This window comes from Chinchilla lanigera, unplaced genomic scaffold, assembly GCF_000276665.1.
Source record: "Chinchilla lanigera isolate Chin_1 unplaced genomic scaffold, ChiLan1.0 scaffold00095, whole genome shotgun sequence".
In the NCBI taxonomy this organism is placed as follows: Eukaryota; Metazoa; Chordata; class Mammalia; order Rodentia; family Chinchillidae; genus Chinchilla; species Chinchilla lanigera.
This window is the reverse complement of record NW_004955496.1, coordinates 3,267,956-3,389,976: the sequence shown is the minus strand read 5'-3', so window position 1 is coordinate 3,389,976 and position 122,021 is coordinate 3,267,956. Positions and strand designations below refer to the sequence as shown.

The window sequence follows — 122,021 nt, the reverse complement described above, 5'->3', positions numbered from 1 at the left end:
GGGCTCCCGGAGCGCTCGCCCCGCTCGGACTTGTTGCTGGGTGCGAGTGAGCGCGCGTTTGTGAGGTGCGTGCGTGAGTGAGCGTGTGCGCGCGTGTACCCGTGAGTGGGAGTCGGTGACACGCTGCCCTGCTCCAGGCCCACCCTGACAGGTCCTGCCGCCCCTCGCGGAGTCCTGCCCTGGCCCCGGCCCGACTCCCCGTCCCCGTCCGCACGCGGCCCGGCCCCCCAATGGTCGTCCCGCCCCGGGACCCGGGGCTCCTGTGTCGGAAAGCGCCGGGCTGGGAGACCCCGCGAGGAGCGGGAGGTTGGGCTTAGAGTGGAGACGGCAGGTGAGGCGGAGGAAATGGGAAGAGTTCAAGGGAAGCGCGAGCAGCCAGAGGCCAGGCCTCTGAACGGAACCGAATTAGGTTTCTAGAAGCAGTTCCTCGTCCAGCTTGGCCATGTCCTGCGTTTCTTGCACACACATTTACAAGATAGGCTCTGACTGTAATGTAACTTGAGAAAGGTGATTACAGCCAATTAAAGTGGAGCTCTTCTTAGTGGAAAAAGGCATTTATTTAGGTGTGAGTCTACAGTTAGCAGCTGACCGAATCTGTATCCTTAACTTGCTACTCTCCTTGGGCATCTTTTACATTAAAGAGGAAAACAAAATCTTTTAATGTGAATTGTTGGTGCAGGCGCGCTTCAGCCCAATGAAGAGGTCTGCTGCGCTTTAAGCTGTTCGGGTTTATTTAGATTTCTTTGTCTAGTACTTACTTTCTTTCTTTCCTTTTCCTTTTCCTTTCCGTTCTTTTTTTTGCAGTGTTTTCTCTGGCTCTGTCTCTTTTGGTTCTCAGGAACCTCCTCTCTTTGTATTCCTTTCTGTCTGGCCTTTCTATGATGCAAGAATTTCTTCTGCTTTGACATGTCTTTTATTATTTAATACTTTTCAGTTTATGATGGATCAGTCAAAACTGGTTTTTCCCCACCCCAGTAACAGGTGTGAGTCTTTGAGGAATCTGTTTCATCTCAAGCCTCAGAAACCGCCCTGTGAATGGCAGGCTTAAGGATTTTTAGTTTTAGCTGGTGCTATTTCTAGTTAGGAAAGGCTCTTGTTCTTTTTCCCTACCTTTGTGCACTGGGCGTGTGTGTGTGTGCGCGTGTGTGTGTGTGCACATGCACACTTGCACGCTGAGTGTCTGAGATTTGAGATTAGATCATAGCAGAAGTATTTCTGTGAGTGTCTTTAGCCTTAAATTTCTACAAGCATGAAAGAGTTGTAGGAGATGGTTGGGTATGGTTTGATTTCTTCTGAAGTTGTTTTCCCTCGGCAGTGCCTTTATTTATGTTGTTGTTTGTGTGTGTGGTAGGTGGCCCAGGCAGCTCGTGTCCTCGATTGGCCTCTGTCACTATGGTGGGAGGATTGACTGCTGCTGGGGCTGGGCTCGCCGCTCCTGGGGACAGTGTCAACGTGAGTATCAGCCCTTGGACCCCGGTTCCTGGGAGGGGGTTTCCACCTGGGCCACGGGGTCACACATCAGACGCCAACCTCATCCTCACCGGGCAGGGCTTGGTGTGCAGATCTGTTTCGGGCGGGTGCTCAGAGTGCCGGGGCTCACCTGAGCCACCCTCTGTCCTTCACAGAGAGCCTCAGGACTCCGGCTCCCGGGCTCCCACTGTTCTCACCTCTTCCTTTGCTCCAGGCCCTGAGATGGAGTAAGATAACGAGTCTAGACGCTATTTACCCTAAATAAACTTGGAACCTTAGAAACTTGGAACTCCTAAAATCACCACAGCTGTCGTGTAAAGTGGGCCATTTATAAGTTGTTTTTTGAAGAGAGGGTGTATTGACAGTGTTCTTAACGGGCCGCCCAGTATAGGCAGAGAAGACCTTTGGAAAACATCATCTGTAAGCTTTAGAAGCAGTCAAACTCATTTAGTAAGTACCAAACCAGAACAATAGTTCTGGGTTTTTCACATTCAAAATAGACATTATAGAGGTAAAATATCAGAGCTATATGACAAATGTTTGGGAAATTTAGGAAACTTGTTTCCAAATTTTGCCTGGCTCTCAAAATTTTGGACAGCAAATGATCGAATAAATATCCAGGGCATCTTTAGTGAGTTGGGGGCACAGGTGGAGAGATGAAGGGATCCACGCTGGGTTGCGCCCTGGTCTCTTTATCCCTGGGAAAGAAGCAGCTCAGAGGAGCAGGGGAAGGAGTTAAGGCTGAGCTGGCAGAGGAGGAGCCTGCCACAGAGACGGCCGGCGGGTAAACTGAGCCCAGGAAAGTTAAGCTGTCTTCAGCTACCTTGCTCTTTGAGAGTGCTGGTGAGGTTCATCCTCACCTTTGTGAAGGGTGGGTGGTGACAGGCATAGGATGGCTCTGGTTGCGCACACAGGCTGGTGTCTCTGGCAGGTTGGGATGGGACAGTGATGTCTATCTACTCTGTGTAAGCCATGAGCTTGGCCTTCTAACCTACCCGGCCTCTGCTTCTTTGTTAGACATGGGGTCCCTCTAGTTTCTAGTAAGAGAATGAGGCAAAGATGCTGTGTTTCCGCTGCCTGGTCTGTTCCGTAGTGTTTTAAAGGAAAATGGCCAGAAAGGCGAGCCATACCTGGAAGAAATTGGTCTGCTGCCAATTAGATCAGAGGGTCAGGAGTATTTGCATGGCCGGAGGCCAACAGGTATGGAATTTGAGGAACCACCTGCGTAATAACCAAGAGTATCCTTGCCTTGGCCTACTCCGTAAACACCCTCCCACATGAAAAGCAGGGAGTCTCTTTGCAGGAATGGAGATAGCGTCCTCCTCCTTTGCTGCCGTAACCAAATGTTGAAGTGCTGTAGGGTCCTGCAGGCACCAGGCCACACCCAGGACCGGGCTGCATTGGCAGAAAGCCCCGGGCAGCAGCGGGGGCACCTTCCTTTCGAAAGGCAGAGGTTGGGGTGCACAGGCTTCCTGCCAGGTGCCCTGAAAGGAGTCCAAGGGAAACACTCTCTGGGAGGGAGGTTCCTTGACTGTGAAATTCCCCAGGTAGCACCTCTAGGAGCTGCTGTGGTGTTCCGTATCACATAATGAACTCTTCCCTAAGAGGCACTTGCTCGGCAATTCTGAATTGAAATTTATGCAGAGACCTTTTAAAGTTCCAAAGATATTACAGAGTTTTATCATTCAAGAGATTTCCTAGTGTTTGACTTTCCACATAGCTTTCCTATCAGTCACAGGACACTTTTAGTGTGCTTGTACTTTCATTTTGTTTCTAAAAGAAGGCAAAATGGTCAAATATAGGATCTGCTGGTGTTTGTCTCTTACCCCTTGTTATGCCACAGTGATCCGAGAAAACTCTGGCATGGCATGAGGTAATTATTGAAATGGTCGTGTTATAAAAGTGTGTAAAATGATTTTGCACAAATCACAGTTCTTGGCACTGAATCTGTACTGTGTGTGGACTTGGTAAAGTGAAAGGAATGGAAGAGAACATTGCTACTGAGACAGCATTGGAGGAAGGATATGTCTGTGTTATCAGACTGTTCTTGAGCCATGATACTTTTTACACTGATACTGCCAAAATTAAAAGTGGTTCCAAAGTTCTTTGTGTTTCAAGCAGGGGCCAAATGATTTTTGCCATGAACACTGAAGATGGAAAGGTTGTAGATCTGACTTCAGAGACGTGTGTTCCTGGGTGTATCTTTTCCAGAATCTTAGATGGTCCAAATGTCCCCGGTCAGTTCAGAGTTCTGCCTGTCTTTGTTTTGATATAAACAGGTCAAGGAATGTGGGGTCAGAGGTCAGCCCAAAGGGGTAGAACAGTGCTAAAAGAGCTTGTGGGATGAACGGAATATCACCAAACATTCCTGATTGTTTTTCAGAGAGAGTTTATGTAATGAACAAGCCTATCAGGACATATATTCAAGGAAAGTGTCCTGCTATTCTGTAGCAATTAAATGTAGTAATGGATTACCTATAAAAATTCCCAACAGCAGCTAGTAAATTCCATGTGAAAAATAATTCTGGCTTTCTGGCCCCTCCACAATCAGAGCGTTCTTTCTGTGAGAAGCAGGCTCCCTGTTCTATCAAAGAAAGCCTAGTGCTCTTTTCTGCTGAGTGACTCACTTTGGAATTTTCCTTCAAAATAGCACAGCAAAGCACAAACACTGCCCCTCCACGCACAAGCACTGCCTCCCCATGTACAGCACCCCAGTTGCTCATCTAGAAGGGGTGCACACGGGGCACCTTCGTTGTTACTTGTTAGGTCTTACGCCCTTGTCCAGCGACCCTTGGGTGATTTGATGAGGTGGAGCACCTGTGAGAGGTTTGGCTCCATGTTTGGATGTGGAGAACGGAGTGCTGCATCTGCTCTGACTGCTGCCTTCCTTGTGGACATGCATGGAGAGCCCAGCGCTGTGGGACAGGAGAGCTGCCTCGTGCCCCTCTGCTTACTGTGTCTTAACCACAAAGCCACATTCAGCTGGGGGAGCTCCCTCCCTCCCCTGGGAATAAGGAAGAACAGATTCCAGATGCCCAGATGGGCACAGCGTCCAGCCCCACTTCCTGCCTGTATGGCCTGGTGCTCTGTGCCGGTCTTCCTGTCCCGCTCAGAAAGCATGCCCTGTTCTAGAACAGGTGCGTTGAGTTGGCCCGGGTCCTTTGCAGGCCCAGCCTTGACTTCTGTCTCTCCGTTCATTCTTCGTTCTGTGACCTTGACTCATAAATTGATCTCTTGGATAAAGAAAATCCAAAACTCAGTTTTCTATTTGTCTTGGGCTTTACTTTTGTTGACTATCAATGTGACTCTTTGTTTTTTAATTTTAATTTTTCTTAGCACATGTTTGCAGTACCTAATGACTGTATTCCCTGTGGGGAGCGGTTGTTGCACAGAACTCGTATTAATCCTTTTCACTTCCCTGCCTCTTCTCTCCCCTCCTCCTTCCTCCATCTCTTGGTCCCCTTCCGACCTGCAAAACATCTACCTTCCTGCTTCCTATTACCTGTCTTTCACTTTGCTCTTTAACTTACTTATACTGTAGGTTTCTCATTTAAGAGAAACTGTGTTATACTTAAGCTTGTGTGTCCGATTTATTTCATGTAGCATTATGGTCTTCGGGTTCATCCATTTTCTAAAAATGACTCAAGTTTATCCTTCTTTGCGGCAGACTAGTACTCCATCTTATATAAATACCACATTTTTGATCTGTTCATCTGCTGATGGACATACAGGCTGCCTCCAAGATTTAGCTCTTGTGAGTGAGTTGCTATCAACATAGATACACATGGATCACTGTGATATGAAATAGTGTCTTTCACTGTTTGGGGAGGGGAATAGCTCGGGTGAATGAGTTTCTATTTTTAGTTTTTGGAGGCATCTCCATGCTGATTTCCACAGTGGTTGTTCCAGTTTGCATCTTGCAGCTCTTTATTGTCCGGTGAAATTTCCTAATTATGTTCACACACTGATGGTTACATAGGTACAGCACACAGCAGCTTACTGTCTCAGAGATTGTCACAATATATTTTTGGTTTTTGCTTCTATAACTTTCTGCTCCTTAACTTTTCCAGTATCATAGTGGCACATTTCATTTCATTGTATTAATTACTTTTCTCCTCCGACCAAGAGGAGATTTCTGTAATAGGGATTTTTCAGATTTGTATATTCTACTCTGAAAGCTGTGTATGCTATGGAAATAATTCTTACTAACTGCACTAGATAATTCACACCACTTGAGGCCGAGTCCTGGTTTTTGTGTCTGATTACACTAACATTTCTTAACTTACTTCACAAGCAGGTTTTCAACATGCATTACAGCCCCAAACTCCATCCGGGAATGTCCTTAATGGAGCGAAGCATCTGTAGAATCAGGATCCTAGCTTCCTGTCACTTCCTGTATGGTTGTCTTTCTGTGTACTTGGAGATTTGGATGAGTGCATGGCTGAGGATAATAGTGTCTTGTTGAAAACACTTTCTAAGGATGTGAAGAAAAACTCAGAATGCAAGTAGTTCCGGGTTTCAGCAAGACTTTTCAACTTCTGAGTTTCTGGCTGTCAGTGAACAGTTTGTGGTCTCTGTAAATGCTGTGAAGTAGGGTGGTTTGAATCCTTTATCCTTCAGACCAGGAAGAATGTGCCTTGTTATGTTTTGGCCAGATATCTGAGAAGGCAGAAAATGTATACCTACAGATTGACTGCTTTTGTGGTTCTGACTCCCAGTTCCTCTCTGTCTTCCTTACCACTAATAAAGGTTGCAGCCTTACAAATGCCATGGAAGGTGAAAATATCATTTTTTATTAGCTTTAGAAAAGCTTACAGATTAGTGAAACATAGGGAATTGTGAAATAGTATTTATTCAGAAGCAATTTTGCAGTGGTCAAATAATTGTAGTTGGATAGTGTATATTACGGGTTAATTGTGAATTGGAAAGATTAATAAGCAAATTATGGAATTATTTCTGTATCTCAAATGGCAAGAATCTTAGTTTCAGCAGAGTGTTTTGTGTGAGATATTTAAATTTCATGTTTAATTTCTTGTATGTGGGTTCTGAAACTGTCTTATAAAAGGAACATGATCATTAATTTTTGCTAGCATTGACTTCCCATCCCTAGTTACAAAATTATGCAGATTATGTCTGTCTTTGATTTGTTGAGTGTACAGTAATTGGATAAGTTAGACGGGGGTGTGGGAGGGTCCCAGGCTGTACACGCTGCAGGCAAGTGCTCTTCCACTGCACTCCAACCCCCAACTAAGTGAGAGATTTTAAACTCAGCTTTTAGGGCCACAGGCACTGCCTCCCCACAGAGTGATGATCCAAGAGAGAATGCCTTGTTTCTTGTAGTCAGCAGCTATGGCAGTTTCTGTTGAGCATGAATTTGTATTTCAGACGTGGAGTGACTTCTTGTATGTGTACAGCTGTGTGTCCCCGAGCGGCTGGGATTTGCATGCTGCAGGTGCTGTGGGAGCCAGCACAGCTTGCTGGCCAGACCCCTCCTGTCTTGGTTACTTTTCTCTCATTGCTGAGACAAAATACCTGACACTCAGAATTAAGGAAGGAAAGGTTTGTTTAGCTTACAGTTTGTGGAGGTTTTAGTCCATACTGAGCTGGCTCCAAGGCAGAGTGGCTCATGGCAGAGGGCAACAGTTTCATGGCAGGGGAAGATAACAAAGTAACAAGAGCAAAAGGTGGGGAGGGCAGCAAGCAGCCTCTTTCCCTCCCCTATATTGTATACAAATTACCTGCCCAGGGCAGGTATAGCCCTCACATCCATAATTCCAACATTGGACCATGAATCAATCATAAACTCTGCAAGCCCACCCCATGACTGCATGTGGCTTTAGGGGGACACCCACACACACTATAACACCGCCAGCTAGTGGAGTTGCATATCCTCCCCTGTCCCAAGTTCCAGAGCTCCCTCCCCTGTTTGGGAGGAAAATACAGAGTTTGCTTTTTAGTTGTTGGGTTGTTTTTGTTTTGTTGAGTTAGGAATAAGAGCAAGGCAGGGGATAATCTTATAATTACTTGTGGCTCTGCACCTGAGTCTCCAAATCCATAGGCAGGGCAGTTTCTGGTGGAGATTACTCAGCTGCACTTGCCCTGGAAGGTTGTTTAAGAACACCATGTACATTGAGTAACTTCAAGTGGTCTTGGAATGCGGATACCAGGCTAGAAGTAGTGTTGAAGAGGCTTGACCTTTTCAAACAGGTAATTTTTGAGTATGTGTAGCCTTCAAAGTTAGGTTTCACAGGAATTACTTTGTTCCATCAATCTTTCTCCTGATTAAAACTGACCTTTATCGCAATGCTATTACAATCCACCAATTTCCTGAGGTCTCCTCCTTCAAGCCAACCTGCTCGGGTCTTAACCCTGCTGGATTAGAAGCCAAGCTCTTCTCCAGCTGGGAGCCCTCCCAGCTCGTCAAGTCCAGCTGCTGGATCTGGTCACACACCTGCTGCCGGCCGGGTGGGGAACAGCCAGGTGCGCGCTGGGTCTGAGCAGGCACCTGTGGCCCAGAGACTGCCTCTGCTGCTTGGAAACTTGCTGATCGGCTCCCAAAGTGCAACTGTGCTTCTCCACCCACCCCTGTCCACTGAAAGTCTGGTGTTTGTGCTGTCTGTCTGTGGAATTTGTGCTCTCTGCCTGTTGAGTCAGTGGAATGAACCATGTCCTGCAGTGTGACAGTGAGTGACATGGGGACACCATCCAGTGTCCTGGAGTGACTGAAGGAAGACAGTCCACACAGAGCCTGGACTGTCCTTGTGGGGCAGATGAAGGGCCGGAAGGAGGGCTCCATGGACTTACCCTCTCTCCTGCCTCTCAACCGGCTACAGGCACTTTTGTTCTTTGGCACTAATTTTGTGCAGGTTTTAACATTTTTCCCATTATGTTTTCTAAAATATTAATTTGCTTTGTAAGAAAAAATATATTTATTCACTGTCTCTAGTATTCCTCCTTGGAGAAATATCAGGATTTTTTTTTGTCTGTGTATCTTTAAAAAAATACTTTGCATATGTAGTGTTAAATTCCTATATAACTGCCCTGCTACCTACCCATTTTACACAAAGGAACGATACTGTATATACTGTTCTGTACCTTATTTCTTTTTCTTAACAGTTCATCTTGATTCTTTATCATCTGTGCTTGAAAAACATCCTGACTTTTTATTAGGTTTATAGTATTCCATTGCATAGGTATACCATAATTTAACCAGTCTTCTACTGATGGACCTTTGTGTTGGTTGTAATCTCTTGCAAACAGGAGCAGTTCTAAACTAACCTTGGACATTATGTTGAATATGTCATTTTGCATGTGTTTGGGTGTTTCTGCAGGATGCATTTCTATATGTGGTCCAGTGATGTACGTATCCCTTTGCTGTTTTGATCAGTGGCCAACAGTTTCTTTACTTGGGAGTAAGTAGATTAATGGGAGTGACAGGCAGTGTTGACCCAGGGCTCCAGCAACCCCATATCCAGAGTCTCATCTGTTGCTGCATTCGGGTGCTCTGATCCCTACTCTTGCCTCTGCATGTCTGTTCTCATTTTTAATGTTTCCCCTTGGACCAGAGGACGAGGGGCAACTGGCCAAGGCTGGGAGGTTGGAACAAAATGTGTGTATTTGTCAGATCTCCCCTACTTTTCTCCCTGTCTGTCATCTACTTTATATGAATGTGGATTTCTTTTTTACTCATAAGATTCACATGCTCTCTTAGGAATTCATTCATAGATCCTTCATTTTCTATGCTTCAACTATAATTTATAGCCTACTGTGTGTGGTGTGTGCTGTTTGCCTGGTCTCATGGTCTGTTAGGGAGGAATAGATAGGATTCTGGGATCCTGATACCATTTCAGGGGACACCTGTTAAAACAGAAAGGATTTTCAGGAAGAAGTACAATTTTGTGAAAACCTGTTTTAAAAAGTGACTTAAGAGGTATAGGAGTATGTACTCAGCTATTCTAATTGTTATCACAGTTATATATTTAGCTCAAATTTTAAAAAAAAAACAAGAAATGCATCATTAAGTAAAAAAGGTGGGGGAGAGAGAAAGAGGGCAGCAAAGGTAAATACTTCTGACCTCCCTGTTGTCCAGACACCAGCTCCAACCCTGGCAGGCCAGTACTGTTTCCTGTTAACCTTTGTGGAGACCTCTAAATATTTCCAACATTTTCCTTTTCCATAAAATAATAGCACAAAGTAAAAACCATTCTTTATCTTGCTTTTTTTCAGATAAAGACCAGTCCTTGTCATTTCACAGAAGCCTGACTGATTCTTTTAAATAGCCATACTGTATGCTTTTTTTTTTTTTTTTGGGTATTTCTGAGACAAGATCTCACTATGCAGTTCAGGCTGACCTTGAACTCACTATGTAGCCCAGGCTGCCCCTGAACTTGCAGTGATCCTCCTGCCTCAGCCTCTCAGGTGCTGGGATTATAAGCATGTGCCACCATGCCTGGCCAGTATGCTCTGTTTATGGATGTACCACAATAATCCCCTACTTAGGTACATTAAGTGGTTTTCAATATTATGCTTTTGCAAAATACTATATGCTACAATGCCTATCAGTGCATCTATCATTATCATTATTATATACAATTATATATGGGAGATTACAGGTATGTATCACATTTCTATATTAGTATAATAATTGAAAAGCTTTCATTTTTTCATTACACGTTTTCTTATATTTGTAACATTTTATTGTCACAAATATGTAAATCAAAGGAGACTAAATCATAGCCAGTATTACAGACTGGAATCCTTCTATTTAGTCGCTTAATACTTTGATTCCTTAGAAGATATTTTAGTTTTTTGGTACCAGGAATCAAACTTAGGACCTTGTGCTTGTCAGGCAGGTGCTTCTGCCTGCTGAGTTATATCCCTGGCCCAGAAGATATTTTAAAAGATAAATACAGTTGACTTCTCTATGTCTGTGTGCTAATGCTTTTTCTTGTTTGGGAAAGGATGTGAAGTAACTTCTAGGAATCCATGAAACAAGATAGGAAAATATAATTAACAAGGATGAGAGGGAGAAATAAAAGATGCTCGGAGCAGGGCTATAAAAATGCAGATGTGTAAGCCATAGGAAACTACATGTGTCTTACGGCATGGTGCTTAGCTTCCAGTAAGCCAAGGAAAAAGAGATGTGTAATTGCTGCTGTTTTTTGTTGGGGAAAAGGCAAACCAGTTATTTAGTGGGGGAAAGTATGGCTTTGCCACATGTGGTGCTGAGCACAACCTTTCATGTGGTCTTTAGAGCCGGTGAATAATGGTGTTCGTGGGCCACAGAGTGGTTTTCGAAAACCTTTTATGGAGGACCATCCCACGTAGGACTCTAAAAGTGCAGGTCCTGGGAAGCAGGTCCACATTATGCTCCTCTGTTGATGACTGAGGTAACCCCTCATTTCAGAAGCATTACCCATGTCCTTAGCTTTCTGATGGCTTGGTATGGTCCCACACGCGTATCTTGCTGTGACACTAAGCTGTGTGGGGCTCCAGTGGATAGCTCCAGGTGAGACAGACAGTGTCTTGCTGGGGTCACTAACAACCATCTTAAATTTTGCAGCACTGTTTAATAAAGGTCAGTCTTCATTTATTTATTTTGTCTTCAGTCTGTGTATTTACAAGATCAGGTAGCATTTGATAGAGTTCTCGCTGGAGGCATGGGGAATGGAGTGCAGATCTGTGTCCCCTGAGCTGGGCTTCAATATAAGTGGCTTCTGCAAAGAAATCAGTGGGAGATTTTTTTTTAATATCAATTTTGTACTCATTGGGTATCAGTAGATAAGCTCGTTGCCATTTTGCTCTGCACCTGTTCATTTTCATGCAGACTATGGCTTGGGGCATGGGGGATGTGAACATCTCATGGAGGACTGCTTCGCTTCAGCTGTTGAGGCCTCAGCGGACTCAAAGCAGAGCCTGGGGGTACTCTGCTCGTCTTCAGGGGACATGAGGAAAGGCTAATTCTCCCACAGTTCTGACAGATGGCCCAGGAACCTGAGGTCTTGGCTCACACATACCCCAAGGGAAAGCAAAGAAACCCCACACAACCCCCAAATGATGATAAAATAACAAAAAGATAGCTCAGCACATGTTCTGCAAAGGCATCAATCCAGTCAGGGCCCTGTTTCCTCAGACACTTGCATGGACTGGGTGGGAATCTCCCCTGTCCGAATCACACCCTGGAGCAACCTGCAGGGGAGCTGAGGTGTTAGCATTGCCACAGCCAATTGTCCACATGTTCATTGGACCAAATGACCGGCCAGTCTTCAAAGATAATGGAGCACAGCCAAAATAACTGAGCTCAAAAAAAATCTCAGTGGTACCCGTCGTGGACTACACACCATAGCACGTAGCACCAACATGAGTGGCAGTGTGTCTCAGGAGTTCATCAGGGTACATTAGGTACCAAACACCCCTATTTACTAAAAATGAGTGTGTTATAAGGTACAGCGTTCAGTGAAGTAATGTCATATATAAGGAAATTCTCTATCTTAATGAACTGAAACTTTAAAAAATTTTTATGTTTCATCACCTGTTACTTCTAGTGTATAATTAAAGAGTCTTAGTTTAGTCACAGTAGAATTCCTAATAAAATTCCTAATAAAGCCAGCATAAAAGAGAATGGTACAGCCCATGTATGTGATAAAGTGTCATGATGTATGCTAAATATTGATAGACAGCTGTTTGTTCTTTCCATGCTGTTTTATTGATTCTGTGAGGAATTTTAGTTTTAATTCAACCTGATGAAACTGTTTTTCTTTTTTTGGGGGGGGTTTTTCTCTGGTACCGGGAACCGAACTCACAACCTTGCGCTTGCCAGGCAGGCGCTTTTTGCCGCTGAGCTAAATCCCCAGCCCCAACCTGATGAAACTGTTAAATCAACTTGTTATTCTTCATTTTGGTGGAAAGAAAGATATATGAATAATAAGAATGATTTTGCAGCCTTAGAATACGATATTTGATTTGGAAAACAACTTTTCCCCCAACTCTATTTAACTAGGAGCCCTCATTTTTTGAGCCTTCATTAACTAAAGTCTGGAGACAGCTTTGGTAAGAACTGATTTCTGGGGACATAGGGATTTAGGACTCAAGATTTGCTGTAGTTTATTTGCCCATCAGTAATTAAAAGGTAACTAAAATTCAAAATGAAATGCTTCATTTGGTCAATATTTCTTTAACCATCTTTTTGATTAGTGAGATAAATTCCCACGAATTGACATGGATTTCCTATTATGGATAGCAACAGCGGATCACACAGGTAATGTTGCTTTCATAGATGAAATTCTAGGAAATATGTCATCACCATTTAATTTTGTGCTAAGGAAGAAACAGCACTTCCTAGATTTATACATACTGTGCCAAAAATAATAATATTTTTAAAAAACTCTACCCTTATTTTCAGAGTTCTCAAATTCAGTTTCAGTGGAAGCTCTCTAAATGGTCAAAGGTGTGTCTGCTAAACTTACAGAAACTACCTTTATGGGTAGACTTTCCAAATATAAGCTTCTCAATACCCAAAATATTTTTCCAAAGCCCTTGGCACCTCCTGTTTTATTTCAGTGCTAAGATTTTATAGGAACTCAGTAACCACCTGCCAGATGTTTGTATGCCAACAAGTTGCACGGCCACTGATCATTCATGGAAAAGCACAAATTTCACCTCCTGTGTAATTCCATTTGTTTATTGTACATGGTATTGAAAGTTGATTTCATACTGTATATGCTTATTATGTCCACAGTTTCTACTGGATAAATTGTTCCAAGTTCATATGATTATATTTTCAGGGTATTTCCCAAAGATAATAATGTTTTTGAGGTCCTTCTTTCCTTAGATTGAGGTTTTGTTTGGGATAAGCTCTTACCAAGTTGCCTGGGCTGGCCTTGAACTTGCAATCCTCCTGTTTCAGCCTCCCAAGTAGCTGAGATTATAGGCATGTGCTATGTTACCCAGCTTGGACTGAGTTTTAAATTCATTGATAAATTAAATAGTATTTATTGTGTCTTGCTGTTGGTGACTGGCCAAGATTATGACATTCTGATAGTTCTTGACTAGGGAAGAAATAGTTTTTGAAACAATTATTTTTGGTGAAGAAAAACAGAGTCCTGAAGAAATAATGTATAGAATTGCTGAATGTTTTTTAATCTTGCATTGAGGTCTGATGGATTCTTCTGTATCTTTACTATTTATAAAGTAGTGCACTGCCTGCCGAGATCGTCCAGGCTCTGCCTTAATTAACATGACGTTCCTGGGGCCTGTCATCCTGAATGCTGGTGTCGCAAGGGCACCGAGTGGGGCAGTTGTGTGTGAATAGTGTCAGAGAAACACCATCCGTGAAAACCATCAAATGGAAGGACAGGGAAGGAGAACTCTTTAAAGTCACTACTTTTCTCTTCCAGTGACCACAGAAGGGGGTAGAAGTGCATGTGGTAGGGTGGCCTGTCCCTTGCCTGCATGTCCCTGGCGTTGTCACATGTAGGGAGGTGCTAGCATCCCTGGCACTGCTGACCTTAGAGGCTCTATGCCCCCAGCTGAGTCTGTGGTCCTTGCAGCAGCCATTTCCATCCACAGCATTTTATTTCCTTTCCAGAGATCTGACTTCCCCTAACCTGTGGGCACTTCATACCCCATCACAGTAAACTGAACAGTACACCTGCACGTGGGTGTCCCTTTGGATAAGCACAAGGTTTGCTAGAGACTTTCTTTTTGCTGTTCTCTTTAACACTCTCCAAAGTTTAGGATTGTCTCCAAATCTGCACAACTGTGTTTCTCAGGCAAGAAAAGATCATCTCTTTTCTTAAAAAAAAAAAAAGATGATCTCTGATCAGTTTAATTTCTCTGGTTTGTATGGGTCACAACTTCATGCAGTCATCAAAGTGCTTAGTTACTTTGCCCACGTAGAGTGCATGCTACTGCTGTGACACCCCCCGCCCCAGAGCAGCGGCAGCAGCACCCTCGTGTGAGCTGCGAGGAAGAGAGCTGCAGAGCTGTGAGCTTGACCGAGGCGTGTGGAAAGTGTGCTTGTGTTTACTGCAGGGCCACTTTGTAAAGACCAGAGAAACATCTTCAGGAGAAGTGGGACCAATACTCTGCATTGTGTGCTACTGATGAGTCCTGTTTAGGGTTTCCCACAGTGAACTAACCACCCCCCACACACATGCATTGCATAAAAGGCCTTTTTTGGGGCAACTTCACAAAAAGTAGTGGTGGTTGCCTATGAAAATTTCCTCATCTGTCAATAACGATAAACCTCAGAAACTTCCTGGGAGTCATCTGTGCCAGGGTTAACATTTCTTTAATTTAAAATGCAGTTTTGTATAGTTTTAAAATGTAAATTTTAAAATATAGGACCTTAGCTAAAATTTTATGCTAGAAGTCTAAACAGGTACAGTACATATGTTTACATCATCAAATTCACTAACCCTGTATATCTCCAGGTTAATTTTTGTTAAGTAGGACAAAGTGACTCAATTTTAAGATACTGGAAGAGAGAAATAAACTATGCAGAATTGTTTGGTTGGTACTAATACAGCTAGAAAAATAATGATGTTTGCTATTCTTTACTGACTTGTTTTATGTTGTTTAAAATATTTTTCTGATAAATTACATTGTTCAAAATTGGCAATTAAAAAATACTGAAGAAACGGTATCCTTTTATATTTTTTCTTTCTCATGCATAAGTAAGTCATAGTTTTCTTTAAGTTGTGATCCAGAATTTAATTTATGCTTTGACTATTTTCAGCTGTTTGCTTAGATTATACTTGATGTTTCATTATTCTAAGAAATGATGGATTCTTTAAAACAACAGTAAAACCGAATACTAATTTGTTATATACCTCCTCTGTAATGGTAATAACAAAAACCCTAGCACGCAAATGTATTGTGTTTGTTTAAAAATACAAAGCAATAATTCTGGATCAGAGGTTAAATTGTTGCTTTAATTAGTTAAATTTGATTTAAAATTTTTTCTGCTGTTACCCAAAAGAAGGCTTCATTCACTAATTTTAAATAAGACAAATACATTGAAAAAGCATGTTAAAATGGATGTCTTATGCTTTAAAGAGGGAAGGCATTAATCCAAAAGAAGTAATACAGATCATCTCTTCCCTTACCTCTAGGATGCTAGGCGGGGGAAGCCTGCCTGTTAGTAGTATTGTCTCCCCTTATCTTTCTGTCTAAGAGGGTTGTTCATGCACTTGCAAGTGAAATGGTTGAGCTTTCACAGTTCATCCGTATTGCCATTGACAACCAAAGCAGCCATGCAAGAAGAACATGCTGTGAAAGGGAAGAAAGTATGTTAATATTTCCTCCCCAAAGTTGGTGAAACGGGTAAGTAAAGATGTATCAATTTAAAAACTACCAGCCTTTGTTACTAATTGATCAAAAGTTTTAATTTTTTTTCAGATGTTTGATACAATACTCATTTAAATAAAAGGATACTGTCTCTGAGAACCAAATATTAATATTCTGAAAATGAAAAATTGGATTGGAAGATAACAGTGTCACACAAGGTCTGAAATATTTTCATTAGAATTTGGACTGTAGAAGAATAGCATAACTTCAATTATTGGTTAATATTTTTGTTACAAAATGTTTTTTTTAATAGCAAAATGGTGACTATAATATTACTATTTTAAACATGTCCTAGATTTTTTTTTTGTTTCAGAGAAACACTGAAAGGTGAATGTGTGTAAGTCTCCGGGAATGTAACAAGTTGATAAATGCCCAAGTCCAGCCTCCTTACAGAGAAAAGATCTGGAATTTCTTTTTTTGGACATTTGTTTTGCAGCTTTCTACGTCTTAAGGCAGAGAATAGCCAGGATAAGGTGCCAGCTTCAAGGTTAGATGATCATATTTCTTGAAATAATTTTGGCTAATCTATGTCCTGAAAGGCGTAACTTCTAAATAATAACTTTATAAAGCTATGAACAAAACAGTAGTTATGTTTTTGAGTTCTTTCTGAGGAAACTATTCCTTAACAATAGCTCCTTCTGTTTATAATTATACTAAATTAATTTTAATTTAGTCATTACATTTAGCTTTTCCCTTTCACTTTATAATTCATTTCTCTTGTTTTATGAATCTCATGAATTGACCTCCGTTCTAACCTAAAGCACAGTTTGTATTTTTAATACTTAAAGAACCAAATAAATTCACCCAATGAAATCACTAACACCAGCTTATCATTAACCTGAGGGAATTGTGTTTCATGTTCATTAATTCTCCATGGAATTTCAGGTAAGAAATATTTTGTTGTATAAAATATACAAGCTGTTTTAATTAATAGCCCTTGTGGGTCTTTATGCTGTTGTTTTGGCACACAAAGTGTTCATTGTTCAACATGTGTTGACAGTGAATAAATCAACCTATAACATTTTAGTGGAAAATTTTGGTAAAATTCTCATGTTCATTGGAATTGGTTCCATGTAGGCAGTGTACCTTCAACTGAGTGATGAAATACACTGCATATACCATCGGAAATGTTTTTAAGGTAAAATTTTTAACAAAAAACATTTGAGAACAAAATTGATATTTCCAGAAATAAAAGTTAAGTGCTTCTTTGTTCAGGGAGAATTAAAAAACCAAAGCACATATATATTATGGTAAGTAGCAGTTACAGGATTGAACGGCTGAGGTTAGGGAGGCGACATCAAAGAGTAGAGTCCGATTTGTCACTGACAAACACGGATTTGGACCTATTCCTCTGAATGATCAGCTACGAGAAAATAAATACTTTGTTTAATTTTTTAGAGGGATGCTTTTCTAATCTTTAAACCTACTTTGCAAGATTATTGCTAGCCACCAGTAGAATGGTTATTGATCAATGCTGCAATCATTGGTATGCGGTCAATATGTAGAACAAGTGAAGAACTCCAAGCCATGTTTACTGGGCTCCATCATAGGACGTGTGGTGTAACACCTTTGTCAGTGTGTTCTGTTCGTCGTGGCTATGTATTGGAACTAACTCAGTTGGGAGTAGAAAGTCTCTCTAGTTATTAATGTCTACAATAAAAGCCTTCATTGGAGAGCTGTGTTTCCGCACTGTTTCTTTCCCATTTCTCTAATAATATCCATCCACAAATCTCAGAGTGGGAGCAGTTTTGATTCTTTCGCAGTGTTTGCACTTGACAAAGAATGAGAAGGAACTCGAATGGACTTGTGGAACCTTAGCGTGTATAGAGTTCTGGGACTTATCTGAGAAATACTTGAGGGCTCACTCGAGCTAGGAGCTGAGTTAGGTGCTGGGAAGATACAAATGGAGAGGAAACATGCACTGTCGAGGAAGTCAGTTTCCTAAGAGGATCAGCTTTTCTTCCTCCTGTGATTCTAAGCTAGGAGATGGGGTAGAGAGAGGAGGGCACTCAGGAGAGGAGTCTCTCTTCCTGCTGGGGAGGACTGCACATAGCTGTGTGCTCAGTGGATCCATGCCTTCGGGCCATGGGCACTGGCTGCTGTTGGGGGCTGGTCCCACGCTCACCACTGCAGACAGCATCCTGGAAAAGCAGGGTCTGGCATTCGTGTTGCTCACTGTCCTCCCTGAAGGCCTGAGGGTCACAGGGGCCCTGGAAGGAAAGTATGTGTGCTTTGCCACCGTGCGAGCACATCCCAGCCCAGGAGTGAGGAGTTGTGAGGGTAAGGAGGTCAGGGGAGGGTCACCCTGGGAAGAACGAAAAAAGCATGGGACTCTTAGGCTCTGCAATGAGGACACTATAGGAAACATAAGCCCCTCAAAGCAGCCCAGGTGTGAACATTTGAAAAGAGAGATGCAGCAGCAGAAGTAGGAATTGGCTCAAGTGTGGATGCCTTTGGCATCGGAATGAGATCAGCCTCTGCAGTTGCTAAGGGACACTGTAAAGATTGTAGCAGGGAAATTCCATTGTGTTTCAGAAGATAGAAGCTGTGTACCTGGGCTGGGTCTAGCATGCAGGGAAATCTAGTGTTGCTCAGACTATTTTAATGTTATTTGGAAATAGTCACCAGCATTACATGGGAAATGTGAGTATCAGACTGTTCAGCAGGCCATGGCTCTGCATCCTTACAGATAACCTAGGGCAGAGGCTTCTCGACAGCTGCTGTCCTCATCCGAGGAAGAAGCGAGTGGTCATTTCCCATTGGACTTACTTCCTTAAAGCAGCCGCCTGGAACCTGCAGCATTTGAAGTCTGGAGCCAGTCCCAGAGCTTCCGCTCTGGCAGGCTGGAGCGCAGCTCTTTGAGGCTCAGGACTAAAGGCTGCTACAGTCGACCTGGTGAAAACTCAGGCTTGATTTTAAGTGGTGGTGGGAACGGAAAGGAGAGGGATTGATATTAAAAGGAAAGGGCAGAGCACCACACAGCATTAGGGTGCTGGTGGGTGGCACAGGCCTAACTGCCATGAGAAATTGTGTTTGGGAAACTTCACTTTTTTGAGTCACAGCTTCTTTTTTGGTGAGAGAGGGTGTTATCTCAGAGGACTTTAGTGAGGCTCAAATGAGAGAACACAGAGGCTCAGCTTGGGACCGGATCCTGAGTCACTTTCCACAAGATGGCTCTTGTGGCAAGGAAGCTTGTGGAGAGTAGAGAAGAGGGGACCAAGGAGGACGCCCCAGCTTCCAGCTCGTTCTGTGGGGAGATAAAGAACGCGGGATAGTCAGACGAACTGTGTCAGGTTTGATGTGCTTGTGAGACTTCGAAAGGTTGGTGTGTGGGGATGGGCTGAGGATGGGGGTGTCACCCAGCATCTTTCTTCCTGTCCCCCTCAAGCCCGCCTGCCTGCCTTTCGTCCTCCTGCCCTCTCTCCCTTCTTTCCTGCCTCCCTTCCTTCTCATCACCAGCATTCAGCCTTGACCATCGCCCCAGTGACCTCTACAAAGGATCGACTTCAAACAGAAGGAGGACGCAGGACAGGTGAAATACCATGTCCCGCTGTGGCTGAAACAGAACCTAAGTCTTAATTCCTTCCAAAGAATTCCTTCTAGTGTGCTGTGCTGGCCACAGTGGAGAGAGGCTAATCCATCTTTCCCCCTTTGGGTTGACCTTTTCTATTTTCGGTCACTCTCACTCTAAACCCAGGCAAATATTTGACTGAAAGTGAACCATTGTTAGCAATAGATGACAGTGTTCATGTTTTAAGTTTGTGTTCCCTCCTGATTCAGTCACGTCCTGACTCAAATGCCATTTCCTCTGCTGGGCCATCCCGACTTTCACAGAAGAACCTGTCCCCTTCCTGCGTTCTGTTGTAATGCGTGCGTAGGTCCACGTCACAGCGCCCTGCACGTGGCCCTTTGTGGGCCCATGTCATTTGTTCTGCTGGACTGTTCTGTCCAAGATGGTGAAGAGCGTGTGTTCCACAGCATGTGACTCGGCAGTGGTGTCTGCAGCATCCTGTCCACTTCAGCTCCAGAACTCTATAAGGGATACATATTTTTATGTAAAAGGAATAAAAGCTCATGAACGAGATGGGATCTTAACATATGGACTACAGTTTTTAGGAAAGATGGTTGGAGACATGAATATATTCTGCTGGTTTTTCTTCTGACCTTATTGCATATCACAGATCTTAACTCTTAGTTAAAAGACAAAAAAGCCAATTTACGTGCTTGAAAACACGTTAATGTAATCCGATGGTGATGGTGTCATCGATGGCTTACAATCCTCGATTGTACTCAGTTATGGGTGGAAATCTGAGTCTGTGCAGATAGGCTTTTCGGGCTGACAAGTGCCTTATGTGTGAGCAACTACTTTGTGCTCTGAGGCCTCGATCTCCATGGACGCCCTGGTCTTTTACACCTTGCGTTGCTTTCTGCCTTGCTTGGCGCTCTTAGTAAAAGTTCCTGCACCTGTCGCCATGGTGAGTCCCTCCTGTCGTCAAACCCCAGCTCACGTTCCCTCCTGAAAGCTTTCCAGATGCTGTCCCTACCCGGCTCCCGGGGAAGAGCTCTTTCCCCTGCATTCTCTAGCTCCTTGCGGCCCTCAGAGCCATCAGCATCAGCAGGCAGAACAATGCTTCGGAGGGGCTGCGAACACAGAAAGCGCCAAGTCTGGTGGGGGAGCTCGATTCTTAAAAAGCCACCTAACAACATGGGGTGAGATACGTATATATCAAGATATCTGACTTACTATAAGAGTGGGCGAGAGGCGTGTGAAATCCCTGGGGAGGGCTAGGTGCGCGGTACTTGCTGAGATGCTGATGGGAACACGGAGCCATGGTGAGGCCTATGGAGAGCTGAGTGTAGGGAACAAGGGACGGACTGGTACTGGAGTGACTGGAGGGATGCGAGTTCCTTCCTGAGAACCTCAGTCAGTCCTGTGAGTTGAGGTGGGACTGGCGGAATAGGCAGGGGTTGAATCAGGAAAGCTAGCACCTAATGCCCTGCTGAGCATGGGGTCGCACATGAGGAGCTGAGGAGATGCGGCGGGGAGCCAGGGATGGGAGTGTGGGAGCAAAAGACCACGCGGCCAGCAGCGTAGGCCTGGCCTTTAGTCACAGTGGTGAGGGAGGAGGGCTGTAGTGCTGTCATTCACTTTAGAAATCTTACTGATGGAGCTTCAGGTCGTTTTCAAATTTCTGCTTAAAGTTCTTTATTGGATGAGTTTGGAACACTTGGAGCTTCTGTAGAAAAAAAGGGCCAAACTGAAGAATGCATCATGTCAGTCTGTTCATAGCCACCAGCTGATTTAATTCTTGAATAATTTATGAGTAGCTTAATGGAACATACGTCAGTGACCTCTTGAAATGTAGGGATCTGGGTTGCAGAAAAAGGTGATAATGGTGACAAAACTTTTTAACCTTTTGTGGTGATTCCTTAGTAAACCAGCTCAAAGTGAGAGGGTCATATCGTTAAAAAAAAACAGACATGATCATTTTAAACTAAAAGACAGACAGTAGTGTGTTTTGTTATATCCCTTTGAAGTCTTTTTCTTTTTTTTGAATTCTTATCTAAAACATCAGAGACCTTCCTTTACATAGCCTTTTCTGACATTACCAAACCTGTGTGACTCATCGCTGCCCCCTCTGGTGTGGTGTTCCCTTTTATGTCCAGCCCTTCTGCAGTGTTGTAGACACTGCGCTTTCCCTCCTGGTTGTCCCTCTCACACTTGCCATAACCTCACCATTATCTCAGTACGAGCACTCATGTTGAGATGGGCATTGTTTTAATCGCTTCCTTTGGGTTTTCTCACTCAGTCTTCTCAATAAACCTGTGAGTAATTCTAGATGAATCAGGTGGGTTAGTATTTGTTAAGTAGAAAGGTGGCAACTCCGGCAAGTTCCCATGGTTCACTCACTGACGTCCCTTGAGAACAGAGCAAAGCTGGGGAATCAGTGGGGGTCACACGTTTCCTGAGGGGCAGGGCTGGGACCCAGCAGCCCCACCCCAGCACCATGTTTCACCTCTTCTCTAAAGTGCATTGAAAAATGACCACTTAGTATGATGTTGGCTGTTGGTTTGTCATTGATGGCTTTTATGAGATTAAGATAAAGACCATCTATTCCAATTTTCTGTAGGGTTTTTTATCCTGAATGGGTGCTGGACTTTGTCAAATGTTTTTTCTGTGTCTACTGAAATGATCATGTGGTTTTTGTCCTTGAATCTGTTAATATTGCGTATTATATGCATTGATTTGCATATGTTGAACCATCTCTGCATCCTTGGTGATGATTCCTACTTGGTGATGGTGTATAATCTTCTTGATGATTTGCTGTGTTCTGTTTGCCAGTATCCAATTGAGGATGTTTACATCTGTGTTCATTAGGGAAGTTGCTCCGAAGTTCTCTTTTTTGATTGAATCCTTCTCTGGTTTTAGTATCAGAGTAATACTTGCTTCCAGGAATGATTTTGGGAGTACTGCTTTCCGTTCAATTTCGTTAAAGAGTTTGAGGAATAATGGCATTAGATCTTCTTGAAATTTCTTGTAAAATTCAGTAGTGAATCCATCAGGACCTGGGCTTTTCTTTGTTGGTAATTTTTAAATTATATCTCCAATTTTATTGACTGATACTGAGTTATTTTGAATCTTTACAGCTGGGCATGGTGGCACACACTTGTAATTCTAGCACTTGGAAGGCTGAGGCAGGAGAATCGCTGGGAGTTTGAGGCCAGCCTGGGCTACATAGTGAGTTCAAAGCCAGCCTGAACTACATAGTGAGACCAGTCTCAAAAAACCAAAAAAAAAAAAAAGAATAAATAAAAAGAATTTTTACATCTTCTTGATTCAGCTTCGTAATTCATGTGTATTTAGGAATCTGTCCATTTAGGTTTGTAGGTTGTTCATGTTACTATATTCCTGTTTTTACATTTTTCTCATTTTTTTATTTGAAAAATTCAAAACCTATAGTTAAAAAAAATAGGAACTGTGAATGCATCCCTGGGGATGCATCTCTGATTGTTGACACTCCTCCTCCTCCATTCTTCTCTCCTCCCATTTGAAAGCAACCCATAGACACAATGGCACTTCTTGCCTAAATAGGTCAGCATTCTTCACAAACCACAAATCATTATTGTACTTAAGAAATTAATACAGATACAGTAATATTGTATAGCAAACAGTCCACAGTTAGATGCCCCCATTGTCTCAATAATGTGTTTTGTGAATTTTTTTTTGAGATTCCTCTTTAATATCCTTTAATCTAGAGTAGTTCTATCAATTTTTTTTTCTCCTTGACATAACATTTTTGAGCCATCCAATTCATTTGCTTGGTAGAATGCTTCACAACCTAAAGTTGTCAACCACACCTTCTGAATCATTCAGTAAGGGTTGTTTTCATAGTAGTGTCACATATGTGATGATGTGTTATGATTTTGCCATTGCATGTGGTAGCAGGATGATACTGGGGAAGCAAAATTTGATCATGAGGTTAAAGTGATGTCATCACCTTTTCCTTTAGTAGTTAGTAAGTAATCTGATATTAAGACCGAATATCTTGTTTCCCAATAAAGCTTTACCCGGTGAAAGGTTAACATCGGTGGATGATCTTTCCTCAGATTACTTTCAGTGGTGGTTGTAAAATCGTATTTCCCAAACTAGCATTTCGTTTACATGTTAGCTGGCATTCTTCTGGAAAGAGGAGCTCAGTCCTCTCATTTTTTTAGAATAACTTTCTGTTATTCTAATATTCTAATATTTCATTATTCTAATAATGATTCTGTTTTCCAGCTATCATCCATGACTGTCGTCTTTCTTCTTGATCCCAGATCTGGCCAGTGGGAACTCTCCCAGCTGAGCCGTATCTCCCCCATTCTTTAAATATTTCCTTGCTTTGTGCCATAGTAAATTACCCCTGCCTTCCTGCCCAGCCCTCTTTCCTCTTTTTGAGGAATGATATTTAGGAACAAAGATCTGGGGACCAGGGGTGCCTGTTGCTCCTGGTACCCTACTTACAAAAGCCAAAATCCTTAGTTGCTTCCCAAGTGAATACTAGTAATACTTTTGTATGTATTCTTAAAATCTAATTTGGCATTATTCTATCACAGTGAAAACAGGAAAAAACCTTAAAATTTCAAGTAAGCTGAAAACAATCACAGTGTCCAGAGGAAGGCCTTTACCTGGAGAGGGCAAGGGCTTTGATAATGATTTCAAAAGTTGTCTTGAGAAGCCAAGAGGCCACTGCAGCCACTCTTACTTCTGGGGGTACAGTAGGAATTAAACATTAGCGAGACATGGAATATATGTTTGAGAGATTAGTCTAGATTGGATGTTCCCAAAGATAAAAATAAATTATTGGGAAACAACATTGCATGGAGCAGAAACCCTTATTTTAACTTCATGCTGTAAATTGCCGTGGACATTTGACTACAGTTTGTGATTAGTTAAATTCTTAGTTATCGTAATGTTAAATTTTGCCCACAGAAGAGAAACAAACCCTAGGTGTAGCAATGGTTCAAAAGCGATAATAGGTCTATATTTTATTAATAGGTCAGAATCCAGCATCTATACACAGTAAGTAATAAAGAGAGCATTTTATTCTAAAATGTGGCAGGATTACTTTTGTTTTGTTTTGAACTATAGATTATATTCTTAATTACAGAAAGTTAACTTTCCAGAAGAGAAAAGTTACTTAAATACCTTATGCCACCCCTTATCCCTTTCACTATAGCCTCCCTCCCTTCCAAATCCTCTCAAGCTGCTGACCTTTCTGTTATTTTTCTGATACCAGTGGAATTCGTGGGATGAGCACGGACCTGGGTTAGAAAGTTCTTACAGAAATTGGTCAACTCACTTAACCTTCTGTGTTTTCCCACGTGTGCCGGGAAAGTGAAGGTGACACCTGCTTCTCTCCTGCCTTATGTGGCTCAAGAGGCATCTCATGAGGATAAATCCAGCCAGTCTCATAAAATGGCTTTGAGCTCTGTATTCACAAGAGCATTCTGTAGATAACCATTTTCAGTTATGACAGTCAGAGGCACTTCTGCTTAGATCTCCTGTAAAAGGAACTTAGACTTGAGTGTCAGAGTACTGACACTCCGGTGCAGGGGTTGGGAACACTGAGCACTGTTTTCCTCCGGAGACCTTGTGTTCCATGGTTTTCTCCTCTGGGTTTGCTTTGGAACTGACTTGTGATGTCACAGGGCCTTCCAGGGAATCCTGTGAAATTCCCACATTCCTTCCAGGTTCTATTCATGTAGCAGCAGGTTATTTCATGCTGGTTTTAGTAACCTTCCCTCATCCAAGGCCAGTTGCTCTTGAAAAAGCCAGGCTTCATTCTTGTCTTCAGGGTAGACCTCATGCAGATCTGAATTTGGGGGAGCTCTTTCACATAATGAGCACACTGACTGCCCCAGTTGTATGGCTGCTCCTCCTTCCGCCCTCCCTGGGCTATTTCTTTGTCACCTCTCTGATTGCGATAACCTGCAGGGCAGGGTTCTTCCTTCTGATCTTAGTGGTGCTATTTCTGAATAGCGATGTGCTGTAGATTGCAAACTTTACAGATGGCTCATAGCAGTCTTGGGGCGTTGTGACCCCCATGACCAACAGCGTTCTCAGATTGCTGATACCACCAGAGGTTGGGCTCGCTTTCCCTTGTGGATTTCTGGGACATCTCAGCAGGCCCTTATCTTCAGATTGTGGCACTGTGCTTGACTCACAGTGTGTTAGCTTACATTTGGAACATTAGAGAACTGCTGCAGGAGTTTAACTCCCCCTGACTTAGCGTGATATCACTACTTATGTCAGAGTTAGGAAATTGGGTCCAGCCCTCAGAACCGTTGTGTCAGTTATGATGCCTGTGTGTATGTTTTTTTCCTTGGTGCATGTTTGCAGCTCATAATGTTTACATTCCTAGTGTGGAGCGGGTACCTGGATACCACACGTCTTCATTGCTTTCTTATCCCCTTCCCGCCTCCCCGCAGCCCCTACCCTTTCATTTCTCAGTCATCTTCCCATTTGAGAAAGATCTTTCCCTACTTCCTACGTCTATCTTTTATTTTACTCTTTGTTTATAGTTTGGGTTTCTCTTATACAAGAAACCATACAATATTTAACCCTGTGTGTCTGATTCATCTCACTTATGTCTTAAGGTGCGTTCATTTTCCTACAAATAACTCGTTTATATTTATGGCAGTGTAGTTCTCTATTGGGTGTGTAAATACCACATTTTCTTCATCCATTCATCTGTGGATGGACGTACAGGCTGCTTCCAAGATTTAGCTATCCTGAATTGTGCTACTGCAAATGTAGGTGTGCATGGATCACTGTGATATGATGCCTTTGACTTTTGCAGGGAGATACCTAGAAAGAGCATAGCTAGGTCAAATGGAATTTCTAGTTTTAATTTTTTGAGAGGTCTCCATTCTGATTTCCACAGTGGTTGTACTAGTTTATATTGTCTTCCATGATCAAAAAGGATTCTTTTGTGCCCGGCAGCCTTGCCAGCAGTAAGATGTGTTTTTAAGAGGAAAATTTCATGTTGCTGTCAAACAGAAGGGCTGGACACGTGACATCACAAAGCTATGTTTGCTTTGCCAGTTGAGACTTGTTTCTTTTTCTAGTGAAAACAATGACTTAGAGGTTATTTTAGGGGCATGTTTGGAGATTAGGCTACAGGAATGTTACTGAGTAAATTTTGAGTGTGATTTGTCTCTTTGGGCTTAATTCTGGTGGCTGCTTTAGGGGGAAAAGGTTCATATATGTGGTCCTTACCTGTCCCTTATTAATGGAGCTGGTTAACCCGATGGGGTGCCAGGGACAGCGCACCACAGAATATGGTCCAGACTGCCTGTTCCAATCCATAGGTGGCTCAGAGAAGCAACACTGCCCTGTCTGACCGGCCTGTCCCTCAACGGGCAGGGGATCCCCTGAGTCTGGTGTGTCACTTACTTCCCATGGGTTAGAAGATCATTGCTAAGTGAAAGTGAATCATTTATCCTTTTTTCTTTTAGGGGGTAGGTGGATGTGCTGCTCTTTGCAGACATATGTTGTAAAGGTTGGTTTTTGCTGGCCCCTAAGACCCACCTTATAATCAGAGTGACTGAAAGATGCGCTAGTTTGCCTAAAAGTTGTTGGGAGTCATTTTTCTCTAGTTTTAAAATAGCTATGCACTTTCCAAACTAATTACTTTGATATAGAAAGGAAGTTATTCTTCTTCCTTGAGTATAAGGTACTCCAATTACAAAATAAACTTGATGTGTTTTATTTCTCTACTAGGATCTACCCATAACACCTCTCTCCTAAGTGCATATCCTTTGCTGGCTTGATAATAAATGTGTTAAGTCCAGATTCCCCAGGCTGGTCAAGGACAGTCATTTCTTTGACCAGAAGTAACAGTTACACAAAGAATTTGGGGTTCGTATTATCACCTCTGTTTTCTTTCCATTCACAGGATCACCTCAGGGTCATTAAAGCCCACTGCAGTTCAACCAAGACTTCCATGTTCCAGGCAAAAACACAGAGGCAGACATAGTATCAGCTCCTCACCCCTATGTAGCAGGGGTGAGGGCCCTAGGGCCCCCCTCCTGTGACCTCTGCCTATACACCCATACCCCTGTTAAATAGCACCCCAAAGTGCCCCTCCTGTGACCTCTGCTTCCCCATCCATCCCCACCAGAGTTTAGTCATTGGCTGTGTCAGTTGCCAAGGAGGATAGGAAGTATAACTCATCGCCCACTCAAAACGATAAGAATAAAAATACAAGAACTCGTCTATGTTAAAACAGAAGGGAAAGGAAAGGTAGAAACTGGAAAGAATCCAAAGACTCCAGCTGGCTTGTGTCACCATTCTGAGCTTGTCTTTTATTGCATCTGCTTTGTTCAACACTTTACACCCCGACCCGTGAGGGTGTTTCACCTCGCTGGTTAACTCCACAGCAGGGCTTAGTTGCTGAAAGCTGTCGTCTGAGGTCTCAGCTGCCTCTTTCACACCTGAGCCTCTCCAGGACCTGCTGTTACAGTGTCACCCATGCCCCTGTGTTCTGCTACCACTCTGTCATAGCCCTGGTTGCAGCGGAAACAAGTCACATACTCCCTGGGACCCTCCTGTTGCCTCACGTGTATCTAGAATAATGCATCCTATACCACAGATGTCCCATACCTATTTATGGAACTCTAGCCCAGACCAAGGGCCAACAGGGTAATAGGAGAAAGTCCTTTTGTGAAAAATCTTCAGTGTTTCCTCCCTCTAGGTAGAAGGGCATGGACTGATTGGGCATGAGGACTCTCCTATCACTTTCCGCAGCTGCAGGCTAACCTGACAGCTGTGCGTGGTCCCTGAAGGAGTTACCTCTCAGGCAGAAGTGCAGTTACAGTTTGCTTAACATCCTGCCCCCCTAGATGTGGAAGAAACATTAACAGTCTTGACCTCCTGGAATGTGTGCATTTGATGCGCCCAAGACAGAACACACATATAAAAAGGGAGGAGGAGTACAAAAGCCCTTTGTTCCTAGAGAGCACCTGAGCCCTAAACACGGGTGGCTGAGCAGCTGGCCAGGGGTCAAAAGGCAACACGCCCCAGGGCCCCCATTTAACTGTTCCTCGAAATGTTCGCTCCTTAAATAAACTTCATGCTTTTCTTTTAAAGGAAAACACAGCGAATACTTATTTTTTTATTTTGAAACTCCCTATTCTCTCTATACAAGAAACTTTGCTGAAATCCTTCTTCATGGTCTTGAATGGCACTTTCTGAACTACTTTGTCATGTTCTTAGCGATATTTTCAAATTCCAGTTATTCCAGGGGGCTTTTACCTTGACTTATAATGATTTTGAGATGTTTAATATTTTTTAATATGACATTCTGGGTGTCTCTGTGATACTTGATTTTTCAGGTTGTATTCTTATGTAAGTATTAAGATTTATGGATTATCTTTTTTGTAAAGATTAAATTTCTGTTTTTCAAACTTGGATTTCTTGGTGGTGAATCCTGGAAATTATAGAATGGCTAGTTTCTGGGACTCATTTTTAACACTGTGTATGACGTACATGTTTACCATGTGTATAATTCACTGAGGCTATAATTAGAAGGTCCTTCTAGAACATTCCTTCTCACAAATCTCAACAAAATTGTCTCCCTTGGAATTTAATGCCACATCTAAAGTCAGACTGTAGGGATTTCATAGGTCCGTTGGTCTCTCACTTACTCTGCTCTCTCAGCAAGCTTTTGAAGTAAATGCATCCTGAGCAGCACTGTCAAGGGAGTGGCAGTGGGACAACGGCTAATAAACCTAAAATTAGCGAAGAAGCCATGTGGAAGCCAGACAGGGGCAGGGCTGGTGAGGGGAGGCAGGGAATGTGGGTGACAACCCAGAGGACAGGCGCACACATTTGCAGCTTTAAAGGAAGTGGTGTTTGAGGGTCGGCCAGGAAGCTGGGAGCAGACCCAGAAGGGCCGACAAGATGGGCTTCTGGGGAAGAACAGGTGTTGGGGGCTGCAGACCTCAGGATCACTGTGACTGCTCCCCTGGGTCACAGGATCACTGTGACTGCTCCTCTTCAAGGCCGGCCCATCTTTCATCAGCAGTTCCTGGGCACTGTGTATTCCGTCCACGGCACATGCTGTGCCTGCGCGGTCGTACTGGGGTGCCAAGTGCTTCCTCTGCCTCTGCACACCTCCCAGTGCATCCCACATGTGACACCCTGCCCATGCTCCTGGCACTTTCATTCGTGTCCACGGTCTCCTATTGGTGAACTTCTGGAAATGTCCCCTTCCCCATGTGTAAAGTGTATATTCTGCAGTGAGATTTAGGAAACTCCGTGTGACATCGCTCGTGTGTGACTGCTTCTCTTCTCTAGCGTCTACCATCTTGCTAGTGACAGAAGTCCTGAGTAACCTCTGACTCATCTTGGTCTGTTTGCTGTACGACCCCTTCATCCCCTTCTGTCCACATGCTTCAAGATCGAACACAATCCTTGTGAGGTCTTCTGTATGTCTGAATGTATTTGCTTGTGTGATGGTTTCCTCACATTTCCTATGTCTGTCACCTGCTTTGCTCAGTCATAAATCTTACCTTGAGTGACAAACACATGAGTGTTTTTCCTAGACACTAGGTCCCCTGAAACCAGGAACAGTACTGCACACTTATCTTTGGTCTGGCGTGGTATGTGGCCTAGTATCATGAACATGCTGGGTGCAGCGTGGAGCAAGCTGTCTCAGTCTTGGTGCCATGGTATTTTTGAGCGGGAAGTATGTGTTTAGGATGTTTAGCAGCACCCCTGTTCTCTGTCCACCTGGAGCCAGTAGTATTCCTGCACATGTATCAGCCAGAGGGGCTCAGGACATTGCCACGTGTGTCTGACAGACAGAAGAGCCCCAGCTGAGAACTGCAGGCATGACCAGAGTGAGTTCCACTCACACTGGGGAAAGACTTGAGTGGTGATTTACGGCATTTGGAGATCTTGGGGGAAGTGGAGCAAAGCTGATGGAAGAGAGTTAAGATTAAATTGTGAGCTTGGTCCTCCCTGTCTGTTGTTACGGATTGAAGAGCAATTATAATGTATCTCAGGGATGAGAAAGACTAGGATGCCGGTGCTAGCCTTAAACTCGAGTATCAAAATGTTGTTTTAGATTGTGTTTCACTTTGAATCATTTCATACTTAGATGATCATTTCTGATAAAATAAGTATTTTGTTATTTAATTCATCTGGACTTTATATATACCCAGTATCTTTGGACTAAGAACTACTTTTTGGAAGTATCTTTAAGAGAATACATGTGAAATTACTGATGTGCATTATTATTATAGACAAATATCATTATGACTTTATTGAGTCTTGACCTCAAGTTGAGAAAATTTTCCAGCCCTAAGTAATACAAACACGCATATGCACACACATACATATATGACCTGTAAGTGTGTACTGTGTCTACAGAAAACAATGATTTTGTTTCTTTCTGCCACTTTAAATTCTTTTTTTTTTTTTTCATTACCAAACTGGTCCATTACATAGTGCTATATGGTTGTTGTGCAGCTGATCTAGAAATAACACACAGTTCTGTCTTTTCACAGCTGTATGCCACCCACAGTGCAAGCATGGCGAATGTGTCGGCCCAAACAAGTGCAAGTGTCATGCTGGATATGTCGGGAAAACCTGCAATCAAGGTAGGGGCAGCCACTCCCCCAAACTAGTTTCCATAGACATCTTCCCAAATGTGTGAGCTGCCATTTTGCTGATGGATTAAAGAATAATGATGAATCTTACAATATTTTTTTCCTCAAAGGACAATTAAACTAATTCAGTCCCCTTATTTTTTTATTCTCTGGTGATAATTAAAATGCAGTTTGAAGAGAGAATCACTGTCAATAATGTAGAAGAGTAACATTTTGTTCTTCCATTAGCTGAGTGGAGGGAGGCCTTGCACACACCATGAGCGTCCTCACACTCCAGCTAGTCCTCGTTAGTCTTCAAAGCCAGGTGGGACGTCAGACTTGAAGTTTGGAGGTCGCTTCCAACTCTGAGTCCTTTGATTATGTGTTTAAACCTCCCTTCAACTTTGCGCTGGAAGAGAATATGCCTTTCAGGAAGATGGTGATCAATTTACGAAGGGATTTAAACTATCAGCATCAGTTGCTTATAAACACAAATATCCTAATACAGTATGCCATAATAAATAGAATTTGTATATTTAAAATCTGTTTTTACCCTTACAAGAACACTAGGAGATGGAGTGCTATTTATCATAGTAAAGGTATAAATAATATTTATTCCACTTCTTATTTGAAGAGACTGAAACTCAGAGGGTATTACATGGCTTACCCAAGTTCACAGGAATCATTGGTTAAAAAAGTTAGTATGTTATGTTGAGCTGTTGTTTCTGTAATCCATATTGTTTCCGCCATGTTAGTTTTGGATGATAATAGCTGCTGTATCACAGGATATGTGATCTTCAGACTCTTCCCAAAAATTTGCACCAGGCTTGTCTACTTAGTTAATTTTAGGTAAAATTTGCAACTATTAGCAATTAAAAAGCTAGAATTAAGGAAAAGTTTGGGCTAGATTTTACTAACAAGAGAAAAAGGCAATGTACTTGCTCTTAGTTCTTACAGTAATACTCTACTCCCTCTAATTTTAAATGTGAAATAACTATGTCATGTCAAACTATCCCATACCTATTTGACTGACTTCATCTGATACACAAGTCATGTTGCTGACACGTGTCAGTATCTGACATTTATTCCAGATACTCCTTGAAGGCTGTCTTCTAAGCCACGAATTATGGTCACAGTTTTTGCAATTCTCCAGAACACGGATGATGAAAAGTGTATGTGATAAAATCCAGTCTAGTAAAATGTGACCTGTCCCAGTGGTAGGAGAAGCTGTTGTCCTAAAGTGCATTCTCAGACGATCAGCATCTGATTGGTAACTGATTTTCCCAAGGCTCCCTTTCTATCTTATGATACTTGGAATTTACCAGACACATGTGGGTAGTCTTTTTGGAATAAGTGGTGTTCTTATTATCTTTCCTGACTCTCTTAAAACCTCATCTGACTTTCCTTTTCCAACCCATTGAGTTCACAAGTAGCAGCCTGCTGTGTTCTGATTATTGAGTTATCAGTATTCATCTCAGAGTCCGAGTATTCTTCTTTTAATGTGATAACCATAACCTCAGTGGTCTCATTAATGTGTCAACACTATAAAACTTTGTTGCCCAAGTGCCAGGAATTTACATAAAGAAGACTATTAAAAGAAGCCATTTCTGAGATGGCAGAGAAGTTCTTTTAAATTTATTCACAGGCACTGCATCAACTTTAGTCGTTCAAAGACACTTAAACTATTATTGGAAAAAAGTTCCATCACTGGGCATCTTTCATTTCCAGAAAGCCAGTTTACCATATACTTTTTCCTATAACACATACCTAGTTTTCTAAGGAAAAACAGAATATGCTGAATTAAAATCTTGCCTTCCAGAGCCATATTCCTTCAGGAGGAGATTTTTAATAGTGGTGAAATGGTATTTTACACCTGCAAAAATAGCACAGACCCTGAAAATGTAACTTGAAGCCCAATCTTGAAAATAAAACTCCAGCTTAGAGTAAACGCATGTGTTTTAGTCATTTCTTGCTTCGCCATCTTTATAAAACAAATGAAAAGACAGTTGTGGCACATTCCTGATTCCTGCTGTCGGCAGGAACCCTTTGTTGTGTCTCTGATCTCTGGGCTCCTAAAAGCTGTGACTTGCACATGCTATGTAACAGTAAATATTTGTTAAATAAATGACTGATTGATATCATGATTCTGGTTCTGAATGCTGTGGGAATTTTAAAAGTTCCATGTAGTTGTCTGGTGCCACTGCTTAGATGGTTTCTTATTCAGTGGACCAAGAGCCCGCCAGATTGAGAGCGGCTGTGGGGGAGACATGGGTAAGTGTGAGGGCTGCCGGAGACCCCTTAGCAGTTGGGGGAGCAAGCTGTGTGCCTAAGATTGCTTCTGTCTAGACCCACACACTTTAATAGAGCAGCAAATACATCTCAGACATAGGGGTGGTGAAGCAGATTTCTTTTTTCTCAAGGAGAGAAATGTCAAGAAATAAATCTGAAAGCATTTTGTAGACCTGGAAATTAGTGATTGGTTAAAAGTAGGTTTGGTCTGAGGCAAGTATTGGCCAAGAAGTTTGCTTTGAGTCATATACTTTAAAGGGCAGCCCCCTGGGAACTTGCTCAGTGGGGATAAAGGGCAGGAGTAAATGAAGGAGTTTAACTCATGTTAGAAGGGCCGCCTGGGGTGGGGGAAAAAAAAAGAAGGACCAATCTGGGAGCAAGCAGCGGGGAAAATGGTGCTTTGGAGCTGTATTAATTTAGCAGCCTTGCCAGCCTGAGTCATTATCTGGATTTGCTACCTAAGATCAGAGAGGAAGTCATAGTTTGGGACTGATCATGAACCTACTGTACCAGGCCCACGATACCTTCCACAGGAGGTGAGATTCTAACCTAGATTCTGACCACATTGGCTTTGATCGTTTGCCTGCCCCCTCCTCACATTCTCTGGCAGTTTTACTCATGCATATATTTTCCTTTTCCTTGAGTCTCTGTACCTGTACACCTCCCTTCTCCCTCCCATACAAAAATGAATACTATTAAGATAATCATCTCATATTTTTTAAAAATGAAAGACATTCTTTTGAATTTACAGTGTACTTTAATTTCAGAAGAAATAATTTATAAATTTCAATTATTAACATTTTGGCCTGGTTTATGTTTCATATGCTGAATTCTTCATCCCAAGAAAAGAATTAGTACTTTGTAGCATAGAACCAAACATCAAGTTTTGCGTACTGGTTATACTTGAAAGTTGATTGCTTTTTTAAGTATCAATTGAAGTGCCTTAACATTAACATTAAAGTAATGTTCCCTACAGTCTTACTTTTTGAGAGAAGTATGATTTTCACCCCAGAAATGAATATATATTTGATTTGGATATTTAACCAATTGTTAAAACAGTATGAGGTCAACTTTTGGACTCTCTACTTTGAGTCTCATTCATTTTATAATATGTTTTTAAGGTAAGGTATTAATTTTCCTGTTGCTGAGATGCAATACCCAATACCCACAACTTAAAGGATAAGAAGTTTAATCTGGTTTATGATTCAGGGGAATTCAGTCCATGGTCACCTGGCTCCAAGGCAAGAAGGGCACAGTAGAAGGGTCTGGCAGAGGAAAAGCTGCTCACCTCATGGCAGCAGGAAGCAGAGAAAGAAGAGAGGAGTGAAGGACAAGAGTAGATACTTCCAGGTCATGGCTTCAGTGACCTGCCCCTTCTGACCAGGTTCCACCTCTGAATACATGAGACTTTGGGGGACAGTTTAGAGCTAAACCATAACAGCTAATATTGGCAACTATATTTTATGTGTAAAGTTTCAATGTATGTTTTAATTAAGTAATTGTGACCTAAATGGGGTATACATTCTTAACTTCTGAATGAAAACTTCTATGAGCTAACGTGCTACTATTTAAATGAGATCTTCATGGAATTCATAAATTTGCACATGCTTTCTGCACATTTTAAACTATTAGTATCCAACATAACAATGCATGAAACAGTTCTTAACTTGGTAATTTAAGACTTTAACACCCTTAAACAGAGTTGGTTGATTGTGCTCATATTTATATAACTTTTTTGTTTTCTCTCTTCTGTTAATGATTAAAATCATGGTTTTAAAAATAACCATTTCTTTTTTAGTGTTTTTAAAAAATAGTATGAGAATGCTGCATTGTTAATTTATAACATGCATATTGCCTTTGGGAAGCAAGATGATATAAGTTTTTAGGAAAACAAAATTTAAATAAAAGGAAAAGGCAGAACCAGCAACTGTTCCTTTGTGAAGTATCTAAAAAGTTCTTTTTAAATTCCATCAACTTTGTGTAATTGTTTAATATATACTTGTAAGATTTTTAGAGCTAAAAATGCCACGAGTTCAAAGTTGACTCTTGTTACCTTCTTCCGGTGTGATGATGACCTCTCCTACCCAGCTCCTGTTGACCGAGGCAGTGAGCAGCCTCCTTTCCAACCCCCGGATCATCAAGCCACCAGTTTACCTTCACAGGGTGAGCACACGTTGTCGCAGGTGGCCTGCTCTGTCCTTGCACGGCTTCCTGCCACTGTGTCGCCTCTTGCGAATGTGCTGGAGTCCAGCCAGAAGTGTGCAGCCTTCGGCCTGACCACTTGGAGCCTAAGGCAGGAATTGTCCTCTGCTCCTCCTTCTCTATGCCCCAAAGCATGGGGCCCTCACTGTCCTTATACTGTGTCAGTGTCATTGTCTTCCCTACTCTTTCCTGGATTTTAAAATGTTTTCCAAAAACCAGATAGCAAATAGCTTTTGTTTTCCTTTGTAGGCCAAGTTAGGAATTTGGAAGCAACTGAATTGGGGGTTTGGATGCCTCTTGCCTGGTAGATTTTAGGATGAATAAGTCTTCTTCAACACCACTGTCTCCTGAAGACGTAGAATGTTAGGTTTGTCTAGGAATTGCCCCGCACACTGGCTTCTTTCTTGCACTGTGCATTTTGCAGTATCAGAAAGTGTAAGTTCTGCCTCCGGTGACTGTGAGCAGGTCATTTAATGTGTCTGGGTCTCAGCAGCCAATCAGTCTTGGGAGAGTGATAGTCCCTGCCTTGTTTGCCTCTGGGCTTGGTATGAAAATAGGATCACCAAAACTGTTAACATCTTCACCATGCTGGAAAGCTTTGCAGAAAAGTAAAGTGGTCAGTTAACTTTACAGTTCTTCTGAGAGATTTTGTTCCTTACCCACTCATAGGTTTAGGAACTTCTAGAGTAGTTATTATTCTTCTAGAATAACTAAAATAAGATAGTTTTTAAATAATTATTTTCTCAGCTGATAAGGAATGTGACACATTTGAATATTTTCCCATAAGTTAGTCAGTTGAAGATCCAAAAGTTAATACATTAACATCTGCTTGCCTGTGGCTTCACTTTCATCAGACAAAGTTTAAAAACATAGGTCCCTGAAACACTGTCCAATTGAAGCCTCAAAGGAGAGTCAAGTGCATTAAAATGAATGGAAGATGATTCTGAAAACCCCATTGGGTTATCTTATTCAGTAAATCTCTTCTCATTTTTTTCAAGTTGCTTTTTGATGTCTGCATGTTGATCATCTCTGAGCCCCTTTCCCTGCAGTGTAGTAACAAAGCTATGCAGCTTGCCTCTTTCTGGAGCTAGCTCCTCCTCCCCTGACTCTCCTCCCGCTTCCCCCGCCAAGTTCCCCAGTCCACACTGCTTCAATGCACTTCTCACGCTAATGCTCCTGGAGAATTGTGTACCTCACATTTAAAGCATTTGAATGTAAGTGGATTAACTGTTAAACTGTCCTTTGGTGTAAGACAGGTGGATGATAGAACTCATTCCATTTTTTATTGTAAATTTTCCTGATAATTTGTATTTCAGAGGAAGAGCAAGCTTGAAGTAAATTCTAAATAAAAACACTAATGTTTTATTTCCTGGTTTCTCTTAACAACTTTTAAGATCTGAGACAGTGTGGACCAAGGAGACTTTTCGTAGTCTTTATTTTGAATTTCTAATAATAATAACAATATCATTAATTTGTCAATTATATCTAATAACAATATTAATTAACAATAAATTATCAATATAGCAGTTATTGGAAGCAGTACATATTAATTCAATTTTTAAGGCTTTAGATCAATACAAAAAACAAGGTAACATAATTCTAGACTAGAAACCTTCAAGGACACTGAGGAGCAAGGGGACCCTCCCCAGCAGGCCAGCAGCATTTCATCTTTTGAGGCTTCTGCCTCAGCTGAATCTGCTATATGGCCCACACTGATACACCTGGAGGCCTGTGGACCTGTGCTTTATGTCTGAGGTGGCTCCTGGTGACAGTTTTAGGAGCCATCTGCCTGGGGCAGGTGAAGCAGTGATGGTCCCACTGGGGATAATAACCCAGCCACCTGCCAGGGAATGTCACCCTGTTCATCAACAGCTGTGACAATACATCTTTCTCAGATTGCTTTCCACATACTTGGGTATTGTGTGCCAGAGGAGTAACAGGTAAATTAGCCAAGACACAGTTCTCATTTACCACAGAATTCTACATGTTATCTTCTTTTTCCATGTTGTTTCACTGAGTGATTCCCAGACTTCTCTGGAATTATGAGTTTAGGGCTTTTACTTCCTTTTGGTTCCTGATTCCTACTCCCACAGTCCTCTCCCATGGCGAGGGAGGGATGAGTTTGGCATGCAGCCTGCTAGTGATGGAGATGCACTTCAACATCTATAGCCAGGAGTTACAGGGCTGCCCTGCCTCCTCAGCATCAGTCCATGGCCATGGCCTGCGTGGATTTCCCAGCTTACATGCTCCCCGTTTATGAGCTCCTGGAGCTAGGAACCTTGGATTGATCCCATCATGAGTCCACAGGAGTTTCTACGGTTCTCTAAAAATAAACTTAAGGATCCTTAATTAATGCTTTAAAAAAAAATCTATCAGTACCCCTATACCTTTGTCTTCTAGTGCTGTTTTGTTATGTTTTTACTGCAGAAAAAATACTGAAAACAAAGCTTTTTTCTTGCAGTGTACTAAAATTTAAATACTATTTAATATAGTGTCCATTAGAGATATATCTAAGCCAAGTGTAACTGCATGAACATACTAGGAATGATAACTCCTCTTAGAAGCTGAGAGAGGGTTCCTTGACTCGGATTTTCAATAAATATTCAAATGCAAGGTGGAAGAATGTAGACAGAGGAATTCTTTTCTCAGTCATTCCTCCTCATTTTTTATTTTGTTTTAATAAAAACATAAATCAACCTTTTCATACTGTCATCTGCAAGGAACCTTCTATGAGGAAAATTTTTTTTTGAAATATTGTTTGGAAAACCCTTGATCGAACAAGAGACAATAAAGTAGAGTATTGCAGAAAGTGCAGGAAAGAACCAAAATTTTTGCTTTATTTATTATGATCTTTCTCAGCATTGCACAGCTGGGGATGTGCTTACATTTTTGTTATGAATAGAAAAAAACCAAGTTGGGAAGACAGATGTGAAAATATTCTTAGTTGCAATAATTATTTGATGATTTAAAAATAGCTTAGTAATTTACTTAAATGAAGCACATAGGTTCCTAATAGGTGAGCGGGTCAGATTTAAATTTGATTAGACTTGAAAACAGCTTTCTAACTAGATATATTGTGCATATTTAGTATCCAGTGACATAGATTTACAGATAATTGTGCTAATTAGGTACACAAACATGTGGTTGCATTTCTTCCTAGTGAAGTCCATGTAATGGGCATTCCTGTTTCCATGTTTGGATGTCATGGGTTTTATGTTCACTTGAGGCAGTACTCAACTTGGAAAACTTTCATAACGTGGGATTCATTCATTCATTTCATCTTGATATTTAAACCAGTGAACATAAAATGCATAATGATAGTCCACTATATTCTGTCCATTAGCATTTTCATATGCCCTTCTTCCCTGCTGAAAGGATGAAAATACGCTGGTGGAATTCTTTTTCAAAGTCTTGTGGCTTGAGTATATTAATAAAGTAGGAAACTGAATGCTTTTCTTTGATCTGAGATTAGTCTAGACTCTACCGAAAGGAATAAGAGAAGCCACACTAACAATCAGTGTAGTTCATGTAATGCTTATCTTCTGAAAGCACGTTCATCCTTCGGGAAGGTCAAGCAGTCAGATATGTTAAACTTCATACTCTTTTCAGCCGAGTAAAGTGTGCTTTGTATATGCTCAGGCCATGTCTTCTGGAAACAGAGAAGGCACCAAGTCTGTTTGGCAGTCGGACGCCCAAGAGGTGATGGAGAGCCCTGCCTGTGAGGAGTGGGGTACCTGTCATGTACCCAGGCAGACAAGGCAGCCATGTGTCTCTAACGAGGTTCTTCCCAGTCATCCTTCATGCAGACCCTCGGGAGCCACGGCCACTCCTGGCTGCCACAGGTGGACCCACATTTAGACTACTCATCTCTGATGTCTGTGACAGTCCTGTGCACTACGTATCTCCACCTACTTCTCTCCCTCAGGTTTTAGTATCAAGAAACTTTAAATGTTTTGTGCAAGCGCTGAGGTTGGTGACTTTCTTTTCTGCTTCTACTGCCTTCTTTCCAGACCTGAATGAGTGTGGCCTGAAGCCGCGGCCCTGCAAGCACCGCTGCATGAACACGCTCGGCAGCTACAAGTGCTACTGCCTCAGTGGTCACATGCCGATGCCCGACGGCTCCTGTGCAAGTATGGCAAGAATCCCAGCTGTCGCCTGAGTGCTGTCACTTGCATGCCTTGTGGAAGTGGCCTCTAGGCCTCCTTGCCGGGGCTTGCATGTGTGTTCATGTGTGTCTTCGAGGAGCTGAAATCAAACAGAGAGGGGCCCATTTTGCTTTATCTTTGGCAATACTGGGATTTGAACCCAGGGCTTTCCTTTGCACTGACCTATATCACTGGGCTCCAATATGCAGTCCTCCTGGCTCAGCCTCCCAGAGTGCTGGGGCCACAGGAGTGCACCACTGCAGCCAAGAGGTGCTCAGTTTAGATATCTGACTTTTACTACGGATGTCAGTGTTCATTTGGAAATAGTATTTAGGACAAGAATCATAAAACTGAGGACATTTCCTAAGTGTTTTTCCTCAAAGCTCTTATCCCTGACTTTTATGGGGCCCAAAAGAACTATTTCAGGTAGAAAAAAGAACAATAGTGATTTGGGTACTGTGTTGAGCATACATCAGGTCTGCTGAGTGATTATAAATCGTTCATAAATACCTTTTCACTTAATTTTCATAATTATTTATAATAGCCTAAAGACTTTAGACTTTTCTAATTGTCTAAGACTTTTCTAAACATGTGTAAGTGGCTATAATGTCAGAAAAGAGGATTTCACATCTATCTTTGTAAGAAAGAAATGGCTGGTCTCCCTGCTGTCCTTGGGTGTGTTCATAAAAGCAGTGCTCTGAAATTATCTGCAGACTGAACATCAAATTGATATTAAGCAACTAATGACTTGATTTTTATTTTTACCAAATCACCAGTTAGCCAGGTTACATTTTGAGCACTTGAGAAGTGTTTGCTGATTGCAATTGACCTTGTGTGAGCCTAGATGGACCTCCGCGGGAGGAGGTAGGATGTGTGATGCTAGGATCCCGCCATCGTGTGTGCGGTGGGTCCCCTGTCCCGCTGTTCCCTGGAGTGACTCCAGCTGTGACAGTCACTTTGATGTTTGGCTTAAGAGCAACGCTCAGCTGGAGCAATCTGGAAAATACCTCTGTTCTCCACTTTCCTTGGCCGTGGGAGAAATTTCCATAGTGTGTGTGAGGGAAAGTTCACATCTGTCTACAAAGCCTTCCAAAGTATGGGGATGACAAAGCTGGCTCATGTATGAGATGTCCTTGTGGAAGAGGGGGTCTTTCCATCCCCACCCCCATTTTGTACTTCTTCAGACCGTTGGATCACAGAAGCCTCTCTGTCCTCGTTGATTCAATGTCGCTGATTTCAGGACAAGTGGACTGCAATTCCAGGTTTTGGTTTCCACCTCTGAGTCACAGTCATTCTCTTTCCAGGTGCCCTGACGTGCTCCATGGCAAACTGTCAGTACGGCTGTGACATCGTCAAGGGACAGGTCCGATGCCAGTGCCCCTCCCCGGGCCTGCGGCTGGCTCCCGATGGGAGGACCTGTGTGGGTGAGTGTGGCACCGCTTGTCTCTGTCGGCAGCCTCTGCACACAGGAAGACAGGGAGGGTGCTGGGTGACAGAGCAGAGGCAGTCTCCAGCGTCCACCAGGGGGTCCAGCTCTCAGAGAAGGACCCCTCTCTGTGTCCGCCCTGAGGCTGGAGGGAGCAGGAGCTGAGGAAACGAGAGCAGCAGTGTTTTAGGATGTGAGCAAGGAATAAGTGAGGCGCAGGTAGACAGGGCCAGCTTGTACGTGTTGCTGCACATGGGAGCTGGGTTTCTTCCCAGAAAGTGAGGCAGCAGGAGAGAGGTGTGGCGAGCCTGGGCCTTGGTTTCAAATCTGGCTGTGCCGTGTACTAGAAAAGCAACTTTAGGAGAAGACTTCATCTCTTCGAGCGTGGCCCTCCTCATCTTGAGGATGGGATGAATGCTGCCTGGAGCTGTTGTGAGGTCTGAGTGTGCCAAGAGTGTGGTGAGCATGGGCGGAGGTACCGGGTAACCAGCAGGCACTTGGTAAGTGCTTCCTGTGTTGAGGCACAGTGCTAGGTGCTGGGTGGACAGCGACAAGGCGGGCAAGATTGTGATTCCGTGGAACTGACATTCTGGTGGGAAGACAAAAGAAACACAATACCCGATGTGGTTGTCGAGCACTCTCAGTGTTAACGGAGGTGCTGAGAGAGAAAAGTCGAGCAGTCAGGGGGGCCCGGGAGCAGATGCAGGCCTGGGGCTGGAGCCAGGGAGGATCTGGGAGCCTGATAATCCAGGGAAAGAGGCTGCCGCAGCTTCAGTGCCTAGCATGGGGGGTGGAGCCTCAGCCTGGGCAGAGTGGGATGTAGGAAAAATGTGGGCCGGGTATACAGTTTCCAGCACAGCGATGCTCTGATCCTACGCTGAAGGAGTCATCTGACGTACAGTCCGGATGCTGTGGAGGGTGAGACTGGCAGCAGAAGGCCCAAGCCCAAAACTCTTGGAGCAGCCTTGCTCAGAGCCAGTGGCTTGGTACAGAGTGGCAGCCATGGGCATACAGAGACGGAAGGACTTGGTGAATGGAGAGCCTGGGGACAGAGGGCTGGCAGGGGTGCCTTGTGCCTCTCTTTCAAGCAGCCAGGCAGATGCAGGCAGTGTAGACAGAGGAACAGCCTGTGTAGGCAGGTGAGCTGGAATTTAGAGAGTGGAATTTGTGTTGCCCCTGGGGCCGCCAGCTGGATGCCACTGCTGATGAGCTGTGGCTGCCGGGCACCTCTGCAGTCAGTGACTCCTGTCAGACGCGCTCTGTCTGAACGCGCCTCAACCCTCCTAAGGTGCAATTATCTTGTGCTTCTAGATATTGACGAATGCGCCACAGGAAGAGTGTCCTGCCCCAGATTCAGGCAGTGTGTCAACACCTTTGGCAGTTACATCTGCAAGTGTCACAAAGGCTTCGACCTCATATACATTGGAGGCAAATACCAGTGTCATGGTACTGTCATTTTTTCTTGTGGTATTGAGAGGTCTCTGCCGTGCCAGGGAAGGGGAGGGAACTGGCATTAAATGAAACCAACCACACCCAGCGCACCTACTACTAGCTCTGGATCCATTTATCATCTGATTTTACATTGACCTTCACATTGTAAAAAGAAAAATCCTAGCCAGGCACACTCCAGTCATCTCAGCACTCTGGAGGCTCAGACAGGAGAACTGAAAGTTTGGACCCAGTCTGGGCAACTTAGAAAATTAGTCAGACCCTGTCTCCAAATTTAAAAAGAGAAGAAAAGGCTGGGATTGTCATTTAGTGTGAAAGTCTTGGTTCCCATCCCCGATGCCCTCCCTCCCACACACACGCTTCTCTTTGAGACTGTATTTTTCGTGTCATCGTATTTGGCTCCTAAACAAACCATTTCTTCCCTACTTTCTGGCCCAGACATAGATGAGTGCGCCCTCGGGCAGCACCAGTGCAGCAGCTTTGCCCGATGCTACAATGTGCACGGGTCGTACATGTGCAAGTGTGTGGAAGGTTACCAGGGCGACGGGCTGAAGTGCGTGTGTGAGTAGCTTTTTAAAATTTTTTTCTTTAAAAAATTGTATTGGTATACCTCCGCAGTACATAACAGTTACCTTCCTGGTGGGGAGCTGGTGTGTGTACAGAACATGTCTCAGTTCTTTTCTCATCCCTTTCCCCTCCCCTCCTTCCTTCTCCTCTCCCTCCATCTCTCGGTCCCCATCCCATTTGCAAGGATCCACCTCCCTGTTTCCTATGATGTTTCATTTTTCTCATATGAGAGAGACCATGTGATATTTAAGCTTGTGTCTCTGACTTGTTTCAGTTGGCATTATGTCTCAAGGTGCATCTGTTTCCTACTGTCTTAGTTACTTTTCTCCTGTTGCTGAGACAAAATACCTGACAGCAAGAATTAAGGAAGAAAAGCTTTATTTAACTCACAATTTATGGCGGTTTCACTCCGTACTCGGCTGACTCCAAGGCAGAGTGGCACAAGGCACAGGACAACAGTTCAGGGTGGCAGAAAACAGCAAAAGCAACAAGAGCAAAAAGTGGGGAGCCATGAAGAAATCCAACAGATCAGGAATGACAACTGTGTGACTCTTCAAAAATAAGTTTTAGGTGTCTAAAACTTTTTCCTCTTTCCCTCCCTCACATTGTATGCAAACTACCCTCCCTGGGGTGGTTGTAGCACTCACACCCAGGAATCAATCATAAAGTCCTAGAAGCATGACTGCTTGAGGCTTTGAGGGGACGTCCAGACCCAAACCATCACACCTACAGATGACTCAAGTTTATCCTTCTGTGTGGCAGAGTGGTGCCGCACTGTGTGTATATGCTGCGTTTTCCTTTCCGTTCATCTGTGGTGGACACATAGGCTGCTTCCAAGAGTCAGCTGTTGTGAGTCGTGCAGCTGTACGCTCCTGTCTCCTACCTCCTGTTCCATCCTCCGTGAATGGCAGGGTTGTGGAAGGCACAAGGAACAGGTTTGCCAAGGAGCTGTTATGTTCATAGCTGTAACATGAGTCTGGGCTTTGACAAACAGTAAGATCACTTGCTCGTGCATTTTTAAAAACCTGGTAATACATTCTAATCTTATAAGCATTAAAATTCCTTCACTAAAATCTCTCTATAGCTTCCCTTTAGCTAGAAACAAAATTAGAATCCTCCCTGAGAATTTAATTTTGTTAAGATTGGAAATAAATGTTTGTCATTAGCATCAGATTTTCATTATTCAACAATAATAGTCCATATTTTTTTATCTGAGTCGTGCCTCATAAATCCATTAAAAAGTAATTCCCATGTTTATTTTCTCTGCATTCAGAACTTTTGCTTTTAAGTTTGTAAGCTGTGTTTGGAGCCATAGGTCTGTTCCTAGACAAACATGAAGAAAATGCATATTCTCCACGATGAACATTTTTAAACCAGAGGCCATAATTCAGCATACTTTTCATGTAGCATTAGATAATTTTTAAAGTTTCCAGAGTAAAATATTTACTGAAAACCATGGGGCATAAAATCAAGGGGATTAAAGAGTTTTTGAAGGGTCACGCAGTTGTCATTCCTGATCTGTAGGATACCATTCCAGGCAGGTTATTGATTATTTTTGGTGAATATTATCAAGGAAAAGTTTCCACAAATGGTCACTGTAACCCTTGAAAATTGTTTTTAGAAAGTAGTTGTATAAATTAGTAAGCAGGAAGGAAAACCAATTATGACACAATATGTGGAACATTTAGTCAAACTGTTTAAACATTAACTGAATTTACATGAAGTGTGGGTGAGAAGTTTTAGGATTTAGATAGTTCTAAACACAATTTTCTTATATACATGTAGCATGGAGGCACCACATGGATACTGTACAGTTATACTGGAAAGTGTTTCACACTATCTCTGCTTATACGGTTGCATCGACTTGCTTGTAACCACTTTGCAAATACTTAAAACTTTCATTTTTAAAGAGAACATGAGAAGGACTTAATAGAGGTTACACTCAACTGCTCAGGGCAGTGAGACACCTAAAACTTTTTTGTGTTCCAAGTAATACATATTCCTTGTGGAGACACTAATTCTTTTTGGATACATCAAACATTTGTTATTTGGAAAACAGCTTGATTTGCTGTAGGAAATAATCTAAATATGAAAAGAAGACTACTTGGTATAAGATGTTTTCATGTGTCTTTACAGCCTGATGTTCCACTTTTAGAGAGAAATGATCTCATATTAATTGAAATCTTTCCACTCTTTCAGATATTCCCAAAGTTATGATCGAACCTTCAGGTCCAGTTCATGTACCAAAGGGAAACAATACCGTCGTAAAGGGCGATGGAGGACAAAGTAATTGGATCCCCGAGGTTGGAAGTACCAGGTGGCCTCTGAGGACACCGTATATCCCTCCTGTCCTTACCAGCAGGCCCACCCCTAGGCCAACGCCAAGACCTACGCCAAAGCCAACACCACGGCCAACTCCGCCACCACCGCCACCCCTGCCAACGGAGCACAGAACTCCCCCGCCGCCGCCGCCGCCGCCAACCCCAGAATGGCCAAGAACCAGGCCGACAACCTCAGCACCAGGCATCAGCACCTCTGCCCCCGGGTGGACAGTCGACAACAGAATACAGACAGACCCTCAGAAACCCAGAGGAGATGTGTTCAGTGAGTCCCGGCAATGTGTGGTCTTCGGGATGGGCCCTCTGCACTGGTTTTACCCGTGGTTCATGTCTTAAACAAAGATCAGACCGGTAAAAAAAATCAGATCCTTCTTGATAAGCATTACAGAGAGCTCAGTAGTCTGTGAGTGGGCAAATAGGAGACAATATGTGCAGAATATCACACGGCCATGGGGTAGGTCACAGCTCTTACCTGGTACGGGAGTTCTCCTAACATAGTCGGACTTAAATGAAAGCTCTCAGAGATGGAAAACTTAACTGTATTCCCTGCTATTTAATTTTTAATCCACCAGTTCATCCATTCATTCATTCAGTGAACTTCGTGGAGTGCCCTTCAGAGGGCCAGGACCTGTCCAGAGTGTTGGACTTGCAAAGGTAAAGCAGAAGAGGCTCCCATCTGGTGGAAAGGACGGGCACCCAGGGAGGCTGGGGTCCTGTGTCCACGAGAGAGATTTGGGTAGGACGCTCTGGGAACAGAGAGAAGGAACTGCTCAAGTTCTGGGCACAGAACCTGCAGGGAGGCTTCCTGAGTGAACAGGCAACGGGGATCAGGAAGGAGGCGGTGTAGTCACAGAGACAGCACCGCGTGGCCTGGAGAAGGGGGTGTCACGGCACAGGGACGAGCTGCCTGTGAACAGCACGGTGGCCGCGGAGGGCGGGGGACCTGGGACAGTGCCCCGTACCCCTTGTGAGTCGTGACTGCAGTTCCATCGCGTCCAGACAGCCAGGGGAGTGGGTAAAAGATTGAAGCGTGGCACTGCCAACAGACAGAGGCCCTTGGAAGAGACCAGTTCCAGGGAGAAAGTTTCTCCTTGTATTACCAGGCCAAAGTTTGCAGTTTTACTACATTTTTTAGTTTTAATTTTTCTTAGTCCATGCTTATAGTACGTAATGATCACATCCATCATGGGAGTTGCTACGTGCACATGACACATCTGAATTCTTCTTCTCATCCTCTTTCCCTCCCTTCCGGGCCCTCCCTCCCATCTCTTGATCCCCTTCCCATTTGAGAAAAATCCCATCTCTCTGCTTCCTGTTATCTATCCTTTGTTTTGCTCTTTATTTATATTTTGGCTTTCTCATATAAGAGAAACCATGTGATATTTAATCTTGTGTGTCTGATTTATTTCAATTATGGTCTCAGTGTACATCCTTTTCTAGCAAATGACTCAAGCTCATCTTTCTTTATGGCAGAGTAGTGCTCCATTGTGTGTAAGTACCACATTTTCTTTATTCATGCATCTGTGGATGGACATACAGGCTGCTCCAAGATTTAGCTGTTGTGAGTTGTGCTACTATAAACATGGGTGTGCATGGCTCACTGTGGTATGCTGACTTTAACTCTTTCAGGAACATACTTAGAAAGGGAGTAGCTGGGCCAAATGGAACCTCTAGTTTTTAGTTTTTTGAGAACTCTCCATACTGACTTCCATTCCAGTACCAATTTACCAGTTTACATTCCTACCAACAATTGGAAGGGTTCCTTTTTTCCTATATCCTCACCAGCACTTGTTATTATTTGATTTCTTGATAATAGCCATTCTTTCTGGGGTAAAGTGGAGTCTCAGTGTTGCTTTAATTTGTATTTCTTATTCATTTGTCCTGTTTTAATCTGCTTATTTTACCTTTGCATTCACTCCCTCAATGTCCTCTTTATACATGAGCAGTTTCTTCTTTTCCTTTATCCATTCCTCTTTCATAGGATCTAACTTTGTGTCCTTTATATTGAATTTTCTGTAATTTTTTACTAGGTGAATAAAATGTTGATGTTTATAGTTTTTTTGTTTTTTTTTTTTAAGTTGAGCTGCCTTTTCCGTGTTTGTGACTTTCAACTATTTTTTTTCCCTTATGTCACTGTTCATTTAAGGAGAGATTGAGTTTCAATTCTGTGGTGGCTGTATATATTTTGGATAATCAGTATAATTTTTAGGGAAATTAGGTTGTAACTCTGAAGTGTGTATTTTATCTGTACCTTTATTTTTTTGAGATTCATACTTTCTCATTTTTCTTTCTCTCTGTCCTTTGCTTTTCTTTGTTTGTTTGTTTTTCCATCTGTTAGTGCCCCTATAATGTGCTTTTTTATTCATGGCTTAGCTAAATCTGACATTCACATTACTGTGTGACTTAGAAGTCAGGAAAATTTGGTGATTCATGTGAAAAGACCTTCTAACTGGGGTAACATCTTTCTGAGCGTTCATTTAAATATTTTCTCATTTTTAAAAGTCTGTCTTTCCACTATTCCTCTCCAATTCTGTAAATTGAAAATAGCATTAAAGCCCACAAAAATAAAGCTGGGGGAATGTGATGTGCAGCGGCACCACCACACGCCCAGGAGAGGGTCTCTTGATCCTAGGCAAGGACATTTGCAGGCCACTGCTAGCACTGCTGCCATTGGCCATGGCCACCAGAAAGCAAATCCCTCACTGCAGCTTCTGAGGAGCTGCTGGGAGAGTCCAGTGCCTGAGAAAGTAGTTGGATGTTCTTAGCTGTGGTTCTAGCATCTTTTCCATTCAGGGCCAGGGTCCTATGTTTTTAATTCAGAAAAAAACTAGTGTCTACTCACAGAAAACACAAAAGAACCTGAACAGTATTTTAGTTCGTCAGTATTTATTCTTTGAATGTTTTCTGTGCCTCTGGGGAAATTTTAAAAATAAATCTCAATGGAGGAGCCCTGTGCATTTTAGGTTAATGTACCTTGAAACTGTAAGTCTTTAGGAGATGCTTAATATAATGTGCATCGTTTCCCAGAGGGATTTTACTGTGAGATTACTTAATTCTTAGAATTACAGTCCATTGGAGCAAACTTCAGATCATGCTGGGCTGAGCTAGAAAGGATGGTGACCACTGTCCACAGAACCCTGTGGCCATCACTGATGCACTTTCTTCGTGGGTTCTGAGACCAAGGCTGTAGCCTTAGGTTCCAGAATAGTCTGGAGGAGGTAAATGGGTTTAGGGAAAACAAAATGGTTCTGGTCAGACTAAGAGCAGAAAAGCAAATTTAGTGGTAGGATGCCCATGAGAAATACAGTGATGTGCTGCAGGAAATTACTACACAGGTGAAGACCCCTAAATACAAGAATCTAGCAGCAGAGAGGTGGGTAGGAGCTATCTCAGCAAAAAATAAAAAAGGAAAAAAGAGAAAAAAAAGGAAAAACTATATGCACACCCACAGTAAAGAAAGTTGAGAATGCATTCTAGTCTAGCAATCTAATAAACAAAAATTTGTGACTCTTATCAACTATATCCTTTAGAAAATATTTAGTAACTTGGGAAAATACCCATGTAATAAGAATGTTAAATGAAAAAAAGATACAAACCTGCATATACCATCCAACCCCAATTAGCTATAAAATACATATCTAAATATGTCTGGATATATATAAAATCTGGAAGAAAAAAAAAAAAACCCAAAATAGTAACCACAGACATAACTGTCTTGGGGGATTTCATTGTCTTTTTATTACTTGTCTTGGTTACTTTTCTCATTGCTAAGGCAAAATACTTGACCTTCATAGGAAAGGTGTATTTAACTCACAGTTTGCAGAGGTTTGAGTCCATAATTGGCTGGCTCCAAGGCAGAGTGTCATATGGCAGAGGGGCAATGGTTCGTGGTGGTGGAAGACAGCTAAAACAAGAGCCAAAAGGGGGAAGCAAGCCTCTTTCTGCCACTTTTATTTTATCTGACTGTTGGGATTAGGGCAGTGCCAATCCAATCAATGGACTGATCCAGCAATCACCCCTCTTAATCCCAGCACCCTAATCCCAGCATGATTATGAATTAGTCACATACTCTAGATAAAGCCACCTCTGAAAAAGCCCACCCCTCATTACTGTATCAGGCTCTGGGGGACATCCAGACACAAACCATAATGGGGCCCTCAGGCAGTCACTTTTTATCATGGTAGGTAACAGTGGTTTGTTGTAGCAGTGATCCCTTAGGAGAGGGCTCAGAGGTGTAGACTCCTAGTCTTCCAAGAAGACTGAGTTGTGTGTTTAAAAAAAATTTCCAGAAGATTCTGACTCTTAATCATCTCAATTTAGTTTACATTTACTGATTCTTAAAAAAATCATTAAATGTTGTATTAACTCCTACTTTTTATTTTTCAAATTTTTCTTTATACTTGAGCCTGCCAGAATGTTTTAATTTTAGTAGAAGACTCAGATTACTAGAAAGAATATAATACCAGTTGGACCAGCAAGGAGGTACTCCTCCAAAATGTTGTCAGAAGCCTGCTTGGCCCAGAATAAGCAAAGGTGCTTATTTCAGATATAAGTTCCTAACCCTACAGCAGATGGACTCCGTCAGATGTTCTGAGGAAAGCCCCTGTCTTACGGTGTACCTGACTCACACGGGGTCTTTCTAGCATGAAGGCTCTGACACAGCAGGTCTGGGCGAGGATCTACAATTCTGCATTTCTAACATGATCACAGGTAATGCTGCAGGTCTGAAGATCTCACCTGGGGTAGTGGGGCTGTAAACTGCAAGGGATGCTCCACACCATGTCTTAGATACAGAATTAGCCAGATGTAGGTGGTTTAAAATACAGTGATCATGCCTGGGCGTGTGTTTATCTGCCTTACATGCCCTAAAGAGGAAAGATATCCGAGGGGCAAGATTATAGCAGGCAGGATGGATTAGGTGCTTAGGAGTGGCTGTATCAGAAACAGACGGGAGAATGTGTTGAAATTCTAAGCGTGGGGCAGCGGGGAGAAAACAGCTTTCCTCTCTGCTGGCAGCGGCATTGCTGCGCTGGCCTGAGGTCCTCGCTTGTTCCCTTCTACAGATTCTACATCCTATGGCTACTTTGATCCCGCTGTTGTTAGTCATGGAGATATGGGTTTCTCTTCCCAATTCTGTGTGTTGATGAGTAAAAAGATTGTTTCTGCTGTGGGGTGAAAAGGTCTTCCAACTAGTTTGTTCTCCAGTAAACAGCAAGGCCCACTGAGACCTGTAGAAGACACCCGCCGTCTCCCTGAAGATTGGATTTCTGCCAGGGTTTTGAAAGGAGTGAATTGCTGCTACTTACAGGTCAGGATCTGGTGCTGTGAATTCTGAAAGTTTTGCGATTTTTGATTTATATTTTAATTGGATTCTGTGGTGGTTGGTAAAGGAAGAAGTACTTCTCTCCAGAAAGTATAAATTGAGTTCTTGGTGAATGTGACCAAAGTCAGAAATCATACTTTTTTTTTTATAAAGTTACATGTACATTTGTCTATAGAGGTATAATTAAAAGTATTGTAGCCCTGGCCACTTGTGACTTGCGCACATGGCCAAATTTTCCTACAGTTCGTTAAGTCAGGGACAATAATAGCGCGTACCTTGGAGGAAGGCTGTGTGAATTAGATGGGAAAGTACATGAAAAACTCTTACCATAGTGCTTGGCACATAAGAACTCAGTACAATTACTGCTACTGTTGATGTTGAATTCTTTCGCATAGTAATGATAGCACATCCTCATTAATCATACACAGTGGCTTTATGTTGTGTTCTAGTGCTGACTGTATTTTTTCTGATGCTTTTTTAGAGTTCATTATAACTTGAATGTTATTTTTGGCTAATCAGATCTTTTTGAAACAATTTGCAAATGTGAGCTATTGTGTGAGCAGAGAAAATGAAAACAAGTTTGCTTATTACCAAATAATTGGGATATTTCATCTAGGTGTTTATAGGGTCAAGGGACGCAGTTGTGATGTTGAAATAAAGTCAGCATCACCACAGATTGTTTACTATGAAAATAACAACAGTGGCCTTTGCAGAGAGGGGTCTGTCCCGATGGGGAGCTTGCATGGTGGTCTGATGAAGAGCAGAAACTAAAACGCCCTTCCTTCCTTTCAGTGGACACCTCTCTCTCCGCTCGGGTGGTGGTGTCTGCTCCCCCGCCCCGGGGGTGTTTGCACTGTGCTCAGGCCAGGAAGCCTTGGGGATCCTGCCTGACTCGGGTGCAGATGCCCAGCCTGGTCCTGGGAGAGCCTGGCCCTCACTGTGTCCTTTGGCTTTGCAGAGGGAGGAGGACGAACCCTTTAGATGTTCTCTCCACAGGGCAAAGCTGACTTAGGCAGCTTCCGGCTGTGATTGGAGAGCAGCCACCACTTGGCTGTCCCTTTCTCCTGGGACTTCTGCAGGCCGCACCACAGAGCTGCTCTGATTCTTCAGACAAGGTGCACAGGATGCATAAGAGAGCAAGAGCCGTAGCACAAAGCGCGGCCTCATTACTGAGTGGCTGTGTCTGTGTTCTACCTTTCAGCAAGGATTTAATTTCTGCCGCAGTTCCGCTCCTCTTTTGAACCCTGTGGATGCCTCCTGTGCGAGGAGAAGGTCGGCGAGCAGTCTTACTGCTGTGGGGCCCGGCGACCCGGGTCTTGTTGCCAGTGATCAGTAGATGGCTGAGAATGCTCTCTGATGTGGTGCAGGAGCTCATTTCCGAGCTTTTCATTTTTTTCTCTCTCTCTGTTATGTTCTGCATCTGGAGTGCGAACAGGGAGGGATGGAGGGTGGCGGCAGCCTCACGAAGCCCTGCCGTTCCTCCCACCTCTGGTCCATAGTCTGAGTCTTCTGCCCCCTGGAAAGAGGTTGGGATACAAGAATGGTGGCATATAATCCTTTCTCTTCCATGGACCAAACCCCGCTTTGCTACCAGTTTGGCAAGGAAGGTATGCGTGATATTACATTTACCACTCCGAGTTTACTCTTAAGGTTTTCTGGGTGAAAATGTGCAGTAGGCTACTTGAGAGATCTCATTTATGAATGCAGGCTAGGTATCAGTGGTGTCACATCCCTAGGGAGAATGTGTTTTAACAGGAAGTGCAGGCCAGCAAGTCTTACCGGAAGTGCTGTTTCTTTTGTGCCCACCTTCTCCCACTGGCCCTGCCATCCCAGAAATGCTTGGGTGTGTTTCTATCCTGCTGTCCTCTTGCTTAGGGCTCTGTACACCCTTTCCTTTAGTTATACAGAATGCTGCAGAAATCCACAGGCAAGAATATTTTCTGGTGGGTGCAACATTGACCAAAGGCAGAAAGGCACTTAGGAAATGTCTTTAGCAGATGGTAATTTAGTCATGAATGCCCTGGGATGGCCTCACTCACAGGACACCTGTTCTTTGTGCAGTTAGCAGCAGAAGGTTGTTTTCACATGGGAAACCATCCACCACTTCTCTGTTAAAGCTGCACAGAGGCTCTCAGGCTCTGCCAGGATGAAGCCCAGTGTGTCAGCAACACTTTAAGGTCCCACAGGTCCACCTGCTTCTGCTGCCCCCTGTACTCCTGTTGCCACACCTAGCCTCTCCCAAGCTCACAGCTACACTTACGTCACATTCTACCTCTTATTCCCCCAGCCCTAGTGCACAGGAGCTCATCCTTTGGGCCTTAGCATAAGCACTACTTCTCAGAGACGTTCTTGACATCTGTCCTGCCCCGGATGGCTTAGCCAGCCCCTGTTCCCATACCCTCACATGACATTTCCAACCTATCCTTCACAGACCCTGCACTGGGGAGAGTTAAATGTCTGTCCTCCCTCTGGAATGCAGATCCATAAGCACACATGTGTTCATTACTCCACGACAAGTGTTTGCCTGCTGGTCCATGCCCAGTGGTGCTGAGTTCCTTGGCTGACTGTGTAAATGAGTGGCTGAAATGGAGGGCAGGTAGTAGGGGAATTGTATTGTTAGAATCGTTAATTAGTTTCTAAAATTATACCATTCTAATTCTAAGAATTAATGGTCCAGCTACAGAGAATATCAGGTATGTTTTTGTTTTTTAAAATATGTGCATTGTTATTTAAATACTAGAGAAAATACCAGGCAGGGAAGACTAGAGAAATTATGTATCAGTCTCCATTCTAGTTATTCTTCTATTTTCTAATAGGACTGTGTATTCTACTTAACATTTTCTGTACTGATGAAACTAGCTCCCTTGAATCAAAGAACATCACAAAGCTATTTCAGTTTCATGGCCTCCCATATAACAATAGGGGCATGCACATTTGTCTCATTGGAAACAGTAATATGATATGCATTTCAAGACGTGGAAGAAAAGACCTGAAAGTCTTCACTGTAAAGATATTATAGATGTTTGAGAAGCTCAATATGTTTAACTTGATTTAAACATTACTTAATGTAGAGATATGTCAAACATTCCATGGGACCCCATTAATATATAGTTGTTAATGTTTTTTTATGTGTCAGTTGAACATTTTTTTTTTTAAAAAAAAGAAGTGATGGACATAGTTGCTATGCGTGTGTGTGCAGACACAACCTTCTTTAAGTGTTTTAGGAAAGTGTTTTTTCATCATTAATTTTTTTCTTTTCATAAACAATCCAAAAATACAGAATTACAAAAGAAAAAAAGACCCAACAAATGAGAAAGCATCACTTTTATTTCCAATATTTAGACTACTGTGATTAGCATATTGGTGTATTGGTGTATTGATCACTCTTTAGTCTTTTTACTTTCTTCTGTGTAGTTGAATGATAAAATAATATCACTGGAGTGATTTTTCCATTACTTATTTCACTCAGTATTTTTACATCAACTGCCAGGGAATATGTACGGCACATTCTGCATCAAGCCTGTTCTGCATGTGACAGTCCATGGAGGGGACTTGAAAAGTGTCACATGGCCCTGGAACAGTACTGTGCAACCCTGCTTCAGATATAAGCTCTGGCAAGACAGGGTCAAAAGCACGATTGTTCTCTAATTGTTGTTACAACTTTACTTCATAAGGAGTGTAGCATGGACTTTGTAATATTTCGAGGAAATAAGAGGGGCATCACCCTTCTCAGAGCCCCAGAGAGGAAAGGAGAGCTGTGACTGGGTGTCAGTGCTGTCAGTCAGAAAAGAGGGCAGGGTGGCCTCTGTCGGGCACCAGGTATGTGGCGCCTGTCTTCGTGCGTCTGTGTCCAGCGGGGCAGGAGAGTGTGCATGTGAGAGCAGGTTTCACTGTTCTCACTTTTGAATCAAAAAGGAAAAGAAATCCAGAAGTTGTGAGCTAAAAACTATTAGTGCAAATATGGGCGTGTCAGTTATTTAAATCCTGCTAAAAATAATAGGAACAGCACTGATCAGAGCCCTTCAGACGAAGGCGTGTTCCCTGCTTAATGGAGCTAATTAGCTGCAGTCCTGCTTCTCAGGAGGGAGCACACCTGGCCACTGGCCAGAAATTCCTGTGGCCACCCGCAGCTTCTCCCACACAGTCCACGGTTCCATGACGTCTCTGGGTGTTTTTCTTGAGAGCCCTAATCAGAGTTTGCTGCTAAGGCCGGGCATGGTGGTGCACTCCTGTAATCCCAGCACTCAGGAGGCTGAGGCAGGAGGATTATTGAGAGTTCGAGACCAGCCTGGGCTACAAAGTGAGCTCAAGGCCAGCCTGAACTGCATAGCAAGACCCTGTCTCAAAAAGATTAAAAAAAATAAAATAAAGAAATAAAGAACAGAATTTGCTGCTAAGATGTTCATCACCTCCATGTGTGCTACCTGCTTCCCCTAGAACTCAGACTGCACGAGAGCCCTCTTCTGTGGTCTTCCCTGGTGCGCTCACCCTGTCTCCTTGGTGCCCACCATCGTGCTTGGCATTTGGGTGGGAATCACATACAGCGAGTGAATGAGTACATAAATGACTTCTGTGAGGCGGTGGTGTTTAAATGGATTCTCTGGCTCCATCCCACCGGTGCCCTTTGAGGAGTAGCGTTGGCCAACTGCATGGTTTCTGCCAGTCCGCATTTCCTCAGTCTGCACACACTGAATGCCTCTCACCAGGTCATGCCCTGGAAATGCACAGACATAAGCTGCAATTGATGCTGTCCAGGGCGTCAGAGACTGCGGAGGGTCAGACAGGTGTGACATGGCTGGGGAAGCCAAGGGGGAAGTAACTCGGCCTGAGCCGGGAAGTTCCCAGAGAGGCAGTGGTGTGTGCTGGGCCTGGAAGGAAGGGGACGTTTGGCAGGTTCATGAGCAGGAGGGAGGACTGGGGCACAGATGGGAAATGCGTGGCTTGTGGCGTGTCTTGGTGGGGTGGAGGTCAGTGTTGCACCAGCGAATTTGGGTTTGATCGGGAAGGAGGTAAAGGAGCTAGCGACATGCCTCAGGGAGGACGGCTACACTGACAGGCCTTCGCCAACCTGTGCGAAGTTCGCTGGGCAGGAGGGGCATTGTGATTAGAAAACTACTCGCTGCAGCTGGAGGCATTTCTGGTTACAGCAGCCTCTGGAGAGGCACAGTTTAGAATGTTGTGGAGATTAATATCTTGGCAGCAATCAGAAGCTATTCTAAAAGGTACTTTCCGGAGGAAGGCTTTGAGCTTATTTTTATGTTGAGATGTAGAAAGTTTTGAAAGTTACTTTTGTAAATTATATTCAGATAGGTGTTGCGGGGTAAATCCCAGAGCACACTTGCCAAACCTCCGTGAGGAGTGTAAGTGTCGCGGGTGAGCCTGGGTGTGCCCTCCCGGGGAGTCTGTTCACCAGCGTGCTGCCCTCTCTTGCAGTTCCCCGGCAGCCTTCCAATGACCTGTTTGAGGTGTTCGAGATAGAGAGAGGAGTCAGCGCGGATGATGATGAAGCTAAGGATGACCCAGGTGGGCACAGTTCCGACCTTTCGTTGTGTTTTCCATGTCAGTGAAATAACCTTTAAATTTTAGATTTTTCAGCTCCATGGGGAAATTATACATTATCTTCTTTTTGTGTGTTTTACACCTCGGCTGAATCAGCTGAGCCAAAATAGTTATGGATCATCATTTCTATTTAAAAACACAGTGGCGTTTGCACTCTGAGCAGGAAGTCACGTTGTGTAAGTGACAGTGTGGCAGGGCTGTGACTTGGCCGAGCTCAGGGCTGTTTGCACAGCTGCGCAGTGGTGCGCGGCTGTGCCGAGAAAAGGATGATGGATTTCCTCTGGGTCTCACGGAAGTCGTCTGTGCGACGTTAAGTGTGGGTGGGAGGTGACACCTGTGATACTCATGGCCCCGGGCCACAGGTCATCACATCTGCCATCTCCTCATCCGTCCCTTCCTGGCAGGTGTCCTCGTGCACAGTTGCAACTTTGACCATGGCCTCTGCGGATGGATCCGGGAGAAGGACAGCGACTTGCACTGGGAACCGGTCCAGGACCCAGCAGGTAAAATCTGCCTCCTTCCACTCCTTCTGGCACACACTTGGCTTGGGACCTCTCCGCTGGCCGAGGGTGCTGTGGCTCTTCTTCATGCTTGCTTCATCAGGGGTGGGGAAGATGGTGCCCGCGTTCCTCATGGGAGCCAGGTTTGTTAGGTATCAGGCAGAGTGATCTTAAGAGAGATGGCTAGTAAATTCTAAGGCCAGCTAATTTCTCTCACAAATAAAAGATACAAGATGTGAAGAGAAGTTTCACTGATATTAGAAACCTGGTTCCTAGCTACTGTACCAGGTGTGTAGACCATGCCCGGGGCACATGGCAGGGAGCAGGGAGCTGTGGTCTGTGAAAGCCGCTCCCCACTGTGGTGGGCAGACGGCTTGGGGCCGTAACAAATGCTGAGTTTTGTGCCTTTCCAAAAAGACTCTGGGGACCTTGCTGCTGGCTCACAGTGCACATTTTCAGTAGCAAGATATTAAAAAATTAATTCAAAAATACATTTATTAGATTCCCTAAGACTGAATTGTAACAAAAGTATTTTAAAATAAAAACTTGAGGTAAACCTTTAAAAATATGAATATGCAATAAGTTACAATGGGCTTTTTGATTTCCTTTAGTTACAAAATCATGTGGCGCCATGCAGGGTACACTCATGAGTTACTCCCCCCTGCATTTAAAGTTGGCTTTGATCAGGACAACGTTGTTATTGTCACCAGGCTGTGTGAATAAGAGAAAATCCAATGTGCATTTAATACCTACAATGGTCCTAGCTAATTTGTCAGCTGGGTCCTTTCATTTCACTTTTCACCCACCCCACGAAGCAGGTGATACTGTGTTTCACAAGGGAAACACCGATGCCTGGATCGGTTTCCTAAGTGTCCTACAGCCCCGGAGCCGGGGTGTGGTGGGGCTGAGACTTTTGACTTTCTGTTCCTATATGACCCACACGGCCTCAACCTGGGTGCCCGGACCCTGCATCCCATCCTGGGTTCTCTGCTCACCCCCAGTCTGGCCTCTGTCACAGCCAACAGGACTGACCACCAACATGGGGCGCCTTGCTGGAAGAGGAGTGCTCTCTGGCCACCATGTCGGATAGGATGGCAAATAACATGTGTGGTCCTGATGAATACCCTTCAAGTAAGGGTGCTCCTTGCTAAACTCAGAACTCGTGGCAGTCCTGTGTAGACACTCTTTTGGAAGAGAGCCCCTGTAAAGTAGACTAAATGGAGTTTTAGAATTTACACAGCATATTTTAGAACCAACGTAGTACTTCTCAACACTTTTTTTACTTATCACATTTGTAAATGTGTAAATCTGTGACCCACATTCCCCTTGCCCTCTGGTAGACAAATGTGAGGAGGGCTGAAAGTGAGAGTAATACACAGGAGCCGGGGCGCGGCCCAGCGGTAGGGAGCTTGTGCAGTGTGCGTGAGGCACACTGGAAATAGTCCTCAGGCTGTGTTAGCACTGAACAAATGGAGGGGAAGCAGCAGCTGTGTGGATGGGTGGATAACTCCTGTTGATTGGTTCCAGCCCCTGGAGGATGCTTTCCAAGGCTTGGGTCAAGCTTTTACCAACAACTTGGATAAGTTTATTGAAGTTAGATACTGAAGACAACTGACATAACTGTGGTTGACTCAAAGCTGGAAAGTGTTCGTGTGTGGAGATAACCAGTACACGGAGGGTCAGATCAGCAGGTACCAGTGAGGAGAGTAGACTCTAACGGAGCGTGGTGTGAAAGACTTCAGTTTTGGTGGATAGTGAAATGAGTGTGACTTAACCCTGTGGTATTACTTTCCAAAAAATGGCCAATTTCCATAAAAATATGATACCTCTCCAGAATGGAAAATCTGCTGTGGTTAAGTGACTTGGGAACATTTTTTTGGTCTGAGAGTAGAGTTAACTGTAGATGATTCAGGATAGAATGACCTGGGCAGAAGGATATCTTAAGGCTGTGAAAAACAGTTGAAGGAACCAGAATATTCAAGCTGAGGAGAAATGAATGGGGTTGGGCTGTTCCCCAGTAATTGACCCAGGGTGAGAGGTGTTCTCTGACCACCAGGGGATGGAGGGGTGAAAATGACAGAGACAGATTTGGGGTCCCTCTCAGTTTTCCAACAGAGCTGTTTCAAAAGAGACCAAGCAAGTGGAAGGGTGGGCTTCTCTTAGGGGAGCCATTTGTCTGGGTGGCATATGGCGAGATGCTGTGGAATTGCTCCCAGCCCTGTGAGCATTACTTAGAAAACCCCTAATGCAGCTGCAGCTGTGAGAGCCTCTCTTCACGGTGGAAGGCTGGAGGAAATCAGTGAGCAGGTTGCTAGCTTATTAGAAAGGATAGGAGCCCAAGGACGGGGAGTGTGGAGGAAGGGAGAGTGCACGCTGCGTGTCAGCAAGCAGCTGCACAATCTCCTTCTGCAGTATGTCAGGGAATTCTGACCTTATACCAGTGAGAAGCCATCAGTGAGGTTTATCTTTTCATGCCTGTTTTTCTTCTGAGAAGTTCAGGTGGAGTTTGGAGGTTTCAGTGGAGTGTGTGTGTGTGTGTGTGTGTGTGTGTGTGTGAGAGAGAGAGAGAGAGAGAGAGAGAGAGACAAGTAAAGGCCAGAGAAGCATATAAGGAATTTAATAAATAATTTCTGCATATTATTCTAATTAACACAGTTTACTTGTTTCTATCCAGATTATACCATTTGTGAAAGAATGTACAATGTTTGGGTTTCCAGTTATGATTGATTTTAATGATGTGTAGTTCTTATGCAAGATCTAGATCTGCAGACATATTTATACACTGAAGAAAACCCTCAATTAAATAGATTTACAACCTGGAGGAACAGCTACCAAATGAGTGTGTTTGCCAACTGCCTTTCCTGGCACTACTAGGTTTTATCACATTCGGTCTTCAACTTCACCATGAGAGGTAAAATTAGTACAGTCCCCCATGGAATGGAAAACTGTCTGCTCACAGATGGGGTGATGTGCTGCAGGGTGTAGCTGTAGCCGAGAATGTCCCTTTCCAGGAGATGAGGGTAGACCTGCAGAACTCTGGTCTTTCCTGATCCAGAGTCAGAGGCACATGGCTCGGTTTTGTCTGCTACTGGGAAATGCAAGGAGTTTACTTAAACTATGACACGTGTGCCAGTGTGTGCATACAAGTGTGTCTATGGCAGTATTAAAATCATTATTTTGAAACAGGGTGATCAAAATATACAGTGAATATTTACATTTTTTTTTTTAAATTACAATGAAATACCCAGAAGGGGAATAGCTGGGTTGAATGGGACTTCTACACCTAATTTTCTGAGGAATCTCCGTACTGATTTCCATACTGATTATAGTCTACACTCCCACCAGCAGTGGAGAAGGGTTCCTTTTCCCCCACAGCCCCTCCAGCATTTGTTATTGATTTATTTGTTGATGATAGTGATTCTTTCTGGAGTGAAATGGAATCTCAGTGTTATTTTAATTTGCATTTCTCGAATGACCAATGATGTTGAATGGTACAATAGATACTGTGAAAGGGAACGAAATTGCTCAAAGGGAAGGAACAATTGGGATGAAGGAATGGAGAAAAGAAAGAAGAGAAAAAAATATACATGGATATACAAGGATAGCCAGGATAATTGTACTGCTGATGTCTATTGGTTTATTGAAAGGAACAGTTAATGCTGAAATTTTTTTGACCAATTTTGCATGCTTATATCTGTTAATCTGAACAACTAATTTAAAGGTAACAATATGCAATATAACAACCATTATTGAATTCCTGCCATCTTGATTAGTGAAACTCTGTATCATTTCTATTTTTTAGTTATTTTTTTATTCTCTTTTTTTGATCAATCTTGCATTCTTACGTTGAGTAATCTGAGCAGTTTCGTTGAAGATAACAGTATGTAATATAACAACATTGTTAATTTCTTCTCATCTTGTTTTGAAATTGTGTATCTTTTTTACTGTTTTTGTATTGTTTTGTTTTTATCTTTGTTGTTGTTTTGCTTTCTTTTCTCTTTAAAAGAAAAAAAAGGAAAAAATTACAATAAAAGACATATTGTCATTAATCACCCTAAAGTGCTCCCCATTGCTTCAGCCACATTTATCTCACTGTTCTTGTCGCTTTGTGAAGCAGCTCTGGAGTCCTTTATCCTGAGTGTCTTTATGAGGTAGGATAAAAAATACAATGATTGCTGCCATGAGCGCCATCCAACCAAAAGGCAGCTAATAGAAACAGACATTATGTCCTCAGCCACCTTATTCACTGGATCTGGCACGGTGCAACTTTTAGTTCTACCCTGAAGTCAGAGTGGCCGTGAAGGGGAAACATTTTGAATAGGTTCAGGACATTGAAATACCCACACCAGCAAAACTGAAGACACTTAGGAAAGAGGCCTTCCAGAACTGCCGCAGAAAGTGGCAAGAATGATGGGATAAGTGTCCAAAATTTGGGGTTGGGTCAATGACCATATGTTTTTTACTGTAATAATTAAAAAATATATAAACACACCATATTTTTTATCATACCTCATCCATGTAAATAGAAAAATAAATTAACAATGAAAACAAAAGCTCTCTAGCTTCCCAACTTACCTCTTTTCCTGTCCAGATGCGCCAGTCCCTGGTTCTTTCTAGACATATCTGCAGATGGTGGCACTCCCTTCTGTCACCTGATGATAACATATTAGGAATTAACACGAAGAGCATGGGCTCTGAAGCCAGAATGCCTGGGCTGAAGCCCAGCACTGCCTGCTACCTTTGACCTTGAGCAAGTTAAAGGCAGGTCATCAATAGCATCTGTGACACATCTTGCAAAGCCTTTCAAGCAGCGTCTGCTCAGGGTCACCTCATCAGCGATGTCAGTTCCTGTTGTTGAAGACTGTCCTGTGTCAGTCCACACAGAGCACCTGCATTCTTGCCTACAGCTGTCATTGCCCCGCCCATCAGCTGTTCCCCCAAAATGTAGCACCAGCCCCAACTGGGCAGCCCCTGTTCTGGCCTTTTCCTAGTGCAGGCAGTACTGCAGCTAATAACCCTGCACAGATACTGCTTCATGTTTGTTGAATGTATCTGTAGGATAAACTCCTGCAGGTGGGATTACTGAGTGAAAAGGGAATTTGCATTCTAAATTTTGATAGATTCTACATGACCTTTCTTTAAGGTTGTAGCAACTTACATTCCCATCAGCAATATTTGAGAGCCACGAGCAAAACAGATATAGAGCTATTTTTAATCATTGCCAAACTTATAGGTTAAAAAGTATTACATTTCAATTTTAACTTGCACGTCTTTCTTTTGTGAAAAGATGACCATATATTCACATATTCAAGTCATTTTTTTCTGCAATGCCCCTTATTTTTCTTTGTTTTATCATTGAATTATAAAAATTCTTTGTATGAAAAGGAAAATTATCTCTCTCACGTTGCAAATATTTTTAAAACTTGTTTGCTTATCTGAATGTTTTATAATTTTTTTCACCTTTAAAAAGTAAAAATTTGGAAACCTAACTGTTCCCCAATAAGAAATTGGCTAGATAATTATTGGCATACTTATGGCTATGAAAAATATATTTGTTGACATAAAGAAATATCTATGATATATTTAATGAAAAAAGCAAGTTGTAATACTACAAGGTGCTTTATGTCCTCCCTCCCTCACCCTCCCCCACCCATCATTAGAAGTCAGACTATTTATGTTGGCACTCATGGCAGGATGGCGCTCATGGCAGGGAGAAATGGCACCAAGCCATAATGATCTTACATCTACCTGGGTTTTTTAGCCAGGCTATAAAATACAAATAGAATCACTGCAGGACCCCTATATCCCCCCATCTCTTCCTTTGACCGCACAGTTAACACATTAAAGTGATGGGTATGATAGTGTTCTTTTTGTAAATTAAGATTATAAAGGCACCAGCCAGTGTGGAATTAAAGATAAGTAGATTCATTTTTAAATTCCAACTTCCTGGACAAGTTGGCAGCCAGCATCTACTATTATTTACTATTCCCTCGCCCTAATTCTTTAGATGTTGTGATGTTAAATTGAAGGAAAACATTGAATATAGTTTTACATTTAAACCAGTATATTGGGATCAGAGGTGCAAATTTTATGTAGTAGGTAACTTGTCAGCTCTGCTGGATTAATTTTCCTCTTAGTTACTGTCTAACTTTGTGGCATTTCATTTCACATCACAGGGAAAGAATTATTTACAGTAGAAAAAGCAAAACGATACAGAACAGCTCTACGGAGGAAGAACAGTTGTAATCTCTTTTATTCCTAGCTAATTTTGGAGTTTCAAGTGCGTATGCAGAAAGATTTGCAGCTTTTATCAGGATGCCTTGGTTTTTTAGGTTGTTCTGTTTGCAAGCAGCATCTCAAAAAATGGTATTAGAGTACATTCCATCAGGACATAAGACATCCCTGTTTGCTTAGAACTCGCAGGTTCTCTGTAATAACCGTGTGTCTTCAGATTCACCAGCATACCTATGACTCAAGAGCTGACTTAGCAGGAGATACTTGAAATCCATGTGCACGTTTTGGCCCCATGTCTTCTGGATTAACTTGTGGCAGAGGGGATGGGGATAGGTAGGAAGGAGGAGAAGAAATTTTGTGTTCAGTGATTTAGACATGGACATCAGGACCCATTTCCTGCAGTGTTTGCTGTATTCCTGGAAATCCATTCACTCATTCAGTAAAGGCTCTTAAACCCCTACTTTATGCTAGGAGCATAGGGGGAAATTGAAATCGAGGGAAGGTTTGGTTCTGACTTCCAGTCATTCACAGCCTTCTGGGCTCCAACCGCACCTTCCCCATGAGCAGATCGGTGTCAAAATGTCCAGGGCGTTTTTCATTTGACAGGAAAATAAAACCACCTGAAGCCAGTGTCGTGTGGACCCGGGTGGAGTTTCAAAACCGCATGTGTGACTTTTTCTCAAGAAGCAGCACGCACACCTGTCACCCTGGTGCTTACACTTGTGGTTTTTTATTTGCAATTCTCTTAACCATGGAGGGAAGTGACTTTGTAGGTGACAAAGGATGACACTAGACGTTCCTTGTCATGTGCAAGTTTAAGAACGCGCATCCACTTATATGCAATAGAAGAAAATAGGTTAATGTATAAAGTAGGTGTGGTGGTACAGCTTCGCCTTCCTGTCAGAGAGTTTCCAGCCACTTTCCTCCAATATAGTCACTGCTCCTGGTTTTCAGATGCCCAAGACTTCCTGGAGTTAGGGTTGACCAGTGTGGACAGCATAGCCAGTGATGTCTCTAGAAGATCCTGCTGGATTTTAAGATTTTTTTAAAGCAGGAGGAGAATAAGCAGGTAAAGCTCATTAAATGCCTGTGTGCTTTGCTGCATACAGAACTTTCTCCCAGGAAATATAGGGTCAGTTCTACCAAACTACTGAGGCAGTGTGGTGGTGGGTGTTGGACAACACAGCCAGAGGGGGGCAGGATCACACACTTGGGTGTTGTATGTGTGTGTAGCACTGTGTATGTCTGGCTGTATTCCATTGGAAATATTCATAGTGTTTAGATTGCTAAACACTTTATTGTGTGTCTTTGACATAACTTCTACTCTCCATGAGGGATTTTTGCAGATATGAAAGAATTTAAGACAGAGAAACAAGTGATAGCTCCTCCCAAAGTCTGGAGGGCCTCACTAGTGGCCGTCCTGGGGATAAGTTCATGAAAGCACAGAGCGAGGCCGCCATCCCTGCTCCCTGTGGCCCTCACACACACCCGCCTGCTGTTTCCATTGCAGGTGGGCAGTACCTGACCGTGGCGGCCAAGGCCCCTGGGGGGAGAGCCGCGCGCCTGGTGCTGCCGCTCGGCCACCTCCTGCACTCGGGGGACGCATGCCTGACCTTCAGGCACAAAGTGACCGGGCTGCACTCGGGCACACTGCAGGTGTCCGTGAGGAGACATGGCGGCCACGGGGCAGCCCTGTGGGGCAGAGACAGCGGCCGTGGCTGGAGGCGGACGCAGATCACCTTGCGGGGTGCAGACATCAAGAGCGTGAGTAGAAAAGTTAAAAACAGAAATAGAAATGTCCGCAGGATTGGGCGGCAGAGTACGGAACTGTGCTGCTGTTCTCTGTCCTTTAGTTCCTTACACCTCCAGCTTTGACGGCCAGTAATTACTGTGCAGGGGTTCTTTCTTCTCTTTTTAAATGTTTCTTCTTTCTTTTTTTTCTTTAAGACGGGGTATCACTACATAGTTGAGGCTGGCCTTGAACTCACTGTGTATTCTAGGCTGGTCTCAAACTCACAGCAGTCCCCCTGCCTCAGCCTTCTGAGAGCTAGGATTACAGGCTTGCACCCCCACACCCAGCTAAATGTTTCTTTAAAGTTCATTCTTCCCCTTTGTCAGAGGCCCTGGTCAAGCAGTTTTGAATGGAAAGCCAGAAGTACCATCAGAAAGCACTGCTCTATTCAAGACAGCATACAGACGAAGCTTAGGTTGACTATGGAAGTTTATTTTAAAAGTAATAAAGTCACTATAACAAGAAAATGATCTGAGACATTCCACCAAAATAACACATGCATTTGGAAAAGGGTCACCTTTGTGCTGATGCTTATGAAACCTTTGCTAGAAAGAGACAGTGTATATGCTTGCAGATACAGTTTCTCCAGACGATTTTGGGAAGAAAATACAGACTCCATCAGTACAGTTTTCAGCAGGTTACTTCAGTTTGTTTGACTCTTTGAGTTTTAAGTTTTTTTCTTAATATTTATATTACTTGGGCAGAAAAACCCAAGAAAATAAATAGCTTCAAACTGGACATTGAAATGATTCTGGTGTTTTAGAAGGAGCAGGGACTTTCTGCAAAAGAGGAAACACAAGAGCAATGAGCGTATTAGTGTGCGAACAGGCAGACCCGCAGTGCGGGCCTAAGGCGCTCACCTTGGTCCTTCAGGAAGAAGCCCCACTGCTCAGAAGGAGGAGCTGAGGAGCACCTCCAGCGGGCGGCATGGTTGTGATCCTTTACATCTTTGGCTCAGGGGCTGTCCCTGATGTTTGGTCACATCCCTCCTGCTTTTCACCTTGGTCACGGTTGCCAAGAGCCCATTTTGTGAGCCTGCCTAAGGTGACTGGGTCTGCAGTCCAGGGAGTCACGTGGCCTGAAGGAGCATTTCCCTATGGCTTGAGTTTTATGTGGGGAACAAGCCCCTGGTGACATGGCCATGATGGACGGGTGTGTCCTCTGGCTGCCTGGCTTTGCGTTTGATTTGGGGGAAGGTTGGCCTGTATTCTGCTGCGGAAAGGGGACTAAAAGGGGCAGAGGCAGCCTCACTGGTTGTGTGTTCTCTCCTAGGTCATCTTCAAGGGTGAAAGGAGGCGTGGCCACCCCGGGGAGATCGGGTTGGATGACGTGAGCTTGAGGAGAGGCCCCTGCTCTGAAGAGCACTAGCGGCCCCACAGCTGGCAGCAGCTCCTGTGTTGCTCCCTCTTCCTTTTCCAGTCTTCACCTTTTCTGCCCCGCTCCCTCTTCCCAGGCCTAGACGAGCGGGCCAGGGGGCCAGGAGGGGACCGGGTGGTGACCCATGTCTCACAGGCCTGCTGTTGTGCAATCCCAGTGAGCAGGGACTCCCACACCCCCCAAAGGACAGGGGTGTCTGTAGACACATCCAAGCCATCGTGGGTGTCGCCTTCGAGCCCATGGCCCGTGCAGGGAGGCCTTGCCCGTGTGTGCCCTGCACCATCTTTCATCCTGGTTACAAAGTGCTCCTTGTAGTGGATGATGGGAGAAAACTTCAGAACTCTGTGCAAATGCCATTTTGCTCCCTGTTCAGTGTCGTGCCGTGCGTGGTGTTGACTTCCCTTAAGCTATGATGTGCGGCGTGCCTGTGAAATCAGTTTCCCCTCTCAATGAAGTTAGTTCTGGCCCGATCTGAACTCTTTTACTGCCACTCACTTTATGAAAGAAGGGTGTATAACATACCAAGAAGCATTTATTCTTGTTATCTGTATTTTTCTTATAAAGACAGTTATGTAGAGTGGGCACGGAATTCCTCAGTAGTTGCTGTGTTCTATGTAAATGTGCTATTGATATTAAGTATTTACGTGTTCCTGATATTTACAGACTCTAGTTGCAAAGTAAAAGGCAGCTTGTGATCTCCTGAGTTAAAAAAAATAAGGCAAAATGTCATCCAGTGTGGTGACCTTACATTGGCACTAAGAGAAAAATGGCAGAAGTGTCAGGTTATGGTGGAGGAGTGATGGAATTTTTCTAATGGTCTTGAATTGGATCATTATAAAGGATAATAAACCATTAACGTGATAAGAAACTGCAGTTAATATAGAAAACCCTCACTGTTGAGTTGACGGCTTTCACCGTCATAGAACATAGCTCTCTCTGGCCACCCCCAAGAAACTTTGTAAAGCTCTGGTTTTAGGGGAAGCCCTGTTTCTACCAGGAAGTGGGGAGGAAGTGTATGGGGGCTCCACTGGGACAGGTGGTCACACCCAGCTGAGATGTTTCGGGAAGAGTCGCTCCTGCCTTCTGGGACATGCCAGGGTCAGAGAGGAGGCCAGTCCTGGCATTGAGACCTTGGCTGTGTGCTGCAGGGTGCATCTCAGGCAGAGGCCACAATGGGAACTCTGTCACCCACAAGGAAAAACACCAACTTTCAAAAGGCAGCTTACTCCTGCAGCCTTTCTTCACATCTGATGGAGTAATCAGAGTATTTCTGCATTTGCCAGGAATCACAAAGATGATTAAAGGGGTTGAAAAAGAGAGCTCTATGATGAGAAATTAGAGGAAGTGGGATGATTCAGCCTGGAGAAGATTAAGGAGCCAAGCATAGGTTGCTGTCACATGTATGAAGGGGTGGCACAGAGGATGGTGGCCCCCTGTCCCCCATGGGCACTGAGAATAGAACAAGAGGATGTGGGCTTAGGAGTGCGAGGGAGCGATTCCTGCTGGGGGCACTTGTTAAATTAAAGTCCTTTATAAAAAAAAGAAGTGTGAACATCAATGTCTTGGCCTCCCTATGTCCGTCTCTCAGGACTAGATAAAAATTTACCTATTCAAGATAGGTTTCCCTCAAGGTAAAGCAGTGGGTTACGGCATCTCCCAGAAGATGTTTTGATCCTGCTACTCATGTGTAATGGAAATCTCCAGAGCTCAGCCATTTGGACAGGGCAGTCATTCAGCCCTTTCTGCTTGACCTCCCAATGGACGGCGCCCAAACGAGAAGATGCTGAGTTCATGGAAACAGCTCTTCTCCTGCAAAAATCTAGCAGGATCAAAGCAAGTAGAAACAAAAGGGAAAAACTCCCCCACACCGTTTATTCCTAATGAAGTTGCAGTGGACAGGTATCTCAGCAGTGTCCTAGTGTGGAGTGTAAGTGTTTCTTTCCTGGTAAAGGTATAAACCACTCACTTGCTCAACAGATGATGTTCCAGATGTTTTTAGAGAGACTCAATCAAGCACCGGTCAGAGAGGTTTTCATCTGGTGGAGGTACTTTTATCTGCTTCGTGTGTGACAGGTTAACATGGGTACTAAGAGTGTCATGCACAACATCTTTCACCTCAAATCTCCCAGGTTCCATGAAATACTAATGTTGTTTAATCATAGGCCCAAGAGCTGGTCTTTGCAACTTAACTTGTTAGAGACAGGGCTGGAGGGGAACAGAAATCATTAAGCTGTTGTGTAAAGGCCAGAAAACACGGTCTTAGATGCATTTTTAATGATTCATTTCCTTTTGGATCCTATAACTGCACAGCAGAAGATCAAAGAGGAAAACAATTGAAAATTTCACTGTTAGGTGCCAATAATACATTGCACTAAACTGATGGAAGAAGTTATCCAAAGTACTGTATAACATCCTGTTTATTATTTAATGTTTTCTAAGGTGAAAGTGGTTTTCCAAATGGTCAAATCAAAACAATTCTTCGTAAATAAAACACTGTTGACAATGCCAGGCCCCTGTTTCTTGTGTGTTGTGACTGGGAAGGGCATGAAGTAGTCCTTGGTGTTGCCCAGAAGCGTTTGAGGCAGAGCGTGCTGCACTGCTTGGAGGACCGGGACAAGAACGTCATCAACGTTAGTGGCTGGGGACAAAGGTGTTGCCTCTGTTTATAACTTCTCGGTCATAAAATGTGAGACATGTTCGTTACCCTTCACAGGAAAAGAGATGAGATGGTCACGCTGTGGTCCCCCTCTTAGTAAGTGGTCTTGGTTATGTTTTGTCATTTCATTGTAAACATTTGCTTCACATTCTTTTATGGGAAGGCAAGATAAGTTATAGGCAAATATTTAAATATGTACACACTAAGTGAAAAGTCCTTCTTACTAGTAATTTTGTTAGAATTTATAACATCTACTCACAGTCCAGTAAACTTTTCCTGATTTAATTTTAAAAAGACTATAAAGAAAATTAAAGAAACCAGGTAAGGCTAGAAGTTGTACACAGTGCCTTCCTTTCTCAGTAGTCAGACCTGGCAGTGACCGGCCACTCTCGGATAAATGCGTCATCCAGCTAAAAGGCAAATGCTGCGTGTCTTCTCCTCTCGGCCGGTTCTAATCATCCCTTTGGGACTGGGATGGAAACTCAGGTGTTCTGAGTTTTAACTCAGAAGTGAACCTTCCCGGAAGCCCTTTGACGTGGCCAGGGCAGAGGTGACTCCAGGATGCACTGTGTTTGAGCCCTGTGCGTGTGGCCCTGAGGTCCCACCCTGATCAGACTGCACTTGTGAGCTTTCAGTCTACAGAGTGAATGTTTATCGAAGTCCTGTAAGTAAATGGACAATTGCTGCTCCCAGGAAGGGTTTTTTGGGCTGCGCAATTTTGTGGAGTTTTGTGGGCTGCACAGTGTGGGGGACTTCTGGCCCCTTGCCTCACTGCTGCTCCTCTGTGCACCTGGGACTCACCTGACCTCTAGGGAGGGGTTGAGGCTGAGGCTGTGCATTTCTAGCCACTTCCTCGGTAACACCCTGGCGGCTGACCCTGGGGCCACGGTTGGAGTGGTTAGGACTTAATGCGAATGACCTGTGGAAGACTTGCCCCCCACTTTTAATACTGGGGGTTGAATCCAGGACCTATGCACTGAGCTACACTCCCCACTCCATTTTTAAATTTTATTTTGAGATAGTCTTGCAAAGCTGTCTAGGCAGAGCTTGAATTTAGGAGGTACACCACAACTTCGAGCTTAGGATTTGGGCCTTTATGACCATTTGCATTCAAAGTTGGGTGGACTGAAAGTCCATGGTTGCAAGATCCCCATTTGCAAAAATTCACCAAGTTCCAGTTAATTCTCTTTTAATTCTTTGAGCAAGGAACATTGACTTTCCCTTGTGGAACATTCGCTGCTTTATGTAAGAAATGGCAGACTTGAGGACGAAGGCGTCATGAGTGGGGGCACTTAGGGATGAGACCACCAGCCAGCCAGCTGCAGGTTAGAAGACCAGAGACAGCCATACAGTGTGACAGTCTTTTAATTATTAAGCTAGGGACGATCATTAATGCTTGTCAGGGTCTGGGATGCCAAACCTAGTGGCAACCTGGAATCACAGCACAGGTTGGCCCCAGGTTGGTTTTTCTGGCAGTGATTCATGAAAAGCTAAAAACTGAGCCCTTGCTTGCAAACGGATCATTTACTTTTGAAGAGTAAGTTCCCTACCCTGTAGGCTCCACGGCCCCTCCATGCCTGGTGTCCTGGTGTTAAACTGTCCACAGAGGTGGCGGCCGGGGACGGAGTCTGGGCACAGTGACACTGAAGAGCACCTGCTTGCCATGGCTGGGGCCCTGCCATCTAACGGGGAGAAGACGGCTCATGGCTGAGCATCCTGTGATCACAGAATGCAGGACTGTCTGGCCTGGAATGTGCCTGCAACATTCCAGAAGAGCACTGAGTTCAGGAAAACCTGATGCTCTAAACCAGCAATTTCTACAGCTTAGACCTGGGATAGCCCCAAAGGCTCCTATGTTAGACGCTTGGAACTTAGGGGACTGCTATGGGGAAGTGGTGGAACCTTGAAGGGGCGGGGCCTAGTGGAGGGTCGAAGGACACAGGGTGTGTCCTATCTCTGCCATCCCCACTTTCCAGCAGCCAGGAGGAGGTGAGTAGCTTCCTCAGCCAGGGGCTCCTGCCCCATTCTACAGGCCCAAGTGCATTGTTATCAGCTGACCCTGGATGGAAATCTCTGAAACTGAGTTAAAATAACCTTTCCTCTCTAAAGTCAATTATCTCAGCCGGGCTTGCTGCTGCACACCTGCCATGCCAGCATTCTGGGAGGCTGAGGTAGGTGGATTGAAAGTTGGAGACCAGCCTGGGCAACTTAGAGGAACCCTGTCTCAAAAATTTAAAAATGTTTTAAAAAGGCTGAGGGAGTAGCTCAGAGTGTGGGCCCTGGGTTCCATCTCCACTACCATCAAAAAACCAAACCAAACCCAAATAAAACAAAAAGTTGACTGTCCCAGGCATTTTGTCACAGTGACAAAAAGCTAACACTTCATGGAGTAGAGCTCCATGGCAGCATGGGCAGCGCAGAAGGATAGGGACACCATAGGATCAGAAGCCTGGGATGGGACCGGCGTGTGCCCAGGAGCTGCCTTTCCAGGGGACCGGCAGCTTCCATGTGAGGTTGTTCTGAGACCTCCCCATCTCTCTGATGCTGGGCTGGGCAGCACCACTAAGGAGCTGCACCCCAGCTCTGCTGCACTAGGCTCTGCAGGGCAAACTCTTGACCCAAGAAGCCCATGGCTTAAGGCCTGCAGGTTTGGCCTTTTGCTCTGGCTTGAGTGGTCCCTCAGTGATGTTTGAGATTTATGCTTTTGAGTTGGCAGTTCTGGGTCACAGATGCCACAGAAGGGCCCTGCCTCAGTTTACCCAGCACCTCCCCAAGCCATGCTGCCAGGCACCACAAGTACCTAAAGGTGTGGGATTCAGTGAGGTTCAGGGCCAATGCCTAATCTGGAGCAGCTGAGTCGGTGTGTGCTGCACCTGGAAGGACGAGCTATCACCAAGGCGCAGCACAATCACACAGAGCTCCTCTACCAGCTGTTTGGACAGGGAGAGCAGTTTCAAAGGCAGCTGAAAACTCTGAGGTATTTTCTCCCTCTGGGGAAATGAATTTCAGACACTTAGGTGAAGGAAAACTCATGAAAAATGAGATGCACAACATTGTCTTTAAAAGCTGAGCACAGGTGAGGGAAGAGCGCACAGAAAGTGTGCTCCATGCCGCGGGACGTTAGAGCTGGGGAACCTTGGGGAAGGGTTTGAGTGGCACAGCATCTGCAGCGTTTCTTTGAAAAGTGAAACCCACAAACTTTTCACCGTTGATCTGTGGCTCTCTACTTCTTGCCGTCTGTGAGACCAAGTGAGAAGGACTCCGATGCTTGCTCTGTGAAAAGGCAGGAGCAGGCCCTGGAGGGCCAGGTGCGATGTGATTCCGTCTCACTCCCTTTTGCAGTGAAGCACACCTGTTGATGCTAATGCTTTTCAGTGGCTCGATAATTCACTGTCAGACTGCTGCTCTGAGCTGCTGTCTTCCTTACTGTGCCATGTTCCCTGGAACCCCACACATGACTGATCTCCTGGAGAAGTACTAGGGATCTACAGCAAATCTGGCTTTGATTGCGGGGCTGTGGCCTGGGCAGGGGCTGATTCTTGAGCGCTGCCATTTATGGCCACACTTGGCTATGTGTGGGGACAGATTAGAAACTGTTCCTGCTACTTGTGCATAGGACTCCCTGTGCCAGAGCCAGAGGTTCTTAAAGCCTTTTTGATGAAACAGTGGACAGGGGAAAATATATCCAGAAAGAATGTTAGGGAGGTAATGAGGGAAACTCGATGCAGATGAAAATGTTTCTGTCCCAAATGAGTGGTTACACCTCCATGTGCCCAGGCCCACCTGCCCAGGGCCACCCTGACTCATCCTTGGGGATGGCAAGGTCACAGAGAGAGCTAGAAGCTGCAGGTCGATGCGTGTACAAATGCATCTTATCTAATATCTCATCACACCTCACTTGATGACAATAATTCCTGCACTGGAGCACCTGAGAATAAATTATGTTAAGTCCCTGAGTTTATTGCCAAGAGCTCTGAGAGGGTCAATAGGGACCCGATGCCAAAGGTCATGTAGGGGGGTTGCAGCCCCAGGGCTCAACTCAGCTCTGAGGTTGAAAGCTGCCCCTATGGCAGAGCTGGAGTGGCTCCTCTTTGGCTCCCTGCAGGGCCCAGAGAGGACTTGGGGTCTGGTGACCAAGGAGCCCAGGGAACATGTTTACAAGTGCAGAAGAGTAATAAATGCTCAGTGTGGAGCACTGAGGAATGCAGAGAGGAGAGGAGGGAGGAGGGAGAGGACATCAGAGCTCAGCGTGGGAATAGTCATGGCTGACACTTAGGGGCACTTCTCTGGCTTTTTTTTTTTATCTATACAACTTCAACCTGCAGGTTCGTAAGGAGTAGCTTTCCTTGCAGCCACACTATCTCTGTCACCTCAGTGTAGGGGCTGTATAGTACTCTATTACACGGGTAAAGCACAGATATTCAGTTGTTTCTGTGGGACTGAGCCTGCCTCTGTAGCCAGCCCGCTTGGGACTGCAGAAGCCTAATTATGCTGCAGGAAACGAGTCCCAGTACGGGTGTAATTGCTGGCCTCTTTCTGCCCCTCGCTTGCTCCAGTGAGCCGTGGAAACCTTCCCTGCAGGCCCGGGATGTGGTCCAGGAGGTCAGGTTCTCAGGAAAGCCAGCCCCGAGCCTGGGGTTGTCCCTTAGAAACAGAATAGGAAATTTGCCTTTTCGATTCAGAAGCATTTTGTTTAAACACACACACACACACACACACACACACACACAAAACTGCACTAGAAAAAGTTAACAGTTTCATTCTGTTTTTGATAACTAAAGCTCTCTCACACTGAGGATATGGTCAAAGTTTAGATGTCCTTATGGATCACTTAGCTCCATGCCCCCAGCAAAACACCCATGGATCAAACGGGAGACAGAAAACCAGGTAAATGTGTGGCCAGACCAGCACCAGCCTATCACAGTCCCGAAGGAACAAAGGACCTAGAGGCCCTCTGATAATTAAAGTTTAGAATACTGCTTTCTAATCAGATTTTCTTGAAAATAGCATTTTTATGCCAACAAGTACTTAAGCTAATGGATATTAGCCAAGAATTGTGTTGCTTTGGATTAAATGCTGAGAAAATTATAAAAATGACACTAGGTCTGGAGGCTGTGAGGTAATATTTAGAAACAAAATAGCAAAAACAAACAAAACAAGCCCTTGTCCTCCTCTGGTTGGAAATGTGTCCACGTTTAGCCTCCATGGCGTCCACTGAACACCAGAAGCAAGTTAGCAGGGCTCGGGTGGGAACGGTTCCCTTCCGTGGGCTCCATCACTGTGCTTTCTTTGTGCTCTCAGGGACTGTCATGCCCACAGTGCTCCCGAGTGGACAACCCTCTTCCACCAGAGGATTCCAGCCCAGGATCACTTTCCACTCCTCTCCACACCACGAGCGAGCCACGTCCTGCCAGGCTCGACCCTGAGATTCCTTGGCTGGGTCAGAGCGGCCCTGGTCCTTTGATCTCTAAGCCAGGCTCCAAGTGTTCTCAGGCCCTTCACAGTTAGCCTTACATCCCAAACCACTGGCGTTCGTTTGTCCCAGGTGGATCCTAGGCAGTTCCCTCGTTCTCCCTCCTTACAGGCACTTTCATTTTCCCCAAGCAGTGCAGAAGCTCCTAGCACCTGTTTGGAAATTGAATGCAATCAGGTTTTGCAAGATCTTTGCCCTCAGGTTCGGATGAAAGCAGAGCTATCTGCTCTCCCTCAGGGAGGGACAGTTGAGGTCTCTGAGCCTCTGTCCCTCTCTGTGTCATTCTCTTGGGCTGTATCTGATGGCCCCAAAGCACCTCTGGCTACAAAACAGATGGGGTGGAGGAAATCTGCTTTGAACACTTTACCCATTTAATTTCTTTAGTTGCTAACAAAGAAAAAATAATGGCTTGTGAGCCTCAGTTTTAAAGAAGTCTTTTTAAGGAATGAAAAGGATGTGGGACAGGTGGTGTTTCCGCATTTGTATTGTGGTTAATCTTTGAAAGTGTCTCTTTGGTTGAATGAGAACAATGTGGTCATCTCAAAGCTGGATGAGCATTTTACAGGGTCCATTCCACTGGTCTGCAAAGGAGAAGTCACTGTGTTTCCCGGGTAGATGACACTGCAGGAAGGCGAGACTTGCATGTGTCCAAGCTTCCTACAAGCTAAGAGCCCAGTCGTCCTGGTGCCAGTTAGACACTCGTGATTTTAGGTGTCTATAGCATCACGTGGCCATCTGAGTCCCAGAATTCCCACAGAGAGGCTCTGGTGCCAGAGCCTTGCCCTTCTGTTGCGTGACACAGGTCAGGTGAGTGCCCTGTTGCCCCCTAGCAGACAGCACAGTGTGACCTTACTGTGTCTAGAGTCAGGATCTGGACATGAAGTGGCAAGGCCACAGCCACGCTGTCCCCAGGGCTGTGGCCTCATCTGAGATGAGATGTGGGAGGGGCCACTTCTAAGCTCGCACAGCTGCAGAATCTGGTCCCTCACATCTGCCTGACAGCTGTTCTAACCTCAGGCCTCTTTTGTTCCTTCCCATGGAGCTGCCCAGTGTCACTTGCATCTTCAGTGCCAGCGAAGCAAAGACCCATGTGACGGATGTTAAGAGACATCACTTAATGGTGTGCTTGCTCATAGCCACTCATCTGATTTGGGACTTACAGTGTTCTCAGTCCCTGATGCAAACTTAAAAGTAAGAGAATCAAGAACCCTGGATTCTTCCATTCCACCAAGATCCTGAGAAATAACTCCCTCTGTATATACAACAAATCTTCAAAGGGCTATTGTGATCCTGGGAGGAAAACTTTGCGAAGTAGTTTTCACTTTGATGTGTTAGCTTTTACCCTCTACTCGAAAGCAAATGTCTCTCTTCTCATACGTTTATGAGATCACTGACAACTGAGTTACCCATGTTTTTCCCTAAATGGGTCACACTTGTGTCAGAGAATACCAAGTTATTTTTATAAAAATGTTAAGTCTCTAGGTATTTTTAAAAATAGCCTTAATGGGCAGTTCTGTCAAGCGTGCACTGCTATTCTTAGCAAGTCTATGTCTTGTCAAGAGGCTCCAACTTGACTAATCCGAGGAGATTGGCCATCTGTCCTGAACAAGTTCATTTTTGCTCCAAACTTTGTGCGGCCTTCTCAGAATTCCCAGGGGACCAGGGTACACTGTTAAATACGGGCTGGCTAGGTGCCCGCCCTCCTGTTCGCCCACTATAGAAAATCCGAGACTTCCTTGAGCATGAAGGAAAGGGAGTGGTTGGCAGCTACTGCAATGAGGTCACTGGCTATTTTGTCCCAAGTGTCAGATGTCCCTTTGACCTGGCAATGTCACTTCCAAACTCCCAGCGTTTTCAAAGGATGTGGAAAGTACCATACTTTTCTTTTTTTTTTTTTTTGGTTTTTTGGTTTTTCTCCGGTACCGGGAACCGAACTCACGACCTTGCGCTTGCCAGGCAGGCGCTTTTGCCGCTGAGCTAAATCCCCAGCCCCCGGAAAGTACCATACTAAAAGCTAGGTTAATCCAGTTATTTTGGTCAATTGAAAACCCTGAAGTAATTGAATAATAAAGATGTGATCTTAGTTTATATTCCACCAGGCTCTTAACTGCTTCAATAAATGGCACTGATGATATTAAAAGAGGTTCTTGTCTCAGCAAAACACGCACAAGGCGTGCTGTTGAGTAAGCGGTTGTCACTGCAGAGGGGCAGCCCTTCTTCCCTTCCTCCTTCCTCCACGCCTGGTGTGTTCTGGTCACAGCGCATGATGTGCAGCAACTTAAAACACCATCAACAGCATGTTAGACTCTCAGATTTCTGAATAACCCCTGTCTGGGGAGACTGGCGAATGTGGAGGTGTCAGGTCTCATGCTTGGCCCTTGAGTCCCTGTTGGTGGAGACTACCCTCTCTCTGCCCCCTGTAGCCTCCTCATGTTCTTCTCCATCTTGGGGGCCCCAAGGAGACTTTGTCCCTGGACAGAAAAGACTACAGTCCTGTAAGTGGCTGTCTGCAGCTGAGAGCAGCTCTTGGGTGGAAGTTAGGTGGCTGCCGAGGTTGCAGGTGACAGCCGCCTGCTCAATGGATTGATTCCGCTTTAGCAGTGACCCAGCCAGCGTCTGGCCTCTGATTGACTCGTTTTGGTGTCTTCCTCATGCAGAGAAGTGAGGCATGGGTTGGGCACAGGTGCTGCAGGCCAGGTTCCCCTGGAGGAGGAGGCCTAAGCCTGGCAAGGCCTGGTCAGGAAGACAGACAAAGACCCGGATGTCCTGCAAGATGCGGGCACTCGGCCTGGGGCTGCCCAGCCAAGTTCAGTTCTTCCTGCTTCGGCCAAAGCTCCCATGGAGACACCGGGCAGGAAGCCAGCCTGAGGAGTCAGTGGGAGCCCGCCTGGTGAGTGCCAGGGCATGGCCAGCACCGTGGTGCTGTCCCCATGAGTTGTACTGATGGCCCTAAGGATGCGGAGTAGACACAGCTGCACTGCTGTGGCCTCTAGTGTGTCTGAGAACGGAGCAGAAATATGTCCCTAAAGTGCTATGATTGGATCAAGAGTGCTGACTTTGACACACTGAGACTCGGCTGAGGGGACCTTGTTTCTGCTCTGGAAGTCAAAGTCCCAGCACAGAAAGTAGGGGAGGGGCTGTGACCAGGAAGCTGCCTATGAGGTGGTGCGATGTGAAGCATGATTGTCCCTGGGAAATCTAGAACACCCCAAAGAACCCTGAGGGCAGGGCAGACGGGACGGATGGCCTCTGACCCACCCTGGCTAAGGGACTGGTTGCTAGAGGGGACGCCCCAGGCTCCTGGCTCCTTCTGCAGCGATGACGCTGTTTGCACCACAGAACCCACAGAGCACACAGTCTGCACTCTGCGCGGGGTTGGGTTTTCTGTGGGTGTTTGTGTCTCCAGGACGGTGGGATGGAGAAGGGAAAGATGGTGCAGGGCCTTCTGCTGCCTTGGAGCTGACTGCGGCCCACTCCTCTGTCTGAGGGGTCCTCCACCTCCCCAATCTCACCCTTCCCTCTGTCCCCTCCTGTGTGGCATCTGGGAAATTATTCCCTTTATCTGACCCTTTGTCTCCTCCTCTTACAATAAGAAACCTTTTACAGGATTTATATGCAGATGAGTTTAAAGAGTATAACCTTTGTACAGCACTTAATAAGCAGGAAGCCATTATCCTTACTACCATTTGTATTATTGTTGTATTTACTGTTTACCTAGAGTGCCTAATGTTTATGTATTGGGGGCTGAGGGAGAAAGCTCAGAAAGTGCTGGGAATACCAGAGACCTACTGCTCCCTTCCTGCATAGAGATAGGGTCTCAACATGTTGCCCAAGCTGCCCTTGAACATGTAATCCTCCTGCCTCAGCCTCCCGAGTAGCTGGGATTATAGGCATATTCCACTGCGTTGGGCTTTTGTTACTGTATTTGTAGTAGGCATGCATATGTATAGAGTCCCACACATACGTTCCGATTTCTGATTCCAAACACCTAGATCTTCAAGTGACTGGCACTATTTTTATGAGTAATGGGGAGCCTCCATTATGCATGGAATGTACCTGATATTTCAGCGCATGGAGAATTCATTCTCGTGGCTTGTTTGGGGGTGAAAGGGCTGTGCTTGGGTTTTAACTGCCTGCTGGTGCAGTCTTTGAGGAGCAGGATGGATAGACCCGCTTAGCCGACCAGTACGGACTCGGGCTGCTCAAGGACAGAGCCCACAGTGGGGCACCTTCAGCAGAGCATCCTCCTCAGGCAACAGCCCCAGGGCAAGGAAAGGGGCTAGCTCAAGGCGCAAGGCCAGGGTTGGTGATCCTGAGCGCAGAGAACTTGGAATCTTAGAGTCACAGGCTGGGATCAGATGCCTAAGCAGCACGGCGTCTGGCATCTGCACCAACTGCAAGTATTGATTAACCATCAGGCCCAGGCCCAGCATTAGCAAGGAGCCAGACATCTGTCATGTTGTTTAGATACAGACCCAACACTTGAGGAGAACCAGAGAAGAAGAAGAAGAAAAACACAACAGAAGCGTAGAAATCACCTTACCGAGTAGCCCCCAATGGGCCAAGCTTGAGCCACTCAGTGTCTCATTTAAACTTCTCAACCATTTATGGAGAAATAGTATTTTCCTCATTCTGCAGAGGAGGAAACTGGAACCCAAAGAGTAGAAACAGGTTGGCCAGAGCCACACTGGTTGGTAAGGGGCACTGGGCAATGGGGCCACACTTGGCTGTTCCTAGCGGTGGCCACAACACGCTAGGCCCTGCTGTGTTGAAGTCAGACCCCTGGAGGCCAAAGCAGGCATGGACGTGCAGGTGACTCCTGGGCTTCTCTCTCTCTCTGGGAGATCCCAAAGGTGGATTCCTGAGCAGTGCTGTGCAGGGAGCATTTTTGTCCCTGTGTCCTGGCAATACCTGGGTCCCCTGACAAGCTGACACTTTCAGTGCAACAATGACATGGAGTGCTTTGCAATTTAAACACATTTCATGCTTAAAATATAGTATCTTTTACGGAGCCCCAATTCTAAAATATGATAAGAAAGGTGGTTTCAAACCTTGAAGCCCTATGCACAAATCCTGAGTGCCAAGAATAATTATACCTGTTGCCACACCCATCCTCAAGGTACCAGAGTCCACACCCTCCTCTGGATAAGGAGACTGCCCAATGTCCAAAGTCACATGGTGAGGCAGGGGCCAGAAATCCAGTTCAGCCTAAGGCTTGCACCGCTCTTGTTCTGCTCCTGCTCGGGACCTGCTTAGAAGTGGGGAGTTGCATTCCTTGGGCACCAGAGCTGGAGAGTTCTTCCTGGTGATTGTGTGAAAGCTTCCCAAGGAGAGCTCTTGTTCCTCATGAAGCTGAGCTCCCAGCTTCTATGCACTAGAAGGACAGTGCCATTCGTGAAGCAGATCATGATCCCCTGGCGTCGATACCCGGCTTCTCCTGAGTCCCTGAGTCCCCGGGACAGAGCAGCGCGTCATAAGGGAACCTGCAGGTTTGCCTTTGCCTCCTGGTTTTCCCAAGGATGAGAACAACAGGGAGATCAGTGTTTTATGAGGGAAAAAACTTGGGATCCCCGAGGTTAACTTGGGTCACCAGTTAGTAACCCTGGAAGCTGCCTGCCTGTGACTCTGAGTCGATGTTGTCCCTGGTCGGGGCATCTTTACTTCTGTCTGACCCAAGGTGACTTCTGGGGATTTGTTGGAAGGACGTGAGTGGGTCCCCACTTTCCATGTTCCCTTCTCTAGAGGACAGAAGCCTGAGTTCATCAGGGGAGGCCTTTTCCTTTCTCCGACAAGTGTCCCGCCTGAGCTCCAGGGCTGGCCCTGCTTCTTAGGACCCTGGGCTTCCCTGACTGCCCTTCCAGGACCGTGGAGAGGTGACACTCTCACAGGGGTGACAGCTGCCTGCCACTGCCCGGGGGGCACCTGAAGCTGCTACTGGAACTTTGGAGTCTGCGGATCAACTTGGCTCTGAAAGAATCAGAGAGACTCAGTGCTGGACAAGAGGTTGAACCCCAGTGATAGCCAGAACTGTGTCTCAACCTATAGTAACCCAAGTGAGACAGTCTATCTGAGGTCAAGCCAGGGTGCTGTTCCTGCGACACAGAGCTCCGTCTCCTGTGAGTGGCTCCTCCGTCTTGTTTCTCTGCACCCCTGCCACATCTGCTAACACCCTGCTTTGCCATAAATGTGTTTTGAAGGAGCAACTCAAATGTGCTTTGCAAAATGAAAATATTTAATTATTGCTAACTCAGCGCAGCTGTGAAACCAGCCTATGTTGATATTGCTCATCGGATTTTCCCTGATGCACAGAAAGTTTTCGCAGGACCCCGCTTGGAAGAGGCAGAGGATATTCGTAGCTGTAATGGGTATTCAGTGCTGCAGGTACAGACCACAGCATGAGAGTGGAATTTGTGAGCTGGTTCGTGTTGCCCTAAAAAGGAATTATTTTGATTCTCACAGCAAGTGCTTTGGGGGCTGCTTAGGGGTGGCTTTGGGTGAATTTTTATTTATTTGGTGGATTCTTTACCATATAGGGTGTTGTCTTAGGAAAAAAATTCCCTGAGAAACTCTTTAATTCAGATTTACCATACAATGAAAGCAATTAAGTGCTTAGAGTCTGTTCCTGGGTGGATCTTGACATAGAACTTCCCCGAACAATGCAGTTTTTACAGTGTCTGTCACGGAGGACACTGACATTGAGGACACTATTTTTTACAAAGTGCTGCAACTTTGATGCCGGAAGAATGTCTGTCCCCTTGAGGAAGACATTTCATGTTTCTGGACCAGAGTTTCCTGTATCAAAAGAAGAAAGTTGCACTCAGTGATCACCTGGTGGTTACTGTAAATCTTTGCTATTATGACGATTCAGTGTGAAAATCACTTGTACCTTTAAAGATCGGATAATCCCAGTCTGTAGCATTGTTAGTGGATGATTCCAGAATAAAGAGGACAACAATTCTAACCTCAGTAACCTCTTTGTTCTCGGGAGGAAATGCTTTCTTAAAGTTGTTTCTCCTTTGTTGATTGAGTCTGAGAATTCCTACTGTGCGCCCAGAAGCCTGTGCCCATGGTTTCCTGCTTGAGGAACGTAGTATAGTGAGAAAGATGCAGGTTAATGTAAGGGAGCGTCTCCTGCCCACATCTCCAGTAAGCATGCGGTGTAGACCCAGCTAACCGAGGACAGCGACCAGCACAGTGGGCCTGTCTGTCCTGCTATTGGATGTTGGGTGACTGAGATGGAAGCAAGAAGGGGAGGGCTGGTCTTTCCAAAGAGCTGACAGAGTGCAAACTGCTTCACCCAGGCAAAAGCTGTGGAAGCAGCAGTGGACCTGGTCCCCCCTACTCAGGAGACACCAAACTGTGCATGACAGAGGACAGGTCACCATGAAGTGCCCGGGTGTGTGGCGTGGACTCAGGATGGAAGGGGTCAGCAGCGGGAAAGATAAAGGAACTGCTAGTGCGTGTGGGTGTAGAGTGAGAAGTGGGGATGGCAGGCTCGGAGTGACTGACGGTTCCAGGTCCCACTCTGGTGCGGACCCCAGGACGTCAGCTCCCACCATACCGTTACAGCTCTCTGCTGCTGTGGAAAATCACTCAGCAGGAAGGGAATATTATGGCTCTGACCTCAGCCCTAGCTTCACAGAGGGTGCACATTTCCTGCCTGGCGGGGCATAGCATCGCCATGGGTAACATAACCCCATACAGCGGGGAGCTGGTAAATAAATAAACCTTTACGTTCCAGATCAATTCACCCGGCCTCCGACAGAGACTTACGGCTTGTTCTGTACAGTTAAAAATTAGCCAGGGGATGCTGCTTTGGTGCACATGGCGGTCTGGAGGAGGAGGTGACAGCGGAGAGCTGTCTGGGGACAGAGCTGGGGCACTAACAGGAGAGGGCTGGACCCAAGAGCAGGTGCTGAAGTGAAGCTGAGTTCGTCATAAACAGGCAATGTCTTCATTATCTTGGGAGCTGAAATTCTGTAAAGAAACGGAGACAGAAAAGTGGGTGAGAGCATGGCATTGTTCAGTTCTAAGGCGGTGGAATAGTGGAAACCCACTGGAGTTAGAGTCTGCCTGAGCAGGGGGTGTTGGACGGCTCCCTGCACAGAGGTTTGAAGGTGACCCCTGAACTGAGAGTAGAAGTGGTCAGGGTGAAGCACGGGGGAGGGAGGGGAAGAGCAGTCTGGGTCCTTGCTGCCCAGGCTTTAATATGATAAGGCGTGGGAATCGCTTAATACCACACCCAGCAGCCAATGCAGGCTCAGCACATTGCAGTGATTTCCTGATTCTAGGCAGGACAGACAGGCCCACTGTGCTGGTTGCTGTCCTCTGTTAGCTGGGTCTACGCTGCATGCTTACTTGAGATGTGGGCAGGAGATGCTCCTTTACCTGAAATACCTTTCCTATTCACCTGTCCAGCTCCCCAGCACATGCTTTCCACCAGCTCCCAAGTGCTTTTCTGTGTCTCCCAGGTTTCTTGGCTGCCAATACTCTGAGGGCCCATGATCACGCCCTCCCTGCACCCTCTGGCCATGGTAGTGGGTGAGCTCTCCTATCTGACGGGCGGCAGGCAGGGTGCTGCCTCAGCAGGGGGAGGAGATGAAGCTGGGCAATCTTCAGAGCCTGAAAGATGCATTCATGGACCCCTAGTTCATGCAGGAGAAGAAAGGGGAACCTAGATTTTCCTAGTAGTGAGGAGTCCTGGCTGTGGCCACCTGGCAGACAACACCCACGCTGGCACATTGGGCTGCCTCTCTCTGGGGAGAGGCCGCACCTTCACCCCACTGAGATGCTCAGAACAGTTTCTCCTCCAGCCTGGCTCTCCACACCCCCTGGCTCGCCAGGGGACGACAGTATTTGGTTCTGGGAGTGGCATTAGAAGGGAGAGAGTGACAAAGCGAAGCAAATGCACAAGAGGAAGCCCCAGAGTATAAAAGGGCTTGGGGCCGCTTCTGGGCCACTGTGTCACTTGTAGGTGAAAGGCAGTAGCATTGCTGGAGCTGCTTGCTCTGCAAGGCCCTGAGGAGGTGGAGACTGAGGCTCTCACACCCACTGCGTGGTCTCTTTTTCTTCAGACCGAAGGTGAGGCTCTAGGGACAATGGAATCTGAAACCAAGAAGCCATCAAACACCGCTGGCGAGGAAGTAGTGCATGGCGTTTTCATCGCTGCTGGTGCAGGTGTGACCTGCTAGCACCACTCTGGGAACATATTGTCTGGAAGCGAGGGCACATGATGTCTGTGTGTTCTAGCAGTCAGTTTCATGCCTGAGGGAAATAAATGCACGTGCGCTCGGAGGACAGGTACAGGGGCGCTCACGGCAGCAGGCCTGGGAGTTGCCCAGGGCCTGAACCAACCGTTGTGTCTACCAGATCCATTGTGCTGTGTTCACGCGGTGGACCACTCTGTAGCAGGAGGAATATCCTTGACAGTCACGGGCAGTGCTGTGGGTTTTGTAACTATCTTGTTCAAATGGAGCAGGTTCAAAAGAATACATATAGCATGAATTCATTTACAGGAACTTCAAAACTAAAGCTAAGTGATGATTTTATTAGTGTATTTTACAGAATAATGAATGTTGTTGTGACATCTTCATATACGCATATCACACCCTTGGGCTGTGTCCCTTCCCCACTCCTCACCCACTTCCCAGAAGCCTTTCCTCTGGTGTTCGTCTCCCTCCTCCTGCCGTGACATATGAACCACACAAGGTAGTATGAGTCTGGCTGACTTTGCTTCCAATGATGATATTGTGCTCTATCCGTTTTCCCGCAGATGATGTGATTTTATACTTCTTTATGGCTGAGTAATACTCCCGCATGTATATACTCCACATTTTCCTTCCATCTATGGTGGACGTAGCCTGATTCTCGGTCTTGGCTATTGTGAGCAGTGCCGTGAGAAACATACACAAGTAAGCATCTTTACTGTGTGCTGCCTTTCATTCCTGCCCATGTACACCAAGGAACGTTATTCCTTGGTCACATGCTAGTTCTATTTTTAGCTTTGTAAGGGACATCCATACTGATTTCCATAGCAGCTGTACTGATTTACTCTCTAACCGTGTAGACGCATACACAGATGGTGGTGCTATAATGAAAACAAGTGTATGCTTTCTATCTAGATGTCTCCCAGGGCCTTGTGTGCTCAGAACACACTTTGGGGAGGTGAGTGGGTGAGTGGGTGATGGACTTTGTAGCTGACTGCACTGTGAGAAGGCGGGACCTCATGGGAAGAGGAGTTCTTTCCCTTCTGGGGCCTCATGGGATGAGGACTCTGCTCTGCTCCATTGACTCTCTGCTTGTCTGCCGTGATGTGATTATCTCTCCTGCCATTCCCCTGTGCCCTGCTGTCCTGCCTTGGTGCCACCTGTCTTAGTTACTTCCTCATTTCTGAGACAAAATACCTGACACCCAAAGCTAAAGGAGGCAAGGTTTATTCAGCTCACAGTTTGTGGAGGTTTTAGTCCATAATCAGCTGGCTCCCAGGCAGGGTGGCCTGCAGAGGGGCATCATAGAAGACAAACAATTCATGATGGGCAGAAGACAGCAAAAGCAAGCAAGGGCTCACCTACAAGAAACAACAGCAGCTTCTTTCTATCCCTTTTATAATCTATCCAGGCTTCTGGGCTTAGGGCGGGTGCCAAACCAATCAGTGGACTAATTTAGTAATCACACACCCTTGATCCCAGCATCACACATTCTAGATCCAACCACTTCTGAAAAAGCCTGACCTATGACCCCATGACCTCATGAGGCTTTGGGGGACATCTAGATACCAGCCATAAAACCATCTAACTATGGACTGAAACCTGAGCCAAAAACAAACCTCTTCTCCTTTAAGCTGCGGGAGTCAGATTGAGCTATATTCCCAGCCCTTATCTCAGCAACAAGCAAAGATGGCTAAGACAGCAAGGAAGTCAGGCTAGTGGAGAGGGAAAGTAGGTAACTGGGAAGGGACACGTGGGCAACCCTGGGCTCTGGCGGTGTTCAATTGCTTGGCCTGGGAAAGGTAAGGTGGATATTTTATAATTATGTATTATTTGTACAGTGCTGCCTTGGCTCATGCCCTTAATTCTTTCCACAGTTCTGGTTGCAAGCTGAATTGAATGAGAACCAAATCAAATTTCCCCATAAGGTCAACATGAACCAAATCATTGAACTGGATTCAGTAGTGAGGGTCATGGAAGATAGCAATGACATAGGGAAGGGCTGGGGCCCAGATTTCAAGCAGGGCAGGCAGGGAAGGTGTAGGTTTCCGGGATGGGCAGTGAGGTGTGCAGATACCTGGTGAAGGTGAAGGAATTTTGGCAGATGGAATAGGAAGTGCGAGGCCTTGAAATGGACTTCACAGCTCTGGGAAGCTGCTAGGAAGCCAAGGGCCGCTGGTGCAGAAGCAGCCTGGTGGGGAGGATCCAGAGGACATTCATGCGTGGGATGCAAGCCAGTGGGAATGTCGCTCTGACGCAGATTTGAAAGGACTTCCTGATCTGACCGTAAGCTGTGGGAGTAGGATGATCTACCAGCTGGCAGCGATCCAGTGAGGACTGAGGTGGCTCAGACACGGACAGCAAAGATGGAGAGGTTTTAAGATGCTGGGGCACATGGGGTGGGCAGGATCTCGTGTGGATTTGGAATGAGTCTTCAGGTTGAGGCCAGGACAGCAGGGTTTGCAGTTGCCATTCACTGAGCCAAGGAGGTAGAGGACCAGGCCTGGGCGATGAGCAGAAATTTGCTCATGGCTAATTTAGCTTGAGAAGCCAGTTAGATACAGCAAGGCCACTGGATGGATAGAGTCTGGCACATAGAGGAGAGGCCTAGCTGGGGGATACATATAGGGATCAGCTGACGGTCGAGGGAAAGGGACATAATGACCATCCAATTCAGGAAGGAGCAGACACCTTCAAGCCTCCTCTCTCACCTTGAGGACTTTAGTGGAAAATGTTTCTAAGCACGCTGGCGTCCTGCTTGACGACACTCAAATTAAACTAGGGAGCAGAGAAGAGCACACAGGCTAGGATTGCCTCCCCTTCGTGGAATGGAACTAACTTTCACAGAAGCCAAGGAGCTCATTCCAGCGCAGCCAGTGGTGGAGCTGAGTGTCGGTCTGGATCTGCCGCCCTCCGGGCTCTGGACCTTCCTGAGACTCCGCAAGGCCTTTCAGTCTGACAGCAGGGCCTGGGCTAGAAAGCAAACCATCTTCTTGGTTCTTCACTGATTCCTTTCTTTCTGAAGTGGAGCTCTCGGCCCAGGAAGGGGTGTAGACTGGGTTTGCAGGGCCTGAGAAGCTGTAATTGGAAGCGTTTATTACTGAGAGCAGCCCTTGTTGGGCTGAAAGCACGGGGTGTTGTAGTTCCCCAACAGGTCCCGTGGGATCGTGAATGAGCTAGATGTCATCAGAGTGACAAAGAGAAGCAGGCAAGGGACCCAGCCCAGCGCTTCACATAGCACTGTTGACACCAGGCCAGAGCCTTTTAATTCAGGACCACCACCTCAGCCAGCTGAACTCTAGCCCCTCGGGCCCAGAGCAGCCACCCTAACCCCAGCCACTGCCACCACCGGGCCAGGCCACAGGGCGAGGCCAGGTCCACTTTCTGGGACACCTGCAGGCCTTGTCAACAAGGAGCTTCTTGTTCCCGCTCCCTTCCCCAGGGCTCCACAAAGGCCAAGGTTGTATGTCACTATCGCCAGCTCAGACTCGGATATCATGGCTGCAGACCCCAGGGACAAGGCAGCTCATTCAGGGCGACAGGGAGGCAGTGTTCGATGTGTTTATCACGGCACGGGAGGAAGGAAGGAAAGGAGACGGGGACGATGGAGCAGCGTCTCTCACAAGTGAGATGGGAGACCGTGCCAAAGCCTTGCTGCCCAGGACGCCAAAGAAGCCATTGTGATGGGCTCCACTGGAGACACCAGATCTGAGTTCAGAGCGTTGTTTCCACAGCAGAAGGAAAGCAGTGCATCCTGACCTAAGGAGATATGGGGCCGGAGGACCCTCGTGTGCCCAGGTGGCCAAGGCAGCGCATCCGCTGCTCACACCAACCCGGTGGGGCTGGCAGTGGCCAGGCTCCACTGTGCTCCCTCTGCCGCCACTGCAGTGGGTCAGCATAAGGGCCCCTCACCAAAGGGACTGCAAGGCAGAGGCAGGAGGATTTCTTGCCTTGGGGTCTTGGGCAGGAGCAGGTGGGAAGGGCTGCCTGGGGTTCAGTAGTCCTTGGGAAGTGGTTCCAAATAGATCCTATCACCCACATGAAACATACAGTGGGTGATAGAAAAATGCACTGAATGTTTAAATTTGCAAAAAACATATTATAGTGAAAGACACTTTTGCCCAGAGCGATGAAGTAAGTTGAAGTTTGTGTGAAGCAAGGGGTATTGTGAGGGGATGCATGCAATGTCTTTTCATTGTTAGGATTTTAAATTCAAACATTCAGTGTGTTCCAATCAACCCGCATTGACAACTATTTATGATGACATCTTTCAAAAACATGACAGTGTGTCCTCACCCCCTTACTTACTGGACGACACCGTGTGACCTTTGGCTGTTCTCCGAAGTCAAAATGACCACGGAAGGTCAATGTTTTGAATCCATTCCAGACATTGAGGCAGCTGTGATAGCGCAAGTGAAGAGGCTGAGGAAAGAGGACAGCAGAGCTGCTGCAGAAAGTGGCAAGGACCATGGGATGAGTGTGTGCAAAGAGACGGGGAGGATTTTAAGGGAGATTTGTGTCGATGCATCTTTTTGCAGTAATTGTTTCAAATTTAAACATGCACTATTTTTTCATCATATTCACATTGGTGTTCTTTGACTTTCCTGGTACCTGGTGTAGGAAATGTGGCTAAGAATGACAGCAGGAGAGCCAAGGTTTGTATCATAGGACCTGGGGATACGGAGCCAGGGCAGACAAGGAGCGGGCATGGAGCCACTGAGAACTTCAGCATCTTTATCTCACAGGTGCGTCTCCATGCCCTGGGGCGGTGACACACTCCCAAGGAACCGATGCCTGGAAGAGGTGTCTGGGTGAATTAATATAATACAAGAGTTCCCCATAAAAGTTAATTTTCTGAAACAACTTCACAGAGAACGCAATGCCAGACTCTCAGTAGTTGAAACACACTCCTGCGATGGCTCAGCTGTCGCCCTGGTCAGGAGCAGCAGCCCAGCTGCCTGTAACTGGGGCCTCTTCCCAGCAGCCTTCGAGGGAGCCCTTTGCTACTTCCTTGCTCGGCAGGCTTAAGGTGCAATTAACAATTTCCACGACTTGGGCTACAGAGGCTTTGAGTTCCAAGAAGATAAACAAGGAGGGAAGAAAGGGAGGCGCCACTGTTTCAGAAATTACAATCTTCAGAGGGGGAGGAACAGCCCAACCACAGGAAGAGTGGTCAGAAATGTGATACTCTTTTCGTGAAAGCACAGGGAGACCCCAAATTGCCAAACCACCATATCCGAGCTGCACTGCTGGGGCCAAAGCTTCCAAAACCTTTGAATGGCTTGTTGACTTTGCCAGTGCTCGAGCTGGTGGGGTAATTGCTGGGGGAGCCTGGGGGTTTGATTGATGCCTGGACAAACAGGCTTTCATTGTCAGCCAGCGAGCCCTGGGTAATTACCCTCAGCAATGCCACGGAGCTGGGCTTGCGAGTATGCGTGCGAGTGCTGTGTGTGTGCGTCTGTGTGTGTGTGCGCATTTCGTGTGGCAGGAGACTCTCTTGTTTTTGAATCCGGGCTGTGATCTCCCTTTTCCGTGTGTACATCGTGGAGTCAGCAGAGAGGCCAGGGCATCAAAGGGCTTGCTGTGTGCTAAGCCCACAATGAAGATGAATTTCCTCTCTTTCTGTAACCTGAGCATCCCTGGGCTCCCAGTCCAGTGGGATTTTATCCATAGTAACAGCAGAAATGTCACTGCCCCTGGCCTGGCTGTGGGGCCAGGCTCCACTTGCGTGTTGGATTCGTGCCTGGTAGGATCTCAGGTGGAAACAGCCCCCTGTGCTCTGTGTTCATGGTCCCTGGCTGGAGACCAGCTGGCCCCCCACCTGGCCAGCCTCTCCTTGCCCAGCACTGGCTCCAGCAGTCATCTTGACACCTGCATGCCCAGGCCCAGGTGCTTGGGGGCGGCCTACTTCCAGTGACTCAAATCAGAAACCGAGAGGGTTCCAGGGAGCGGCAGCACTCTCAGGAGTTCCCCAGGACTGAGGCCACACTGCCCCCCATTTTGTCACTTTCTCCTCTTGGTGACAAAGTCATGCTCAGTTTTGTGGACACATGTTCTCCACCTCCTGCCTGGGGCCTCTCCTCCTGAAGATGCGAACTTCTGGAGGTCAGGCTGGAGGGTCCACACTGTACCCAGCGCAGCAGGTGTCAAAGCGGATGGCCCCTGGAAGCTTTGCTGGAACAGAGATTTTTGGGCAGCACCCCAGACTTGTGGTTCAGCAATCCTTAAAGGAGCTCCTGAGTTTTACTTTACTCATGGGGGTGATGCTGACGCTTCTGGGGCAGGCAGCACTTTTTAAGAATCAGCATTCTGATAAGCAATGTCTTATAGCTTCTGCCCATGAATAAGTCAGAAATAGGAGACAGGAGCAGACCTTAGCAAAGGACCCAGTTTATGTCCAAGCTGGTGTCTCTGTTAGCACCGTGGTTGATGGAAACACACCCAGTGTGTGTTTTGCTTTCAAAGCAGATATCGCTTGCTTGCATTCAGGCAATGGATGAGTCAACTCGGGGACTTCAAACTTGCAAATCCCTTCCGTGTGCACTGGTGACCACACCAAGCTGCGAGAGAGGCTGTCTCCTGGGGGTGCTAAAGAATGCGTACAGCGGGGCTGTCTCCCTTGGCCTGTCTCCCTCGGATCATTATATTTTGGGAATAGAAAAGTTTCTTTCTTTGGCAGACTGGCAAATTACTGAAGGTTGGGAGGCCTGGAGGGTGGGGTGATATGGGGACTATCAATTGGGGAATAAACAAGGGAAAGCATATGAATACCTCATGGATACCTTCCCATGTCCACCTTCGGAGGAACAGACCTAGGACCATATTCCAACATGGGTTAGGTGGACTTGGTGAAGGGGCCGTCTGGAAACCCTATACCCGCTGAATTCCTGAAGATGTGTTATGAGAATACACCAGCATACCCACCCACTGGAAGTCCACTTGCTCCAAACTGGGGATTCCAGTCAGTGTGCTACAGGCCTCTGTCACAGCTGAGCCCCTCTCGCTGGCATGTGTTTGTTATCTGTTGTGCTGTGGGGGACGCGCAGGCGTCACTGGGCATCGGTCAGGCTGCCGAGCTCTAGCGGTTGTTACTGGGTCTCCCCGCGGAATCACAGTGATCATCACGGTGGCCTGTGCTGGGACTGAGGTGGAGAAGGCTGGGAAGAGAAAGCAGAAGTCAGGCAACTGTCATGGGCAGGGTGAGGTTTGAACCTTGGGTTTGTTTCAGGCTTGGAGTGGCTCTAGGCAGAGATGGGGCAGAGCAGTTTTCTGGGGAAAGGAAGTACGCCGAAGCTCCATTCCAGTTTTTGGAACTGCGATCTGTTTTTTCTGTTTTCTTGCTTCTAGTTTACTCCTCAAGCCACTGCAGCGCAGCTTGTACCTCTCTGCAATTACTATCATCCCAGTCACTGTGTGTTTACTGAGCACCTACTGTGTGCCAGGTCCTGAGTTAAGCACTGAGGATGCGGGGTGGGGACAGACATAGTCCCTATCTCCATGCTGCTTGGTGCCTCCTTGAGAGACAGCTTTTAAACAAATTAACTTGGAGGTATGCAATTGAGAGAGAATGGGAAAGGGAATGAATATCATGGCCTGGAAGTCTCTGGGGAGGTGATATTAGACCTGATAACACCCCTTAATTGCGTCTGTTACTTGGCCTTTCAGCAGCCTTGGCTGTTCCCAGCAGCCTTCACCTGAACTCTTCGTTCTTGTTAATCCTGTCTCTGAGGTTTTTTCTGAGTTAATCTAAGATCTGAGTTAGTCTTTCATCTCCCAACACACTGGTCTCTTTCCTCCTCCCTCTGCCCATTCTTCCTGAGTACGGTTTAAGGTTTCATCTGTAGCTTCTTGTCCTTCTCACGTCCTCTGCAGCCATCCATCCCCCTGCAGTGTCACACACTCCCAAGGCACCCATGCCCCCAGACTTGAGTGTCCATCCCAGATTGCTACTCTGGCCTGGGGTTCATTTCTCCAGGTTCTTCCATGCGACTCTGACGATTCCCACCAGGAGTTTGCATCTAGAGTTGAGTGCAGTCTCCACCTTTCCCCATCATTCCATGTTGCCAGCAAAGTTTGGGGAATTCAAGAACCACAGGTCCAGCCTTGGCTTGCCTTGCTTCCCTCCTATACCCTCATCCATAGGCCCAGACAAGTGCAGTGACTTCTGCATCCTTGGACTTCCTGTCCCCATCCCCCACTTCCATCCCCTGTTCAGACCCCACTAGGACAGAAGCTCCCACTCATCCCTGAGGCAGCTCCCCTTCAGCTACCTGACCGGTGTCTGGAGTCCGACATCCACAACTCCTTGGATCTCGCTGCTGGTGGGGGTTCTCCAGTGGCCTCAGCTCAGGGTCCTGCTTCATGCTCAGGTCCCTTCCCTGTGATCCCTCATCCTTCTCTGGCCAGGTGTGGGGCAGGGGGATGTGCCCAGCTGGAGTGGGGGCCCCACCCCCTAATCCCAGCATGGAGCCTCGGAGTCCCTGTGCCCCTGGGTCCTTTCTGAGTCTCCCATCTGTTGTCTAATTCCTCAAAAGCAAAAGCACTGTTGGTATCTTCCCCATTTTCCTTGAATTTCCTAGCCCATCCCAGTTTCACAGATGCTGTGCTACAAGAAGTCACCTCTACAAGCCAAGACATGCTTCTCCCTTGCCAGTCTCACCCGGGTGTGAGGCAGATCATCCTGGGCATGAGGCAAGGGCTTGTCTGTGATTATGAGGTCACCACCCTGCTCCCTGAGCCTGTGCTCTGGGCCAGACACTGAAATAGGTGCCTCACAAACATCACAGAAATCCTTAACATACCCTGTGTAGCCCACTAATCACTAAAACCACTGTGCATGGGGCGAGGAAGAGGTGAGGTCCCCACTTCCTGCCTCAAGTGCAAGCTCCTTTTCCCTGCATGCTGCAGGAGAGCCATTGTGTCAGTGCGAAACGTGTGCTCCTCTGGAAGTGCTATTGGGGAAGTGATTTCCTCCTGGGAGGCCACCAGCACTTCTCCTTGAGGAAGGAGCCCTGTGGACGAGAGACCATTGTCCTACTCTCTGCTAACTCCACCTTTGTTTGATGTGCATGTTTGCAATAATAGACACACATAAAGTGACTTTAAAATTGAAGGTCCCAATAGAAAGTGCTCCCAGGAATTAGACTTTTGTTTTAGGTTTTGTTTTGTTTTGTTTTAGGTTTTGTTTTAGGTTTTGTTTTAGGTTTTGTTTTAGGGTTACTTCTAGAACAGAAGCAGAAATCATGCTTTTGTCGTAAAGTAAACATCTCCCCCCTGTCTCTCTTCTGAGCCCCTGAGTCCTCAGAGTTAGAATAACTTATTACTGGATCAATAATTATGCAACAGGGGAGAAACTTTCCCCAGCACTTTTGTGCTCAGTGGCACTAGAATCATGCGGCAGTGCTTGCATGGAGATAAAATTCCTGCTGTGGTGCCCAGGGGACGTGAGGCCACCACCTGTGGCAGAATCAGCCCCCTGTGCTTTTAGGACATGGGTGTGTGTTAAAGAGAAAAGCCACTTTTACACAGGGAGAGGGAATGTGGTGGCAGTGGGCAAGGCCAAAAGGGATTTCAGCTGGTGGCTCCACGCAGCCGGCTCCAGATGGGATCTTTGGGGATTCAGGGCCTTGAGCAGCCTGTCGGGATGGAAGTGCAGCCTGAGGAGCCTGCTTCATTCAGGTTTAGAAGGAGTCAGTGGCTGGAGCCTGCAGTGTCTCCTCTAGCTGGCCGAAGCCCAGCAGCTCTGGGATGTCTGGAAAATAACTGTAGCAAACAGATGCGAATTCCCAAGGCCCCAGCTGGACTAGCACAAAAGTCTCCACAGCGCCCGCTCAGTGCTCCTGGTCACTCCCGGTGTGGTTTAGGGTCAGCATTTAAAAGGACAGCTTCGGTGTGTCCTCCCTCTCTGACTCTTCCCCACACCATTGTGACCTGCTCTTTTCTGGGGTGTCTGGTTAATGCCCACATAATAGATGTAAAAAGACATCAAGTGTGGAGAAGTTGTGAGATTTACTGTGCTTTTAGGAGCGAACCAATGATAATGTGAAGAGCTCTCCTCTGGGAGGTTGTGGGGAACCAGTCAGACAACTTCAAAGCTCAGGGGCATTTAAGGATACCTGAGGACGTGACCCTGCTTGTCTAGTGCAGGTGCACAGTGGAACACACACAGTTATGTATCCAAGACTTAGCACAAGTAAACATGTGCTAGTTACAGTACTATGTAAGAATGTAAATATGAGATAACAACCTGTGTAAGAATTCTACAATAAAGATGAGGGCAACCCTTGCTCTAGCTCTCTGCTCTGCTCCATGCTGCCTGCTGTTGTTGCTGATGTCTTACACACATGTATTCTTTAACCTTGGGGCCTCACTATTGAAAGTCTCCCTTGCCCCCTCCACCAACAGCAGGATGACAGAGATTAATAATAAAAAGTAGAAATTTACCTTTGTTTTTATGTGCTCTACTGCTATGTGTCTTGTAGCCCTTTAGCCTTCATACCAAGCCTGCAAAGCAAACACTAATCAATCCCACTTAAAAAGAAGAAAATCGAGGCTGAAGGAGACAGAGCTGCTTGCCCAAGGGCACAGGAAGTGACCAGTGCATGGCCAGTAAGTGGTAAAGCATCAGAATCCAGAGCACAAAAGCCTCCTCTTGGAAGAGCTGCCTTTAGTTCACCCAGGAGTACCAGGCTGGGTTTTGCTGAGCGTGCCTGGTGTTTGTTGCCTGCGCCACACACTTCAGCTTCTATTTCCTGTGTGTGAGCCACTCTTCCGGTAGAGACCATGGTGCTATTCTTTTTAACCACCCATGGCTCATAATTGCTCATGGGTGATTTTTATGCCAGAAATTGCTTCTTTCTCTTCCTTCAGATGCTAAACAGTCCCCAGAGCCCCTTCTTTGTGATTTGTTCTGGTTTCTATGGCAACAGTAACATGACAGTGCTACCCATCTTGTCCTCAGACCTAGAAGGGGACCATCTTGTGGGTAGGACACAAGAACTACAAACTGCTCCTGTCCCTCTCCTTGCTTCTCCCCACAAGAGGGGCATTGGAATGGGTTGGTCTGCTTCTGGCACATTTTAGGGGGCTACTTTTAGAATAGGCAGCAGGCTCTACCTTGTGAGAGGTTCTGTCTTCCCTCTCTTCTGCTGCAAGTGGTGTGATTGGTGACCTGCACTAAGGTCCCACTGGTTACTTAGCCACTTTCCTTTGGTTGATCTTATCTTTTTGTATATTTACAGCTCACTGGTCCTTAGCTCTAGTTCCCATACCATGAAATAAACTAGGAAATGGGATTCTGAGATTTAGATTCTGGCTTGGAGAGGACAAGGCCCTGTGGAGGACTGAAGGCTAAACTGTAGGGTTTTTTTTTTAAAAAATGTTTTAGATTTTTTATTTTTGTCTTTTTGAGACAGGGTCTCGCTATGCAGTTCAGGCTGGCCTTGAGCTCACTTTGTAGCCCAGGCTGGCCTCAAACTCACAACAGTCCTCCTGCCTCAGCCTCCCGAGTGCTGGGATTACAGGCGTGCACCACCACGCCTGGTTTAAACTGTAGGTTTTAATCCAGGTTTACAAAAGCTCTGAACTGGGAGTAATGGTCATGGACCCAGCCATAAATTGGTGCTTGGTTCACACAGATTTCACTTGGGAACTTAGTTGGGAAAAAGTGGCTGGCAAGGAGCTGTAAGGCTCTGGCTTTTTCTTTTTTTTTTTTTTATTTTATTTTAAAGAGTAAAAGAAGGATAACATAGTAATAGGGGAGCTTACTGAATTACAGACAAAGTAGTAGGAAATTATCAGTGGTTGTTGTTTTACATATTGTTATGTACAAGATAGTTTCTCAGGAAAGGGCTCTGGCTTTAACACCATAAACTTCTACCCAAACTTTGACTCTGCTACCTGACAGGATGCACTGGCTGAATCACAGAGGTGAGGCCACCTTAGCGTTATCATGGAGGTCACAGCCCATGGAGGGACCCCAGAGAAGTATTCTGCAGACCTCAGGGCTTGGGCAATGCTGCAGTTTTCTTTTTATTTTATTAGTACATTTGTAATGCATAATGATCTCATTCCTGGTGGGGGGTTGGTTCATGGGCATGATATCTCCTGCTCCCCTTCCTATTTGCAGAAGATCTACCTCCCTGTTTCCTATGATCGCTTTTATTTTGCTCTTTATTTATGCTTTGAGTTTCTCATAGAACAGAAGCCATGTGATATTTAAGCTAGTGTATGTGTCTGTGCTTTTCAGGTTCTTGTCCCAGTACCAGTTCAGGGAATGGTCTAGGAATGTAAAAACCAAAGACATCTAAGCCACACATGCGGTGGAGCTGAGTAAGCTGTGTGATCAGCTTTTGAAAGGAAACTGACATGAAACCTGGCTAAGCCAGGCTGCAGCTCTGACCAGGCCCACAGCAGGAAAAGGTGCTCCTGCTCTTCTATGTACAGTTGGATGCTGGGGCTGCACTTGTTTCTCTGATACTCTGCCAGGTGGTAACACGTAGAGCCTCCTAAATTAAAACAACTTCATAGGTGCCTGCTAGAGAATGGAACAGACTATGTAGTTTTATATCCTGTAAGAAGTCCAGATATAATTTAAAAAAAAAAAAAGTCGGGGCAATCCAATCACACTCTAAATTTATACTCCAAATATCAGTGTGTCTGTGTTCTACTGATTCTTATAAATACACTTGTGTCTTCAGGTGGTCTGACCCTTTTAAGATATATACTACTTTTCCTTAACTATGGTGTCACAAAGGTAATCAATTCCTGTACCCCTCAATGGCTATGTGGCTCTGCACTGGTGCCTCTGAGCCTTGCCGGGTGAAGGTCACTTCAGCTCTCAGAGATAAACAGCGGCTGCTTTCCATCTCCTACCCTTCGCTTTCTGCGAGGCAAACCTCAAAGCTGCTTTGAAGTTGTGGAGCTAGCTGCCAGGCAAGAAAGAGATATAAAACTGTAGGAAAGCAGGCTGAACAAAGCTAATCTCTGCCACCGAGGTGTGGATGCTTATTGGCAAAACTAAAACCGCCAGATTTTATCGAGGGCATTGAGATTATTCCAAAAGAGCTGGGTTTAAGTTGGGAAAATTGGGTCAGGGAAAAGGTGTGTAACACAAAGAGCACCCTGGAGGACCGCAGATACGATTTATCAATTTAGCAGCAAGGGATGCTTTTGTTTAATGGAATCCGCAGCGGGGGTGTGCAGGCGGTAACCTGAACACTGCTCGAGAAGGCTTTCTTTTTGGTCAGGGTTAATAGGACCAGATAGAGGAGTCATGAGGAGAATTATTTGCGGCACCAAGACTTCTTCTTTAAAACACACAGTAGATCAAAGACTTTGGACTGAGTTTTACATAACAGTTGTGACTTTTACAGAAATTGTGAACATGGCATGTGAAGACCACTTTTTCATCTATGCAATGCTTTTCTAGGAGACAAGTTGGATAAATGTTGCCCCTCTTTTGGTCTGTGAGAAGCCGCACCTTTGTGTTCCCTGTGAATGCTGGCATTTCCAGTTTACTTTTAGTGTGGTAGTGCTGGGGTCTCCAAACGCCATTCTTCCTGTGAAGGTCTCTGGAAGTTCCCTGTGGCCAAGGAGCTGGTGACCTCACTCTGAGGACAGTTGTTATCCCCCGTCACCCTGTGGAGGTCATGGAGGTCTTGGAGGTTGTGGAGGTCATAGCTTCCTTACTGGTGCTTCCATGAAGGCCTGGCCATCAAGCTAGGGTTTAGGGACTTCTTAATTTTCTTTTTTTTTTTGGGTGCCGGGAATTGAACTCATGACCTCAGGCTTGCCAGGCAAGCGCTTATGCCACTGAGCTATATCTCCGGCCGAGGGACTTCTTGTTGTGAAACAAAACAGCCTTGAGAAAGTTCAGCCCCGCTCGCAGCAGGAGTCCAAACAGGCCCATCCAGTCCTCATTCCAAGCCTGAAGGTTAGGGTGCACCTGCCTCACACCAGCTGGCCACGGCTCTGGGCAGCATAGACATTAGTGGGGTGAGGGTGTGTTGGGTCACAGTTGTTGGGGGTATGAATGGGTCCCCTCACCATCTACTGTGCTCATTTAAAAAATAACTAATTTGTACAGATAATTTATTCAGTATTTTATTTAGATCTAAACCCCATCATTTTGTTTCAGCTGATCAGTAATAAAAGTGATACCCAGTAATGCACTCGCAGAAAATTTCAATCAGGCTTTACAATAAATGCCTAACAGCCCTTCCTCTCTCCTCTTCTCTCCTCTCCTTCCCTCTCCTCCTTGTTCTTTCCTTCTGTCTTTCTTTCTTCCCTCTTTGCTCTTTTGCCTTCCTTCTCTCTCTTTCCTCCTCTCTCCCTCATTTCCATTACTGTCTTGGGCAGGATAAACTAATGAAGAGGGCTAAATAATTGCAATGCTTCATTTCCTCCCTTCCTTTTGGATTTAACAGAATTTGGCTGGTAATTAACTTTAATATAAATTTTGACATGCTTTGCTAAAAAGGAGCAATTTTAAATTCATTTCAGAATGTCACCATTATTTATAAGACACTATATCATCTCGTGAGATTGTTGTTATGTAAGAGCTTGCTTATGTGAGTCATGTAAGTCACCTCCGAAATTTTACATCATTGTTGTATTACTGGAAAGGATTAATGTTAAATTGACATGTGCAGTATTTACTATATTGATATGAGTGGGTTGAATTATTAAAATTACCTCCTCTTTATCATTTCATTCATGTACACATATGTGATTTATAAGTAAACATGTCTTGGGATATATCCATTGGGTATGTAAAATATTAGTTCCCCAGCAGCTATGATAGCTGTTTCAACTTTTTAATTTTTTTCTTTTAAAACTAGTGATAAATATCTTCAGGCATATTTAAACCTAAGTGAGGCCTTCTCTGTTACCTGGGTGCTGTGAGACAATCTGCCTAGGGTTCATGTCAGCTAATTTAATGCGCAACAGGTGAAGGATACAATTTCCTTGGTACAAGAAAAGCACTCCTCCCCCACCTCTATTTAGACCCCAGATGGTGGCACAAATCAAGACTATGTGACGTTAAATCATGTCAACACATAAATTCTTGTTACAAATGAAGCAGCACAGATGAACAAGTTAGTTAGGAGGATGTAATGTCACCGAGTTGGAGTTGCTCCAAGTGATGTGAGAACTTCTGCCCACTGGTCAGCCTCTAGCTGACTGTAATTGGGAAAGTAAGTAACTCAAGCTTGCCTTTACCTCTGAATTAGTATTTGTGATATATTTTTTTCTGCCCCGAAGTGTGTGTGTGTATCCCGCTTACTCAGGGAAGGGCTTCATCCCCAGGCAAAGCCCCTGTGGCAGGCTGGCCAGGGCACAGGTGCATGCACTTCCTGTGTGACAGCTTCCAGGGTCTTTGGAAACAGGGAGCAGGCTCAGTGAGGAGTGAGATCAGTCACACCGCACACAGTGTTGTGTTTTGTCCCGTCATGTTGCCGTACTTAGCTAATGATCACGTGTGAGTATGTAGATGTAAAAAAAATCCTCACCACCTGCTTGAAAAAGTAGGATTCCTTTCCTGGGTGTGCATCACTTGGCAAATTCCCCTCTGTGCCATTTGGCCTCAGTGCAGTAATCATGTGCTTCACGGCCTTCAAATCCTCAAGGATGGGCGTGGAGTCTGGTATGAATGCATGCTCTATGGAGATATTCATGATCTTAAAGGTAATTTTAGAAAGGATGTGCAATCTGACAATGAGAAATTATCAGGATACTTTATTTCAGAGCATAAAACTAATTTAGCAAACAACCAAGATGATTACTTCTATTTCTTCTCTTTCATGACTGACACACCTAGAAACCAGCTGTTTTTCCCACTCTCCAGGCCACACATGACTAGGAAAGGGACGGGACTCTTCCCATCCCTTGGCTGTGATCCTTGGGGAAGACATAGAAGAGAAAAGTGAAAGGCCAGCTCTGGCCCTGTGTGTCTCGAATTTCACTGCAGGCAGAGCCAGTGTGGTTTTCTACCAGGCTGCTTTCCTGGGTAGTGCTCCCTAGAAGGTGGAGCGGTAACTTGAGGCACAGCAGGGCTTCCTCATGACAGGACTTTCCTCCAAGACTGGAATACGCAAGGACAGATTTGGTCCCCTCTTCTGCCCTCCCCCCTGCTATTTCCACTTTTGAATGTGTAAAGAGGAGGAGGAAGTGAGCAGACCACCTTCTCACAGTAACATACAATGGCATTTCCACGTCACAGGGTCAGCAGCCAGCTTATCCCACGTTTTCGGGGCTTCACTTCTGTAGTTCACACCCCCCACAGCACGGGGCCTGACCTGAGTTGTCCTGCAGTAAGTGTGTAGTAGACTGAAACTGGTGTCCTTTACTTTACCTGCATGTGATAGACAGGGAATAGTCCAGGAACCAGGAAAGCAGAACTGAAATTCTGGATCTGACTTTTTCGAGCTCCCTGATCTTTGCAAAGTCTTTTCACTTTTCTTATCATTTTGAACAATGATGTTAGGATTGGCTGATTTTTAAAATTATTACTTTCATGATTTATAATCAATACATAATATAAGCTTGGGATTGTTGAAATCAGTAGTGTGCTGGTAAATGTTATTGACTGTCTTTAAAAAAGAGTAACAATGATAATGCAGCCCTGGTTTTTGATGCTGCCTAGTTCTATGGTATAGATATGCCTGATGTGGCTGACTGCAAGTTACCAAAGTGACTTCCTGGTCACGGAGACAAGAGGGGCACATTCACCTTTCTCCCTAAACCCTACTCACAATCAGGGATTTAAATCACCCTTGAACACCTCCTTCTGCCTAACAGATTTATCTTCCTTCACTGAGAATACTGGACTGATGATCATCTTTGTAGTTTCCCTGGCTTGGTAAGGAGTTATTGCTACTCTGCACAGAGCAGAGTTCTTTGAGACCATTACTTCAGAAAGTAGGTTTCACATGGGCTCCTAGCAGAGAGCCTAAAGCTATGTCTTCTGGCCCTGTGTGCACATTAAACCTGTTCCTACCATCTGTACTGACATCCGCTGTTCCACGGGTCTGAGAGCTGTGCCTTTCAGTTCCTCTTCATTTCTGACATCCAGGAATTCCTTTCTCTTTCAACCCTGCATCACTGTTAGACATTTTTAATATTTTAAAAATCTAGCATTTGTTTCAAAAAAGGTTTGCCAACTAAGGTAATGTACTTTGTTGCTGCAAGTTCTGTTTCAACTTATAATTATCACATTTTATAGCTGGGTGGAAAGATTTTCTTTACTCACTGAATTGAGACGGTACATACCATGGGTACCAGATAAATCCAGCAGGTCAGAACAGTTACTATGGGCTGTTATTTTTTTCTCCATTTGTACAGAGGTCAATTTTACACGAAGTGAGGATCTCCAATACTGGATTTGAGCGTAGCAGGAAGTATAAACCATGGCCTCTGGGCTTAGAGGAGCTCATATGTTAAGGGCCCCAAATGTGAATAGAGGGTTATGGAATGAGGTCAAGGGTGTGCTAGTGAAGTCTGAAAGGAATGTCCTGACAGATATGGCACTCCTCATGGACCGTGCAGAAGTCAGAGAAGCCTGGAGAGACGTCACTGCTACACAGCATGTGTGCGTGTGTGCGTGTGCACGTGCACCCACTGGGGTGGCAGAGAAGAGACAGCAGATACCAGAAACAGCGATGAAAGTGACAGGGCAGGGGTCAGCAACACACTGCAGCAGACTTCACAGACCATGGATTACAAGGGTTTATTCCAATAGGCAGCAGTTATGGTCAGCTCTATTGAAATCTCATCATAGAACAACAAGCCCTGCACATAAACGTGGCAGCGATGTGTGCTCTTTCTCATCTTAGTATTGAGAATATTAAGTAATTTGTATGTTTAAAATTCCTTTCTGAAATAAGCCTAAATTTTAAAAAAGATTAAATGAACAATCCTGATGGAGGTTGGTTACTATTCTGTATTCTATAGCAATGTCACACCTAGTAGGTATTCAAAATCCAATTGGTGAATGAACAAACATAATTTAATTGAATAAAACAAACAAAATATCATAGTCCCTGGGACCTGTATAGCCTCATGCAAGAATGTGGTTGGACCCCTGCCTCACTCTATATAAATTTAATCAATGACCCAGCGTGGTTCAATGGGAAATTGCTAGTAATGGTACAGTATTGCACTTTGGTGATGAAAATGTTCTGGAATTAGAAATGACAACTGCACAACTTTGCGAATATAGTAAAACCCACAAAATCACATACTTTAGAAGGGTGAATTTTAGGGCATGGCATGCAAAGTCTATTTTGATAAAACACAAACACAAACAAAACGAATAGCAGCAGTAACAAAGCCATGGCCCAGAAAGTTGAATTGAGGCTTTTATTGAAAAGTTCAAACGAGGTACTCTTCACACTAAAAATGAATAAAAGTTATAGAGGAAGGAACATTTGAATTTAAAGCAAATTTGGAAGACGGTCAAAGATGGATTTCAATAATTATGAGATGTGTAATTTTTCAAGTTTCTGAAATGGGGTTGAACTGGTGTGCCACAGTTCATCCTGCTGCATGTTCTCTTTCCTGGTGGTATACAAAATTATGATGTCTCAGACTCAGTGAATAATAGTACTTAGGTTTCCAAATAATATAGCAGAGGCTGCTGGCTGTCCCTATGTGCTTTCTTGTCTCCTTGTAGCTGGGGAGACGGTATCAGCCTGAGACTTCCACCTGCTGGGGGTGGTCACACGCCTGGGTTCCGCCCAATGCTGAGAAGTGGATCACTTCTGATTTATGCCCTTTAAGAAGGAAACATGCCTCCCATTTTCTTTTCTTCTCCTTCCTATTTTTTCTTTCCCCTCTCTTGTCTCTCCCCTCTGTCCTCCATTCCCTTCCTCCTGGATTGCAGATGTGAAAGTGGTCACTTTCACCCAGGAGATGGAGCCAGGTGCTGAGGGTGGAGAAGCAGCAAGGGGACACCTGGGTTGGGAATGATGAAGCCACTGCACTGCTGCTGGCCTGACCATGGAGACTCTGAGGTATAAAACAGACATCTATTTAAGTTCCTTGGATTTCTCTGCACAGGAGGTGAACACACATATTCTACCAAATATTGTTCCTGAATTTCATTTTTCTGGGAGTAAACTATTGCCTCTTTCTACAATGGGCTGAACTCTAATCCTTTTAAACATACATATAGACACAAATACATACATACATGTGCGTGCATATACATACAGCTCATGTGGCTGAATTACCAAATGCAGCACCCACTCATAGGGAACACATGGTGAATGGCATTTCAGTTTTTGTTTTCATGAAAAGATGTTTTCAGCCCATATCTAGCCTGTATTTATTTCTAAATAACCCTTAGTTAGGACCGTCTGTTCTGTGCAGTGAAGGACTGATTTTCAGTGCAAGTGGGTTTCTTGATAGTATTAAACCTGCCCCGTCAGCTAAATTCCTCTGGCTTTATGTGGCAGCGTGGTGAAAAGACATGATCAGATTTCACTGTGAAGAAAATTCTTTCAGTAATGCGTGTACCATCAAGTTCCTTGCATGGGTACTGAGCATTTGGGTGATGAGATTTACAACAATGCCTTGTGGCAAAGTTTTATGGAAATGTGACCGTCGGGGATGCGCCGTCTTGGGGTGACATGGCTGGGCAGAGCTGTGCTGCCGGCTGTCACTGCCACTGTGTCTTTTTGCCAGCCACGCTCCTTGGGTCTTCATATCTGAGGAGACGGGACAGTGAGCAGGCCTGTGGGCTTGATCTTGTTGATGCCCCCATCCAGAATACAGACCCTTGGGTATTTCATCTTCACAAGATGCGCTGCAAACTGGGGAAACAGCAAAAATTATAAAGGACACACAGAAGACTTTTCCAGCCCGTTTTTCTCAGGCTATGAAAGACAAAACAACTTTAATGTTACCTCTGCCGTGACTTTTGTATAAATGTCATTACTCTAGTCATAAATTAAATCAGTCCGACTGGGTGATAAGCAACTTTATGCTATGGGATAAACGTGTATCTTTGGTTCTCTTGTATGGCTTTTTCTTGGACAGACAATAACTACTGATGACAAATAACTGCAGCTCAGTTTACAAGGGTGTACGGAAGTAAACTCTACTCTGTTTCCTGTATCCATCCCCAAGGTTGTTGCTGCTACTATTTTGTAATATGGTAGTGGGAGTCAATCTCAGATCTAAATTGAAAAAGTTCTGATATTAACAGAAAACTTACTAGTTATACAATTCCATGAAGTGTCACAGAGAGGGTCCACCAACTGGTCGCCACAGGGTTTTGGGACAACCATAATGAGATCATGACTTGGACTGAGCTTCAAGGTCTAATCCAATGTGGCTCCTGGATGCGGGGCACCCCGGGATTTCATTAGTCTTATGCAGATTTGTGCAGCAGCAGCTTCTCCAGGCTCCATTTCCTTTCCCTGCTCCTTCTCCTGGATGATGCCCCAGCTCTGGCCCGCTTGTCACTTCCCAGACATCACCCTGCCCGAGCAGGCTCAGCCTGTGTGCAGGTCGCTCTCTGATGGGAACATGCTCAATTTCCCACCAGTTCCTGCCCCTCCATACTACCCTCCAAACTGCCTCGATTCTATTTATATTCCTGCTACCTCCTTCTTTAAGAGTAAGTCTCCACTGGGGTTCTTGCTTCTTAGCCCTTCAAGTTTCTTGTGTGAACCTCAATCTTTGGCCCTACCAATTTATTTACATTACCTCCCCAGGAGCAAATACTCTTGTATTTCTTTCTATTCCTAGTGCCTGACACATGGTCAGAGTTCAACATATGGTGGCTAAATTAAACTAAGCTATTACAAATGACCATTGAAACTGGGGCAAATCTATGAAGTAAAGTTTTTCTTTGGCTCCTGGGCTATTCTGTCTGTTCCTTCCCTGGGAAGTGCCCTGTTTCTCTTCTTTGGGTCTTTATGTTCTCAAGTTCAATTACACTACGGAAACCTAATCTTAGATCCTTCATGAGAAACGACTATTGCTCCTCTCTGTGCTGCTCTAGTAAGGCTTCAAGTGTAAACTTTAGCATTTAAGTGAACTAGCTGAGTGCTTTAGTCAGGATAAGTTCAAGGCCACACTGCCTGAGATTGTGCTTCATTTAGATTGAGGATTTGCATGTGTATATGTGTTACTGTGTACTGAACCTAATGCCTTTATACTGAGCTACCTACCCAACCCTTTCAAATGTTTTTCTTTGTTTTTAATTTGGAGACATGGTCTCACTAAGTCACTAAGCTGCCTTGGCTGGGCTTGAATTGATGATTCTCCTGCCTCAGCCTTCTAGAGTGCACCACCAGGTTGGGCTAGGAATGTGTATTTTTAAACACTCCAGATGATTCTGGACAGTCCATGGTAAATAGTGAGAAAACTAGCTCTCCTATCAGTAGGTGGACTACATGTGGATGGACGGATCCTACCGATCCACAAACAAGGAACACAAGGGGACTGCTGGCAGGCAGCCCTGCCCATCCTCCCCACGATGCTCTGCAATAACCTGCACAGTCTAATGGTGCTCACATTCCGACTCCTATGCTGGACCCTTAATCATACTGAATGTTGGAGAGAAGTCATGCTCCTGTACTCTAAAGGGCATCACATAAGCTAAGATCTGCTTTGCTTTGAATCCCAGTGCTCAGGATCAGAGGCCCCAGCTTTATCCACCTGTCATGTACAGGCAGGCTGGGGCAGTACATGTGGTCCTTGGAACCACATCGTTGTGGAAACATCTTGGCTGCCTTTTCCCATGTGCAGTGGTACAATTCCCATTCAGGCAAAGCTTCTTAGCTGAACAGTACTTTACTCAAAGGACCTTGTGGATAAGCAGTATCAGTTTTCAGTACTTTTAAAACACCATGGAAGTCAGAAAATGAGGAAGGAAGGACTCACCGCACATTTCACTAATCTCTCTCAACTACGCTGTAGAGCTGGAAAGTTTCCTACTGTTATTGTAGAAGGGACCTAACAACCAGGCTGCTGTTGAGCTGGAAAATAGTAACCGCTCTCTGGCAGAACAGCAATTTGGGATAATCAGGTTGCTGCTGCGTGGGTAGTCTAAGATTAAAATGTAGAAATGGAGAATAGGGAGATGGCAAATGTTTAAATGCCTTGAAAAGAAGTGAGATTGTGCTGAAAGGAAAAAGTGCCTGTTGAATTTGTATGCAAGATTGTGAGGTCTCCTCGGGTGCTGTTTGTGGGTCCAATTATGCGAGTTAAGTACTGGCCCTTCCCAGTACTTAACTGGAACATGACCGCGTCTTTTCACCTCCAACCCTGGAGTAGCTTCCCCATCTGCTCAGGGGTTTGGTCATTCATGTACCAGCTCGCAGAACACCGGCTGGGTAGCAGGCATCCTTCCGGCTTTTGAGTGCCGACGGCGCGGTGGCGGGGAGAGCAGTGGACTATTAGCATGAGGTGGTATGGGTATTTCACAAGCAGAAGGTCAGGGCACTTGGCAGCTCAGAGTTTCTGAATTTTACAGGGGTTGGGGGCTACCCTCCGCTTTCCCTCTATTCCTTTCTCATTACTGATCCCTGAAGAGAACGGGAACTCAAACTGACAGCAGCAACTGCTATGCTGATTGGACCGTTTTTCTGTTTGTTGCTAACTGGTGCACCAGGCTGAAGACAAGAAAGGACTGTGAGTGTGTTGAGCGCCGTCTGGTGAGGAAGAAGATGAGGGGACACAGGGAGAACCAGGCCTGTTCCTCCCTCCGCATCTGCAGCTTCACTGAGTACATGTGGATGGGACTGGAGTCTGGAGAGGGTGTGGGCTCCACATGGGAGTGCTGATGCGGAATTACTGAGTGGTAGCCTTAGTAGGTGTGTAGGCCACCCCAGTGCACCAGCGGTTATGGAGCCATTAGAATCACCTGGGTGCCTTTAGAAAGTGCAGTATGCAGATCCATTCTGGACTAGGAGGAGTAGGAGTTGCTTAGGATGGAGCTCGGACCTCAGTTGTTCTGTGAGAGCCTCCTGTCCTCAATGACTCTAGCGTGTAGCCAGTATTAGGAATCGGTTGACTAGGTAATGGGATTCATTTGGAGGCCGGCTTGGTCTGGGACCCGAAGCTGCCCGTTTTACAGGCATAGGATCTGTGAGTGTGCACTGTGGTGTGTCAGCTTGACTTGAGTCACAGCCACCTAGTGGATTAGGAAAGCGCTGGGTGTGACTGGGAATGGCAGAGCTGTAGGCTGCAAACCGAAGGGTGAAAGGCAAAGAAGGAAGTCTGCCGTTTTCGTCTTCAGAGATGCTCATCTTAGCCACTGCCTCTGAATGTTCATCCTAGTCCCTTCAGTCTCCCACTGCAGGCCCTTTGGCTTTTCCCCACAGACTCAGCAGACTGCTGTGCTCCAGGCCGTAGATGGCTGTTCTGTATTCTCGCACCTCTGATCTAGCAGCCATGGGGACTCTTCTGCTTCTGAGTCTGTAAGCCTGCCTAACAAATCCTTTGTATAATCATACAATCATTTAACATTAATATTTAATATTAAATCTGTTCCTCAAGGGAACCGTAATTAGTATATAGTCCTATGGGGGGGGCAAGTCACTTTGTACAAGAAAAGACAGCTACGTATATAAGGCTGGGGTTTGTGAGGCCAAGTCCTAGTGCTGGAGAATGGAGTTGTTTAAACTGCACCACCAGCTGTGACCTACCGGTTAGTGCAACATTCACATGGAGCTTGCAGGACGTAGTAGTTGCTGGGGTATAAACTGGGGACTCCCACACTGTATTTGGTGTGGGCGGCAGGTAGAGAGGAAAAAGCTCTTATTTTCCTGTCATTCCTCTCGTGAGTGGGATTTGGTCCTGGTACTCATCTCTAGGGCTGAAGTAGGTACCTCAAACCAGCAGTGTCAGCACAGCAGGCTCTTGCAGGGGTACCCCACTTTGTTTTCTCTTTTTATCTTGCATTTTTAAGCTTGGACTGAAAAACTTGGCATGTTTGTCCACAGGAAGACAAGTTCTGTGCAGCAGGAGAGTGAGTGGTGGAAAGGATTTTTGAGCAAGCTCAGTGCTTCAGGTTAAATAAGGCCAAGATTTAAATAAGAGAACCTTAGGTAAGATTCGAGAGGAGCAGAGATGACTGTCTTGGTTTTCAACTGAGCCTCTAGGACACAGGCTGGGAAAAACTCATGGTAGTAACAGAAAGCTGAAAACTGAACTTCTGCAAGATTGAGGGGAGGAGCACATGGTGGGCCAAGGAAGCTTCTTTCTTTGAGCATTGTGAGTTTAAGTTCATGTTGCAGACCTGACAACTGGCATGGGCTGACTGATACTTGGTAAACCTTAAGCAGAGAAGTCTTTCCCTCTTTGATCTGTCCATTTCTTTTCCCCCAAATAATGCTCCATTTGGGGTAAGGAAATGCTTCTTTGATCAGGCATGGTACTGAACGAGGGCACTTGTGATTACCCTATAATGAGGAGTTGCAGTAAATATGCTTTCCATGACCTAACGGAAGTGAGCCTGATTCTGTGTTGTCTCATGAGCCCTACTGATTGTCTGGTGTGCTGAAAAGCTGGTATGCTGTGTGGCTGTGGGCTACAGTTGATGTTCCATGCAATGTACCAATTTCTAAGAGTTTGGCCAGATGAGTGTTTCTGAGATGAGAAATAGAATTTAGGATAATTTATTTGTTCATCTAGAGGACAGTATGCCCTTGGGACAAATGTGATGACATGCTGTCTTGTCCTGACTGTAAGAGATTTCTGAGACAGTAGAACTGGCTGCTTAGTAATCTTAATGAGAAACACAAGAGCTGTGACAAGGACTGGCAGAAAAAGGCAGGAAGGATTTACAAGTCACTGCACTGATCTTTTGTGACTGTAGAGGCAAATATAATTCTGAACGTCAACTTTTGCTTTATTTCTTACTGTGTTATCCCCTTAGCTGAGACAAATGTTTTATGTGTCCAGATCTTTTACATTTTACTCACTGAAGTTTATTTTCTTAGTATTACTACATTAAGTATAAAACACTTTGTAATTTTCCTCACAGATGTAAAATCAGCAGCAGGGCTGAGCCAAGAAGGTGAGCATAAGGTCAGTAACCGTTTTACACCCTGTCATGGGGACTCGTGAGGAGGAACAGGTCAGTCATTTAGGAATTAGTTCAGTGTCTTACAGGATCTAAGTTTTCTGCTGCTACAAAAAACTACGATGACCTGGGTATATATATAGAAAATGCATGTATTTTGAACAGTCCTGAGGTGGGGATGTCCAGGACCAAGGGGTCACATTTGGCAAGGGCCTCTGTGCTGCATCACAATGTGGCAAAAGGACAAAAGACACACAGGACAGAGCCCTGGGCAATGTCCCCTTCCCTCAGGAGCCTACATGGTGACAGGGTGACAGAGGTGATTTCAGCATGAGACTTGGCGGGAGGGGACATTTAAATCATAGCTATTGGAATATGGTAATTATGCCATTATAAAAGGTGAGAGTTTATAAGAATAACCTTCATATGGCCTTGGCTTTTGGATCCTATTTGTTTTACTGGTAACTATTCCAGTGGTGTTTGGGACAATGTGTAGTATGGCGTACCTCAGTCTGTCCAGGAAGGGGGTTAGAATAACCTCTAACCACACTGTTTCTATTTTCCTTGCAGCCAATCTTCAGGGTTAGGAAATGTGAGAGTGTAAAGATTGTCTTGTGTTATATGAGGAGATATATAACTAACTATAGTGGGCTAACTGTGTTTTTTTAAAATAGTCTCTCCCTATAATTGCTACTTCCATTTCACCTCTTCCCATTCTTTTTCTCCTTTTAAAAAAATTAACAAATCTATAAAAAGAGACAAGAATGGTATAATGTACCCCTAGGTTCTCAATAACCAGCTTCCACATTTCTAACTTATAGTCAACTTATCTCACTCGTCGTTCCCACGTACTCCTCATCCTTGCACTGTTTTGATGCAGACCCTAGGTACTGTTCAGCTAATATATAAATATGTGTTTTTGGAATAAAAAGATTTAAAAATATATAACCACAGTATTATCACACCTGGAAAAAATAATAATCCCTTAATATAATCAAACATCTACTAAGTGTCCATGTCTCCAATTAGTTCATAGCTCCTAAATGTCATCCATCCATCCACCCACTCACACACCCACCCATATTTAAATTTACTGTATCTGAATCAGGATCCAAACAAAGCCACACATGGGGACTGATGGGTGTCTCTTATGTCTCCCTGAATCTGTAAGTTTGTTTTCTTTTTTATTTTTAACATGAAGTCTATTCTCTTTCAAATTCTCCAGTCAGATTTTTGTCACTATCCCTCTCCCACAATGCTTTTATCAAGCCAGTAATAATTTCCACATTGTCCTATGGCTAAGTTTTAGTATTCAATCTGACTTGGCCCATCATTATCATTTGATGATTTTTCTCTACCATTGTGTCATGTAGTCTTGATTTCCAAAACACAATCAGAGTGTGACCACTTCCCACCCCCTGTACTTACTGTGTTATTCACTGCCATGCTAGCCCAGGTAAGAAAAACCTGCTGTTTTTACCTAGATTCTTGCCAACAGATTCCTAACTGGCCTCCCTGGCTTCCCTTCCTGCCCCTCTGATTTGATTCTCGTACAGTGAGACCACTCCTTTTAAAATACACCTTAGATGCAGATTATACTACCTTTTCTTCTCAAAGCACTTAAACTCTTATTTTATTCTGAATATAATCTAAAGTCTTTGAATGTGCCAAGCCCTTCCCCACACCCTGTTTTCAACCTCTCTGACCCCATTCCCGAGTCCAAGGCGTCACCTCTTATTTAGGTTAGTGCAGTAACATCTCAGTGCTGAGTCTTCACTCACCTCAGCAGCCACACGGGCCCGAAGCTCGCTGTTCGTTACCATGCAGAGCCCTGAAAGGTTCGCCATCACTGCCCTGTAGGCTTTCTCCACATGGCAACCAAAATGATTCTTTTAAAATGACATCCAGTGATCTGAACCTTTTGTCACACATCTCCCTGTGGCTTTTCCATCTCACTAGGAATAAGTCCTTCACTAACTACCCTGTAAAGAAAAGAAGATACAGCACTCTCTTCCCTCACTCTGCCTTTTCATTTGAGCACTTACAGTCCCCTGATATATGTGTTACTGACCATCTTTCCCTGAGGATAGCAAGTGTCATGAAAGTAGTCTTTAGTTTACTTATCGTTCCTGCGATGCTCAGAAGAATGCTGAGTATATAGCATTTGCTCTAATAAGTCTTGGGCAATAATTCATGTTTAATAGTAGTTTATACTGTCAAAGAATTCTTCCAGTAACGGCTACATGCAAAGGTTTTAAAAAGGTAAAGAGAAAAAGTTTGCTTGAAAACAATTCTTATTTCTAAAAGAGAACGCTGGCTCTGTTAGAGGAAGGTCGTCATCTATTACCAGCTATGACTATCAGGTATCAGGCGCCCTAATAAGTCTTGTGGTACATTTTGCTATGATCTGTGTTACTGGGACCTGAATTTCGGTAATAATCATCTATCACCTTCTGTTTACAGCAGACAACTGAGAACAGTAAATCTGCCCTGTGTTCAAGCCCCGATCATGTTCCACAAAATGTCTTGCACTTTGAGAGGAATGTGTACAATAAAAACCCAGAGCTGTGATGGATCCCAGCCAAGTTCCAACCTCTGTAGGTCAGGCAAGAGGGCAGCTACGGTTAGTTTCTTATTGAGCTACAGACATTCCTGTGGCGAGGAGTAATTAAATGGTGGGCTGGGGAGGTGGGAGGGTGTGAAGAATAACACACACTGACACAAGACCACTTTTACCCTGTGTCAGGTCCTGAGCATGAGCATCACAGATCTCAAGATTCAGAGGATGACTTGGAAGTTCTTTTAAAAATGAACTGAGCTCCCTTTCTTTTTAAAACCTACTCATAACGTAAACATAACTTCTAGTAAACACATTGAAAAACAGATTGTCAAAATCTGAATTAGTTGTTTTATCATCATCCTCATCACTACAACTCCTACAATATTTTTTACTTCATAAAATTTAAGAAAAGATAGTGTAGGGGCTCAATGAGATAAGTTTTAGTTCTTAGGCTATCCATTATTAAACAAACCAGAGGTATGGAGACGGATTTTCATCATTACCTTCACCTTAATAATACTGTCCGGTATGGTCAAGGTACAGTAATATTCAAAATATTTCCTTATAATCTGATATACAGCCATAGACTAAAACACTTGCTGACAAGCAAGGCAAAGAAAGTCAGGAAGAAAGCCAAGTTTAACCACGACCTGTGCTTACAGATGTAACAAATCAAGAAAGAATTCCTTGCATACTTAGAACTGATAAGCCATTTGCTGCTCATTCTTTATCTACATGCTAGAAGTATAACTATACAGACACCTTTTAAGTTGCTTAACAGGTAAAAGACTTCATAGCAAGTGTGTTAAAAGTATCCCATTAATCTGAAGACATACGTAGATACTATCTGGTGGTGCGAGTTTACTGTAGGGACGGTACGTATACTCTACTGGTTGAAAGTGCTTCAGGAGTCATTTAATCTCTTTTGCGTGCATACTTATAGTAGGATGATCTCTGTGAGACCAAACGTTAATGTGAGAGACAGCTAAAGAGAAAGGGGTCTTATGGACTGAAAGTTTGTATTCTCCACAAATTAGTATGTTGAAATCTTAAAACCAAGGTGATAGCAGCTTTGGAGATAATGTGTACACATTTACTGTGGAACTGGGAATCAAACCCATGGCCTTATGCATGCTAGGCAACTACTCTACCACTGAGTATACCTCTAGCCCTAGCACTTTTATGAAAGATTCCAGAGAATCTCCTGGTCCTTCTGCTAGGGGAGGGACAGAGAAAAGATGGCCAGCAATGAATCAGAAAGCAGGCTCTTACCAGATATGAAATCAGCAGTATCTTGGACTTCTCCACCTCCAGAACTGTTTAGTTTGATAAGCCAAACCAAAATGTGAGAAAAAAATCTCTATTGCTTTAAGCCCCTAATCTATGATATTTTGTTACAGTGAACTGTAGAGCATAGGACAAAGGGACTGCTTAAAGGTAAAGTGACTGCCGATTACCACAATACTGTAAGATGTGGTTTAATTTGGTTAAGGGATCCAGAAAGTAATGAGACAGGAGAAGAGAGGTAGATTATTACAGCACAGATTAACATTCAACCTAACATTAAAAGATTAAATAACCTTGGCATGCCATGTTTTGTAGATGAACACAATTGGACTATTTTTGTTTTAAAATACTGCTAACATGGCATGCCTTGTTACTATGAGTCTGATAATTTTCACATGAAAGCAGACGTCAGATTGTAAGTTTCAGTCTTATATTTCAGACATAAAAGGATCAGCCACTCACACCACTTAGTCACAGAATATCCACAAATATCATCTCTCATCTAGGTTTTTTGATTCAGACATTTAGAAATGCATATATGCGTGTTTTTCCTAGTTTTGGGGGGTTTGCTTTGTTTTGTTTTAAAGAAAAAAACAATAGCCCACATGACTGTAACTAGATATCATGTTCAGATGAATATCTGTTATAATGACAAAAGAAAGGCATTGATTTTATTCCAAGAATGTAAGATTTTAAGGAAAGAGGAGACAAGGCAAGCTGAGAAGATTCTTTCAACTTCCTTCTTACATAACCTTCACATGTGACATGCTGTCAGGGATGCAATCTTAGTAGTCTCATACCCGCAAAATATGATCTAGAGAGAGCTAATGATTTTTTTTTAATCTTTTGAGTTTTACTGACTCACACAGCAAGCAACACTACGTTTATACTTTTTTCTTAAAGAAAAAAGAAAAACACAAGTTGATATTTTGTTTTGTTCTGATCCATGGTGGCAAATTTTCCAGTCAGAGATCTATTGCTATCTTTACAATTGAGTGCTATGACATTATTTTATACAGGGGAAAAATAACAAAAGAAGACGGCAATTGTGCTATAGTACTCAGGTGTCATTCTCACCAAGCATTCCCTTCTAGAAAAGACATGGATTCATGATGGAGTTTGTCAAGCCACGACATTTAAGATTCTGACCTTAAGCTGACAGCAGGATAGTGTGGGCAATGATTGCTATGCACAGTAAAAGAAACCAAACATTTCCCCTGGGTAACATTTGGCTAACATTCAACATGAAAGTTTTCTTTGAATCTGACTTTGTTTGAGGATGTAACATTTTTCTTCTTCATATCTTTGTTGATTTGAAACACAATATGAATGTTAGACTATCTCTATTTTAATATTGTTTTAATTTCCAGACTTAAACATATTCTCTGGGATTGATTTAGTGCATTTTGGTTTTGTCAAAGGTGTCCTTTATGGGGCTTTCTGTATATATCATGTTGGCATATTTTCTATGTCTAGTGAATCTAATTCAGGTTCAGCAAATGAAGGTTTAACTTTTGTGAGTTTTGAAAAAAAAGTATTAATATCTTTGCAAGTGAGACAAAAGCGAGGCCTTGTTATGACTTCCGTTTTAAATGTGACACCATTAAGCTTTGAACTGACTTTAAGCTTGTTTGACACAAAGGTCTTCTATTCACACAGGCAATCTCTATTGGTCTGGTTTATCAGACTAAACTCAGCCACACAGCATCAAGGATCAGCACAGAGACCTGCAGCAGCAGGACACATTTCAGAGACAGGAGTCCCCTTGCTAAAGATTATCTGATTCTCCTGAGAGCTAACGTAACCTCTGTTCACAGCACATCTGGATATGCTTGGTCATACAAGATGTCACATTATCTAACCTCTATGGTAAGATAAATTGGGAGTAACTGACAATGAGATCTAGTAGGACTTAATTTAGTCCCAGAGAAGCATCTACAAGGGGCTCTAGGTTTTGTAAATAAGAAGGGGAGGTGGGGTTGAAAGGAGAAGAGCGGAATGGGAAGAAAAAGAGGTACCAAGATATATCACGTACAGGTACGAATTTTTTATGATGAATGTGATCAAACTACAAATAAACAACTTAAAAAGGCCTCTGTAGTTCTGTCTTGTCTTACTGGGAGTGGGGCACTGTTTTGATCCAGATTAAGAAATGGTAGATTCTAAAGGTTTCTTGATGTATTTAATGTGGAAGCAAGGCCAAACACAAAAAAGGGAAGTGGAATTGTAAAAAAAAAAAAAAACAAAAAAAACCATCTCAAGGCAATAAGCTGCTAATCAGTTACAGTTACAAGAGATAATTGGTGAATACATAATTTAAATGGTGTCATTTCTGGTTATAATTAGGCACTTGAATATGTCATATTTCTCAGTCTGTTCTATTTTCTTAGATGAGTTTAGACCATACATTCAATAAATTTGGTCACTGTATGGTAACTGCTTCATATCTGTATTAAAAAAGACACTCTGGTCCTAGTTTATGTGTCAGATGGGTGATACTGATGCTGCCATACACAAGAAAAGCAACACATTCTTTCTTTCCTGCTGCAGCTGAATGCCGTTGTGCTATTTGTTAAATTTAATATTGAAAACCATTTTCTTTTATTGAGATACGTTCTATTTCATTTAATATTTTCATTGGTTGGATTTTCAGACTAGTTCTTTTTACAGGTTGTAATAGAAGACATAAAGCTAGAAAACTTATAATCATTGTGTACTATACTGCAAATGAAATATTCCGAAGTCCAATGTGGATTTGACATAAAATTATAAACATTTGCAGAGATAATTTGCAAGTGTATGGACTAGAGCTAGCACACCTGCTTCCTCCAAGAACATTCAATTGTGGCTTCCTTAATCTTTCAAAATAGGACTCTGCCTGCTGTGACACAGTAATTCCAGTTTAGGAGAAAGGCTGCTACTTGCTTGGAAATCACTTCCTGTTTTAAACATCCTTAGAGGAAAAGCCAACCCTGTCAGCTTATGCAAGCTTCTCTACTACTGTCTGACCAAGAAGTGAAGGGTAGAGAGTAAGTGGTGGGACAGGCCCAATCTATCAGACCCTAGAACCTCTGGGATGCGACCATCTCTGTTTTTAGATTCCACATCTGAGTGCTCTCATGCAGTATTTGTCTTTCTGTGGCTGGTTTGTTTCACTGAATATGATCTCCAGTATCATCCATACTGTCATAAATGACAGGATTCCATTTTTATAGAAAAGTACTCAATCATGTAATGTACCATATTTTCTCTCTATTCATCAATTGGTGAACACTTACGTTCTTTCTGTTTCTTCACTGTAGCGAATGGTATACGAGCATGGGCATGCAGATGTCTTAGATATACTGATTTTATCTTCTTTGGTATACAATCCAGGAGTGTAGCTGCTGGATCATATGGTAGGTATACATTTAGTTTTTTTGAGGAACCTCCAGTGTTTTCCACAATGGCAGTACTAATTTACATTCACACCAATAGTGCAAGGACTCCCTTTTCTCCACAGCCTTCCCAACACTTGTTATCCTTAGTCTTTTGATAATAGCTATTCTTACTGAGGTAAGATAACGTCTCATTGTCGTTTTGGCTTGCGCTTACCTGATGGTTAGTGATGCTGAACATTTTTCCATAATCATATTGGGCATTAGCGTGTCATCTTTTTAGAAATGTCTGCTTAGGTCTATTGTAAAATTTTCCATCAAGTTATTTTGTTACTAAGATTTTGGTATTCTGTGTATCTTCAGAATATTTACCCCCATCAGATGTATAGTTTGCAAATAGATTTTCACATTCTGTAGGCTGTCTCCACTCTGTTGTTTCATTTGATAAACAGAAGATTTTTAATTTTATATAATCCTACGTCTATTTTTGCTTTGCTTCTTGCATTTTGGTCTCTGATCCAAAAAATCTTTGTCCATTCTAATGTACTCAAATGTTTCCTCTGCTTTTCACTTAGTGGTTTCAGAGTTTTATGTGTTATATTTAAGACCACAATCTATTTTGAGTTGATTTTTATATGTATAGAGAGATAAGAGTCTAGTTTTATTCTTATGCATGTGGATACCCAATTTTCCAAACACCATTTATTGAAAAGACTGTCCTTTCTTTTGTGCATTTCTTTTAGTTCTATGAAGAATGTCATTGGTATTTTGATAGGGATTGCATGGAATCTGTAGACTGCTTCGGGCAGTAGAGACATCTTAGCAATGTTGATTTTTCCAATCTATCATAATGTTCTTTGTAAAGGTCTTTCAACTTTGATTAAATTTATTCCTAGGTTTTCCTTTTTGTGAGGCTACTGTAAATGGGATTGCATTATGATTTCTAGTTCAGTAATTTGCTATTGGGGTATAACAACATGATTGATTTCTATGTGTTGATTTTGTATCCTGCAAGTTTACTGAATGAATTTATTAGTTTATTAGTTTGGGGTAGAGTTCTTTGGATTTTCTATATAAGACCATGTCAGTTACAAACATTGACAATTTGATTTCTTTTTTCCCAAATTTGGATACCTTTTCATTCACACTCTTGCTGGATTTCTCTGGCTTAAAGCACTATATTGAATAAAAGTGGTAAAAGTAGGCATCCTTGTTTTTTTTGTTCCAGATCTTGGACAGGATGTATTCAGCTTTTCCCTATTCAGTATAATGCTATCCATTAGCTTATTATTAATGGCTTCTTTTGTGTTTACTGTGAAAGGATGCTGAATTTACCAAATGCTTTTTCTGTAGCTGTTGAGATGATCATACACTTCTGTCTTTCATTCTGTTATGTGGTATACTGCATTTGCTGATTTGCCAATACTGAACCACACTTACATCCTGGTAGGAATCCCACTTAATTATTGTCTTAGTTACTTTCTTTGTTGCTGTAACAAAATACCTGACACTCATAGGTAAAAGGAGAAAAGGTTTATTTTGGCTTACAGTTTGTAGAGATTTCAGTCCATAGTTAGCTGGCTCCAAGGCACGGGGGAAGAGGGGCATAGCAGAGGAGAAATAGTCCATAGCAGGGCAGGTGGAAAACAGCAGCAGCAGCAGCAGCAAGCTTCTTTTCCCCTTTTATCCCATCTGGGCTACAAGCTTTTTGCATGGTGCCACCCAAACCCAGTGTGGGCCTTCCCACTATCCATACCCAGAACTATGCTAAGGCAGAGGACTAATTTAGTTATCACATCCTTAATCCATATTCACAATCTTCAATCACAAACCCTGGATCCAGCCATCTCTGAAAAGCCCCACCTCTGAGCATATGAGACTTTGGGGGTACATCAAGATACAAGCCATAACAATTATAGTGCATAATCTTTTGAATATGGTGTGCTAGATTTAGTTTGCTAATATTTTGTGAGCATGTTTTCATCTATACCCTTCAAGTATATTTACCTTTGTTTACTTTTTTGGTTATAGTTATCTTGATCTGGTTTTGATGTCAGGAATGCTGGCCTTACAGAATGCGTAGGGAAGAATTCCTTTCCCTTTTTTAGTTTTAGAATAACTTCAGGAGACTTGGCATTAGTTTTGTAAAGTAAATATGATTCAGCATTGAAGCTATTTGGTCCGGGGCATTTCCATGATGGGAGACTATACAACCAATTCAATCTTGTTACTTGTTACCAGTTTATTTAAGTTGTGTATTTCTTCATGATTCAGTACGGTAAGCTGTTTATACACAGGAATTTGTCTATTTCTTTCAGATTATCAAATTTATTGGGATATAGTTGATCACAATAATTTCTAATGATCCTTGTATTTTCGTGATGTCAGTTGTATGTCTTCCTTTTCATTTTTGGTTTTTCTCTTTTTCTTAGTCTAGCTAACAGTTTCTCTAGTTTATCTTCTTGAAGAATTAGCTTTTTCTTTTATTGATCATTTGTCTTCTGTAAATTATTCATTATTTCTGCGCTAGTCTCTATTGATTTTTTCCTTCTATTAATTTTGGATTTGGTTCATTCTTGTTTTATCTAGTTCCTTGAGATTTAGTAATAGGTTGTTTGATATCTAGTAATTTACTCTAATATATATGTGTGTGTGTATGTATACACACATATATATTTTTTATATGATTATTTGTGATATAGGCATTGTTATAAACTTGTCCCTTAGTACTGCCTTTTGTATCCCATAGCATTTAGAATATTGTCTCCATTTTCCTTTTGTCTCAAGAAATTTTTAAATTTCCTCCTGAATTTTTTCCTTCAAAAAGTAAGCTGATTGTTCAAAAGTAAGTTGCTTATCTTCCATATATTTGTATAGCTTTCAAAGTTTTTCTTGCTAATGATTTCTAGTTGTATTGCACTATGACCAGAAAAGATACTTGATATGATCTTTCAAAAGATACCTTTAACATTTTGCTAGACTAGTTTATAGCCTTTCACATGATCTTTCAGGAGCACATTCCATGCGCTGAACAGAAAAATGTGTATTCAGCAGCTGTTGGATGGAACATTCAGTAGGTATCTCTTAGCTCCATTTCTTTTAGGGTGTAATTTAATTTTGCTGTTTGTTGATTTTCTGTCAGGATAATTGGTCCATTGCTTAAAGTGGGATATTATAGTCCCTGACTATTATTGTATTGGCCTATTTCTCACTTTAGGTCTTCTCATATTTGCTTTATATATCTGGTATTTTTGCTTTATATATCTGGTATCAGGTCTGTGTATATTTAGAATTGTTACTTTCTTTTGCTGAATTGAACCCTATATCCTTATATAATGATCTTCCTTCTCTCTTTTTACTCCTTTATCCTTAAAGTCTATTTTATTTGATATAGGTTTGGCTAGTTGTGCTTTCTTTTGGATTCCATTTGCATGGACTATCTTATTCTACTCCTTACCTTTTATTCTATGCTTCTGTTTGGAGGTGAAATGGATTTCTTGTAATCAACATATGGTTTCTTTTTATCATTTTAGTTATTCTATGACTTTTAACTGGAGAATTTAGTCCACATAAACTCAAGGTAATTGTAGATATACAAATTCTTATGATAGCCATTTTATAACTTGTATTCTAGTCTGCTGTAGTTCTTTCTCTCTCCCTTAGTTTTCTTTTGTTGTTATGTGATTTACTTTAGTAGTATGTTTTCTTATTTTTAAACTATTACTAAATTTGTGCTGTATTATGGTATTTACCATAATTTGATTATAAAAATCTAATTTTGAAATGATAGCAACTGAACATGATTGTAAAGGTAAGTATAGACACAAACAAAAAGGAACTAGAGAAAATACAGTAATAAGAAAACTCTGTACTTTGTTTACATTCCTCCTTACATCTGTTTTTGATATCACACTCTATCTCCTTCAATACTCTCATCCTTTTAACATAAAGTAGTTATTCTTTTTAATAATTTTAGTTTTTAGTCTTAAAAAGTTAAGGCTGACTTATGTATCATGCTCATATTAGAACACCTTGAATTTTTTTGTGTAATTATTCTTAGCAGTGAATTTTATATCTTCTTACTCATATCTTTTTCTCAGTTTGAGTAACTTACATCAATAATTTAAAACTCTCACTTTTTGTTTGTTTAGGAATGTCTTTATTTCCCCTTCATTTGCAAAGGATAGCTTTGCTGGATACAGTACTCTTCATTGATAGTTACTCCTTCAGTACTGTGAAAACTTCATGCCAGTCTCTCCTGGCTTATAAGGTATCTGCTGTGAAGTGGGCTTTCAGTCAAATTGGACACACTCATGTGCTATTTGTTTCTTTTAATCTTCATCGTTCACCTTTGAGAACTTGACCATAAGATGGCTTGGAGTGCATACTTGTTGAATTACATTTGACTGCTTACCTTTGACTTTCTTGTATTTAGGTATTTGTATCCTCTGGGTTGGGGAAATTTTCTGTTATTATTTCCTTGAGTAAGCTTTGGCATTCTCAATTTTTTCCTGAACCCCAATAACCTGAATATTTCAAATCTGTTCCAAAATTTCTGTAAGCTTTCTTCATTCTTTTTTACTCCTTTTCTTTTTTCTCCATTGGTTGAGTGTTTTCAAATAGCCTGTCTTCAAGCCCACAAATTCTTCTGTTTAATCTACCCTGCTATTGCTATCTTCTAAATCAGGAGTTTTAAATTCTCTGACAGTTCTCTCACACTGATTGCTATTTGGCACCTTATTTTGAGTATTAAGTGAGGTCACAGTTTTCTCAGAGCTCTTAATGTTTGTTGGCATCTAACACGTTCTTGGTGTTGAAGGATTAGCTGTTTAGTTCAATCTTCCAAATCTGTCTTTGTTTGTGCCTTCATTTCCAAAATTCTAAGCAGGATGCTTATTTTAGTGAGCCTGTACTCACTGCCACTCTTTCAGCTCTGGATGCCTGTCAGGTCCAGATGTGCTGGGAGTCTATCTATGTGCTGTCACTGATTCAGTACTAGAGGGCAGTCCAAGCTCAGGTTGGTGTACTGTTCAGAATCAACCAGGAGAGCACTAAGTGCAGTTTGTTCCCACAGACTTCTCCCTGGGGCTGGATACATCTAGATGCCTGCCTATGACCAGGCAGTATGGGATTCTGCTCAGCTCTAGGCAGTGTCAAAATGAAGGGACCAGCCCCATGCTCCTGTCATGGCTGTGGTCACCTGTGTCACAGCCTGCCAAGACAAGCACAGTACCGAGAAGGGGTAGGACCAAGGCCCATACTACTATGGACTACCTGTTGCTGAGGTGCATTTATGGCCTGAGACTGCTGCAGTCAGCAAAGGTGATGCTAGCTGCGAGAGAAGTTCAGTAACAGGCTGCATACCTTCTCTGGACACTGGAGCAGTTCAGAAGCTCCACCTGTGGCAAGTCTTGGGGCTGGGGTCTTTAGGCTCTGCCCGGTGTTACAATTGTGAGTTTATTACTCCATCCTACCCTCAGCGAGTGAGGCCTTGCACCTTGCTGTGCTGAAGTGAAGGTGATTAAGCCAATCACATGGCAACTTGGGCTGATGATTGGTCATGCCTGAATCTCACAGTCAAGGGGGTCCATGGAAGCTCATGCCACAGTTCACAGAGATGCAGGCTGCACATGCTACATATGAGTGCATGTCGCTGGAACATATGTATCTGTTGGGTGCTGGGGCAGTTCTAGAGCCCTGTCTGTGAGCTCTGACCTGCTATGTTGCCTGGAGTCGGTGGTGGAGATAATACCTTGGACACCACACTGACACTACATAGTCACACTTGAGTTTAAGAGCTCCAGGGACCTGTACTGTCTAGGAAGAGGGTGTCCAGGACCCTCTCAAAGGGTGGAGATAATGCAGGCTGAATCTCAAGTCTGTCCTGCTGGCACACAGCTCTCTGCCTGATGTCTCTGTGACCAATGACCAATGACCTGTGTAGGAAGCCTTCATTTCTGAGAGCTGCTATGCTTCCCTGGGGTAGGCCTGGCACTGAGCTCTAAGACAAAGCTCTGTGGTAGCTTTCATGTGTCCAGTGAGTGGAGTCTTGCTCCTGCTCTACCACCCAAGGTTATGGGAGGAGCAATGGAGGTGGTCAGCTGCCTGGCCTACTTCAGATTCAATAGTTCAGTCTGCAGCAATTAGTCTTGTATTATAGGTCCAGTGCTTTACCCAGCACTGGTTTTCCTATGGTGAGCATGGTCCTAGGTTTAAGTCTAAAGACACTCTCCTCCCAAACAGGAGGTTTATTTCAGGTCCTGC

At 44.4% G+C, this 122,021-nt stretch overlaps 2 protein-coding genes across 4 annotated transcripts in view; one reads left to right on the top strand and one right to left on the bottom strand.

Moving 5' to 3' along the window:
* Nucleotides 1–1,351: 1,351 nt before the first annotated feature.
* Nucleotides 1,352–68,667, top strand: Npnt (nephronectin; the record flags this gene model as incomplete). Its single annotated transcript, XM_013505415.1, is given in 13 exon segments — nt 1,352–1,452; nt 16,256–16,306; nt 30,877–30,969; nt 35,335–35,409; nt 39,459–39,578; nt 40,898–41,017; nt 42,331–42,465; nt 42,907–43,029; nt 45,235–45,639; nt 56,131–56,220; nt 56,661–56,759; nt 64,501–64,754; nt 66,055–68,667. Coding segments are annotated over 13 exon segments (1,762 nt in total), but the record flags the coding sequence as incomplete, so codon positions are not given.
* Nucleotides 68,668–101,835: 33,168 nt separating this feature from the next.
* Nucleotides 101,836–122,021, bottom strand: part of Tbck (TBC1 domain containing kinase) — a 180,029-nt gene continuing 159,843 nt past the window's right edge. For all 3 annotated transcript variants that reach the window (XM_005406218.2, XM_005406217.2, XM_013505411.1), the window contains one exon: nt 101,836–103,308. In XM_005406218.2, coding sequence (XP_005406275.1) covers nt 103,198–103,308 — 111 coding nt within the window. In that variant the 3' untranslated portion in view covers nt 101,836–103,197. The remainder of the gene's footprint in view (nt 103,309–122,021) is intronic.